The sequence below is a fragment of the Pelobates fuscus genome, chromosome 3 (assembly GCF_036172605.1).
Source record: "Pelobates fuscus isolate aPelFus1 chromosome 3, aPelFus1.pri, whole genome shotgun sequence".
NCBI lineage: Eukaryota > Metazoa > Chordata > Amphibia > Anura > Pelobatidae > Pelobates > Pelobates fuscus.
Genome location: NC_086319.1, coordinates 321,688,182 through 321,832,360, shown reverse-complemented (window position 1 = coordinate 321,832,360; position 144,179 = coordinate 321,688,182). Strand labels below are relative to the sequence as shown.

The following is a 144,179-nucleotide window of genomic DNA, read 5'->3' as shown; positions in this document are numbered from 1 at the left end:
GCCCTGACTGAACCATTATTCGAACCTCTAGAAGGAGCTTCCATGGTGGTAGCACAGAAAGTGCTGGTGGCTGGTACCCCAGCAAGGAAAATGGGTGAACTCCAGGCTTGATCCTGTGAACCCCCTTCCACTACTTTTCAACAGATATGGTCATCTTGCATTTGGCACCTGAAGATCTGCCTATGGTGAATGTTTATCTATGTCATTCTCTACCTGTACTGAAGGGTACCGATTGAGCGTTGATGCCCCTGGTGCTTTGCTTCATGTAAGCAACAATTGAACTCAAGTCTCTGCTGAGGGTGTTGAAACCAATATGTGTCGTACCACTGGTCTCACGGACTCTGACTGAACCTCTAGCAGGAGCTTCCATGATGTTAGCACAGATGTTGCTGTTGCTGGTGACTGGTACCTCAGCAAGGTGAATGTGTGAACTCCAGGCTTGATCCTGTGTACCCTCATTCACTGAATTTCAACAGGATATGGTTGTCTTGCATGTAGCACCAAAGATCCTGCCTAAAGTGAGAGCCTTTCAATGCCATTCTCTACCTGTACCAAAGGATTTGGGGCATTCTCCACTAGTGCTGTTACAGCGTCTCGTGGGCTTCCATGGCTATGGTCTCTGCTGAAACTTCGTAAAGTTGGCATTTGGACCTCTTTGAACTAGTTTGTCCTGCATTACATATTGGACATTGAAGCAATTAATGAGGCACAATTTGAACGTCACGTCAGTTCTCTACCTATGCTGGAGGGTATCAGGGAACTCTCCTCTCATGCTGTTGCAGCATCATGGGTTGCCATGGCAATGGTTTCTGCTGACACTTTTTGTAAGCTAGCATTTGAACCTCTTTAGACACATTTGTCTGGCATTTCATACTGTTCGTTAAAACAGTCTGATGCACAATTTGGTACTCAAGTACTTAACTCAGTTCATTCTTCTATCTATGTTGAATTATTTTGATTATTTGATTGGCTATTCTGTCCCTCCCTTTGTAAGCTTGGGTATTCCCCATGTGTATATGCTGCCATGATTAGCCAGGAAAGTGGAAAATGTATTCATACTTACCGTAATTTTCTTTTCTTGGCTATTATTCATGGCAGCATATACTTCCCACCCATTAATGTCTCTATTTATGTACTGTAGAGCTTGTAAACTGACTGAGGAACTTAGGGATGGAGCCTCCTTTTAAAACCCTGGTGGTTTTCCTGTCCTATCGGCTGTAAGGGAGGAGCTAACCCATGTGTATATGCTGCCATGAATAATATCCAGGAAAAGAAAATTACGGTAAGTATGAATACATTTTCCACTATATATATATTTGTGTACGGGATTATGGAAGGGGCGCACATTAAACTGTGTGTAATTTAATATATGAAAGTCGGTTGAGGTGTGCCGAAACCGACGTGAGGTTAGGCCTGCAAAAGAGGGCCCACCCAGGTATAATGATATATGAAGAGGGTGTGGTGGGAGGGAATTTCCGAAATCGTCGCAGACAGGTGAGTAAGGGGATTTGCTGGGTTTAAATAGCCATCAAATCCCTCCCACAATTTCAGGCATACGCCTTCTATTTGTGTACGGGATTATGGAAGGGGCGCACATTAAACTGTGTGTAATTTAATATATGAAAGTCGGTTGAGGTGTGCCGAAACCGACGTGAGGTTAGGCCTGCAAAAGAGGGCCAAAAAGTGTGTGACATTAATTAAACATAACAAAACATTTAGACATATTATAGAAAGCGAGCCTGATTTCTTTCTGGATTTGGAATGAACCGGTTGTAAGCCGAGGACTTCCAGCGACCCATCTTCTCTACAAGATGAGTTGGAACTGGATGACTTGAGGCTGCTGTGGCGGCCCTAACACAGAATGAATGTACCGAGAAGGAACTACGGATGGAGGCCAAGACTAACAAACAAGGAGCGAATGTATGGCATGAACTGTTTGAGAGATGTGGCAAAAATTGTACGAGCAACCATTATAATCGGAACGCATTTAGCATCTAGAACCACATACAATACATACACATATCGTAAGCCGTAGAGTACGTTTGCTTAGTATTAGTGGACAAATCTTACCTGCATAGACTCTAACTACAGGCATGATTGATACCTTTTTTGACCTGCAGAGGAAATCTGGACTGCGTGTTCTTTTATCTCAACCGTTACGTTTAAGCAATGTCCGACTTCAGGACTTCGGAAGTGGCTAAAGCGGAGGAAACTGCAGGGGAACTTGAGACGTCAGGGTTAGCATTTATTAAAGATAATACGATACCTGGAGCTAGTTCTTGTAGCATGCTGTGAGGAGGAAGGAAACGTAATAGGTTTAAATTATGCGAAACTCAGCTCATTGAGCTTTCTCGTGTAGTAGAGCTGCTAGCTAATGGGAACCAATAGGTGAAGATAAGGACTATCCCGTAAGAGTTGAGGCCGTGCCAGTAGCCCTGTGTTTGAGAGAAGCCCTACCTACGATTTAGGCCATGTGGACTTGTACCATCTAAGCGCGGCAGGGTATTAACCTCTTGTGGAAAAGCGTTAACCTGACCGAACACGTGCGATTACCTGCATTAAACCATAGCGAAAAAGGACTGTAACAGGCGCCTGAAGAAACTGCCGTGACGTGAATCGAAGAATAGAATGCAAAACCGTGACCCACCGTAGGGAAATGTTTGCACGAGAGAGGAACCTGAAGAGGAGCTTTGACAAAATTTGAAGACGATATGTGTTCGTATAGCAAGTACCCTATAGCAGCTACTTGGTAGGCATGAGATCGTGAAAGATCGTACAACAGGATGCGTAAGGTGTCACGCCTTAAATTAAAACATCCAGCATGACCGAAAGTAACTCCCTATGGACTACTTAAGCTTACATAAAGAGAAGCGTGAACGACAACAAATGCGTGATAAATGAATTGACTGCGCATGGAGGACCCTGTGAACGTCAGGCGTGCAGACAAGTCCCTAATTAGTAGATTAAGGATCCGAATGGTATTTGTTTGGCCAAAAAGAAGGCGGAGTGATGCCTCGGTGTTCGATATGAAACAGGTGGGAATTCCGTTCACCCGGTCCGATCAGATCGCTAAAGCTTGTCCTGCATAGGTCGTATAAGCTACGCCGACGTGAAAACTGAGTGATAGTATGAGTCGATAAACGGTAATTGAGAACTCGGCGAACCGAAGCGCCCCCAAAACGTTGTGAAGAAATAAACGGTATATCCGTGATACATGAGTCCGGAAGCAGTCACTGTACGTCATGTCCGCGCCTGGAGGACCCGACGATGGTCCGATACGAGGCCAAATCTGTACGACGTGCGATGCGGAGGGCAACGTGAGACCCAACATACCAATTCGACTGAATATAAGCAAGAAATGCCCGAAACATGTTGTTGGAGGAACCGCTGGTCTTGGAGTTTCCAAGCTTGGACTGGGCACGTAGTGTACGTGGTACCTAAGGATCGCCAGTGAGCGACAGGTTGGGGTAACATATATATGTATGCATAAATATATACAACCATATATACACAGGTAACCTCGAACAGCTAGCACTAAGCGTCTAGCAGACCCATTGCCCGTAAGAGATAACGTATTGAAAGCACCGGAGTAGCCGAGTACGATAGTTCTGAAATACCGTTTTGCACCAATGTAGGAGCATGTAACGCACGAACGAAACAAAGGCGGGAAATAAAGCGCTAGGATACCTGAAGCGGTTATGGGATCTAAAACAGAGCGATTTTGCATGACGGGTCTGGGGTGTGCGCCCCCCCCCCCAGCTTGCTAGGAGCGCGAGCGTGAGTGCGTGTGTGCTGGCCGACTAGCTAGTGCCGCGATGCGGCGAAACGATTACACTAGGTTGGTGACAGGTGAGGCCCTGCTAGTTGCCAAGCGGCTTGAGAGGCTCTACCTATGCGTTGGCGCGAGGGGGCAGCGTGGCCACTGAATGAGGTGGCGGGGTGTCGGCCTCTCGGTGACAGTTAACATAAGATAGACTGGGAGTGACAGATGAGGCCCTCTCTATGCCACAATGCGAGGCGACTAACTATGATTTGGCCCGAGGGGCATAGTACCTCCGAGTATGAGGATGGGTGTTGGCCTCGCGGGACCACTAACCTATGGCGAAGAAGCCAGGGGGAATAACAACTAGTGGACACCTAGGAACCTAACAGCCAGCAGTTGCTAACTAAGATGGAAGGTCGGGTAGTGAGAGAGGACATGCTACAGAGCGAAACGTGGGTAGCGATGAGGTAGGATCGTACTTCTGAGCGAAACTGGAGTGCCCAGCGAGGATGTGGGGTCCGGATGGTCGGGACGTATGAACTAGAATGCGTGTATGATCGTATGTATGGCCCTCGGGGCTCGTGGTGCCAGACCGTGGCCTTGAGTCGAAATGCAATACGAATAAACGTGTATATCAGTTGTCGTAATACATATATGTTCGTAGTATTGTTAAATGCGTACGTGCCTTAGCCGAGGCTCGCTCCCCAGAACTGCAATATGAAAGTAGACGCGTTTGTCCAATAACGCAAGTGCTTGTCTGCGTAGGAGTACGCCGGGTTTTACACGTAACGCAGAATGCCGCGCTGACTGAGGATGAATTAGGGCTGGTAGAGACAACGCACCGCGTGCTGTGTACCCACATCGCTTAGAAGACCCTCACAACGATGAGCAGGTGAAAGAAAGTCAGAATAGCCAATTAACCAAAAATTCAGCCATAAGCAAACGAGCAGGCAAATGTCCGAAACCGCCAATGCGTGTCCCTGTATATCTGTATGTCAGTGTACATATCTGCGTATGAATGCGTACGTGAACGTCAGGGATAATGTATTAATATAAACACGGAATCATTATATTATTATAATTTTTTTTTTTTTTTTTTTTTTGTGAGTGTAGAGAGCTTTAATTATGCAATTTGTGTAATGCAGCCCTGGACAGAGGGAAATAAAATCAAAACTGTTGACGAAATGGTAAACTTGGGTAGAGGCAGAAGTGAGCTGTAGTGCAACGATAATGGCTTCAGTGTCTACCTGGAATCATGTCAGTAATGGAGAGATTAATAAGACATGGGGGTGTCAAGCTGCACGCACCAGATGCTATTGAATTTAACCAGAATTCCCTGCCAGCGGTGGGCGTGCTGAGGATTATAGGAGTTGAAGGAGCACAGCATCCGGTGTAAAATCTCTGGTATAAGGAATTAGTTAGTATAAAAGGAGAAAATCTATGCAGTGCACAAACAATGCGCAGAACACATTCATAAAACGTGCCCATATGCAATTGAAGACACAGCTAGAGGGCTGTATATATTATAATGAGCACCCCTGGTCCTTTAAAAAGCTTGTCTATCTGTGTGTGCAGGGATGAGTTAAATAATGGGGGCTGGGTGGTGGAGGGTTAAATGATTAATACAATTAGAACTAATCCTTGTGGTGCAGCCAATGAATTACTGAAATAACCCTATGCATCGCTAACCCATTGCTAGGGGTACAGCGTATTAGACGAAATTAACTGCCCTTTAACTGTAATCAATTGGCCTTCTATATATACACACGCATACATACACACACACACACACGCACACACATATATACATTACACACAATGTCTATATACTTTTTTTTTTTTTTTTTATAGGGAATATGATCCATTATCTTAAATTCATATTGTAGTGATAGCACTAGACTTGGAATAAAAAATTCTTTTCTTTTTTTTTTTTTTTTTTTTACTCACGAGAAAGTGGCCGGAAAATGCAACACTCTTAACGCATTAGGGATTCAGGGATATAATCTCTGCTGATAGAATACATGTAGCAAAATATATACATAACTATATGTACATGTGAGTGTAATGATAGTTGCACAACGCTGGCTGAGTGTAATGATAGTTGCACAACGCTGGCTGAGTGTAATGATAGTTGCACAACGCTGGCTGAGTGTAATGATAGTTGCACAATGCTGCCGAGTTTAAATAGAAAACAGTTAGCGGTTTTAACGGAACGTATGCGTGAAAGGAAGATTATTCGAATAGACTTACAGCTTGTACGAGATCGACGAATGGCTTCCGCACGTGTGAAAAGATACTCACGAAAAAACCGGCGGGCCGTGTACGAGCGTCGCGGCAGAATGACGTCAGAGGTCTGTGAAAACGGAAATGAAAGCGAATTTCCGAAATCGTCGCAGACAGGTGAGTAAGGGGATTTGCTGGGTTTAAATAGCCATCAAATCCCTCCCACAATTTCAGGCATACGCCTTCTATATATATATATATATATGTGTGTGTGTGTGGTGTCCAGGCCACTAGCTGGAGATGACCCTGCAACGCGAGAGGGTGAGAGTTGCCTGCAGGATCTTTGAGAAGATTGTGCGTGGCAGGAAGCAGTAGTGGATAATCCACTGACATCTCCAAGAGGTTGGGGATCCATGGCTGGGTACGCCACAATGGAGTCAGCAGTGTTATTGTGGTCCCTAGAGTCCTGAGATGATGAAGTGTGCCTAGGATCTTGGAGAACGGATGGAAAGCATAAGCCCCGGTCATTGGCCATGGTTGAAGGAAGGCATCGACTGCCAGAGAGGTCGGATCTGGCAACCAACTGAAAAAAAGTCTGTCTGACGATTCAGACGAGACGCCAATAGGTTGAGGTGGAATGGACCCTGAAAAAGATGGAGATGGTAAAAAACGTGTGGGTCCAGTTTCCAGTCGCTGGAGTCTCTTCAGTGTCGAGAGAACCAATCTGCGAGTAGGTTGTCTGAACCAGGCAGATACTCTGCTCGTAGAGAGATGTTCCTGTCCAGACAGAATTGGTATAATTCTTTTGTGAGGTCTGAGAGCATTTTGGAACGGGAACACCCTAAACAATTCACGTATTGAACAGCTGATATGTGTCCATCAATATAGGAGAAGCATGAGGAAGTGCTTGTTGAATTTTGCGTTGCGCTCAAATTCCTGGTAAAAAGGGTTTCTGATCATTCCAATCTCATTTAATTTTGCTAGTTACAATCTCTTACCTTAATATTATTAAAAGCACACTATAGTCACCAGAACAACTACAACTTATTGTATTTGTTCTGGTGAGTATAATCAGTCCCTTCAGGCTTTTTGCAACAAACACTGTCTTTTCAGAGAAAGGCAGTGTTAACATAATAGCCAAGGATACTTCCAGTGGCAACTCCTCAGATGGCTACTATAGGTGCTTCCTGGGGCATTGCTGCACAGTGTGACTGACATTCACTGTCTCCACCCTCTGCATGGAGACACTGAACTTTCCTCATAGAGATGCATTGATCCAATGCTTCTCTACGAGGAGATGCTGATTGGCCAGGGCTGTTTTTGGCTTTTGCTGGCTCTGCCCCGATCTGCCTTCTTGACATTTTCATTAGAAGTGGCTGAGATACCCACTTCTAATGATGTCAGCCAAGCAGGCAGAGCCAGCAGCAGCAGACAGGAATAAAAGTAAGATTTCTCTATATTTATAGGTGCCAGGGGGGCTAAATGGTGTTTTTAATGCTATAGGGTCAGAAAAGTTTGTGTTCCTGACCCTATAGTGTGCCTTTAAATATATGTGATAGCCATTATCCTATTAAAATAAAAACAAAAAAGTCTTGGCTAAAAAGTCTAGCGTTGTACAGTATTTGAGAATGTATAATATATTGCTCCTTTGCAAACTAGGAAACAATCCATTCTTTATCCCTCATTTTGAAATGGTGGGATTCTTTCAAAATTAGAGTGTTTTCCAAGGTAACTATTTGCCGGATACTCCCCTATTCTGCAGATCTTTAGCTGATTGTTGATAGTGTTAAAGGGGAACTTTCACTTCTCTGGAAAATATGCCATTAAATAGATGTGTGATAACTTTCCTTTCATGTGACATTCTGTTTATTTTCAAATTAGCAAATTTTATCACATTCCAGTTCATTTTGGTTACAGCAAGAGCAAACATTGCTAATGAGAAAAAGAAATTGAAAGACTGTTTTATTTCTTCTCCGTCCTATGTTTTTCCTGTACAGATTGGCAGGTGAGACGGTTAGAGTCTATAAGTATTGATAGGCAGTTAAAGGGACACTAAAGGCACCCAGACCACTTCATCTGAATTAAAAAGCTCATCTCAAAAATAATCTCAAAGCGCTTCCCCTAATATAACAGAGGAAAACTCCTTTATAGATCAAATGCTGGGGAAGCACTCAGTGGCGTCGCTAGGCGGATGGGGCAGAGGGGGCCATGCCCCCCCCCTACATCATGCTGTGCCCCCCCTTGTGCTCCCCCAAATGCCAGCAACTTTCTGCCCATGTGTCTAAATGATATTCCCTCAGACTGTAACAGTCTATTACAGCCCGAGGGAATGCAGGGCAGAGCAGCTCAGCTGGACCAGTGCTGGGGCTGGAGGGAGCACTGACATGCTCCCCGGCACAGGCCCCGCCCTCAAACAAAGCTCTGCCTCCCGCACATAAGCCCTGCCCCCGACGTTAAGCAGCAGACCATGCTGCTGCTGGAAAGGCAAGAACAGGTAGGCTTGATATGCTCAGGGGTGTGTGTGTGTGTGTGTATGGACTCAGCAGTGTGTGTGTGTGTGTGTGTGTGTGTGTATGGACTCGGCAGTCTGTGTGTATGGACTCGGCAGTCTGTGTGTATGGACTCGGCAGTCTGTGTGTATGGACTCGGCAGTCTGTGTGTATGGACTCGGCAGTCTGTGTTTGTGTGTGTGTGTGTATGGACTCAGCAGTCTGTGTTTGTGTGTGTGTGTGTATGGACTCAGCAGTCTGTGTGTGTGTGTATGGACTCAGCAGTCTGTGTGTGTGTGTATGGACTCAGCAGTCTGTGTGTGTGTGTATGGACTCAGCAGTCTGTGTGTGTGTGTATGGACTCAGCAGTCTGTGTGTATGTATGGACTCAGCAGTCTGTGTGTGTGTATGGATTCAGCAGTCTGTGTGTGTGTATGGACTCAGCAGTCTGTGTGTGTGTATGGACTCAGCAGTCTGTGTGTGTGTATGGACTCAGCAGTCTGTGTGTGTGTATGGACTCAGCATTCTCTGTGTGTGTAAGGACTCAGCACAGTGGCGTACACATGACACATGTGGCCCCGGTGCAAAAATTGATCCGTGGGCCCCATCCCCCACCCCCCCCTCGCGCTTACTCTGCGCGGGCCGGGGCAGCAACACATGGCGGCGGGCACCTGGTCGCAGGGGTTGCAGGGCTGCGACCGTGGTATGTACGCCAGTGCATGCAGATGCACACACACTTAAAGGACCACTACAGACACCCAGATCACATCAGCTCAATGAAGTGGTCTGGGTCTCAGGTCCCTCTAGTTTTAACCCTGCAGCTGAAAGCATAGCAGTTTCAGAGAAACTGTTATGTTTCACTGAGGGTTAATCCAGCCTCTAGTGGCTGTCTCACTGACAGCCGCTAGAGGCGCTTCCGCCATTTTAAGACACTGAACGTCCACAGGAAAGCATTGAGTAATGCTTTCCTATGGGCGGTTTGAATGCGTGCGCGGCTCTTGCCGTGCATGCGCATTCAGAGCTGAGAGGTGGAGGGATCCCCAGCGCCATGGGTGTCCGGCGCTGGAGAAAGGTAAGTGCTGAAGACACACACTCTCACGAACAAATTCATACACACTAGCTAACAGACACACACATTTACTGACAGAGACACACTCAGCGGCAGACATACATACACACTCACTTACAAAACATACACTCTCACTGACAAACACACACTCACTAACAGACTCACTAACACACACACACAAACACACTCAGTAACAGACACACACAGTAACACATTCACTGACACTCACTAGCAGACACACACACACTCTAACTCAAACACCAACACTCACACTAACACACTCACACTAACACACTCACACTAACACACTCACACTAACACACTCACACTAACACACTCACACTAACACACTCACACTAACACACTCACACTAACACACTCACACTAACACACTCACACTAACACACTCACACTAACACACTCACACTAACACACTCACACTAACACACTCACACTAACACACTCACACACTCACACTAACACACTCACACTAACACACTCACACACTAACACTCACACACACTCACACTCACTCACACTAACACACTCACTAACACACTCACACTCACACACACTCACTAACACACTCACACTCACTAACACTCACTAACACTCACACGCACTCACTAACACTCACACACACTCACTAACACTCACACACACTCACTAACACTCACACACACTTACACTCACACACACTTACACTTATACTCACACACACTTACACTCACACACACTTACACTTATACTCACACACACTTACACATGTTTTTTTTTTTAATTTAATCCCCCCAGCCTCCCTACCTTTTGGAGTGCTGAGGGGATTCCCTGGGGTCCAGTGGTGCTGCTGGGCTCCAGGGGGCCCGGTCACCCGGCGGGCAGTCAGGCTGGCCGGTGCGCGAGGGAGCACTCTCCCCTGAGTGCTTCCTCTTCAGCTCCCTCGCGCGCCGCGTACTGATACTGATCAGGGGAGAGTGCTCCCTCGCGCACCGGCCAGCCTGACTGCCCGCCGGGTGTAAGCAGGGCCAGCCTCGGGGGGCCTGGAGGTGCCCGGCTCCTGGGGCCCCCAGGAGAAGAGGCTGGCCCAGTGCGTACATACCGGGTCGCAGGGGCGGCCGGGCCCCCTGGTGGGCCGGGCCCGGTCGCAGCCGCGACCCTGGTATGTACGCCACTGACTCAGCAGTCTGTGTGTGTGTGTGTGTGTGTGTGTATGGACCGTATCAAGGGAAATGTGTTTGTTTTTTTTATAATCCTTGGTGGAAAATAATGAATTCTCCACCAGGGATTATAAAAATAAAAACACATTGTGTCAGGGGCGGGGCTTAACATGCAGAAGGGGCAGGGTTAAATGTGCCCCCCTACTTTTGTCCCTGGCCCACCATGTGCTCCCCCTAAAAATGAATCCTAGAGACGCCACTGGAAGCACTGGGTTGGCTGTGATCATCAACATGGAAGTGAAGTGGCAGCCAGGCAATGGCTGAAAGGTAAGTAAATCTCACATTTCAAACACTCAGACTCCTAGAGAGGTATCAGGACACTATAGTGTTAGAAATGCATGCTTGTACTCCTTATGCTAAAGTGTTCCTTTAAGATGGAAGTGTCCAGTTGAAATATATAGAGGTGTGGTATTCTACATTTAGTGTTATTTTTTACAAATACAAACACATATTTGTTAAATATAGATAAATATAATATGCCATATATACATAAAATATATAATGTGATAACATGATGTAATAAAATATAAAGTGTGTAATATTAATGGCAGTGTGTGCAATATAAATAAACAGCCACTAGAGGGTGCTACATCCCAGAGAATACTACATAATAACTCCTGGCTTACAAACCATATTCTCCTCTGTATACTTTCTCTAGGTGCAAGTGACAGAGCTTATAACAACGGCCGGATGGAGCTGTCCTGTTGCAGGATAAAGAGATGTGGATTTATACATTTCATTTTAAATGGAATTCCACACAAATACATAATTAATTCTTAAATATAAGTGACCATTCCTCTTTAAAGGCACAGCTTCTGTTATGAAAGGAAGACACTTTCCCTTATCAATGTCACTAGCAATCCATTCTGTTTTCTGTCCAGTCAGATCTGTTAAGGCATTGAGTTATGTAGGTAAAGGTCCAGCACTACTAAGGGAATACCCCCCATTGGACTGATAGGAAAATCTCAGAAGTACTAAACCAGGTCTTGTTGTAGAATTATTAACCCCTTATAACTTATATCCATTATTAGGCCCCTTATAAACTATATAATCCTTACTGGGCCCCTTTTAATACTATATTCTCATATTCAGCTCTCATGCCTCGTAGTTTAAACTTTACAAGATTCCTTTGTTCATAGAAACAGCATGTCAGCAGAAAATGCTAGAATCTTCTGATTCAAAGAACACACTGTAGCAGATAGTATTGATAGAGTGTATAATTGCCAAAGAGGCCTTGAGAATACTGAGGATACTAACCTTGAAAGACTAAAGGTACCAGCTACTCTTTATGGATAGCTGCCAAAATGCCCCCTCCCATCGAAAGAACTCCTCGTGCTAGCAAGATGGCGCTGAAATCTGGAGGAGAACTTTATGACGTCAGTTATGATGTAAGACGTAACACCCAACAGGGAGGGCATTTAACTAACCACTTCTTCTCTTAGCCAATTGACAATGTTTCCTCACTTTTTATCTTGATTTTACAATGATGTAATTTTATCTTTAAAAAGGACTTGCAAGCCTGCTTTGTTCAGATGCTAATAAATTTCCTGAAGTGCTTTTAACCTGAACTCCGTGTGTCAGTGTGAATTTACTTCTGCGTATACGCAATTTAAACATCTCTAATTTGGACAGGAACAGATAGTCATTCAAACTTCTTTGTTTGCTTAAAAGATTCCCTTATCAGTCTCAGGAGGACACGCAGAACTAAGCCACTGTCCAGATTGTCAACCAGCCGGGTGCAGCGACCGTGGAGTTTGGAAGGTGCTGGCAGGAATGCAGGGGCTTTAATTTCCTACTGGTTCCTTCTACACCGCTTTTGCTTTTAGTTGAGGCAAGGAATCAGAAGTATTATCCTCTTTCAAGTCTTTATCCCCTTAAGGACCAAACTTCTGGAATAAAAAGGAATCATGACATGTCACACATGTCATGTGTCCTTAAGGGGTTAATGTCAGTTATGGGTGAAACATTGCATTGCATTGAGAAGGTGCAACTTGTAGTGGATAAAAGCCAATATTATTAAGATTACAAAATGTGTATAAAAATAGGGGTTTAGAAACAACTATATAGAAAAAATTACCCTTAATAATTTTTTTTTTTTTTAAATCCTTCTAAATATAAAAAATGGGGGCTATATGTGAATTTAAGATCATAACATGGAGCTGATCTCAAAGTCTATATTAAGACCTCTTGGTATTAAAGTGCGTATTTCACTTTGTTTCTTGTAGGCTTAATTTTTTGTCAAAATCCCCTGCTCTCCAATGTATGGTCACCTTCTCAAAAGCAAAAAAATCCAGATCTTTTGGATCTAAATTCTGCTTTTACAAAAAGTGCTTAGCCACACTGTGGTTAATAAAACCTCTATTTATATTTCTATTATACAAACAGCAAAAGTAAAAAAAAAGTTGGATATGGGTGGATTGGCACTTTTGAATTGTGAGAGATGTAGGAACCCTAGTGTCTATAATCACTCGGAAGACACTACATAAAGTGCAAAAACAAGTACAAAGTACAGGGTGCGCAATTAAAACCACCACCACACAATGTGATATACTTATATCAAGGAGGACCTTACAATTTGTGTCTGGTTACCTGTAAAATATAAAACTGTACATAGTGTAATACTGTATATACACAGATATTTAAGTACACAGAGGTAATGAGTCACTCACTCTTCCCAGAGCCACATATAGTGACCGTTGTAACCTTGAAAACGGGACGAGGCGGAAGTGCGTCACCAGACACAGGCGAACCGCCATCTTGGTAATCCAGGTGGATGAACTTCACCAGCGGAAATAGACGCTCCGCCATCTTGGAAACCTCGGACAAGTGACTATTAGCCACATTGAAGGAGGCAAAATCAGAATAATGGCGAAACCAGAAGTATCACCATCTTAGTGGTCGCGGATTACTTCCGGCCATGGCCATATTTGGGCATCAAATTACCGAGGCAGTAGCCACACCTGTTCCTATATCTGGCAGGAGGGTATATATAGGTGTGCAAGCCAGAGGTAAGACATACTGCACCTGAGGAAGACCATATATGGTCGAAACTTGTTGTGCTTTTTATATATTAAATTTTGTTTGTTATTTTAATAAGTGATGGAATAAATTCCTTTTTAACAACTCACATCTGGTTCCTGGGTTCCTGGAAGAAGCTTTCAAGTCTGCTATCCTGGGAGGAACAACCAAACCCTGCTATCCCAATAAGTGGATGCAATGCTTCTATAGTTCAGAGTCTAACTTATTTGGCTCTGAAACTTGTGAGTGTGCCATTTTTTCTCATTTTTGCACTATCCCCTTTTTCAAATGTGTGTGTATGTCTGTCAGTGTGTCTGTCAGTGATTGTGTGTGTCTTTCAGTGACTGTGGTTGTGTCAGTCACCGTGTGTCTGTCAGTGAGTGTGTATGTGTCTGTCAGTGTGTGTGACTGTCAGTCAGTGTGTCTGTCAGTGAATGAGTGTGTGTCTGTCAGTGAGTGTGTGTCTGTCAATGAGTGTGTGTGAAGGTCAGTGAGTGTGTTTGTATGTCTGTGTGTGTCTGTGTAAGAGTATGTGACTGTTAGAGTATGTCAAATCAGCGAGTGTGTGTGTGTGTGTGTGTATGTCATTGTATGTCAGTGACTGTGTGTGTATGTCAGTGTATGTGAGTGTGTGTGTATGTTGGGTAAACATTCTGTATGTCAGTGCATGCATCAGTGAGGGAGTGTCTGTCAGTCAAAATGCGTGCGGCCTCGACAGGAAGAGGTGGGGAAAATTTAAATTAGGTGGGGTGCCTGAGTTTGTTCATGCCTAGGGCAGCACAAATTCAAAATACACCGCTGCATTTGCCTACAGGTCAGGTGTTCTGCTGTTGTCATTCGCTGGTGATGACTTGGGTATGTGACAGAGCTCCTGTACTCCGACTGAGTATCTCCACCAACTCCTCTTCCTCAGTGCAACAGGGGACTCAGGGGACGACAATAACTAACACAAAATATCTCTCCGTCCTGCAGAATTCATAATATGCAATCTACCTGATTAACAAATTAACAAGCCTTGCTATCTAGGTAGTGAATATAGTTATTTTCAGAATCCCTACAGCCAACAGATGGCGCTGTACAGGCTCCACTGCCAAATCCTTTTTCCTGGCTAATCATGGCAGCATTTAACATATGGGTTTAGCTCCTCCCTCTAACGAAACACAATCAATTAAACAATTAAGCCTACCTTCCCCTAGTATAATAGGTACCCCAGTATCCTCCACACCCAGGGCTGTCTTTAACGCGGGGCAAACGGGGCAGCTGCCCCGGGCCCAGTTACTCAGGGGGGGCCCAAAGCAGCTGCCCTGTGGGCCCTGCTGCCCTCTACTATTTTTCTTTTTTCCCCCAGTACACTAAGAAGGCTCACCGGGTGGCCCATGCACTGACGGCCACCCGGTGGGGCTTTGTAAGCAGGAGTCCGGTCGCACGCTGTGTCCCTTTAACAGCGCGACCTGCCCTATGCTTTTCGGCAGCACTGGGAGGAAGTGACTGCCGCGCGTCACTTCCTCCCAGTGAAAACATAGAGCCGCGTGGGAGAGATCAAGGAGGCAGTGAGGAGGGGGGCTGGGCTGGGCAGGAAAAGCCATCCCCTAACTCACAACAGCCTCAGCCACCACTCTGGACACCATGGAAGGCACCCTTCAAGGTTGGAAACAGAAGGTAGGTTAAAAATGTATTTTGTGCATGTGAATGTGTGTCAGTATGTCTGTCAGTGTGTGTGTGTCAGTATGTCTGTCAGTGTGTGTGTGTGTTAGTATTTGTCAGTGTGTGTGTCAGTATGTCTGTCAGTGTTTGTGTGTGTGTTAGTATTTGTCAGTGTGTGCGTGTGTCAGTGTGTGTGTGTGTGTGTGTTAGTATTTCAGTGTGTGTGTGTGTGTGTGTTAGTATTTGTCAGTGTGTGCGTGTGTCAGTATGTCTGTCAGTGTGTGTGTGTGTGTGTTAGTATTTGTGTTTGTCAGTCTGTCTGTCAGTTTGTGTGTATGTCCATCACTAACGCAGTCAGTGGATGTTTCTGTGAATGTGTCAATATGTCTGTCAGTATGTCTGTTACTGTGTGTGTCAGCATGTCTGTCAGTATATGTGTGTGTCCGTATGTCTGTTTGTGTCCGTATGTCTGTCTGTATGTGTTTAGTATGTGTGTGTCAATATATCTGTCAGTGAATATATGTATGTCAGTATGTTTGTGTGTACGTATCTGTATGTCAGTGTATATGTTTGTGTAAGTATGTCTTGTACCTCTCTACTTTAGTTCCCCCACTGTGTCATGGTGAAATGTGTGATTGCCCGCCAGAGAGTGGGGGCTGGTGGGGGGAAAGGGGGCAGGGTACAGGGGGCCCAAGAAAATTATTTGCCCAGGGTCCAATTAATATTATAGACGGCTCTGTCCACACCTCAGTCTTTTCCTGTCCTCCTAGCCCTAGGACAGTTATATATATATATATTGTTTTTCCTTTTCTCAGTTTGTCTGAATTATTTATTTTTTTTTGCTCACCTGACCATGTTTGATATGGTCTTGTCCCTGTGGAGGTCAGCCTCCCTCCTCAGGAAGCCCAGGCACATGTAGCCCAATCTCCAAGGAGTTGGGAACCCCTGGGAGCCTTGGTGGTTAGTTCCACAGGCTGTTGGAATCCTCTGGTCCTCTGTGAGTGCTGCAGACCTCGATCAGACGATCAGCATAACGGTAAGACGCCCGCGCATGCGGAATGCGCATGACCGTAATCAGAGTGATTTTTGCCCTTTTCCGAAATGGCGGTTTCGCGATCTCGCGATCAATGTGCGCATGTGCGTTCCTTTAAAGGTACAGAGCGGGAAATTTGAAATGGCGGTATTCAGCTTAAAAAGCGCTTATTTCCTTTCCCTTTAAAGATACAGTGCTCTATTAGACTGTTCTTAAAGCTCTGCAGGTAAGATAATTTACTTATCTTTTATAATCATCTAAATGTTTGGGCTGGGAATACATTACCTTTTTTTTTTTTTAATGTTCTTAGCCCTACAGTCAGTATGGATCCATCATCCCCTTCTCAAAATCAACGAGATCTGCAATAGGTCATAGGTGAGCAATATTTTTTCTTAGTATTTTCACGTTAATAAAAAGAGTGCATGGAGGGTACAGTCTTATGACTTCTGTATCTTACAGCCCTCGTGACCGGTCCTGTCCCAGATCCCCATCGAGGAGAAGGGAAAAGCCGGCAGCCTGCCCTGGATGTGGAGTAAGGCCTATGGATAACTGCAGGCTCTGCAGAAGATGCTTAGCCATGGCGGCAGGAGAGTCTGATCGCCAGAAGTCACCGCAAGCCTCTACCTCTGCAGCCAAGGATATTGCTTATTGGATTAAGCAAGCAGTGGTGGAGGGAATTGCAGAATCCAACAAGAGTAAGAGATCAAGAGGTGAGACCTTCGGCGTGGACTCTGATCAGTCTGACGGTGAATACAGACAGGCTTCAGCTTACCTGGATTTAGAGCCAATCTCATCCAGCGAAGAGGAGTACATGGAGCAATCTTGCTCCTTGGACTCCAAAGCTATGGAGCATTTGATTATGGCTGTTAGAAGAACATTGGATTTGCCAGAAGAAGCCAAGGAATGTTCAGCTTCTGACAGACATTCTGGAGATTTGCACAAGAGAAGACCTTCCTTTCCAGTTCACAGCTCTATTAAAGACCTGACGCGGAGCGAGTGGCAAAATCCAAGTAAAAGGATTACTAGTCAAGGAAGGCTTTCAAAATTATACCCAATTAAAGAGGAGGATTCCAGAATGTGGACAACGGTCCCTAAAGTTGATGCTCCTATCATTAAGGTTGCAAAAAGATCCACGCTTCCAATTGATAGCAATGCTTCCTTAAGGAACCAATGGATAAAAGGATTGATGCTGATTTATCGAAAGCATTCATGACAGCGGGATTAGGATGTCATCCGGCTGTGTCCATTCCTGCTTTGTCAAGAGCCTTGCATTCCTGGTTGCTTGACTTGGAGGATGACATAGATAAAGGTGTAAGTAGACATCAGATGGCGGAATCCTTGAGGGATATAAAACTCGCCAGTGACTGGCTTTTGGAATCCTCCACTGACCTCATTAGAATTCTTTCTAAGGTTATGGCTCATTCAGTCACCGCTAGAAGGGCGCTTTGGCTGAGATCCTGGGGTGCAGACCTTTCCTCCAAGAATAATTTGTGCTCACTTCCCTTTATGGGAGAAGTGCTTTTTGGGAAGCCTCTGGATGAAGCTATTAAAAAAGCGGCCAAGGTTAAACAGGTCATGCTGCCACAAGATACACGTCCCAAGAGACTCATCTGGACCGCAGACCTTTTAGGGGTCAAGGCTACTTTAGGGAAAGTAAGACCTACAGACCGGGCAGAGAATTCGCCAGGCATTCCAATTGGAAGAGCGGCCAGAATGTCAAATCTTCTAGGGACAAGGCGCAAAACTCTTCCTTTTGCCCCAACAAGCAATTCTGAAGGTGGCTTACTCCAGGTTCCTCGAGTGGGAGCACGTCTTTCATTCTTTCAGAGGGCCTGGGAAATCATTCCAGATGCTTGGGTAAGGTCCATTATCACCGGAGGTTATCATCTGCAATTCGAAGAATTTCCTCCTCCACCAAGGTTTATTCGCACAAGGCTTCCTGCCAACATCCAAAAATGAGAGATTTTGACTCTTTATGTCAACAATCTTCTTATAGAAGAAGCCATCGTACCTGTACCCATAAAAGAAAGATTCCAGGGATATTATTCTCCCCTGTTTTTGGTCAAGAAACCAGAAGGAAAATGGAGACCTATTTTAGACCTCCACCAGCTCAACCTTTACCTGAGAGTCAGAAGATTTCGCATGGAATCCATTCGCTCCATCATTCCTGTTGTTCATCACAAAGATTGGATGATATCGGTAGACCTCAGGGATGCATATTTTCATGTCCCTATCACGATCAACCATCAGAAATTTCTCAGGTTTTGTGTCCGGAAGGAGCACTTTCAATTTCAGGCCCTTCCCTTTGGGATAAGTACGGCCCCGAGGACCTTCTCGAAGGTTTTGGTCACCATCATTGCTCTGCTCAGAAAAGAAGGTGTAGCAGTGTTTCACTACCTGGACGACATCCTGGTAGTGGCCCCGGACGTAAGATCCATATTCACTCTATCTCATTTCGGTTGGCTCATCAATCACGAAAAGAGTCACTTGCATCCTTCAAGAGAACTGATATTTCTGGGAGCAAATTTCAACACGGCGATTGTATCCCTCGCACACGACAGAAAGATCATACTTCAAGATCGGATAAGGAACTTCAGACTAAAAACTTCAGCCTCGGCGAGAGAGTTCATGAGACTTCTGGGGACTCTTTCTTCCACAATAGAGCTTGTCAGGTGGGCACAGTGGAACCTTCGCCCTCTTCAACAATTTTTTCTGGAAAATTTCAGAACCAGCTCAAGGGATTGGGAGAGACTGATTCACATTCCTTTTGTTCTGAAACAGAAGCTCCTTTGGTGGATGTCGTGGGAAAATATCTCCCGAGGGTTCCCCTTGTTGGAGATAGATTGGGTGGTCATTACGACAGATGCCAGTCTGACCGGATGGAGGCACATTTAGGGAATCTATTTTTTCAAGCGAAATGGCCTCCAAGAACCCAATGCTTGCCTTCCAACATCAGGGAACTAAGAGCTACCTTTCTGGCTCTTCTTCATTTTCAACAGGTCATCCGGCATTCCTGGGTCAAGTTGAGAGTGGACAACAAAGCGGCTGCTGCCTACATAAACCATCAAGGCGGGACAAGGAGTGTGGCCCTGATGAGGGAAATCATTCCCATTATGACCTGGGTGTCAGGATCAGGACAGGGATCCAACACGCAGAGTACAAACAGGAGAAGTTGCGTATACCGGACCTTAGAATGGAGTAAGCAAAGAATGGTCTAGAGACAAGCCGAGGTCGAGGGAACGAGAGAGCAGGTAAACGAGAGACAAGCCGGGTCAAAAGGGTGACAGAGGTAAGCAGAGTAGAATAAACAAGCCGGATCAGAACCAAAGAGATAAATAGAGGTAAGAGCGCTGCGTGACTAGACTAGCTAGAACCACGACAGGGCAATGAACCAATACACAAAACCTCATTATATACCCTGGTTCCAAATAGATGATCACGCCCCCGACGAGTCCTGATTCGAGCTCAGGACTGATTGACAGGTCGGAACGGCTAATCGTCATGACGACGGCTACTAGAGCCGCGTCATAAAAGGAGGCGGATCAGAGGCGTCCGGCGTGTAAACGGACGAAATGACCGCGAGGAACGAGCGAGTCAGTTCCTCTGAGAGGACGGAATTCTCAGTATCTCACCTCCTCTGAGGTAGAGACAACAGGTACCCTGACAGTACCCCCCCTCTCAGAAACGCCCACCGGGCGGAAGGAACCGGGACGAGACGGAAACCGGGAATGAAAAGCCTGGCGGAGGCGAGGAGCATGCACCTCCTCCTGGACCACCCAAGACCTCTCCTCCGGACCATATCCTTTCCAGTCCACAAGATATTGTAACCTCCCCCGAGAAATTCGAGAATCGAGGATGGAGTTGATCTCATACTCTTCCTGGCCCTCAACCTGAACAGAGCGAGGGGAGGGTACAGCGGAGGAAAACCTGTTACAAACTAGAGGCTTCAACAAGGAAACATGAAAGGAGTTGGGGATGCGCAATTCGAGTCAGAACCGGGGAAGGGGAAACCGAGGGAAGAATAGGAGGATGAAAGCCATAGTTCATGAAGAAGGGACTAGAACGAGTAGAATCACAAACGAGATTGTTGTGTGCAAACTCCGCCCAAGGAATCAGACCGACCCAATCGTCCTGGTGTTCGGAAACAAAACAACGCAAATATTGTTCAATCTTTTGGTTGGTGCGTTCAGCAGCTCCGTTAGACTGGGGATGATATGCAGTAGAGAAATTCAGTTTGATACCCAATTGAGAACAAAAGGACTTCCAAAAACGGGAAACAAATTGGGAACCTCTATCAGAGACAATTTCGGAGGGTATACCATGTAAACGAAAAATCTCTCTCGCGAATATCTCAGCCAATTCGGGAGAAGACGGAAGTTTAGGTAAGGGTACGAAATGAGCCATCTTAGTAAACCTGTCAACCACCGTGAGAATAACAGTCTGTTTTTTAGAAATAGGTAAATCGACAATGAAATCCATAGCCAGACAAGACCATGGTCTCTCGGGGATCTCCAAGGGGTGCAAGAGCCCACAAGGAAGCGTATGAGGTTGTTTAGTCTTCATACAGACCTCACATGCCCCGATGAAATCCTTAATATCCTAACGTAACGAAGGCCACCAGAAATCTTTAGAAATCAAGGAACACGTCTTGCGTATGCCAGGATGCCCAGCCACTTTGCTGTTGTGAAAGCATTGCAGCAGTTCCGGTTGAAGTTCAGGAGGAACGAAGTGCCGTGCCCCGGGAACCTGTCTGGGGGCCAGATGCTGCACTTTCATGATCTCGGCAATCAACGGAGAGTGTATCCTGAGATTCGTGTTGGCGATAATATTGCACTTGGGAACTACAGATGACAAAACCGCCTCAGATATAGTAGAGGGTTCATGTTGGCGAGACAAAGCATCGGCCTTAGAGTTCTTAGAACCAGGTCTATAGGTGAGCACATAATTGAAATGAGTGAGAAATAAGGACCAACGAGCTTGCCTGGCGGACAAGCGCTTGGCTTTCCCAATATAAGACAAGTTTTTGTGATCTGTTAGAATAGTAACAGGGTGCAAGGTCCCTTCCAATAAATGTCTCCACTCCTTTAAGGCCATAATAACCGCTAATAGTTCCCTGTCACCAATGTCATATCTGCTTTCAGGCCCAGACAATTTTTTGGAAAAAAACCCACATGGATGTAATGGTTTATCCACACCTAATCTTTGAGACAAGATAGCACTTATACCTGTCTCCGAGGCGTCTACCTCGAGTAGAAAAGGCAAAGACTTATCAGGGTGAACCAAAATCGGTGCTGAATTAAAACGATCCTTGAGTGTTTTGAAAGCAACGAGAGCTTCAGTAGACCAAGTCTTAGTGTCAGCCCCTTGTCTAGTCATATTGGTAATAGGCGCAATAATAGACGAGTAACCTTTAATGAAGCGCCTATAATAATTAGAGAATCCAATAAACCTCTGAATGGCCTTGAGTCCCCTGGGCAAAGGCCAATCTAAAATAGACTGGAGTTTAACCGGATCCATCTTAAACCCGTCCCCAGAAATAACGTACCCAAGGAAGTTTATCTGAGACTGGTCAAAACTACACTTCTCCAATTTGCAGTACAATCCATGTTGTAGAAGTTTGCGCAATACCCTTCTGACTTGTCTGTGATGAGTCTCAATCTCACTAGAATGTATAAGTATATCATCCAGGTATACAATAACGCAATCATGTTGAAACTCCCTAAGAACCTCATTAATCAGGTCCTGAAATACTGCTGGTGCATTACAGAACACCAAAAGGCATTACCGTGTACTCATAGTGCCCGTAACGGGTATTGAAAGCTGTTTTCCATTCGTCTCCCTGTTGGATTCTCACCAAGTTATACGCCCCTCTGAGATCTAACTTGGTGAAAATTTTGGAGCCTTTTAAACGATCAAAGAGCTCAGTAATCAAAGGAATCCGATAGGCATTTCTTTTCAAATATTTTTTTATTAAAGTTTTACATATTTGTATAACAACAAGAATATAAACATTGTATTGGGGGTAGGAAGGGAAGGGAAACTTGGAAATGGAAAAGAGTAACCATCCAGTATTACAATAGGCATGACAGTGTATATGGCAAAAAATAAAAAAAAACATGTTTTTACATCAATGCACTGTAATAATAAATATGTCAAAGACCATATGCAGTTTTGATTTTTTCTTCCCACTTATCCCAATTGTATTTTAATATTGGGAAACCACGCATATTAGCTCTATGTGATAATTCGTGTGCCTTGTTTTCTAGAATCAAATTAAAAACTTCCCTGAGAGATGGCACATCTTGGGACTTCCAATGTCTAGGTAAACAGGATGTAGCAGCGATCAAAATGTGACCTATGATTATTTTGTCTGTTCTAGTAATGGACTCCGGGAGTTTTTTAAATAAGGCTAGTTCCGAGGTTAAAATGCTAATGGTTCTGTCCACTTTAATAATTAGGTCGTGAATCAATTTCCAATATTTAGTTAATTTAGGACAGAACCACCAAATATGGGCCATATTGCCCACACCCCCACAATCCCTCCAACACCGGTCAGAATACATATTGTTCATGTTGTGCAATCTAGACGGGGCCAGGTACCAACGATATAAAATTTTATAATGATTTTCAAAGTGGTCGGTGCAATACGAAATGCCTTTTAAAGCTTTAAAAAAACCGAACCATTCTTCTAGATCGTACTGGGCACCCAACTCCGTCTCCCATGACAACATGTGTTTTAATTTAACTAGGGGCTTGGCGTTATAAAACGAGTAGCATAAGGATATCATGCCTTTACTAGTGGGGCTGCATAAAAAAGCTTTCTCTAATGGAGACATCTCAAGCGTTTTATAGTTTTTATCAAATTCAGGTACCTTATATAGTTCTTTCAATTTGTCAATGATTACCTTACAATCCAACTCACATACATTCGTTAATCCATACTTAAGTTTCAATTTTTCCAAAGAAAGAATAGCATTGCCGTGAAAAAAATTGTCAAGATTAGTTATAGAGCATTCCTTCAACAGTTCTATTTTTAAGGATGGAATATAATCTTTCAATAACTCAATAGGCATTGCTCTATATAGGCTGGGAGAGTGATCATTTTTAAAAACAATATCCCAGGCCTTAAGTGTAGTCTTGGTAGATAAAAATAACTTAGTAATTCCAGGTCTTTTCTTAGAATTTAACCAGGGTAATTCCGACAGTCTAACCGGTAAAATTTTTGATTCTTCTATTTCCATCCATCTGGGTTTATCAACCTGATTGCCAAAGCTCACAGCCACTGCAGCGTTAGTGGCGAAATAATATTTGCGGAAATCGGGAACACCGATACCGCCATTCGATTTGTGGTGCTGCAAGGAAGTGAGCTTCACTCGAGCAGGCCTATTCCCCCAGATGTCGAATGAACTTTATTAAAAAATGATAGTGGGATGGACAAAGGGATGGTCCTAAAAAAATATAGAATTTTTGGAAGTATCGTCATCTTAACAGATGCGACCCTCCCCAGCCATGAAAGTTCCATTCCGCCCCATCTCTCCATCTCCTTTTGTAGGTCCGACCATGCTTTCCTCAAGTTGTGGTTATGCATATTTACCAAATTTTTGCATAAATTAATGCCAAGATATTCCATGTAGTCAGCTCTCCAATCAAATAAATATAATTTCTTAAGGGCAATAGTTTCCGAATTTTTTAAATGAAATGGAAGGGCCTGAGACTTAGACTCATTTAATTTGTAATACGATATCTCGCCAAATTGAGTTAAAATGTCTTTGAGGTGGCTCAAAGATTCTTTTGGATTTTTGACAGCTAGAATTATATCGTCTGCAAACAGGCCAATTTTGTGAGCGGATTCTTTAACAGCAATTCCTGCAATTTGTGGGGTTATTCTAATTAGTTCAGCCAGGGGTTCTATTGCTAAAACAAATAGAATTGGGGATAAAGGGCACCCCTGTCTCGTCCCATTGGTTAGAGAAAACGTTTTAGACGAGAAACCAGAAGCCGAGACATGGGCGGAAGGTGCACAATATAGCGCCTTAACTGCTGTGATAAAGGATAGTGGTATGTTGAATCTTTCTAACGTTCTCCATAAATAACCCCAATGTATCCTGTCAAACGCCTTCTCTGCATCTAGAGATAGAAGCAATGAAGGCGTTTTGGTCATATTAATGTGCTGAATCAAGTTTATGAATCTTCTAGTCCCATCGGGCGCCTGTCTATCCTTTACAAAACCCACTTGATCCTTATTTATTAGCAATGGGATTAATTTGGTTAATCTATTTGCAAGAACTTTAGAATAAATCTTTGAGTCATTATTGATTAGAGAAATGGGCCTAAAATTGTGGCATCTATCAGGAGTTTTTCCTGGTTTTGGCAAGGTGACTATTCGTGCGCACAAGGACTCCTCTGGCATCGTTCCCCCGGACTTATAGGAATTGAATATTTTGGTCATGTGGGGAATCAAAATGTCTTGAAAAGTTTTATAATATAAAATAGTGAATCCATCGGGACCAGGGGCTTTTCCGGATGGCATAAGTTTAATCGCCTCAGCTATCTCTTTTGCTGATATTTCACATTCTAAACTCTCCAAGTGTTCTGGAGACAACCGAGGCAATGTCACTCTGTCTAAGAATTTATCAATGGTTGTTGCAGAAGGCTGGGTAAGGTTCGAATCGCGTTCTAAATTATAAAGTTTACTATAATACTCTGCAAACATGTCACTTATTTTAGTAGGATGAAACACTTTTCGCCCCTGATCATCAAGTAAATACGCTATTTTTGATTGTGCATTCACATGCCTGAGTTTGGATGCCAAAAGAGTAGAGGCCCTGTTGCCTTTTAAGTAAAACGTTTTCCTGAGACGTCTCACCATAAGAGATGTACGATCTAAATTAATTTTGTTAATTTTAGCCTTAATTTCTCCTATCATTGCTGATATGGAAGACGAGGGACCACATTTATTGGCCTGGTTCAAATTGTACAGTTCTTTTTCCAATGTTCTTAAATTATTGCTATTAAGTTTCTTCAGGTGAGACGCTCTAGAAATAAAATGACCTCTTAACACAGCCTTATGCGCATTCCAAGACACCTCGCCAGGAACCTCGGGTGAGGCATTTTCCAAAAAATAATCGCTCAAAGCTTTCTCCGTCAATGATCTGTTCACAACATCGTTTAATAAATAATCGCCTAATTTCCAGGATCTATTCGGGGCTGAAGAAACAATTTCGTCAATATGCATTATGATTGGAGCATGGTCAGACCAGTTAATGTCTAAGATATCAGATTTCAAGATGTGCGGAATTAAAGCGTTCTGGACCATAAACCTGTCCAGCCTGGAATACATATTTTTAGAAACAGAATAATACGTAAAATCTCTTTCATTCTCATGCATCAGTCTCCAGGAATCATATAAACCACATTCAATCATGTATTTGGAACATTTGTTTGCCAATCTGTCGCTGTCCCCTCTATGTTGTTGATCATTGTCTTCTCTAGCGTTATCCAATTCACCGTCCATAACAAAATTCGTATCGCCACACATTACCAAGCTGCCTCTCACATTCTCATTCACTAAGTCCATCAATTTCCTGAAGAACTGCAACTGACCGGTGTTGGGAAAATACACGTTCACTATGGTATATTCAATAGTGTTAAGTGAACCTATCCATATTAAATACCTCCCTTCATCATCCGTCATGACTTTGTTCGTCAAACATGCTACATTCCTGTGGAAGAAAATCGATGCACCTCTAGACTTGGATTTATAAGTGCTATGATATTGGACTGGGAAAAGCTTTGACATAATCTTATGTGTTCTATCATTTTTAAAATGCGTTTCCTGTACACAGATGACATCTGAGTTGTTGGATTTTGCTTCTTTGAATAGTAAGCGTCTTTTGTGGGCGGTGTTCAGGCCTCTCACATTAAATGACATATATTTTAAAACCATAATTTATGGAACAGCAATGCTTGATAAAGAGTAAAAGGACATTCAACTTTGTGAGAGTCCGAACAACCGCCTTCCAATAAAGAGACATCCAACAATACCGTCACAACAAACTCAAGATGTGTACATGTGTGTACGGGAATAAATGAACGAATTTGTGCAAGTCGCTGATGCCACATAATATGCATTTTTGTATGAGTTATTTCTGTGATTCGTGGTCTGTAAACATTTCTGCCAAATTTTAAAGGATGGATGGTCAAAGAAAATATAAAAATAAAAATATCAACGGGGTACAAAAAACTTGGGTATATACCCCTATCAGGGGAAATAAACAAACAGTGAAAAAGGGCCATGAGGGAGAGCAAAAAAAGTCTCTCCATCTCAGGGTATTAGGCCCAGGTTGGGGGGAGAGAAGGCTGCTGGATACAAGGGGAGCAATATTAATAAACAAAAAAAATAAATAAATAAAAAAAAAATAAAACAAAGAGGCAGCTGTAAAATATGACGTTTTGAAATGACAAAAATCACTGAACAAATATAAAAAAAAAAAAAATTAATAAAATGAAATATGTAATGATATACAAAAAAAAACAAGGGACCATAAAATAATATTGATTGTAAAAGTTTGGAAAGTGGTCAAATCGGTTTCTGAAATAAACCGTTAAGTCTTATGTCAAATAGTCATTGGTGTGCAAACTCTAAGGACAGTCATAACCAGGAGTAACAAGATAAAATCAAAAGTAATCCCGCTAAAACTCCAGACTGGAGCAGGACTCGAAAGCCTGTTGCAGAGATAAAGTTTTCTCAGAACCAGGCCATAAAAATCAATAGAGAATAGAGAAAAATCATGAAGATAAACGTGTATATATAAAAATAAAAATAAATAAAAAATCCTTAGTGAAAATAGGAAGAACATCTGAACTTGAAGTGTCGAACGATTTACAACCGTGGAAAATGGAGACTGTAGCCCTATGAACTAGAAACTCAGGAAGTGTCCGATTTGCTTCTCTTGCTGGCCTGCAGAGGAGTAGATGGCGACAGTCTATGAGGCGATACATGACTCCCATTCATGGATTGGATGAGTTCCATTCCTTCCTCAGGCGACGTGATTATGAAATTCCTGCCATCCATGCGGAAAAGGACTTTAACCGGGAATCCCCATCTATATCTTATCCCTCTCCGTCTTAGTTCCGCGGTAAAAAGTTGAAATTCTCTGCGTCGCCTCATTGTTTGGGCAGAGAAGTCTTGGAAGACCTTCATGCCACTATAGTCCCCCGTGAGACCTGACGTGCGTACTGCACCCAGAAATTCCTCTTTAATGTGGTAATAGTGAAATCTCACTATCACATCTTTGGGTGCAGCTGCAGGTGCATTACCGGGTTTAGGCAGTCTATGGATGCGGTCCAGTAGTAGATCCGTATTTTTAGCAGTTGGTAGAGCTGACTTCACCATTGCCTGGAAATAATTTTGTAATTCCAGAGAGTCTATATTTTCAGGGATCCCCCTGATCCTTAGATTATTACGCCTACTTCTATCCTCGGCGTCCGCTAATTTTTCCGCCTGCTGGTATACTTGTTTCTGAAGCTCTTTTACAGTTTCGACCAGATCCAGGTGAGATTGCTCTTGAGAGTGCAATCTATTCTCTATTATCTCCGTCCGCTGATTAATGCCCTCCATGGCTCCATACAAAGTGTCAAAGTCTTTCTTAAAGTCGTTTTTCAGATCGACTCTCAAATCTTTAATGAGTTGTATTATCATGCCAGCTGATGGTGGCAGATCATCTGCCATTTCAGGTGGCATATTTGGATTGTAAGTCGCTGCTATAAACGTAGTGGTAGCCATATTGGAGGTGGCAGTGGCCATCTTGGGAGTGGAATACACACTGTCTGGTCTGGCAGCCATCTTTGTTGTGGCATCATGACCTTTTCTCTGTGGTAGTGCAGAGAAAGTACTTGTTTGGAGCATTTCAGCTCCTATTTCCATATTTTGGTCCTCTGGGCTTTCCATAGCCCTTACTGTGCCTTTAAGAGTTTGGGGTCGGATAGCAGAGCCCCCCCCCACCGGGACCGACAACCTGGAGGCCGAGGATCCCGATGGGGAGCGAGACCTCACACTACCCTCCCCTTTACTTGCAGCCCGGTCACTTTTGTAAGTGAGTGACCGGGCTGCTCTATGCTGAGACCGCGAGCAGCTTGCTGGGTGGTCCTTGCCGCTCGCGGGAGACACAGCTCTGTGCTCTGAGCATGCAGAGTGCTCGGAGCACTCTGAGCCGCACACAGAGGTGTCGGCTAGTGCGGCCGCGGTCCCGCCGCTCTCTGGATGCCGCGAGCGGGTCGCGACCGCACAGGCATACGATTTGGCATGGGAGACCGGGAGGGAGGTGGGGAGGGATTTCCCCGGCGCCACCAACGATATTTTAAGCGGCGAAACAAGCCGCGAGCCGGATTTTGAAGCAGGGGAGTGAGCCTGGGCACCCTTACTCACCACAGCAGCTCCTGCTCCCGTTTTCTTCGTGACAGGTGCAGATTTTTCAACCTTCTTAAGCTTCTCCATGTTAGGAATTGTATTAGTTATTAGTATTTATATGTAGAATTTCTTCATTGAAATTAAATTGGTGCTTTATGGACGAAATTGCCCCCCTTGTCCAGGAGCCTCTCTAAAACGTGGCCATCTAAGATGGTGGCCAAGACACGCCCCCCGATAGGCATTTCTAATAGTTATTTTATTCAATCCCCGATAATCAATACAAGGCCTTAATGTACCATCTTTCTTATTCACAAAAAAGAACCCGACCCTGGCAGGAGAGGAGGATCTCCTAATGAATCCCTTGTCCAGGTTCTCACGAATATACTCCTCTAAGACTAGGTTCTCCTTAGTAGATAAAGGATATACCGTGCCCCTCGGAGGCATGGTACCGGGCAAGAGTCTGATCTTGCAGTCAAAGGACCTGTGTGAAGGTAGAGTGTCAGCATTCTTCTTGTCAAAGACTGCCCTTAAATCCAGGTATAGGGGTGGTATTTGTAAGTCAGTAGGCTGGGTAGAATTAACCAGTGTGTCAGCTACGCAAACCGGTGAGACCTTCTGTAAGCACCTGTCTCGGCAACCCTGGCCCCAAGAGATTATTTCACCCAATTCCCAATCGTTAATGGGGTTATGTTTCTTAAGCCAAGGATACCCTAAGACTATTGGAACAGAAGGAGATGAAATGAGCATAAGGGATATACCCTCCTCGTGTAGGATATCAACAGTTAAGTTAACAGGTAAGGTCTCATGAGAAATAACAGGTTCAGATAATGGTCTACCATCTATGGCCTCAACGGCCAAAGGTGTATCCCTTAGCTGGGATGGGATAGAGTGTTTAGTGACGAAGGTTCGGTCAATGAAGCTTTCAGCAGTTCCGGAGTCTATCAACGCCATGGTATTTAATACTCCCTTCTCCCAAACTAAAGAAACAAGTAGTAGAAGCCTATGATCTTTATAGTCATGTATAGAGGACAAGATAGAAACACCCAAGGCCTGTCCTCTAGAGGAACTTAGGTGCGAGCGTTTCACGGGCGGTTAGGACAATTTAGGCGTAGGTGACCTCTTGCTCCACAATACATGCACAACCCCTCCCTTCTCCTGTACTGTCTCTCCTCTTCTGAGAGACGAGTATTGCCTATCTGCATAGGTTCTGGAAGCGCTAAAGTTGTAGATTCAGGACTTTGAAATGTGGGAGCTAGTCTAAAGGAAGGTCTACGGGTTCTATCTCGAGTGTTCTGTCTCTGTCTTAACCGTTCATCAATTCGTGAAATAAAAGAAATTAAATCTTCCAAATTTTCAGGGAGCTCTCTTGTGGCAACCTCATCTAGAATTTGGTCTGATAGTCCGTTTAGAAATACGTCCATGTAAGCCTGTTCATTCCACCTGACTTCTGCTGCCAGGGATCTGAACTCTAAGGCATAATCAACAAGGGTTTGGTTATGTTGTCTAAGACGTAACAGTAGTCTAGCAGCATTAACCTTTCTACCTGGAGGATCAAAAGTCCTTCTAAAAGCAGTAACAAAGGCATTATAATTATAGACTAACGGATTATGAATCCAACTTTGCCCTATCTGTAGGATAGGAGCGGGGTTGTAATTCAAAATGAATACCTATCTGGTTTAAAAAACCTCGACACGTATCCGGAGAACCACCATAACGTACAGGAGGAGTTATACGAGATGAAGCACCTACTGTGGCTACCTCTAGGCCTGAACTTACAGGAGAGATGGAAGCAGTACGCATCTCTTCTGATTGGTTACTAGAACGAGATAGTAAGGCTTGCAACGCTAGAGCCATCTGGTCCATTCTATGATCCATAGCCTCAAATCTAGAGTCAGGAGAACCGACCTGAGTGTTTGTACCTGCAGGATCCATGGCCCTGTTGTAATGTCAGGATCAGGACAGGGATCCAACACGCAGAGTACAAACAGGAGAAGTTACGTATACCGGACCTTAGAATGGCCGGACTAACGTAAGGAGTAAGCAAAGAATGGTCTAGAGACAAGCCGAGGTCGAGGGAACGAGAGAGCAGGTAAACGAGAGACAAGCCGGGTCAAAAGGGTGACAGAGGTAAGCAGAGTAGAATAAACAAGCCGGATCAGAACCAAAGAGATAAATAGAGGTAAGAGCGCTGCGTGACTAGACTAGCTAGAACCACGACAGGGCAATGAACCAATACACAAAACCTCATTATATACCCTGGTTCCAAATAGATGATCACGCCCCCGACGAGTCCTGATTCGAGCTCAGGACTGATTGACAGGTCGGAACGGCTAATCGTCATGACGTTGGCTACTAGAGCCGCGTCATAAAAGGAGGCGGATCAGAGGCGTCCGGCGTGTAAACGGCCGAAATGACCGCGAGGAACGAGCGAGTCAGTTCCTCCGAGAGGACGGAATTCTCAGTATCTCACCTCCTCTGAGGTAGAGACAACAGGTACCCTGACACTGGGCTCAGAATCATGTGGAGGGCCTGTGTGCCACCTATCTCCCTGGAAAGGAGAATTTATTAGTGGATTTCCACAGCAGACACCCGATAGAAGCTTCAGAATGGCAACTCTCCAGGAGGATCTTCGCTCAGTTGGTCCAGAAGTGGGGTCTTCCCCAAGTAGACCTCATGGCGACTATTCAGAATACACAGGTTCCGTGCTTTGTGTTGAGGAGATACCATCCAAAGGCGGTTGCTCAGGATGCTCTATCCATCAAATGGGAATTCGATCTGGCCTACGTCTTTCCTCCAATTCCCCTCATCCACGCTGTTCTGAGAAAGATCTCCAAGGAACATTGCAAGGTGATAGCTGTCCTTCCCTTCTGGCCTCGTCACCCTTGGTTTCCCCTGTTACAGAGGTTATCAAAGGACGTGCCTTGGGAGCTTCCAGTCTCAGAAGACCTGCTGATTCAGGGTCCTGTGTTTCATCCGGAGCCTCACAAATTCAGGCTTGATGCATGGCTATTGAGAGGAAATCTCTAGTTGAACATGGCCTTTCGGACCAGGTTATCTCAACCCTGTTACGTTCTAGGAATCCTTCTACTTCTTCTAGTTACCATAAGGTATGGGAAGCCTTTGCACGATGGTGTAATTCCACGGTTCAAGATTTAGGTTCTCCTTCCGTGTCTCAGGTTTTGGGTTTCCTACAAGCAGGCCTGGAGAGGGGCCTTCAACTTAACACGCTTAAAGTGCACTGCTTGGCTCTTTCGGCTCTTTCTGGTGTTCGTTGGGCATTAAATCCTATTGTGATTCGCTTCTTCAAAGCGGTCATTAGGATTAGACCTCCTATCAAGAACTTCTCAGCTCCTTGGAATTTGCCTCTGGTTCTGCAGGCCTTGACGGAACATCCCTTTGAACCTATTGATGAGGTCCCGATGCAGGTTCTTTCTCTAAAGACCCTGTTGTTACTGCCCTTGGTCTCTGCTAGGAGAATGTCAGATATTAGAGCACTGTCATCTGAGGAACCGTTCACTACCTTCTTCGATGATAGAGTTGTGCTACGGCCTAAACCGGAGTTCCTTCAAAAGGTTGTTACATCCTTCCATCTGAATCAAGAGATAGTCCTGCCGGGGTATTTTCAGGAGCATCGTCTCCTGAAGAAGAAAGATGTCATACGCTGGACCTAAGGAGGTGTTTTTCCACATATATTGCACGCTCAGCTAATTGGAGAAAGTCTCCCCAATTGTTTGTGATACCTTGGGGTTCTCGTAAAGGTGAAGCTGCTTCTGTCGCAACCCTTAGTTCCTGGACTGTTCAGGCTATTTCCAGAGCATACAGAACAAAACAGTTCCTCCAGTTCCCAAGGACATCAAGGCACATTCCACGAGGTCCATTGCTACTTCATGGGCTGCAGAGTCAGGAGTTCCTGCAGAGAGCATCTGTAAAGCTGCCAATTGGTCATCTTTGAAAACCTTTGTGCATCACTACAGAGTGGATGTCTCATCTCGTTCTGATTCAGAGTTTTGCCTATCGGTCTTAAACTCTTATAAGCCTTAAGTGGATATTAAACAATTTTTGTAGCATGACTTACCCTCCCTGAGTGGTTATTGCTTTGGGAAACCCATATGTTAAATGCTGCCATGATTAGCCAGGAATAGAGAAAATTTATTGATACTTACCGTAATTTTCTTTTCCTGGCTATTACTCATGGCAGCATTTGGTCTCCCACCCTCTCTTGGTTTATTTGTCTTGTTACTGGACTGAGGTGTGGAGGATACTGGGGTACCTATTATACTAGGGGAAGGTAGGCTTAATTGTTTAATTGATTGTGTTTCCTGTCCTGAGGGTTAGAGGGAGGAGCTAAACCCATATGTTAAATGCTGCCATGAGTAATAGCCAGGAAAAGAAAATTACGGTAAGTATCAATAAATTTTCTCTAAGTTGGTTGAGAGAATCAGCAGGAACAGGAGAGCACACACAATATTTAGCATCAAACAATCACATTACACACACCCTGCACCAACAATGGGCACAGAGAGACTTAAACATCCAGGGACCAAACTGAAGTGTCCATCTTATGCTCCCAGTGATGGTGACTACCGTTACAGGGTTTGACAACTTTTTTATATTACAGTTGCAATCAAAATATTCAACCCCCATTGAAAATCAGGTTTACTGTCAAAATGTACAGGCTTTTAACTGTTTGCAATGAATAAATCAAACAAAAGCAATTGAAATACCTCAACATCATGAATGCTTCAAGTGGTCTCCCCAAATTCATGGCAAGCATCTTTAGTACTAAGTAGAGCTCCCTTTGGTTGCTATGACCTGCTGCAAACGAGATGCATAATATACTAAAATACACCAACTTCCCACCGAAAGATATGCTAGGTGAAAACGATATAAAGTAAAAATACAACTTTACTTATAAAACAGCTTCCCCGGGTAGGCTTTCCAGATGGATACCTCATGAAATAAAGTATGAAAAGTAGAAAGCATAGGGATACAGCTATATAACCTAAAAACACAACATTAAAAATACATAGTGTGGGTTTTAGGGGGCGTGGTTTGAGCGCTGAACGAGATGGCCGCCTAGAGAAGGAGCTCCGCACCCGAGACTCCCAATACCGCCCTGTAACCCGCTGCAACCGCGACTCACCTCGATAAAAACCCGATCCTGACTCGGTGCACCCCCGTACCCGCGGATGTCTAGCCGCAAAACCGTCAAACACAGCTGCAGAGAGGCAATGTCGGTAGCAGAAATGCTCACTACGCCGAGGCCCGCCACGCGTGGCGCGCACAGAGATCAGGCTGCATCTCAGAGAGGAGACGAGAGCCCGCCTGCATGGTCGGATGCCCCCCCAGAAGCCTCCAACGCTGCCATCCTACAATCCCTGGCAGAGGTAAAGGGGTACCTAGCAGCAGAGATCGCACGCACGGCGGCGGAAGTTAAGGCCGAAATCGCCGCCATTGGGGCCCGCACCACGGCCCGCATAGTTACAGCACACAACGGCTCAACAGCAGCCTCCAACGCCATGAAACAGCGAATCACGGACATGGAACTCGAGATAGAAGATATCTCTAACAGAGCGCGCCGAAATAACTTGCGCGTCCGCGGCCTACCTGAGTCTGTATCAGATGCTGAACTGGAGACTACCCTTATACACTGCCTCCGCCAAGGTCTGCCTGACATACCAGATCATCTCTGGCTAGTTGACAGAGTCCACAGAGCCCTCCGGGCCAAGGGCCCCAACAACAGCCCACCCAGAGATGTGATCATGAAGTGGCACTATTTACAAACAAAAGAATCCATACTGAAACGCAACAGAACGCAAATATATAAATGGAACGAAGTAGAGCTGCAGCTATACCAGGACATAGCGCCGGCAACATTACAGTGAAGGCGAGAATGGAAACCGATCACAGACCTCCTCAGAGCAAAGGGAATCCGGTTAGCATGGGGATATCCATTCAAGATAATAGCATTTCATGGCGCGAAGCCTGCCGTCCTCCTACCCTCTATGGACGTTCATGCATTCCTGAAGAGCGTCGACATCACGGCTCCTGCGGACCTCCACATCCCCACAAGCCACATGGAGGGACTAACCCTGCTACCAGAAGCGTGGGGAGCTGGCGGCTTACGCCACCCCAACACGGGGGACTCCAGATGAGAAGGACATGAAACACGCAAGCTTCAGCTGATAACCATAAGTTTTACATTGTCATATTGCATATTGTTATTGCACTTCAGATAGCTCATTATGTTCGGGACATAGGATAGTAAGGGGTAATTTGCACTTTGTTACTACGGGTGGAGGGGGAGATAGGGGGGGAGGCGAGCTGTGCCTCAGGGGCCCTGGCTACTCATTTAAGCACCAGCCCACTTAATGTACAGACAGGGGGCTATGTGGGAACCCCTATCACCCGAACACGAGGCAATAAGCAACCAGCAAGGGGGGACGCCCGCAGGCCTGCTAGCCATACTAACGCAGGGAGCGGCCTGGATGCCCACCCGGCGGGGGGCTGCCTAGTCACAACTGCCTAACCGCAGCCCTTGGACAGCGATGTCTCACGGGCATGATATGGGAGAACCAGCACAAGCATACACAAAAAAAAAAAAAAAAAAGGGAAAAAATATAATTGAAAAAATGTGTATAGATATATTTAAAAAAAAAAAAAAAGGGGGGCGGAGTTAAGCTACTGAAGAAGAAGGTCGCATGGCCGCGAGGCTCCCGACCTTCACAGCTCTAAACGACCACTATCCTCGCACACACACGAGCCTGCCCCACCTCAGGGTACCCTCCTCGTACCCAAGGGCACAATGGGCCGAAAATTGAAAAAACAGAGAGCGGACAAACCCCGGATGGGCATGAACATAGGGGAGCTTTGGCGACAGGCCCACGATGCAACAGAAGCCAAGATGGCGTCCCTGCATGGAGGCTGCACGGACTTCTCAGATGAGAACTCCGACGAAGCCGACGAAGTCCTGATGCCGGCCCCGGCACTACCACCGCCGATGCGGGCACAGACCCAGCCGGTAAGAGCACACCCCACCCCGGTGACCATGGAGGCCTTGAGCAAGCTCATGGCGGAACACCACGATAAGATAGCCGCGGATGTGGCCCTGATCCGGGGAGACCTCAAAACTATAGTAACGCGCCTAGGAGCAGTGGAGGTGACATCCACTGAACACACCCGCCAAATTACGGAGCTCCAGGCGGCAGTGTATAACCTACAACAACAAAACTTGCAGCACGAGCATCAGCTATCAACGTTGGAAGATAAACGTCGCCAAACTCACCTGAAAGTCAGAGGAGTAGCAGACACAATACCTGAGGCAGAGCTCCCACACCTCCTCAGGAGAATGCTCGCCGCACTGTTGAATCCGAAGACAGCCAAAACCATCCTGATCGATGGGATCTTTCGGGTGCCACGGCCAGCAAACGCACCGCCTAACACCACCAGAGATGTGGTAATCCGCTTTCAAACCCTCAAAGACAAGGCCGCAGTGAGACAAGGCCGCAGTGCTGGAGGCTACCAGAGGCCACACCACTTATTCTTTCGAAGACATGACCCTGTCCTTCTACGCGGATCTCTCTAGCGGGACTCTAGCTTGGAGAAGGTCCCTGCGCCAATTTACCGCGGTACTGAGACAACACCAAATTAAGTACCGGTGGGGACCAGGCCGCACGCTCCAAGCCACCGTCGGACAAACTTCCCATGTCATCCGGGACTCCCACGAGGCCGCGGAGGCCCTACATAAACTCAACCTTCCGGGGATCTCACCTACAGAACCCGGGACATCGCCCAGCCAGGGGCACTCCTTTGGCAGAGATGCAGCCGGAGCTCCAGAGTTCGTGCCGCGTCGCCCACCAACGGCATCATACGCAACAATCACGACCTGAACCTAGACACAGGGACATTGCTATCCCGGCAAACATTGCTAACCCCCGGCCCCCTGGACGCGGCCCGAGAGTGGCGACTTCATTTACTCACCATTGCCACCGGAACCTGATTCTTGGCCGGACTTGCCACACACACCCTTTGTATCCCGCCAGAAATGCTAAGGAGCTGCCTGCCGACAAAATGGGGGAGAACCCCGGAGCCCTACGCTCCCATAGCTTTACCTACCTTGACATTAACCCTCAAACATTGCCTATATGAACCTGAGGTTAGAAGTTCTGACCCCGTTGGGGGAAAATGTTCATTTATGTTACTTGTTTTACTACCTATAATTTTTCAACCGAATGATGCTCTGAACTAACAATCTATTGCATACACTTTTCCTGTTATTACTGCATGTTAACTGCCTAACCAAAACGAAGTGCACAATCTGCTGGTAATACCGTGCGTTGACACTTGACTCCACATCGAGAAGAGTGATGCATACCTGACAAGCTGGAATCCTTCTTTTTATGGTGGAGTCTTTACTTTTTGCCTGTCCTATCTAGCCGGACTTCTAGTGTTTTGATTACATGTTGACACTGATAGTCATGTTGATGTCAATATTGTATCTAGCCTTCCATCGTTGTGTCTGTCGTATATATTACCCGTCTACTGCTCTGACGGCGCTAGTTTAGGGAGACTGCTGTACGCAGGACGGGAATGTTGGCTTCACCTATTTTTTATGTAGATTTTGTTATATGATGCCCACAACACAACTAAACTTTTAAGCGACCCCTAGCTATTACATAAGACATACCAGTTGTAACAGACATAATCCTGAAATGCCAGCACTTAAACTTTTAACTGCCACGGGGTGCTTATATAAGCTTAGACACTAGACACACAAGGTCAGACTACCTGTTCACACTACCACATGCCAAGTTGTACTGCTGTAAGTAAATCCTAGTCACCAAACCCGCTTGACACAAGAAGCCAAGTCCCGTCTATATTAATGCTAGCGACTCATTACTAATCATCACATAGATAGTATGATCTTGGACCTTCCGAAGCACCATCTTCCATTCCTCCTACTGTAACTGTAATTCTGCAAAGTTTGTACCCATAAAATGAAAAGGCGCACTTGTTTTCTGCCACTGTTTCACTTGTTTACACCTACTTGTACGCTGTTGTGGCGTTTTACTGATATATATGTACTCACCTGCGCAAAAAAATAAAGAATTAAAAAAAAAAAAAAAAAAAACCCAATTATAAGCATGCTTAACACCAACCACCTACGAACTCTATACTAAAAACCTAGAAGGATAACGAAAGGCCCTATGCCTACCACAGTCCTACCCAGCCCACCAACCACAGCATGTGAACCCTACTATCTAAGGTTGTATTTGTTACTAATGGGAGCCTCGTCAGGGTGCTAGGCGGCTGGGCCTCCACCCCGCCTGAGGCGAATCCCTCAGCGCGGTGGATGCACACCCCCATAGCTCCTGGCGACTGGTAAGACCCGGAATTGTTATATTATTATTTTGTTACAGTATCGTATTTATACATTGTTATACCGACCCACCACTTGGGGGGTTGTATTTTAGAACTGTGAACGGTAAACGCGCAGATCAATACTAAATTGTATATTGCTTTCTCTCAGGTAGCAGACAACCTATCGTCTACTACCCCTTCTCTTCATCTTCTTTTTTCTTCCTACTACTCCTCTCTCTCCCCTCCCCCTACCTTCTCCCCTACGGAGGAGCTACAACACCTGAAAGGACACAGATAACACGGACGCAGACGGACGAACCTCGGACCTACAGTAAGCAACAAGGCACAGAGTGAGTACACTTTTACGACGCACACTGACAAAAAATGGACCTCAAACTGACCTCACTGAATGTTAACGGACTTAACGCCCCTAACAAACGCAGGCTACTTCTCAGGGAACTACGCAGACAACAAGCAGACATCGCATTCATCCAGGAATCCCACATACCACGTTCAGCTAAAACGCAGCTAACAAACCATATTTTCACGAAAGCATACACCTCCAGAGCTCCTTATAAAAAGAACGGAGTGGAGATCCTCATACATAAAAGGTGCCCCATCCAAATCACGGGCACACATACTGACACTGAAGGCCGGTACGTGGTGCTCACAGGCTGCACGCTAATACATATCACCTAATAAATGTATACGCCCCGAACACCCCCACCCCGCAATTCTGGACGAACCTAACTAACCTGATTAGGGACCTCCCCAGGGGGATACTCATCCTGGGTGGCGACCTCAATGCCACACCCTGTCCCGCTTCTGACCGTAGTGGAGGCACTCGCCTCCCCCGTTCACATAACAGGGGAGCGCAAGATAAACTCCTACACCAGTTTATCCAGAGCACAGGCCTGCTGGATCCCTGGAGACTCCAGCACCCTGGAGAACGGGATTACACATTCTTTTCCGCGGCACATATCACTTATTCACGCATAGACCTGTTCCTTACAAACAAACTCGGTATGCATTGGCTCAAGACCACCGAGATTAACCCCATATCATGGTCTGACCATGCAGACATTGCTCTTACACTAAAAACCCCAAGCAACCACACTCCCTGGAAATGGAGACTGAATGCCTCCCTCCTCCGGGATCCACACATCAAAGAGGACCTCCTCAAAGAAATAGACCTCTACTTCCAAACCAACGATACCCCTGATATATCCCCAACCACCCTCTGGGCGGCCCATAAAACAGTAATCCGGGGTCTCCTTATAAAGATAGCGACACGACAAAAACAAAAAAAACACGAGAGGTTAGTAGACCTGCAAAATCAACTACGCATGCTAGAATCACAACATAAGCAAACGGCCACCCCGGCCACGACTAGCGCATTGACAAACACAAGAAGATCCCTCAGAGAACTCATGACAGATGACGTTGCTAAAGACCTCCTCAGGACTAAAAGACTTTTCTACGAAAAGTCTAACAAAATGGACACCCTCCTTGCGAGAGCCCTTAGACCCAGAACCGCCAACACCTTAATAACAGCTATAAGAAACAAACATGGACAGGTCCTCACAACCCCTAAAGATATAAATGAGGAATTCACAAACTATTTCGAGTCCGTGTATAACCACTCCCCCACACTAGCAGGAGATAATGCAACATACGCAGCAACGGTGTCATCCTTTCTGGATGAAACCCAGCTCCCACAGATTGGGGCCGACCTAGTGGCACCCCTGGGAGAGCCCATAGACGCGGAAGAGGTAGAAAGAGCAATCGCAGGGCTCAAGGGGAACAAAGCCCCGGGCCCCGATGGCTTTGACGGCGCCTACTACAGGGCCTTCAAGGACGAATTAACACCCTACTTAACCAAGATGTACACACAGTGGACTGGGGGGGCTGCCCCCAACCCAGACATGGCGACCGCGAATATAACACTCCTCCCCAAGCCAGGGAGGGATGCCACACAAGTCACCAACTATCGTCCCATCTCTCTCATAAACTATGACATGAAAGTCTATGCCAAGGTGCTTGCAAATAGATTAAACCCCCTCCTTACCAAATGCATACACGCTGATCAGGTGGGCTTTGTCCCCACCAGACAGCTCTATGAAAACACGAGGAGGGCCACCGACCTCATGTGGTGGGCCGGGAGGACTCGAACGCCTTCTCTGATCCTCTCCCTGGATGCGGAGAAGGCGTTCGACAGAATCCAGTGGCACTACATGTTCGCGGTCTTGCGTAAGCTACAACTACCAGACCTTTTTAACGGCTGTGAAGGCCCTGTACTCCAACACCAGAGCGCAAACCCTTATCCAAGGCGCTACAGCACGCCCATTTACTTTGACGAACGGAACACGCCAGGGTTGTCCCCTCTCGCCCCTCCTATTTATAATAGCCCTTGAACCACTACTACAACGCATTAGAGCCCACCGCCACATAACGGGCATGACTATAGCGCAGACAAACTTCGTGGTCTCTGCTTACGCGGACGATATATTGCTCACCCTCACAGACCCAACACGCTCAGTACCTAACCTCATCACCCTACTGGAAGAGTACCGACTGGTCTCCGGCTATAAGATCAATCTGGACAAGTCAGTGGGTATGCCACTGGGTCTGACAGAGACGGAAGTGACTCGGCTGCAACGAGCCACGAACCTACACATAAGCCCCCGACCAATCAAGTACCTAGGTGTACAACTAACCGCCGACCCCAAAGACCTCTACGCGGAAAACCATCAGAGACTCATGACCACCCTAATAAAAGACCTTGATAAATGGCATGAAAAACCCATCTCTTGGATAGGGAGGCTCCATAGTGTTAAGATGAACCTTCTCCCTCGCCTCCTGTTCCTTTTCCAAGCACTACCAGTCAAAGTAACTAAGGGAGATCTCAAAACACTACAAACATCCATAGACAACTTTATCTGGGCGCACAAGAGGCACAGGATAGCTAGACAGACATTGTATACTCCGAAAAGCAAGGGGGGACTGGGGCTCCCGAACCTCTACCTCTACTACCTCTCAGCACAGCTCGCACAAATCATCGAATGGCATTCACCACCAGACGCCCATAGATGGGTCGACTTAGAGACCCTGCTAATGAGCTCCGACCTCCCGCAGTTCTGGATCTGGGTACCACGACCCGACAGACCAGAGCTTCGAACGAGGTGCCCAGCCATCCTGAACTCAATCAGGATCTGGGACTTAACAGCACATAAATATGCCCTATCACACCAAGTATCACCACTAACCCCATACCTCCGAAATAAAGCATTCCCGCCAGGACTAGTGGCGAGGGATTTCCGCAACATTGAAAATACGGACATACAGCGTTATCACCAACTATATCAGGGGAACCACCTCAAAACATTTGACGACCTCAAAGCATTAGCCCCACTAACCACGAAAGACTTCTTCCGCTATATGCAACTGCGTGACTTTGCAGGACAACTGCAGATACGCACAGCAGCTCAGGCCAAACTCACCTTCTATGAAACATTGTGCACAACCGGGGGACCACGTACCGGCCTCATCACCCTCCTCTACAGGGCCGGTGCTAGGATTTTTAGTTACACAGGCGAAGATGCATTTTGGCGCCCCCAACCCTCATTAAAAAAAAAAAATGCATCTTCACCTGTGTGTCTTTCCTCCCAAGCCACAGGCACACAGGCATCATTTTTCAGTCACACAGTCAAAGTCATACAGGTACACTGTCATACAAAGACAGCAATAATCATGCAGAGACATACAGTCAGAGACATACAAGCAGAGACATACATGCATACAGAGACATGCAGGCATATAAAGACATACATGCATACAGAGGCATACCGTCATACAGACACATACATACAGACAGGCATACAGAAACATACATACAAAGACATTCAGGCACATACATACAGACATACAGGCATAAAGAAACATACATACAGAAACATACAGGCATGCAGACACATACATACATACAGGCATACAAAGACATACACACATACAGATACATGCATGCATACAGAGACATAACGTCATACAGACACATACATATAGACAGGCATACAGACACATACATACATACAGAGGCATACCGTCATACAGACACATACATACAGAGGCATAACGTCATACAGACACATACATACATACATACAGAAACATGCATACAAAGACATACAGGCATACAGAGACACAGACACACACATACGTACATACAGAGACATAAAGGCATACAGTTACATACATGCATTCAGAGATTTGTGAGTTTGCACTCACAAAGTATAGAGTTTTGAGGGTGTCGTTGTCATTGTCGTTGGGGGGTTTGGCAGCCTCTTTCCTCATGTTGTTAATTGCATCCAGGAACCAGAAGAAAACCGAAATAAGGGTAAATGTAAAAACATTTATTTAACCCCTTAAGGACCAAACTTCTGGAATAAAAGGGAATTATGACATGTCACACATGTCATGTGTCCTTAAGGGGTTAAATAAAGAAATAAAAGATAAAATACTGTCAAAAAAAAAAACATTTACAGACCCAGGCCTGTTTTTGCAATCTTTTATCTCTTATTTGTTTATTTGAATAAGTGTTTTTACATTTACCCTGAGTCCGGTTTTCTTCTGATTACTGGATACAATTAACAACACGATGAAAGTGGTTCCTACAGCCCTACAACAAGATGCAAAGCCAGACATCAGCTTCTGGAAGTGTTCCTGAAGAATCTTGAGCAATGGCCTCCAGTTCATTCTTCCTCCATACATATCGCTGATCCATTGGGCTTGAAAGTTCCAGTTTTGTTTCCTCGCTCCACAGAACAGAATCCCAAATTTATATGATTTTGAGCATATTAGAGCTGACTTTTCATGTGCGTTTGGGTCAGTAATGGTGTATGTCTTGGAGTTCTGGCATTAAAACTATCTGCGTTTAGTACGCACGTTACTGCTCACTGAAACCTCAGAGCCTGTTGCCACCAAGTCTTGCTGCAGGTCATATGCAGTCACTCGAGGGTTTTTCACAAACTGCCTTCTCAGAAATCTGGTTGCAGCCATTGATAGCTTTTTTCTTCTGCCCCGCCCAGGTAGGGCAACCACTGTTCCTTCAACTTTGAACTTGTGAACGTTACATCCTACGGTGTCTCTAGGAACATTCAGTGCCCTTGCTTGCTTTTTTTTTTTTTTTTTATTCTTTATTTTTGTTGTGCAAGAATTTGACAGACATGCATGTTTCGTCACGGTAACAATTATAGACATTTCACAAGGCGTAATACTGTGACATATAAGAGAACTGCACATTTTTATGTAACAGGTTAATAATACAAGTTGTGTCAGAGGATGGAAAGGCAGTAAGCGTGCTTGAGAGTAGTGCAGGCTGACATTAACTGCATCAAGGAAAGGAAAGTAATATAACATGCTTATCTATGAGTAGCTTTGTAGTAACCACTGGGTATTGACGTTTATAGAAATAGCTTATTTTTATACATGCATAATTCCTAGGCATGGTATTTGCTTGTTATGAACAATAGGAAACATGCTAAATTATCATAAGTGACAGAGAAAACATATTGGCGTAGACTAAGGCTGTATCAAGGTAATAAAACCAGCGAAACCGTAAAACTGATATGGATAGGAAATAAAACTAAAGCACAGTTTCCACTGGTTGTACATCTGCTTTGCCTTAGAGAAATACTGCAGAGGCATATGACCTGAACTGATTGTATTACAGGTATGACTGTTGAGGGATGAAAGTAAAACACAGAGAAAAAAAAAGGAACATCAACATAGCCTTGCATTAAAGCTTTACATTGAGGGGCCTGTATGCCTCTGCTAGTGAGTGCTTAACCAATGCCTGCTGATGGTAGACTGTCAGCCTTGGGGGACCTGAGTCCATCGTTCTGCAGGTGAGAACCCCTCCGGTCCCAGATGCCTGTGTGCTCCTGTTCTGCGCTAATCGACAGTCCATCGAGTCCTGTAGCTGGATCTTGGTCTCTGGGCTTTCTCTGTGCGCTTGATCTGCGCTGCTTTATGTGGACCCTGCGACGAAGTGGTTTGGAGCGTCGTGCTGAGAGGCCGCTGCGAGATGGTAGGATGAGTGGTCGGAGATGGCGTGCTGCTTTGCGGTTCGTTGCCTGGAGGGTCCGCCGGCGTTCCCGTCTGTGTGATTCTGTGTGGGCGCTGGATCGGTAAGTAGCCTGTTCAGACTCTTTCCCCTTCACAGCACATAGATTATTGCGGGCGGCTTTACTTTCCATGCGCTTAAAGAATTCCTGGCAGACTTGATCAAATCGAGCCTCGAAGTGCTCTCTCCAGGTCCGGGTCTCAGGGCTTGATCTTGGCTGCAGGGGTTGCTGCTTGGCGGCCATCTTTGGCCCAAACTGAGATCCCCACTCCGGCGGGTCAGCCATTTCGAGCAGGTTTGTAAGGTTCCCCAGCGGGGACCGGGATGACCCCCACCGGTCCAGAGGGGGGGGATGCGGGACGTCAGGAGAGCTGCTGCTTATAGCGGTCCCCAGGGCGGGAGATCGGCCGCCTCTCCCTACCACCAGGCCGCTTTCTTCGCTAGGCCGCATTTGTGGAGTGTGTTTTTTCTCGGCAAAAGTTTGTAAATCAGGTGTCCACTCACCCCTAACACGATTCAGAAAGAAGTTATCAGTGAGGAAGGCTGCTATATTCGAGATTTTGCCCAATAATAGCCAATATTCGGTGTGTTTGTGTTGGAGCTCTCTGCATGTGCGTCTGGCTAGCTCGGCTGTCGGGCCCCGCCCCCGCCCTTGCTTGCTTTTTGCATCCTGTTCCTTGTTTGTGAAGGATGATGATCTCTTCTCTTATCTTTATGGACCATTCTTTTGACTTGTTAGCCATATTTCTAACATGCAGTCAAACGTGACACTCAACAAACCCCTAGCCAGTCCTTGATAAGTTGCATCAGCTGTGCTTGAGACAACATCTGTTTTGCATATTTGTGCTGTTGTGAGGGATTCTATTCAGGGAGTTGAATAATCTTGAGACTGGAGAAGTCATTATAAGTTGCATTCTTAGTTGAATTTGAAGCGTTCACCTAAAGCATTCATTGTGTCGAGCTATTTCAATTGCTTTTGTTTGATTTGTTCATTGCAAACAGCTGAAAGTCTGTCAATGATGATAATAAACCTGATTTCCAATGGGTGTGGAATAATTTTGATTACAAAACTGTATATGTATCAGATTGTGGCTGAGAGACGATCTGTTAGTCTGGAGCTCCTTTTTGGAGGAATATAATGAGCATATGTGCTGGCAGGAAGTGACCTAGACTTATTTATGGATGTGTCGGGTTCAGACAGCTTTGGGTCTTATTTCCATGGCCAATGGTGTGTGGCGTCATGGCCCCGAGAATGGAATGGTCAGGACATTTTGCCTAATTTAACTTTTCTTGAACTTTTTCCCAATTGTGGGATCACTTTAATTATGGATGTCTCGGCTTTCTAACAAGAGGGTAATATTTCACTCAGATAATATGGGGTATGTTCATGTAGTCAATTGGTCCAAGTCTGGATTTCTGCTTGTGCTAGCACTGTGGAGTTGTCTTATTTTGTTTTTTTAATTCTTTATATAAGCATTTAGGTCCGCCGTGTCCTAACAGCATTCGAGATATAAGCTGGCAATCCTGGCATCTTTAGATGGGGTTAAGACACATGGTTAAAGGTTACCGAGGGTATCTACACGTTTGCACTAATAGCATTGGAAGCAAAGTTTTAACTAATCACGTGCTGATCAGAACATAGAATTGAAAACCACTGGCATATTCAGCATGGCTACGTCTAGCTATTTGCATGAAAAGAAAAGTGATTTAACTAATAACTTAAGCATAACAAACAGGTATATGGAGCTCTCTGCTAATCAGCTTATAGTGTTCAAGAGGGCAGCTTGAAGCAAAATGGCTAGATCTGTAGGTGAGTAAGTCCCAATTTGTAAGTGGTGGGTCTTCCTTGGCAGGTGAGTAATCTGTCAGCCCACTCCCAAGGCCGGGAAACACAAGGTCAGTGTGTGTATAGTCCGATGAGCAAGGACACCCGTAGGTCACTCCTCCATGTCTGGTCGCTGGCTGGTATCTGCATGCCATGGACTTGGTAGCGCGTAGGAAGCGAATCCTACAGTGGAGGGGGTGGCCAGTGGCTCTGTTGTACCTGCGCTGTCGGCAGTAAGCCCTTAGTCTGTGTGCATGGTGCTTTTGGGTCTTGTGGCTTTTGGCCCTCGGCCTTGGTGGGCTTGCTGGCATGGGTTGTGGTGACAGCGAGGTGCCGTTGCCCGGGGAAGGCTTCCCTTTCGGCCAGGCCTTGCTCTCATGAGCCTCTCAACGAATTCCTCTAGCCTCCGCCAAGCTTGTTCCATGGGGCTGAGCTGTAACACTGCAGGCTGCTTGTGTCTGGGTTCACCCTGAGGGAGAATAGCCGCCATCTTGTGTTTTGCAGTAGTGGTTTGCACTGAGCTGGTGCAGCTGTAAAGGTCGTCCTCGAATTGCAAGTCAGTGGGGACCAGGATAACCCCCGCCAGTCCAGAGGGGGGGAGTACGGGGCTCAAACCGTTGTGGCGTCTTTTTTATTCCTGTCTGGGAGGTCGGCTGTCCCTCCCGCCCGGGTCTCGCTAGGCTGCAATTATCCAGAGTCAGATTTCAGTCCCTGCGGGTCACTTGATCGCTCCGGTAACCATCTGGTTGTCACTCAGCACTCGTGGGTCATGTTTAATGTCGATTAGGCGTTGGTGAGCCCATGATTTCGTTGTTTTATTAAGGTTTAAGAGAGGAGCACACTGACCATGCGACCACTCAGTATGGCGGCCAAGCCCCGCCCCATGGTGGTCGTCTTATTTTATGTCTTTATTTAAATATCTGGGAGAAGGCTATGCATATTCCGGTTGTGCAAAATGTAATTGCAGACTCTTTGTCTTGGTTTTTAGTGGGAGTGTTTTTGGAAAGCTGACCCAGAAGCATCTAGGATGGGAGTTCCTTGCATGGAACACTTATGGAGTCTTATTTTCGACGGTTAATGAGGCTGGTACAGGATTCTTATCTGTCGGTGTGGTATCAATGGAGAAGATTTGTACTGCTCATATGCTGGATAGTTACATCTGAAATCTTGAAAAGTGCTCTGTGCATTAAATTAGGCACTTAACAAAAATTGTCTGAAATGTCACTCTATAAGCTGCTACAACACTGTTGTGGAGGTCTCTCTTATCCACCACATATAGTATATAGTGCAAAAAAAGGTGTTTGAAAAAGTGACGTCCACCCTCAAAACCCTTAAGTGGAGTACTTAACAATGTTAAAATCCAGTTATACAGGATATATGGAATAAAAAAAGGGAGAGTCTAATGGTGAAGTATGAATGGTGTAAGAAATAAATTGTAAATATATAGAAAACACACTCACAAATAGAGAGCCAAATATGGGACTGGCTCAGATCACGATCGCTTTGGTGTACTTAGGTGACACCTATCCCTCTTTTCGTTGTGCTCAAGGAGAAAGCAGAGAAAGGGACTTCTAGTGTAGTATATAGAACACCATATGTGAGGTGATAAATATAATATATATTGCTCACCTTTGCCAGAGCCTATAAATCTGACTCTGGGTATAAATGCCTATTACCCACTAAAAGGGGGTAACCCTTCTTTGCTGGAAGTAGACAGGAGCTGCAGCCATTGGGACTAAAATAAATGTATTAAATTTAAACACAAAAAGTAAATAAACAAATAAAAACAATAAGATAATGTCCACAATTGGGGCTGATCCTTGCTTCGAGACGTGTTTTGCCTTTTTCAATAGAAGTTCTCCGCTTCTCTTCCCTTACCTCTTTTTAAATTTGACTTCTTAGAAACATAGAAACATAGAATGTGACGGCAGATAAGAACCATTCGGCCCATCTAGTCTGCCCAATTGTCTAAATACTTTCATTAGTCCCTGGCCTTATCTTATAATTAGGATAGCCTTATGCCTATCCCACGCATGCTTAAACTCCTTTACTGTGTTAACCTCTACCACTTCAGCTGGAAGGCTATCCCATGCATCCACTACCCTCTCAGTAAAGTAATACTTCCTGATATTATTTTTAAACCTTTGTCCCTCTAATTTAAGACTATGTCCTCTTGTTGTGGTAGTTTTTCTTCTTTTAAATATAGTCTCCTCCTTTACTGTGTTGATTCCCTTTATGTATTTAAATGTTTCTATCATATCCCCCCTGTCTCGTCTTTCCTCCAAGCTATACATGTTAAGATCCTTTAACCTTTCCTGGTAAGTTTTATCCTGCAATCCATGAACCAGTCTAGTAGCCCTTCTTTGAACTCTCTCTAAGGTATCAATATCCTTCTGAAGATATGGTCTCCAGAATTCTTCTACCTCATTCGTCTGTCTTTAATTACCTTAGAGGTGGTGAATGAGAGTAATAGGAGTGGATCCTTTCGGAGGTCTTAGAAATCCCAGATCTGCAGTAATCCTCTCTTTCTTCTAACAATCTTCCATAGCACTGGCAGAAGAAAGTCTGGTGCTTGAAGAGGAGCTGCACAGTGCAAAAAGTTAACCATAAAAAAACGCCAAAATCTAAATAATCAGAGTATAAAACACAATATTCAGACCAGGCAGAGTCCTGAAATCTTACTTAGTCTGTTAGGGGTTCTCCTTTTAATGTGTCCTTTGTAGTATTGTTTCAGGTACCATTTTCCATCAGTTTTTATGGTGCTAGAGAGTTAGTTACTCGATCTGCCCGAAATGTATCTCGTCTTTTGTTGTCAGCTTTGTTAGTGGGGTCAGATTTTGTTTCTGTAAATATTAGGCAGTCTAAAAAAGATCAAAGAGGTAAGGGTTCTAAGGTTATTATTTGAGCTACTGGAGTTTACAAGGTCATATACGTTTTTTAGGGTTGCATCGCTTGGGTATGGAGTCTCTTTTATTTTTTCCCCATTCCATTTGCATTGGTGAAGCTATGCAGGCCCCCTTCTGGGTTTCTCAGTGTAACGGAACCGCTGGCACCCCGACCGGGTATCCTCCGCTGACGGATGCTCCTAGTGCTTTCCGAGGTCTCCAAGCACTCTGCCTGACACCATAATCACTGCAGACCCCACGAACCGCCGCAGCTTGGTTGGGGTCTCGCCGACTCCACCCACTCTGGACCCAAGACCAGGGTCCAGCTTCCAGTAGGTGGACCTCTCCGAATTCCAGAGAGCAGGAACAGGAACAAGCTCTTAGCAGAGCTCAGCGATTATACCCTGGGGAGTATAGTGATTATAGCAATCCCCAGAGTGTAGTTCTCCAATCCCCCAAACATGAGCCGAAACTTCATGAAGGTACAAGATGATCTGAGGTGCTGGCACACCCAGTCTGGTTTTTATTACAATCTTTGCCAATACAGGACCGCCCACAGGGAGTTATAAAACAACCAATAACATCTCAGTTACAACCCACAGATTCCCTCCCCTCATCCTGGGAGGTAACCCAATTACACATACAGTTAAAACATACTTTTTACCCAACTTTCATAACTCTAAAACCATACATCCAATCTCCATAATTACATATTCACAATCAATCCATTCAGGGGAACAACATATTTAAAAAATGGCACGAATCAGACCAGTGGTTCAAAAGTTAAGGGAAAGTCCTTTGTGACCAAATGAAGCATGGCTTTTCTTCCCAAAACAAGTTCCACAGAGTCTCTATCCTGGAGATAATTGGGAAGTAATCCAATTATCTCCAAGGACAGAGGCAATACTCAATTGGCCACATGGCAGACAAAGGACAATAAAAGACATAAAAAGACATACTGTTACATTTATCACATAGAACCTACATGTTCACAATTTACCGAACACATAATAGCATACATAATATTGAAGACAGCCTGAATGCAATCTGCTACACAGTCTTAAAGGGACATTGTTCCTAAAAGTCATAATATGTCCACGGATGGTTTTTAAAGGGCCAGCAGCAGCACCATTCAAATCCAATATGCCCAAAAGTTGCACCTGAATGGCCAAATATCCCAGGGACCATAGTCAACAGGTAAGAGGCTGGCAATCAGGCTCCTCCAACCACCAGGGGTAAAGGGCAGCTTGTCACCAATAAACCCAGTGACAAAAGGCATTTCGTCACACTCAGATTTACCTGTTTGTTTAGGCAGATGGGAGTCAAACAGGTTTTGTTTTTGCTACGTCCGCCCTCATTTGATTTAATATTTTTCGGTAGCTCCTCTCACACATGGATTATCGGGCATTCTTTCATCTGCTGGGCAGCACAGTGGGCGGATGGAAGTCTTATGGTTGGAATCTCAGATTTTCTATGGATGCGATGAGGGTTCGGTGGAGGTTGGTGGTAATGCTCTTCGTAATAAGCAGTTTAAAGGATATAATACAGATTTAATTAGGAATTATGGGGTTCATCTTAATGTAATAGAGTTGGATATATTTGGGTTTGCAATCTGGGTTTGAACTAGCATTGGGTGTGAGGAGGCGCAATGGCGCTTAGGTGGGATCGTCATTGTGGTGATGGAGTTAGCCAGCTAGCACTGGAGTCTAACAGAAAGTGAAAGGTCAATCCGGCCTTAGGGGAGCGAGTAGTTTGCTGAGGATGGTGGTGGAAGGCAAACTGCTGAAGACCTGGTTAATTGATAAGTGATTGGTCTGTTGCTTATAGTTTGTTTGTTCGCTGGCAAAAAAAGTTGTTAATAAAGCTGTGGCCATCGCTATCTAAGTGAACAAATGGTGTTCTTGTTATTTGGATTGGGTGGTGGGTTGTAACCTGCGTATGGAAAATTGGGTACACGTGGGTTTGCAGTCATGTGGGGGGGTCCTTGCACCCTATTAGGGTATTCAGAAGTGAGTACTCACTTTTTGATTGTATTATGGTATTGTGATCCAGACCCCTGTCTTGCCAAGTCATACTTCTCACTTCTCAAGCTCTTGTCAAATCCTTTCTTGCCATTGTGTTCAAGTTATGTAACAGCACAGAGTGAAGTGTGACCACGTCTCTTCCCTAGACCTTGGTTACCAGGTACATTGAATAAAAGTAAATATGTCTCTTCCAAAAAGACGTTCCTGATATTTTCAGCTGATGCCTTTCCTCGCTGGTGCATCCATTTATTTATTGTACTGGTATTACAGACAGTCTCTATGCTGGCTTAATAACCAGGTTTGTATTCTTACCAAAGGTATTTTCACTAAACCAAGATTTGTGGAGCATTGGCGAAGGAATGGCAGCTTTAGGGGTCTGTGCCTATTGAGGACCAAAGCTTTAGTGATACGGCTGCCCAGTGCACAGAGTGCAGGGAAGTAGCCTCCACTGAAAGCTCAGCTGTGCTGTAGGTGCTGGGACAGATGAGGAAGTATTTATGTGTATGTTTGTGCATATACACAGGGCCAGATTAAGACATAGGGACACAGACATTTGGGGAAACTAAGACACTAGAGGCACTGAGAGACATGGGAACACAGACACTGGGGGAACTGAGACACACGGGACACTGGCTGGGAGGCATAGGGACACAGACACTTGGGGACACTGGGAGACATGGGGGCACTTGTGGACATAGACATGGGGACACAGACATTTGGAGACACTGGGAGACATGGGGACACTAGGGACACAGAGACATGGGGATACAGACACTGGGAGACATGGGGACACTGAGACACTAGGGACACTGACTGGGAGACATAGGGACACAGACACTGGCTGGGAGACATGTGGACCCTGGGAGACATGGGGACACTGAGACACTAGGAACACTGGCTGTGAGACATGGGGACACTGGGAGACATGGAGACACTGTGTCCCTATTGTCTCCGTGTCCCAATGTGTCTCCCTATGTCCCACAGCATCCCCATGTGTCCCAGAGTCCCCATGTTTCCCAGTGTCTTCAAGTGTCTCAGTGTCCCAACGTCTCCCAGTGTCCCCTAGTGTCTCAGTGTCCCCCTAGTGTCTCAGTGTCCCCATGTCTCCCTGCTGCCTTTCCTCCCATCCTTCACATACCTGAGCTGTAGGCTGTCTCTGCAGGCTGGGAGCTGATGTCTGGACTCTCTGTGCTGTGTAGCTGCTCCCCCGTGGATCAGTGAGTAGAGAGAGGCACGAAGATGCTGCAACTTCCTATCCCTGCCTCTCTCCATACACAGAGACCCCTATTGGCCGGTGCTGGTATTGCAGAGTAATCTCAGTTTATACTTAGTAAATATTTGCATTTGTATTGCCGGTATTACTGCAATACCGTCACGGCCAGGCAGCCTCAAATACCGGCTGTTCCTTAAAATACCAGTCAGGTGGCAAACCTAAGAGTAGTGTGTAAAAAAAAAAATATATATATATATATATGGGCCTATTCCACGGACCTGGGCCTGGACCTGGAGCTGCAGCTCCATCAGCCTCTATGTTAATCCGGCCCTGCATGTACATGAGTGTGTGCACATGTTTGGGAATGTGTAGCTAAGTATATTTGTGTGAATGGGAGTGTGTGTATCGGAAGGTATAATTGTGTGTGTGCTCTCATCTGGAAGTACGGGGTTATCTCCCCTTTAACACACACAACAGCCACTGTCTCCCCCAACACACACACAACTGTCCCTATTTCCCCCTCAACACACACAACAGTCCCTGTCTCCCCTAAACACACACAAGGGTCACTATCATAGATACACTATATCCCTTTTATCTTTTGCACACATTACAGCCCCAAGTCCCCCACACGCAGACCAAATGCCAAATTTCCTCCCAGACACACTACAGCCGCTATCCTCATATAGCCTCTATTCACATACACACATAATACACCACAAACAGCCCCATCAACACTTACAACCACGCCACAGCCACAGCCACAGGTTCCCCACACACACGCAACGCCAAAAGCAGCCTACACACACATGCACCCTCTGGGTCTTTGTGAGAGGGATAAGAAGAGTTGTATACAGGTTTAGGTGGGTTCTTTTTTTAGACTGAAGAAGATGCACTGATCCCTTTCCACTAACACACCTCTTTTATTTTTTTATCTCCTGAATACAGTATGACAACTAGCTTTAAAGGAACATTTAGGTCTGTGGCCCACCTTACCTCCTTAAATAAGTTAAAGTCTTACCTTTATTCCAACGTCACGCGGGTCCGCCTCCCTGGCTGAAATCATCAGAATTGACAATCTCAGCCAAGCCAATGCTTTCCTATGACCTCAGCCAAGGAGGCAAGCGAGGGGGGGAAGAGTGGGAGGGCAGAGATAATTGCCATGTTGGCCAATCAGCATCTCCTGCATCTCTATAAGGAAGGTTCAGCGTCTCCATGCACCCCTAGTATCAACTCTAGTCTCTTGTACCTCCCCTCCAAATAGCGCTCTCCTGGCTTGCTGGGATGTGAGAGAAAACAAAGGTTGAAGTAGACCGGGCAATGTTGGTGACCATGGCCAAGCCGGATTTCCCGGGAAATAGGGTTATGTCCCGCTATAGTCCTCACAGTTCTCTCCGGCTCTGTGGGGATAGGCGCTTTCAGGTGTTTGACATGGAGGGGTAGGCTGTGAAAGCCAGGGATTGTTATAAAGTCTTTTGGGGAAGATTTGAGGAATTGAACCGTAGTCTGCCACAAAATGCACTTATAATATGTAGAGCTTCCAGTAAGAGCTCCTCTCTTTTGAGTCATTTTTATATACATTTTATTCACCCATTCTGTTACAGAGAGCGCTATATTGTATCTCTTTTTATTTCCATATTGTCACACAGTGGACCACCATCATAAAATACAGTTCACAGAGTGAGGAATATACCATTCCATGCTATTTGTTGGAAGACACTCACACCAAGTCCCGTTTGGGGTTATGAACCCCAAAATGCAGTACTTGAAAAATAAGCAGAAAATAACAAAGTCCTAGGCAAACAGAGTCTGATAAGGGGTAAGGCAGAGGCAAGGTCAGGCAATCCAAAGTCAAATTCCAGGCAGCAGAGGTATATCCGATAAATCCAGGAGAGCAAGGTAACAGGGAAAGTAGGGTGCCAAACATAAGCCACACCTATACTGGCTAGTCTCTAGAACACCTATTAGTGTATGGAGCTATCAGTTACAGGGGTTGCCATGGAGTGTATTAGTGGACTAATATGTCTGCAGGTTTGTCCTAAACATCGCCGCTGGAGCATCGATGGAATAGAGGAAAGTCGTGACACACCATATCCATAGGCGGAGATCGTACTGCCCAGCTATATTTAAGTAGAGCTTACTTATATACATCACAAACTTACTACACTACACAGTCTCTCTTTTTATCCTTGTTTCATATTTGGCAAACTCAACAGGGCCAGCCTTGGCGCTGCTCCCTCCATCTAAACACATCCTTTGTCTGACCAGGACAAGAGTGACTCTGGTTTGGGATTTTTTCAGCTGCCTTTTGATACCTATATCATTGGCGCTAGCAATATAATGCCTTATTTTTCTTAGTGTTTACATTGATGCCTAATAACACTTACAGTGGAAGTCACTCAGAGGAGATTCCGATTGGCGCAGCGTGGCATTTTGAGAGAAAAGGGTAAGTAAAAATCACCTTTTCAGCACAATTGAAGCTAGCTCGCTAGCTCGATTGCCTAAAATGCCACATCAGGATTTGACTTGAATGGTCAGGAATACTGTAGTGTTCCTTTAACAAGGGCCCTATGACAGGGAGAGGTGCAAGGTCTCAAGAGCTGACTGGACTCCTGAATAAACACACTGTGTACTGTACACTGATTGTAAGTACTCCTTATTTTGGCAGAAACATGAATATATTTCTGTTACCTCAAAATTGTATTCTTCCTCCAGAACCTTGTGTCTCAATGTACAATTCCCTAGATTGTGAGTTCATGGGCAGTTCTCTACTCCTTTTGTTAAGACAATCAATATTTACCCTATTTGTATAATTACCATGGTTATTTTTGCATAACTTGTAACGATCTCTGAATAAATATAGAAATACATTATGTTATACAAGCAGGTCAGAGGGATTTGAGCTCTTTATAGGGACTGTCCCTCCTATATAGGGACACTTGATAGCTATGGAAGTATCCGATTCCCTTCAATAACAAAAGTGCCAACTCTAATAAACAGCATTGAACTGACCACGCCCACTCATTTCAGGAATTCAATAGGTGTGTGACCGACTTATAAACACGCCCCCTGGATCGCTATTGGTTCCCCAGGAAAGGGGCGGGACGTGTGTGGAACACACTAGAAATAGTTGTTCAGTGGTGATTCAAGTCTCGCCCTGCGTCACGTGATTTGCGCTGGCCAATCAGATTCCCGCTGATAGTGGCCCACTGCGGACCGAGCTGGAAGTTGGTATCTACCCCGGGAGCGAGTGACGGGAGAGCGGAGAGATGACCCGTGAGTGCGGGGCCGGGCGGGGTGCGGTGTAGTTGGTTCTCGGTGGCAGGGTGAGGTGTGGGGGAGCCGGCTGGGGGTCGGGGAGCGCAGTCTGTGCTGCCACGTCAACCGGGCCTGGGCTCCCCGGGAGCGGCCGGAGACACTGCCCTCACTGGGCTCCCCGGGACCGGCCGGAGACACTGGGCTCCCCGGGAATGGGAGTTACAGAGACTGCATTACCCACCTAACGGCACCTACCGCCAGCCTGGCACACACTGGGCTCCACAGGGAGAGAGAGACAGGCTACTAACACCATGTCCTCCACCTCCTCCATCCCAGGGGCAGTGAATCCCCAGATTACATAGTGAGATCTGTTTAACTTCTACAGCCCATCTACATAGAGGAAATATACACCCCCGATAGAGGAATGGTTGTATCCCCCCCCCTCCAGATAGAGGAATGGTTGTATCCCCCCCCCTCCAGATAGAGGAATGGTTGTATCCCCCCCCTCCAGATAGAGGAATGGTTGTATCCCCCCCCCCTCCAGATAGAGGAATGGTTGTATTCCCCCCCCCTCCAGATAGAGGAATGGTTGTACCCCCCCCCTCCAGATTGAGGAATGGTTGTACCCCCCCCCCTCCAGATTGAGGAATGGTTGTACCCCCCCCTCCAGATTGAGGAATGGTTGTATCCCCCCCCCTCTCCAGATAGAGGAATGGTTGTATCCCCCCCCCTCTCCAGATAGAGGAATGGTTGTATCCCCCCCCTCTCCAGATAGAGGAATGGTTGTATCCCCCCCCTCTCCAGATAGAGGAATGGTTGTATCCCCCCCCTCTCCAGATAGAGGAATGGTTGTATCCCCCCCCCTCTCCAGATAGAGGAATGGTTGTATCCCCCCCCTCTCCAGATAGAGGAATGGTTGTATCCCCCCCCCTCTCCAGATAGAGGAATGGTTGTATCCCCCCCCCCTCCAGATAGAGGAATGGTTGTATCCCCCCCCCTCTCCAGATAGAGGAATGGTTGTATTCCCCCCCCCCCTCTCCAGATAGAGGAATGGTTGTATTCCCCCCCCCCCTCTCCAGATAGAGGAATGGTTGTATTCCCCCCCCCCCTCTCCAGATAGAGGAATGGTTGTATTCCCCCCCCCCCTCTCCAGATAGAGGAATGGTTGTATTCCCCCCCCCCCTCTCCAGATAGAGGAATGGTTGTATTCCCCCCCCCCTCTCCAGATAGAGGAATGGTTGTATTCCCCCCCCCCTCTCCAGATAGAGGAATGGTTGTATTCCCCCCCCCCTCTCCAGATAGAGGAATGGTTGTATTCCCCCCCCCCTCTCCAGATAGAGGAATGGTTGTATTCCCCCCCCCCCTCTCCAGATAGAGGAATGGTTGTATTCCCCCCCCCTCTCCAGATAGAGGAATGGTTGTATTCCCCCCCCCCTCTCCAGATAGAGGAATGGTTGTATTCCCCCCCCCCTCTCCAGATAGAGGAATGGTTGTATTCCCCCCCCCCTCTCCAGATAGAGGAATGGTTGTATTCCCCCCCCCTCTCCAGATAGAGGAATGGTTGTATTCCCCCCCCCTCTCCAGATAGAGGAATGGTTGTATCCCCCCCCCTCTCCAGATAGAGGAATGGTTGTATCTCCCCCTCCATATTTCCCCACCACCACCAAGATACAGGTTGTGTTGTATTCCCTCCCCCCCCCCCCCCCCCTCCCCCCCCCCCCTGCTGCCAAGCTACGGGAATGGTTTTTAATTCCCCCTAAGCTACCGGAATGTTTTTTAATTCCCCCTAAGCTACAGCAATGGTTTTTACAGGCAAAATGGCAATTAGTGGCACATATAGCTGTTTTCTGAACACACAACTTGTAAAAGGTTGCTATAAACAACGTGACCACTTAAGTGATTTGAAGTAGTCATGGTGCCTGGCATCTGTATTGGCTATGCAACCTGCAAATCTGGAACTTGCTGTCAGTGGCAAAACTCTGTCAGGGTCATTAGTCAGTCCTTGATAATGGGAGCCTTTCTCTGCAAATTTTAAAGGGGCATGTATCGCTTTGAGACTGTTTCATTCAAAAGCTTTAGCTTTGAATAAAACTGTTGCCTAACTCTGCAAACTGAAAAAAAGCAGGGTAAATTATTTATTATTTTGTCTCAATATTTACCGGCTTCTCCATTGTGTATGCTTTCCACACCCACTGCAGAGGGGATACTGATCTAACCAATCAGTGTCCTATCCCTAGGAATGCTGGAAAGTGCATTGTGCATTCATGACAAACTTACACATGTACAGTTGAAAGATCTCTTCACAACATCCAGACAAGGGGAAAAAGAGTATGAGTATGAGTCTGGTCAGTGTGAGTTTCACTCTCTTGTTGCTGCACAATGATGCCATGTTTCTGTCATTAGTGGACTGGTCTAAAACTGAGGTGGGAGGGTAGGAGGAAGAAACTCCCCTAGCTGAGGAATGCTCAACAATTCAATCTGACTAAGTTTTAAAACCTTACATACTTTTTTAAAATTCTTTATTTTTGCATTGTGCTTATAGTTACATAAATGTGTGTTCTGCCACAACAGCAGGCATAAAAACATTCAACCAGTACTAGTAGTCTAGCATTGTGACATTTTGAGGTTTACGCACATTTTGTGGTTCTTTATCATGGTTAAACATTCAGCGAAGATGTGTTTATCAACAAGACAGGCATAAGGTTGTATCAGGGTTGTGTGTCCAAGTTGCCAGATTTGGCAGTTCAGGAGTATGCATGTTTAGGTAAGTCATGTGTAATATTGAGCAGGATAGACAAGTGAGTATGTTAGTCTGGGGAGCTGTATGATTTGTGGTGGTTCAAGGGATTATATGAGCTAGAATGTCATCTTAAGATGAAGTAAGTAAGATAGGTCTTGTGGCAAGATCTCGGTCAAGTTCGAGGTGAGTAAATAGGTCGTGGGGGGGCTTTGGGAAACTGGGTACCAGAGTATTTAGTAGCCAAGGTCCCCAAAGGAGGTTGGTTGCCCCTGACCAAGGGGGTGGGGGGGGGGTTGTCGCTTCCTCGTGAGGTAAGTGGAGCTGCTGATTTTTTTATGGGCCTCTGGGGGCTGAGGCGGTCATATAGGTTGACAAGTGTCTGAACCTTATTTGGGTGTGCTGAACTAGTAGGTTGGCATAACAGTAATTATGTATATGCGAGAAAATTACTAAAGGTCAAAAGAACAAAAAATAAGAGTCAACATTATCATAAGCATCGCTGCCCTTCTTCAAGATCCGCGTGGAGTTTTGGAAGGTTCTCTTGTGCCGTGGCCCGTCAGGTGACTCGGTCTACTGGTTCCGTTGTTCGCGGGGTAAATGGTATTATGTTGTCTGGGTCCCATGTCTGTGCAGGGGTTCTTGCATTGTGGCCACTCTCTGGCAGTCCCAGCTTGGCGAGTATAGCAGGGGCTTCTTTGTCCGATGAGATCTTGTGAGTTGTCCCGTTGTAGGTGATCAGTAGAGCGCAACCGTGATAAATTAAAATTAATGTACAGTAATAAAAAACAAAAAACTAGCAGCTATACACAAATAAAGTTCCTTAAAAATCTTTACCTATATATAATACTTAAAGGAACACTATAGTCACCTAAATTACTTTAGCTAAATAAAGCAGTTTTAGTGTATAGATCATTCCCCTGCAATTTCACTGCTCAATTCACTGTCATTTAGGAGTTAAATCACTTTGTTTCTGTTTATGCAGCCCTAGCCACACCTCCCCTGGCTATGATTGACAGAGCCTGCATTAAAAAAAAAAAAAAACTGGTTTCACTTTCAAACAGATGTAATTTACCTTAACCCCTTAAGGACCAAACTTCTGGAATAAAAGGGAATCATGACGTGTCAGACATGTCATGTGTCCTTAAGGGGTTAAATAATTGTATCTCAATCTCTAAATTGAACTTTAACCACATACAGGAGGCTCTTGCAGGGTCTAGCAAGCTATTAATATAGCAGGGGATAAGAAAATCTTAATTAAACAGAACTTGCAATAAAGAAAGCCTAAATAGGGCTCTCTTTACAGGAAGTGTTTATGGAAGGCTGTGCAAGTCACATGCAGGAAGGTGTGACTAGGGTTCATAAACAAAGGGATTTAACTCCTAAATGGCAGAGGATTGAGCAGTGAGGCTGCAGGGGCATGTTCTATACACCAAAACTGCTTCATTAAGCTAAAGTTGTTCAGGTGACTATAGTGTCCCTTTAACATAAGTGTCAGTGCTATATATATGATAGCCTTACAATAGGTAATCAATTCACATGTGAAAATCAGCAACTTATCACTGTGAATTAGTAGTATATATGTTATCACAATAAGTTTGATTGAACACAATACTTTAATACTTTTCATGTGTTCAATCAAACTTATTGTGATAAAATAAATATTTTATATCTGAATTGATTTGCCTATTGTAAGGCTATCATATATAGCGCTGACACTTATTTAATGTATTATGGTGCCTAAACTGGTCCTTGAGTGATTGGGGCATAGATGCTGAATCTCAATATTTACATTTTTGTATTTTCTTTTTTTTGACATTCTTTATTTATAAAATTTTTTCAAAATAAGGAGGGAGACAGAAAAAAGAAAGGGGAGGGAGGGGGGGGGGAAGCACGGTATATTTTACATAATACATTACAGTTATGGACATCTTGATTGGCTATCTAAAGTTGAAAGCGGTTACCGCAATACCTTTACGGTTAATACCAAGTCAGCCTGGCCTGTTTGAGTGGCTACGCCAAGTACATCTGCTAAATCTGTAACATCAGAACGATGGACATCAAGCCTGCTTGTACTTTTCCTGAGGGGGTGGAGCCCCGCCAAGTAGCAGGCAAACGGCACGGAAAGCAGGCCGATCTGGGGTAGCAGAGGAGTGTGTACCCAGTTCTGGGTCGGGAGATGGAGGTCATCTGTCCTGGGAGAATACCTGGCTCGTAGAGAGGGCTGGGTTCTATTCGCTGAAAACCGTGTCCTAGGACGGGCACAGGGAAAAGGGGGGTGGAGGGAGGGGGGGGGGGGGAAAAGGGGGGGGGGGCGGGAGGGGGGGGAAAGGAGAGGGGGGGGCAGAGCTGAGTCCGGGGCTATCACCCGGGGATGCGGAACACTACTGCAATTTCAATCGCCTATGTTATATTAATGGCAGAGTAGGCCGGTTAGGCCTGTCCATGGGCTATGTAGGACGTCCATGGAAACCACAGGAGTGCACATTTGTCTGAGCGGTCCTGCAGGGAAGCGGTCAACATTTCCATGTTGTGGATTTCTTCTACCTTGTCCACCCATTGTCTATATGTGGGCACTGCCTGGCTTTTCCAGAGCAGGGGGATGAGACTTTTCGCGGCAGAGAGCAGGTGTATCGTGAGCGTTTTCTTATACCTTTGAACCGACATGGCTGTGTGGTGCAAAAGCATTGGTAGCGGTTGCAGTGGGAGGTCCGGGTCTGCTATTTCGGTGATCTTAGAGTGTATCAGCCGCCAGAACGGGACAATGCGGGGGCAGTTCCACCAGATGTGGAGGGTAGTGCCCGGGGCAGAACCACATCTCCAGCATTCGCCAGAGGAAGTGCCAAACATACGTTGAAGCCTGTCAGGGGTTCTATACCATTGCGTGAGCAGTTTATAGCTCATTTCCTGAAACTTAGAACTAATAGAGCACTTGTGGGTTAGGATGAAGATTTTGTCCCACTCCTGGGCCGTCAGGTGTGTCCCTGTCTCTTTTTCCCATTTTTCGGTGTATCCTAGAGGGCTTTCGTTACCCAGTGCTTGTAACATAGTGTAGAGATACGATACGGCATGATCTAGGTGTTTCCTGTCTGTGCATAGGCGCTCGAAGTCCGTCAATGGTCTGTGTATGTGGTCTAAACCCTGGAGGCTCATGTAATAAGTCTTCACCTGGTGATAACGGAACCTATCCAGTGTAGTCGGACTCTGTGCCGTTGTCACGTCAGTCAGCGGTTTAAGGGCTCTGTCTCCCGTCCATTGTCGTAGATAGATCCAGTCCGTCTGTGCGAAATTTCGAAAAGCCGCGGGGGGAAGGCCTCCTGCTAGTCGCGGGTTGTAAGTTAGGGGCGTGAGTGGGTTCGGGGATGTAGTGAGTCGGTGTGCGTAACGCAGTGTGCACCAAACCTTAAGGGTGGCATCGATAAGTGGGTTGTGCGTCCGGAGTTCCGCGAACGTGAGGGATCCAAGCCACAGCCTGGCTGGGATCGTCCCTCCGGCCTGGCATACCTCCATGGGTACCCAACGTTTGGCCCCAGGGCGTGCATGCCAGTCCACAACCCTTTGTAGATGTGTAGCGCGGTAGTATTGCTGCATGGAGGGCAGTCCGGCACCCCCGGCCGATTTTGGCTTTTCTAATGTGGCTCTACGGATGCGGGAAGCGGAGCGTTTCCAGATGAAATTGCGTATTTCCCTCGTAAGAGTGCGGAAAAACGCTTGGGGGATCGCGACAGGTAGGGCCGCGAATAGGTACAACAGTCTAGGGAGGACATTCATTTTAAGTGCCTGGATGCGGCCAAACCAGGTGAGGTATTGTGGTGTCCAGCGGAGAAGGTCTTTTTGAATGGTCGTCAGGAGGGGTGGAAAGTTAGCTGTATACAATTGGGTCAAATCGCGTGTTAGCCAGGTGCCTAGGTATTTTAGTTTGGTAGGCTGCCAGGAAAAGGAGAACAGGCTTTTCAGGCGGTCGGCGAAACCGGTGTCATTAAGCAGTGGCATGGCTTCCGATTTATCAAGGTTGAGCTTGAGATTGGAAACTTGACGGTACTCGCGAAACGCCTGAAGAAGGTTAGGAATGGAGATCAGAGGTTGTTCAATAAAAAACAGCATGTCATCCGCGTAGGCGGCCAGTTTGTGTTCCTCCGCTCCCAGCGACACCCCTGTAATGCCCCCATCCTGTCTGACCGCCTCCAGGAATGGTTCTAGAGAGAGGGCAAACAGGAGGGGGGACAGGGGGCAACCCTGGCGAGTGCCGTTACTGATGGGGAATGATTGTGTGAGGGTCCCGTTGACTCTGATTCGCGCTGTCGGTGTCGTGTACAATGCCGACACCCAGGTGCACATTTGGGGGCCGAATCGAAAGTGTCGGAGGGTAGACGCGAGGTATGTCCAGTCTACTCGATCGAACGCCTTTTCGGCGTCCGTCGAAAGTAGGACAGCCTCTCTCCGCTCAGTTGTAACCGAGTGTATTATATTGAGTGCCCGTATCGTGTCGTCCCTGGCCTCCCTCCCAGCGATGAACCCTACCTGGTCAGGGTGGATCAGGTCCGGGAGAAGTGGGGAGATCCGTCGAGCTAGGGTCTTGGCAAAAAGTTTTAGGTCGCAATTCAACAAAGATATTGGGCGGTAACTCGAACAGTTAGTCGGGTCTTTCCCTGCTTTGGGGATTACCGTGATAGTAGCAGCTAAGGTGTCAGTGGGGAATTGCCCGCCTTCACGAATCGAGTTCAGCCCCAACAAAAGTTTTGGCAGGAGGGTGTCACTGTACGCGCGGAGGTACGCGATCGGTAGCCCGTCAGGACCGGGGGCCCTATGTGGCTTCATGAGTTTCAGTGTGCCTTTGAGTTCCTCAAGTGTTATGGGTTGCTCTAGGGCGTCTGATTGATCTAAGGTGAGTGTCTTGGAGATGTGTTTGGCGAGGTAGTCTGCGACCCTCTTCTGATGAGTTTGAGTGTCTGTCCCAGGCGTGGTCTGCGATCGGTTGTACAGGTCTCTGTAGTATGTCTGAAAGGCGTCAAGTATCCCGTCCGGTCGTCTCGTGCTACGTCGGTCGTGTGTGTTCATTTTGTGAATGTGGTGTGCCCTCCTCTTTGCCTGTAACATCTTCGCCAGAAGCCTACCGCTTTTATTGGAATGTTCATAAAAATACCTGGCAGATTTCGTTATAGTGTGCAATAGACCCTGGGAAAGGTGATCTCTAAGTTCTCTCCGTGCAGCTGTCAGTCGTAGGTAGTCGTCGTCATCTAACGTTTGTTTATGCTTGGCTTCCAGGTCAGACACTTTAGTCGTGAGGTCTGTGAGGTGTCTGCGCCGGTCTTTTTTGCGCTGTGTACAGAGGGCGATGTAATGACCCCGTATAACACATTTATGTGCCTCCCAGACCGTCAGGGGGGGGGTGTCGGGTCCCTCGTTCGTGTCAAAGTACTGTGTGATCGTTTGGAGCGTGGATGCACGGACGGCTACGTCGTTCAGTAAGGATACATTGAGTTTCCATTGTCTGTCTCTAGGTTTATGGAGGGGTGAGCTCGTGCGAACCTTAACCGGTGCATGGTCAGAGTGGGTCGTGAGTCCGATATGAGCATCGTGGAGTAGTGAGAGGAATTCCTGAGGCATGAATATATAGTCGATACGACTGTAGTTGCGATGTACATGGGAGAAGTGAGTATAGTCGCGACCGTCAGGATGTGCGGTCCTCCAACAGTCCACTAGGCCTAGGCTGTTCAACGCTCTAGCTGCGGTTCTAAGGCAGTGGGGGGGGATTGTGCTAGACCCGCGAGACGTGTCTCTGAGCGGGTCAAGGGGCATATTTAGATCGCCCGTGACCACCAAAAGGCCCTCCCTGAATTTACCGAGTTTTGTCAGAGTGCGGGAAAGGAAAGTGTGTTGTCCACGGTTGGGGCTATATATGCAGGCAAACGTGTATTTGTGGTCAGCAATAGTCCCCTTAACGAAAAGGAAGCGGCCCTCGGGATCAGGGAGAGTCTCCGTGTGGCTAAAAGGCACAGAATTCGCTATGAGTATCGCTACACCTGCTCTCTTAGACGACTGGTGGTTGGCATAGTAAGCCAGATTATAACGGTTATTTTCAAGTTTGGGCGCGTCAAGGCCCCTGAAGTGCGTCTCCTGCAGGAAAGCCACAGACACTCTCTCCGACCACATACGGCGTAGCAGGTGGGAGCGCTTCTCCGGTTGGTTGAGGCCCCCGGTGTTATTGGACCAAAAAGTGAGCAAGTCTGGTGTAAATTCTGTCCGCACCCCGGGGGAAGGGGGATCCATAGTTGGGGGGGGGGGGGGGTGGGGGAAGGGGGAAAAGGCAACTAATGAACCTAGACCGGTAGGTGGTGTTCAGGAGACTATGAAGGTCTAGAGGGTCTCGCTGAACCCCGGTCCTATGTACAGGGAGAGGTCAGTTGCGGGAGGTGTGGGGAAGTCCGCTCCCGGAGGTTGTCGCGGTGAAGTGTGGGTAGTCAGCACTCATCATCCTCGGCACCCAACCCGCTATCTGCGGTTAGGTGTCAGGGATGTCACAGGTCGGGGGGGGGGGGAGACGAGTCTCGAGGCATTGTGGTGGGCGGGCCAGGGGGCGCCGCCGGCTGGAGGGGGCACATCTATGGCGCAGTCATGAAGGTGGGAGGTGGTGGGGGGGGGGGGGGGGGGGTCATCCACTTCATGATAGAGGTGAGACACAGCATATACCAAAAAAGCAATTAAAACATCCAACAATTACAGTCTACACTAGGATAGAGAGCTAAGCTTAACCCAAGGGGAGTCTCCGGGTTGACGTTGGGGGTGTGGAGGGGATCTGGGAGAGTGGTTTGGTAAAACATTGCAGAAACATAGTAATATTCGAAATCTGAGACAAGGCTGCAAGCTGACATTGGTGGTTTTAGTTATGTTCATAAAGATGCTAAGGGCAACCTGTGGGTAATTTAGGAATCACATCGCCTCTTGTAGAGCACTTGCGGGTGCGGTCCAATCTGCTCCGGTCGGACCCCAACAAGAGGCTAAACATGTGCGTGGGGAGTGTCAGGAACCCGGGTGTTACCACTTACACAAGCCATGGCGTCTCAGCGTGGCACGTGGACCTGGAGTACCAATGGCTACTCGGTGGGGACATATCCAGAATACACCAATTTAAGTGTAGAATGTCAGCGTGCAGCCTCACCATATTTAACAAATAAAAGAACAAAACGTTGCAGAAACCAAATACGTCTATCAAGCGCCCTGTAGGGAGCGTTAACATGTGGACCATCTAAACCACAGCATTGTCCTAAGTAGCCTGGGCCCATGCGAGGTCCGATTCTGACTGTGCGGGCAGCACGCAGAATGCGGGTAAGTCCGCGCGGGGCACACAACATGAACTGTATATTCCGTACCAGGGGGGTCGAGGTCGAAACTTATTGGCCTTCGCAATGGCTACGACTGTTAATGGGGGCAGGATAGTGAGTGCAGTGGTAGCGTGCGGGGGGGGGAAAAAGCAACCGCCCAGGTCTGGCTCACGGCATCACGTGGCGAGGGCCCCAAGTAGCAGGCTGTGTGTTATACAGATATTAACTACACCCGCCCCGGAGGGGGGGGCATATGGCTTCAAGCAGGCAAGGGCGGGGGGGGGGAGGGGGCGGTGCACTAAAGGTAGCAAGGGCATTGTAGGGGGAGCAGTGGGTGACTAGGCTGCCTGTTTCCTAATAAAAAATTTTTGTGTAATCCTAACTAACAGAGTGGAAAGCTGGGAACATGTAAATGCAATTGTAAATACAATAGAAAGATAAAGATGTTACTGTTACCGGGAGCAGGAACCATCACCCGCAGGGGTGTTTAACGTACAGGTTGCAGATATAAGCTCATGCCCACGGAGTTCAGGAATGTACGGCCCAGTCCCCCACCCCACAATGGCAGAAGTAAAGCGGATAGCTGTGCGCGGCCTGCCAAGCAAGCAGCACCCCATCCCCTGTGAGTCCCCAAGGTCCATGTTGCTAGGTGAGATTCCCGTCCTCGGCCCGGTCACTGGCGGCCTAGGACTGTGGATCATGTCCCCCTATATGTCGCAGAGTGGAGTCGTTAGGTGCCGGCAGGAAACAAAAGTCCTCGACTGTTAAGCGGGTGACTGTTCAAAGTAGTGGGCCATGGTCTATGAGGCAGGGGTTCAGTAGGAAAGCGGTAAGGTCTCATTCTTCCGGGCCCTCCGGGCCGCCACGGCGTTGCGGGGGGGGTGCAGCATGGCCCCCTGTGAGGTTCTCTGCTGCCGGGTAAGGTCCAGTGGGGCGAGCAGGCGGGAACTCGAGAATCCAGTTCGGGATATGTACATGCGGCAGTCCAGCAGACTGTAGAAATCGGGGCACATCATTGGGCCAGCGTAGCGTGTGCCAGCGGTTCTCGGTCCTAGCTTGTAGGCTGAACGGGAAACCCCATTTGTAGGGAATCCGTTTTTCGAGCAACATGTTCGTCAGGGGTTTCAGTGCCCGTCGGGCATCCAGCGTGAGAGTCGACAGGTCCTGGAACAGCCAAACCTGGGTTCCCATGTAGGTGATCGTGCGCTGGGCCCTGGCCGCCCTCATTATGGCTTCTTTCTGCGGGAACGAGGAAAGGCAACATATAACGTCTCTGGGTAGGCCGTCTCTCCTGGGGCCCCGTAGAGCTCTGTGGGCACGTTCCAGTGGAATGTCGGCCGGTGGGTCGTCGTCTAGCAGTTGCCTGAAAAGGCCAAGCAATAGATCGCGGGGAGACTCGTCGTCCGCCTCAGGGAGGCCTCTCACCCGTATATTGTTACGGCGGCCTCTGTTGTCCAGGTCTTCGATCTGTCTACGCATTTCAAGCAGGATATTCCCTTGGCGTGTCATCGCCAGGTCCGTGGCCTGCTGGTGGTGCGTTGAGTGGAGGCGGTGTTCCTCCAGGTCGGTCACCCTCTGTTCCAGGACTGTTAAGTCCCTACGCACCCCAGCAATCTCCTCTCGGATGATGGTGCGTAGTTCAGTGATCATGGCAGCTTTATCACCTCTCGTAAGCATGTTCGCCGAGATGAGAGCTAAATCCCTGGACATCTGGGTAAAGGCATCTGCATCTGGTGTTCTCTCCGCGGAACCGGTCGTGCTGCTGGCGCTTGGGGAAGGAGGGGAGGTAGGCGCCATCTTGTCTGCGCCTCGTGTGCCTCCAAGTTGTTGTGGGGTGGACATAAACTCGTCCATAGGACCCAAACGCAGGTTCGTGTGGGGTGTGGGAGGGTGGCGAGGGGTGTTCCGTCTGGGTTTCCCCATGTGGGTCGCGGGTTTTGCTCTGTAATCGGGCTTATGCGGGTTGGGGCCTGGGAGCGAGTGCAGCGTGCGACTTACTCCATGAGCGGTCAAGCCACGCCCCTCCATTTTTGTATTTTCCACCATACTTTCTGACAGAAATAGCTTCAATTATTGAATATGTTTGAAATCTGAAGTAAGCACAATTTTTGCCATGTTTCCAGTATTTCTTTATGAAGTAGTCTGTCTGCCTACAGAGTCCCTTTAAGCAACAAATCACATTTAAATTTTTTTTTGTGCACCTTTTTAGGGATCGACCGATTTATTGTTAGGTTTTTTTAGAGCCGATACCGATAATCTGTGGACTTTCAGGCCGATAACTTACCGATATTCTGTAGTTTTACCATTTAAAAAAAAAACTATTTCTACATAAACCTACTGTTAACTGAAAGTGTTTTATTTATATTTTTTTGCAAATCTTCTTTTATTAACCCCTTAAGGATACATGACATGTGTGACATGTCATGATTCCCTTTTATTCCAGAAGTTTGGTCCTTAAGGGGTTAAGGTAAATGCACAAAATATACATGCCAGTCAGAGTTTTTTGTTTTCTAGAATATTTGTGTGTGTGCGTGCGCGCTCGCGCGCAATGGATGCAGTAAGTATTTGATTAGTGAATGCAGAGTGTGTGTGTGTTTTGTGTAGTGTGTATAATGAATGCAGTTTGTGTGGTTGTGTAGGTATGTAATGTGTGTAAAATAACTTTTTATTTTATTTTATTTTTTGTCCCTGGCCAGGGAGGGGGATATGGCATTCCCTAGGTGGCCCAGCACACTCTCTCTTACTTGCCTTCCCTTCAGCTCCCCTGTCTAACTCTCGCAGCCTGCGTGCCACGGAGCGTTGCCATGGTAACCCGTGGCAGCGCTCTGACGGCCGCGGGACTTACGAGAGTTAGATGGAAGCTGCTGGTAAGGTAAAAGCGTGCTGGGCCCCCTAGGACCCTGATGGCTGCCCTGGTCTGCATTGACGGCAATATCAGTATCTTTATTGGCTGATACCGATTTTGCTAAAAATACAGAATATCGGACAATAATATCAGCCAGACCGATAATCCGTTGATCCCTATACCTTTTTAATGACTGTCAAGATGACTAAGCTTACTGTGAGATTACTCTTCATGAATGTGCTACTGCCTCTGATCAATACCACTTATTCTTCAGGTGGAAACCAGCGTGAACTTGCCAGGGCAAAGAACATGAAAAAAACTGCAGACAGCAAAAAGAAGCAAGATGATGGCTTGTCAGCTGCGGCACGAAAGGAGAGGTATGACATTTAACATCAGCAATTCTTCTACCCACCCAGTAACGAAGCAATATGCTATTGCTAAAATGGGCAAAGTAGGCAGGCGCAGCCCTTATGTTCTGAGACAACCTGACTTTTAAGTGGATTGACCTAAATGGGGTTAGCCTATCACTTCTGGTCATGTATGAATGAACTTGATATTGCACATTTACAATTCTGTCAAGTAGATGCCATACTTTGAGGACCTAATAGCACTATAACCACTATAATAGCATTTGGTAATTATGATTAAAGGAACTCTATAGTGCTTCCTTCTGCAAAGTGTGAGAACGTTTAGTGTTGATTGGCCCCCTTAAAGGGACACTCCAGGCACCCAGATCACTTCTGCCCATTGGAGTGGTCTGGGTTCCAACTCCCACAACCCTTAACTCTGCAAGTGTAATTATTGCAGTTTTTTTATAAACTGCAAAAATTACGTTGCAGAGTTAACTCCACCTCTAGTGGCTGTCTACTAGACAGCCACTAGAGGGCACTTCCGTGTCTCTAGCACATATTTCCAGTGCTAGAGTGTCGCTGGACGTCCTCGCGCTGTGTGAGGACCTCCAGCGTCGCTCAATTCCCCATAGGAAAGCATTGAAAAGCATTTTGAATGCTTTCCTATGGGGAGCTCTAATGCGCATGTGCGGCATTGCCGCGCATGCGCATTAGGTCTCCGCGGGCGGGATCAGTCTTGCCAACGTAATGCGGTGGAGGAAGAAGCAGCAATGTGGGACATGCCGCTGCCTCTGGTAAGTGACTGAAGGGGTTTTCACCCCTTCAGCAACCAGGGATTAGGAGGTGGGAGGGAGAGGGGACCTGCAGTTTCTGGCACTGAAGTTTCCCTTTAAATAGAATAAAAGCGTGCTTTTATTCCAGTGTCAAACTGGTCTGCTGCTGTTGGGCCCCATCCCCGATCCGCCTCCTTGGCTGAGATTATCCCAATTGAAGATCTCAGCCAATCCAATGCCTTTTCATAGAACAGTTGTAAACAGTGGGTCAGTCAGATCAATACTACACAAAAAATGATCACCATGACACACACTCGTCTATGGGGAAAATGGAGAGTAGGGCTTGGTGCTGTTATAGCTTGTTGGTGTTTTAAAATGGTGAGAAATAGAGACTTTTCTTGGTGTGAAGTTGACAAATTTAAGAATGTTTAGATTGTAAGCTAATTTTGAGTAGTGTTATCATAACCAGTTGTTTATGTAAGCTACACTTTTATCTAACTTTATTTATTTTTGTTAAATTAGGGATGCTCAGATAATGCAAGAGAAGCAGAAAAAGGCGCAGATGAAAAAAGAAGAGCCCAAATAGCCTCTGTGGGATAATCTGACGAATGGATGGAGATCTAATGAAAACCCCAGCTCCCTGACACAAACATTCAACTAAATGCTTCTGTTTGTTCCAATGCAGTCTTTTCAGTGCATTGTTTTCAACCTTCCTTTCTTTTAATTCATAAACGAGTAGCATAGTTCCTCTTTGCCTCATGTACATATTATAAATACGCCACTTTATCACAATCCTGAACAGCGTTCAGTCCCCTGTTTGTTTCCCTTTTGTGTTTTTCTAGCTGATTGCAGTCTCCTGCATGCTGATCTAGCATTGGTTAAGTCAGCTCTAGGATGTACGTGTTCAAAGAGTTTACGACAGCAAGGTCCTTCATTGAAATGGAAGTTACCTGTCGGTTTTGTATTTTCGATGGACCGAGTCAAATCTTAAATAAAGTGACTTTTTTTCCGTGAATTGTGCGTTTTTATATGGTGACACCCACAATTTGTGTGGTTCAGGTGATCTGGTAGAAAACATTCCCCGAGTATCAATGACCAGGTGACAATTAAAACGATCAAGTCAGAAGAATATTATTTTTATGTAATTTAGTGGTTCTCCCAGGCCATGTTGTATTAAAATATGCAGTTTTATTTTTCTTCTCTTGCAGTCGTTTGAAGATCCTCAGAAAAACGAGTGTTGCAATGATTCTGCTACGTGCTATCATGAGGTGGTGATATTTGTTAGTGATATACATGGGACTATACTAGCTCAATGCCATTTGGGGTAAATGTTCCCTCAACTAGCACGACCCCTGCAAAATTCTTCATCCCCTTTAGCAATCTCTGGTGATAAAGCCCTTTTAAAGTCTGAAATTCCTGATAAATGTGTATATAGTGTTTGCAATGAAACTGGTTTTAGCTAGTGAGTACACTTCAATACCAATGCATCATTACTTGTGTGTAAATATTAGTCTTCTAATGCTTTTAGGGTGGGAGATAATGGTTAGGTTCTTTGAAAAGTAGTTTATTCTCATCCCAGATGTGGTCTTGGATCAGCAGAATATGGGGAATTTATCAGTGTTGGCAAAATAAGTTTGGCAATCACCATGCAAACCTGTTGAACCAGAAGGCTCATTTCATTGTGGACTTTTTAAATTTTTGTACTGCTTTTCAAAACTGAACTTTACTATTTTTTTTTTTTTATATAATTCTTTATTTTTCAGTGCAGAGTTGAGTATACGTTTCAGTAATATTACATGGCGTTACAGACAGATTGACAATGTTTTGTTTTGCATAGTCATGGTGTGCTGCACTTTTTCATTTTTTTCATAACCAGTAATATTGAAAGGTATACAACAGTCTTGTCAACATTTTTGTATGTATGATAACAAGAGATTTTTGTGAGTGCTTTCGAGAGGAGTTTTGAGTGTGTGGTGTCTCTAGGAGATGGGCTCTCAGGTGTGCCCTTGTGATGTGAGGGAGTGTTAGTTGAGGTTCTGCGTGGAGGCTTGCAGGGGCATCTCTTGTGTATGCCTGTGGTGTTCTGTAGGAATTCCCGGTGTATGGGGTCTCGTTTGCCCAGTGGCTGAGATGTTGGAGTGTGTGGCTGGATGTCATTTGGTGCTCTGCCAGGACATCTGGGGGGAGATTTGTGCCCTCCTTGTGATGTTGTGTTGCCCCTAACCAGGGGGGGAGGGGGGGGTAGCAGGGGTGAACTTTACTTTTGATCGATATCGCTCCTATTTTTCTCACTTATCTATTCTATTTTTGAGCACCAAAGCTGATTTTTCACTGACTTTTTTATTTTTTTTTTTTATCCATTTGCTCAGAGCACGAGAGAGAGATTTTGTGTATGTGTGTAATATCCCTAATGCCACTTATATTGGTTAACTAACTTTTTTGTTTGGCTGCGAATGATGTGATCTATCCCAAAAGGCTCCCCACCCTCGTTGTATGCAGTCAGTATTTTATTATTTAGAAATTGTGAATTGCAACGCTGGAATACCATGCCAGTCTAAACAGTGTGTATGTATGTGTATATATCTCTCTCCAATTTTTCCGCATGAGTGCTCTTGCCTTCCACCAAGGAGACGCCCCGTGTAAAGGACACCGCTGAATCCACCAATATAGTCTCAAAAGTAGAAAAACACAGGCTGTACTAAAAGGATAATGAAGGTTTTACATTTTTTTTTTTTTTTTTTTAAATGGGTTCACCACCTCACCAAAAAAAGTGACGTTTTGGCTCAGCAGAGCCTTAATCATGCGTAAGAAATACAACATTACAAAAGTGTAATGGCACAAACTGGCATATAATACATGAAGCAAGCTTCAAATTTAATATGAAGGCTAGGGGATAGAGTGACTAAGCCACCATCCCCTAGACTTCATATTAAACTTGAAGCTTGCTTCATGTATTATCATATGCCAGTTTATCTTGCTGTATTAATTAGGACATTTTATGGATCGTTATAATATAATTGGTTACTGTACCTTTTTTAGATTGACACTTTGCTCGAACAGGCTCCATGTCTTGTTTGATATGTTTCTTATGCATGTCTGTTTTAACATGTGATGATACTTTTCAATGAACTGAATTGGGCTTGGGGTTATTTAAACACTTTAGTAATGTTGTATCCCTTATGCATAATTAAGGATCTGCTGAGCTGAAACGTCGCCCTTATTTTTTGGCTGGTTAAGGTGCTGCAAACTAGGAAAGTAAACTTTACTTTTACGGAGTAAAATGGGCTACAGTGATCACAAAGCTTTAAGCAATAGCCCCAAAATAATGATAAAAGGAAACTCTTCTTATAATGTGCTAGTAACTATTTGCACATAGCACTCCCAGAATCTCTGCTGTTAGAATTCAAAGACCCCTTAAAACCATCCTGCATTAGACTATCACTCCACTTCTAGAATGGGTAATTTGGCAGTACACTAGTGGAAATAACAGTTTTGCGAGAATGATCAGGACTTACAGAACAGCTTGCTAAAGAAATAAAATCTTTATTTTATATGTATATATTATTTATAGCATAAAAAGTCTGGTGAAAAGCAACAAATTGTATTTTGAACAGTTGAAACGCCAATGGTTGCCTTCAGCTTTCTGGACAATTTGTATAAACTAAAAAATACCCCAAGTTAATGTTAAACAATTTAAAATAAAAAATACTTATTCTTCACTAAAACTTTAATTTCCACCACCAGTTGTTAAAAATAAAATAAAAGTGAGCTTAACAGGTGCTAGTACTTTTGTCGACTCTAAATTAGTGCTTACAAAGTAAGCATATCCTGAGGTTTAATCCTTGGTTGAGAGTCTGTGTTATGTGACAAAAGAAGTTTAATTTTGGAGCTAAAAAAAAAAAAATCTACCAACCCTATACCAGCCTAGCGCTGCCCTGAATATTTTAGTAGGAAAATCACAAGTTCAAAGCCTCATAGAGGAGTCTGGTATAACAGTTTTGTCAGTTTTCAAATGGACAGTCATTTCCGGACAAAACATGCAGTAATGTTAAATACAACAGTAAAAATATTTTACAAAAGCTGTAAACAATTAGGTATTTAGGTAGTCAATGACGACCCAACAGTTAATTTGGTAAATATTTAAAAAAAAAATTTTAAAATTCAAGTACGTGAAATCATTGTCACCAATCCATTGATCAATGGACAATTTCCATTTGTGTCATCAACTGTGAACAAACTTTTACTAGTTTTTAGACAGAAGACAACATGGTTTTTCAGAAGTGACATCGTTCTTTGTAAGTTGGTCAGTTGAAGTAATATATTGTTCTTCGTAGCAGTCATTTAAAGGGGTAATTTACCCCGTGTCGGTTTAATTGCAAGTCCCCAGCCACGTAGTTAGAGCTGTTACCACAGGGCCAGAGTTTGCATATTTTCACATCAGGACGGATGTGAGATGTGTTGTGTTAAAGTGTAGACTTTTTTTGTGCATAGCAAATTGTTAGGGAGTGAAAACATTAAAAAAAGGTCGCAGAAAATATTACATGGACCCAATCACTATACAATCCTTCATTTTTATACTGTAAGGTCCTCCTTGCAACAAGAATACTAGATCTTGCAACAATTCGTCTTCTTCTCTGGAATACTGAGCTTGGTTACGGATTCTGCATTTTGTTCTTTTAGGTCCACAGTCTTCTTAACTTCCCTACAAAGAAAACAACAGTTTTATGTAACATAATTGTTCCACGTGGAATGGAGGAAGTCTCATGATATTTATGATAGCAAGGGATGTGTCCAACACTGAACATGTGATTTGAAGTGGTCATGGTGCATGCAGCTCTTCAGTTTGAAATGCTGCACATACGGCGACATAGCTTATTGCTGTCGGATATGTATCTCCACATTGTGTAATTCCAGATTTAACATCGTATTCGACCTGTGCATATTTGGCATCAGTCATCAGCACACAAATCATGCTGATGATTACTAACCAATGTCACAGCCCCCTCCGTGCCAGATGGGAAAGGGAGCAACAAGATGTGTATTTAAGTAACCATTAAAAATAGTACAGTATATTAAGTCAGCCATACAGCCGATCCTGGGCGGGTGCACTGGGTCCACAGCGCCCAAGCGCTCTGTGAGTAGAGGCGCATTGCGGTGGTAGGCACTGCCCCCTCGCTAAGCCCCACCCTTTGTTTTAAGCTCCACATCCTGTCTGAAGGCCCTCAGAGCTCCTGGGAGGCTGGCAGGGCTAAAAGGTAAAGATGGAAGGTGAGCAATCACAGATAAGAGGAAGGGGCTATAGTTGGAACCAAAGGGGGGGGGGAGGGGTCACATAAGGGGACTGAGGGGGCAAAAGACGGCACAGGAAGAGAGGGAAGGTGGGCTACATAAAGGGATAGGAGGGGCGGGCGCTAAAGAGTGCAGAAGGGGAGGGGGGGCTACATAAGCAGACGGGAGGGGAGAGGGGCTGAAGGGAGACATAGAGACACACACAGAAGGACTGGTGGGACAAAAAGGAACATCAAAGCACGTGGGGGGCAAAGAGACAAAGGAGTTGGGGTAGAAACAGATGCACAAATTGGCTGGAGGCGGAAGAGACACACAAAGGGGCACACAGAAGGGCTGCGGGGATGAACAGACACACAGTAGGGCTGCGGGGATGAACAGACACACAGTAGGGCTGGGGGTGTGTGAGACACAGTAGGGCTGGGGGGGGTGTGAGACACACAGTAGGGCTGGGGGGGTGTGAGACACACAGTAGGGCTGGGGGGGTGTGAGACACACAGTAGGGCTGGGGGGGTGTGAGACACACAGTAGGGCTGGGGGGGTGTGAGACACACAGTAGGGCTGGGGGGGTGTGAGACACACAGTAGGGCTGGGGGGGTGTGAGACACACAGTAGGGCTGGGGGTGTGAGACACACAGTAGGGCTGGGGGGGTGTGAGACACACAGTAGGGCTGGGGGGGTGTGAGACACACAGTAGGGCTGGGGGGGTGTGAGACACACAGTAGGGCTGGGGGGTGTGAGACACACAGTAGGGCTGGGGGGTGTGAGACACACAGTAGGGCTGGGGGGTGTGAGACACACAGTAGGGCTGGGGGGGTGTGAGACACAGTAGGGCTGGGGGGGGTGAGACACACAGTAGGGCTGGGGGGGTGAGACACACAGTAGGGCTGGGGGGGGTGAGACACACAGTAGGGCTGGGGGGGGTGAGACACACAGTAGGGCTGGGGGGGGGGGTGAGACACACAGTAGGGCTGGGGGGGGTGAGACACACAGTAGGGCTGGGGGGGGTGAGACACACAGTAGGGAGGGTGAAAAAAGACACACAAAGGGATTGGTGGTAGAAATAGATGCCTGCTGGTCTAAAAAAAAGAGGCCAGTTGCCAGGAGCAGCCTGCCAGCTGGGCACAGCAGCCAGCACCAGTAGTTAACGTGAGAAGAGACAGCTTAAACTGGGTAGCACAGAGATTTGTTATATCACTATATTGTAAATGGGGGCTAGGATTTTAGAGAAAACCCTCTATTGTAGTTTCTAATGGGGCCTTGAGGAGACTTTTAACATACAGTTTACATATTTGTGGAATGAATATTCTTGAAAACATTTAAAAAAATTGTGGGTGTTTTTTACATTTTAAAATTGTGAAAAAAAACACTCTCTCACTCACTATTCACTAGACACACTGCATAGCATAATAGATGTGGTCGTGTTTTGGTGTGCATGCTTTTGGTTAGGAGGGGTGGCAGCATTTCATCATTTTTCTTTTTTTATGGTATGGCTGAGGTGGATTATTGGGCAAGCTTAATGTCAGCTATGGGAGGGGTTATCAAATGTATTTTTTGGGCTGAAGTCCCTAGTCCACATAGTAACGCCCCTGGGGATGGGATAGTCAAAAGTGGAAGAGAATGGTGAGATAAGTCACACAGGGACATTCAGAAAAATAAACAAACATACTGCTGAAAACAACAATGCATGCACACACAGTAACGTCCAGTGAAGGACACTCATACATACATACAAACACACACACACACCCCTTACAAATACTTTCGTAAATTTACGAATACATTCCATACAAATATTCAATAACTGCATCTGCACACATTAATATTATACACAAATATTCATTTGAATTCACATACATCTGTAAATACATTTCTTCATTACAAATACATTGACTCTGCAAAATACAACCATCTTACACACAGTTCATACAAAAACACTACCAGCTGACAAGCCCTCTGAGGACAAGATGGCAGTGGTAAGCTGTTTTGAAAAAGAAATGTCATGGATTAGCAATTTTGAGACAACAATGACACTGATCAGCGATTTGGGTACAAAAATGGCTATTTGGACAATAAAGTGGCACTGATAAGATGGGGACATAAATATTTTTAGCTATATTGGGACAGAGAGATGGCACTGATTAGCTATTTTGAGACAAAGTCGGCACCGGGAAGCTGGGCACAAATATGGCACTAATAAGCTTTTTGGGTGCATAGCTGGCACTGTACATAGTGGGTGACATGTGACTTGGGTTGAGGGTGTGTGGTTTCCATAGAAATTGGGTTTGGTTAGAAGTGTTATGTTTGTAAAGGGGAGGAGTTAGCAATATAGCCACACCCATCAGGGGGGCACCAAAAATATTCTTGAACTCCAGGCATCAGTATCGGCCCTGGTCAGCCAGATTACTTTTTCAAGTACAGAGGTCTCTGTGGATCCTGTAAGGCCATTGTCACATACAAGACATTTTGGCTCCACTAACCTCACTCCCTAAAATGTACTGTACATAACCTGGTTCAATACTAAACATAGCAATCAGAGCACAATACATGAGTAGTTCACATGCAAGCCCAGAGATCCTACAGCAGGGGTGCCCAAACGGCAGATCCCCACATGTTTTAAAACTACAACTTCCATGATGCTCTGTCATTCTAAAAGCATGCAAAGCGTCATATGAGTTTTAGTTCTACAAAATCTGGGGATCTACTGTTTGGGCAACCACTGTCCTACAGGATTAGTCACTAAAGTGAAATGTCAAAGTGAATTTCACATTTAATGTCAAAATAGCCAAAATGGGGAAATTCTCCAAGTCAGCTATGCTTTCCATTCCCAGGGCCGGATATACATGTCAGGTGCCCATAGGCACAACATTTTAAGCTGACCTAACTCAATAAAAGGCATATAAAGAAGTATAATTAATGTATTAGTTGGATATTGTAGGCCTAAAACCATAAAAAATGTAAATCATATTTTATAACTGCATATGTACAAATGTATGTATGTGCATATTTCTACTTATAATATGTGTTTGAATCTGTTAGTATAGAGTGTTTATGCAGCTGTGTAAACACGCAGGGTTCAAGATAATGTTAGTAGTGGTTAGAGTAAAGTGGGGTTAAGATTTAATTACGAATACAAATCTGTATTCCTATCACTATGGTGGCCTCTGGTTTTCCCCACCCTCGAACCCACTGGAACATAAAGGGTTAAAAAACCCTTAGCCATTCATACACCAATCCATACAGATTGCATATACCATATATCACACAGATACGTTGCGTACTCAATGTGAAATATATCGATTTTGTCACTTTTCCTCTGTTACAGTGCCGCTTTTCTGGGTGTTGCTCTTCTTGTAACACCCACCTCCTGGTAGTCCTCCGCAATAGTTCCTGCAGCACTGTTATTAAAGCGGACTCTGCTACAGTGGACACTGACCAAGACTTCTGGTATTTATCTCCCCACCAGCCAATTTAAGTTAAAACCAAAGCACATTAGTGCTGGAAACAGGCGCCCCCTAGTGGTCAGGCATCTGTAGGCAGGTGCTTACTCTGCTTAATGGGATATCCTGCCCTGGTCATTGTGCTACTCTGGCCTTAATCTAGAATTCACTTTGAATTCTTACTTTAGTAACTAACCATGATAATTATACACATGAAGGTAGGGTTGTTGTGCTTTATCCTCCAGCATCACCACTTACAACACACAATGTGTCTGCAGTGCTTAAATCCTAGAGTTTGATAGCTGAGCATTAACATGTAATATGTATTTTACTCTGTACTGACATCCACGTCTACTTTGATTCTTGTTTCCTACTGAGAAATGGCTGTTGTGTGCATTACTGAAAATTATTGAAATTGTACTAAAGCTTCTTGGAGCAGATATAGCTGCAATGAAAGCAAGTGATAAAACCCGTGGTTTATTTTTCTCCCATGTTAAAATGGGGTTAGGTTAAGGCCTATTAAAATTGGAATACTTTGACCAAGTTGTAAACTAAACACAATATAACCAAACGGATGTATTTAAATCCAAATATTTGTTTACTGAAGACAAGTGATTAAAGGGACACTATAGTCACCAAATGAACTTTAGCTAAATGGAGTGGTTTTGGTGTATACGTCATTCCCCTGCAGTCCCACTGCTCAATTCGCTGCCATTTAGAAGTTACATCACTTTGTTTATGCAGCCCTAGCCACACCTCCCTGCATGTGACTTACACAGACTTCCTAAACACTAGAATTTCTTATCTCCTGCTCTGTTAATAGTTTGCTAGACCCTGCTAGGACCTCACGAATGTACCGTATTTATTCGAGTATAACGCGCACCCCTAATTTTCGATTAAAAATCGGTATAAAATTTTATACCGATTTTTAATCTAAAATTAGGGTGCTTGTTATACTCGAATAAATATTCGAGTGGGTGCTCGATAATACCGACCGCCGGGCTCATTACAAGCCCGGCGGTCCTGGGGGGGTGTGCAGCAAGCATTTACTCACCTCCGTGCAGCTCCTCCAGCTTCCCAGTGTACATCTCGCGAGACCCGCGGCCAGCTCTGACGACGTCAGAGCGTCAGAGCTGGCCGCGGGTCTCGCGAGAGTTACACTGGGAAGCTGGAGGAGCTGCACGGAGGTGAGTAAATGCTTGCTGCCCACCCCCCAGGACCGCCGGGCTTGTAATGAGCCCGGCGGTCCTGGAAGGTATATTTATTCGAGTATAACGCGCACCCTTAATTTTAAATTAAAAATCGGTTTAAAAAAATGCGCGTTATACTCGAATAAATACGGTAATTGATGTTCAATTTAGAAGCTTATTTAGCACTCGCACTATTTAATTTGCCTTCCCTGTTAGAATTAGTGCAGGACCCACTGATATTGGGGTACTGTGAAGTAGAGGTGGGCTTAACACAAAATGGCCATATGGTGGAACTGAATCCCCATATTTGTTTGCAGAGAGAGGAGGTTTTAAGTAGTCTTTAAGTAGAATTTTAAAATGCATTTTTATGTGTGCGCGGTTCCTTAATCTGTATTACCTTGAAAACATAGCAGGGTTATTCACAAAATATAACAGGAGTTGTTGCAAATTAAACTTGCCAAACTGTGATTACAGTCGAGCTATACAATTTTTTCCAAATCATCGATTTTTAGGTGCAATTTGCAATTCTGTAATCAATGCATTAAACGTGTCTCTTTGATGGGTCCATATAACACACTTTTCCACATCACGTACCTTGCAAGGTGAAGGACAGCCTCCACTACATTAGTCCCATTCTTGGCACTTGTCTCACAGAAAAGGGCGCCATAGGCCTGTAACACATGATTGAATTAGGAGACCCTGAAAAAAACAGTTTTGTCTAATTGACCCAGATAAGATTTGCAGCAGAGGCCTGCTTACCATAGCCAGCTTTTCACCCATGGATGTGTGAATGACAGCAGATTCTTTGTTTTCAGTCCTCATATCGGTTTTATTGCCAATTAGCATCATTGGCATAGGCTTGTCTGATGAGTTCTATAATAATAATAGTAAAAGTTAAAAGAAATACAAGTCAAAGGTCTCTGAATACCACACTGTTCAACTCTCAGCTTGAAATTCTGCCATTTACAGGTTTGTATTGACCACTTAAAAGCAGATGACTTGCCAGGATTTAGCATGAGTATTTGTCCCAAACTGGGGTTGGACTGTATTACTCAAATCAGCTCTGAGATGGGCTAACAGGTGAATTGTAGGATTCGATCGACAAGGGCTGGGCCTGGGGAGGCAGGATTGTGATGGTGTATCTACATATTAATGAGATATAATAGGTGAATAAGAAGGGACAAAGTGTGTAAGGGCAGTCAAAATTACATAAATGCATCACTGTTGGCTACCCTGGAAGTTGGCTAGCCCCTCTTACATTTCTTCACTGACATTAATAATTTCTTATGACTGTCTCAATCCATGATTTTAATAAATGTTTGGTGAATTAAAGTGTTTTAGATTTCACTTCTGAAATAAGAGGGTGCAGTGGATACAGTGATAAACTTGGCATATACCCATCTGATCTGCAAAGGGCACTCAAGAACACTCAGTTCTCCTGACTCAAAATATATTAATATGTAGACTATAAAAAGAAAAAAAAAAAAAAGATAATGGTGAGTTTAAAATGTTTATGCCTTTACGGTCAGAGCACAGATTAAATATGAGATTGTTTTCTAAATTCATTATAAAATAACAGAAAACACCAACACATGTAGACAATTCTATTTCAGAAATCATTCATTTGATACATAGATTGTATGTACACAAGGTTTCCTTATATGCCCACTGTCAAAATAATAACAAAACCTCAAAATATTAAATAAACAGAAGTCACATACCTTGATCTCGTCAATCCACTGCCGCACATTGAGAAAACTAGCTTCCGAAGTGATGTCGTACATCAAAAGGACGCCGTGTGCTTTGCGGAAATATGACTTTGCAATACTGCGGAACCTGCAGTGATACATATAAATGATAACCGGAGTAAGGTGCTAAATAGCCTGCAATCTGAATGTTATAATTAAATTTGGTCATTCAAGGGGTTAGTACCCGAACCAGTAAAAATTTCAATATAACGCTTGGAATAAGTTTCCATGTATTCCCAATGCTATATAGTGTTCCTTTAAGCTATGACTTAAAATGCTGTTGTTGAGCTGTCCCTTGCTGCCCTAGGATTAAGTTACTGTGTGTTTGAAACTCTGGTTGAGCTAATCCTGGCAGTGCACAGCTTAGCTCATTGCCTGAAAGCAATCAGTTGACATTCAGAAGTTGCATAGGAGATTCCGGCTTTCTGGCAGAAGAAGTGCAGGAGGGGACTGGCAACTTGGAGACCCCAAGGGAAGAAGTTAAACCATTCCAATACAGTTTATGTACTTACAACGAGGAAACTCCAAGGCATTCCTGGCAACAAAACCATTACAGTGGTTGTGGTGCTTGGAGTGTTCCTTTAAAAACATTAACAAATTATTCTCCACGGCATTGTAATTCTGCTACAGTGAACAATGTATTTTGTGGATAGTTGCCTTGAGACTGTTGAATAGGAAGATTCTGTCCTGACAAACTTGGGACACGTAAACTCTTGGGTCAAGATCCAAACTGTGTATAAGAACTCCTGCTCTAGGAAAATCTAGAATTTTACACTTGAGTTTCCCTTTAAAAGCAGGCATTTTTGTATTATATCAGAGTGCTATTTTTGCACAAACAGTCCTTATCTATGCAGATAAGAATGTAGTTTCAAGGTTTTCACACACCTTTCCTGACCAGCTGTGTCCCAGATCTGTAATGTCGTGTGATCACCATCCACCAAGAGTTTCTTCATCTGGAAATCAACTCCTACGAAAGAATGAAATGTTAATACTTGCAGCAGGAGGGATGCCAATCGGTCCACAAAGCTGAAAACATTGTGATATCAAAGAAAAGTCTTTAAAGATTGAGGTCTGTTTTTTTTTTATTATTTTTTTTTTTCATTTCTTTCCTTTCATTTGTGAGCAACAAACTACAGCAGCTGAGAATGTTCCAATGTGGATGAAAGTTCCACATTTTGCTTCTTACTCAAATAAACAACTATTTCATTAGAGGAAGGAAAACCATTTGCCCCATAATCAATCTTTACATGTAAACCTCAATGAGTCCTAATCGGAAAACAACAAATTCTAAGCCAACTTTACTTATGAGAGATAGTTAAAAAGCACTAGAGATGTTATTGAGTTTTATTCAATAAAAATTATTCTGATAAAAGTTAATAATAATATAAAAGATAATAAAACTAGGATGGAGGTGTCTGTTTGGAATGTGTCTTTTTAGTACTGGCCTACACCCCACCAAACCAAATGCCAAAGTATCATAGTACCAATAGAAATGAATAAATAAATGTTAAGTATGTAAAGTGGAAATGGTGAATGGCATGTTAATAATGTGATATCACAAATATACGAGGCAATGCGGAGGGTGGCTGAGGAGGAGGATGCTTTTGACCAGGCAGATATCTTGCTCAACAGTACAGACCTACCCATATCGAGGTATAAGATAACGGTGTCCTGACACCTCCTAACGGCAGCAAAATCGCTGATCCCAGCACTGTGGTGGCAGAAACAGCCACCAACATTCCAAGCCTGGCTCCAGAGAGTGGAGGAGATCAGGCAAGTAGAAGCCGAAATTAGCGGTGGTGAATGGAAGGCTGGAGAAACACGAGGAGATCTGGAGGACGTGGACATACTACCTGTGCAACAGGGACGAACCTGGAAACCAACCCGCCGGGTAAGAGGAGGAGTAGGGGCCCTGTGCATGCTCGCAACGTGATGGATGAGGGTGATCCGCGAGACCGGGACAGGGCATCCCAATCCAGCCTGTTCCTCACCCACTTTCATTCTCTCTATCACTAATTCCCCAATGCCTTCTCTTTCTCCCCTCTATCTCTTTCTTCATATACGTACAGCGGAGCTAACTTATTAAACCTACCTAATAGCGTGCATCCACCTTTTCGGTCTCTCAATTCATGGCTGATGCTCCAATAGTGATAACCCGATTAATGGTACCAGCACGGCATTTCACTCCTCTTTCGGGCACCTAAAGTACGGGAGGCGAGGTATACCTTGGACACATCCGGGGGACTCTTCCTCAAGATACGCGAACTGGAGGCATCTATTCCATTTGCAAGCAGATTAGACAGTCCCACACCACCCCCCACACCAGTCCCAATCATATGACAGACAATAGGTAGGGAGGACAGACGAGTCTCTACGGAAAAAGACGGATTACCCACATGACCCGCACTACACCGGGACCCCTGACACAGGCTACAAACAAACACGGGGTAAGGCACGGGGATCCCTGGGATGTAGGACAGGGGCACAGAGGCTGAAATATGGGATTGTAACACCTCTATACTTCCCATACCTTCCAAAGAAGGGCGCAGTGAACCTCAGCGAATTAGATAACTAGGGGTCACGCAAAACAAGCTTCGTTTACCAACGTACGAAAGTACCCAGCCACCTAAATCCCGAAGTGTATGCTTAGACGGGGGGAGCAGCCTGAAGGATGTATTCACTCGAATTTATGTACCTTAATGTGTTGTTTAAATGCTATTCTATTTCTTATTTCTGTATCGCCTACTACTTTAGAAAAAAAAACATACAAATAAACAAAGACTGACAAAAAAAAATAAAATAATGTGATATCAAACTATAACAGTGTTCTAGCCTATAGGAGTACACAGATACTCGCAGAAGACTACCAACAGATAGAGGCAAAAATCTTTCAATTGACTGCTTCTTGGGGACAGAATACAAACATTTAATATTATTATTTATTTAGGAATAATTTTACCATGACGAATATACTGAAACTTGTTTATAGCTCAAATGTAAACTCCTGAGGGAACTAGTTCAGCTGGGGTTTAAAATTCGACTAATAATCCCTTAGATAATAATTAACAAAAATACATTTAGAATGGAAAACAAATGGAAAAGGAAAAATAAAAAAACATTTCAATGTACATTTACTTTCTGCACACCCCTAGCTAATGGTCACATTTTTACATATTTAGAATGTGGTGTTCCATGCCGAGTTAGCACAAAAGGAAAACTCCAAGCACCATAACCACAACAACCTGCTGTAGTAGTTATGGTGATATGATTGCCCTGGCAGTCTCACAAGCATTTGCAAACAATCTGACAACTTACCTGGGGTCTTCTAAGTGCCAGCTGCCTACTCGTCTTCAGAATTTCCTGCACCATTAGTTTCACTGAGCTAGGCACTGGCACATCAGCTGAAATTGTCAACTGAGTACTTTCAGCTGATGAGCTATACCCAGCATCGCAGTGCATGGAGCTTCTTGGTAGGAGCTAGTTACTGGCACCTGGCAGACTCAGGTAAGTTGTGAAACCGTTCACAAACAGTTTACTTACAAATCGAAAATATTTCAGGTAAGAAAGACATAAAAAAAACACAAATGTAACAGTATGAGATCGAGATTTAACAGAACATATAACATAAATAATAAAAATATGAAATATTATAACTGAACCTAAAGTGGTAGGAATGTCTCCTCTGAACTCATTCAGACACAGACGTAAAAGGAAACTGGATTTCCCTGACCCAGCATCTCCGGCGAGGACAAGTCTGTATATGGGACTGGTAACCTGAGAATTCTCGTCAATTGCCAAACCTTCTTTCTGTACAGAATCAAAATAAGAAAACAAAACACTCAGAAAATTCAGCAGAGTAAATGTAACAGTCAAGGAAGTGGGAAACTAAACGCTACAGAAACACGGTAACGTTAAGAATACAAATTCCGAATCCCCTATTGAGATTCAGACCCCCAACCTTTTTGCAAACTAAAAATTTGTAAAAAAAGAAAAGAAAAAAAAAAGAAGCAGTTTGATTACCCTTTCCAGCGCCGAGACTCTCAGTGTTGCCGCTTGCTCCGCCTCCCGCAATATCATCATGGAGGGGTCGCTTCCACAATGAATGCCCAGTTGAGTTCCTCAGACTTTGTGTGTGTGCGGTGAGCATTATGCTTCTCATAGGAAAGTATTAGATTCAATGCTGTCCTATGAGCAGCATTTGGTCACAAGACTGAGTTTCACTTGGTCGTTGCTGCGGAAGCACCCCTAGTGACAGTCTGGAGCACAGCAAGTAGAGGTGTATTTATTCCGGCAATTAAACCATTGCAGTTTCTACAACTTTGCAATTTTTTTACATTGTATGGTTAAAACTACAGGGCTATTGCACACAGACCACTTCATTGAGAGTAATGAATCTGTGAGCCTTTTTTAGTAGTCCTTTAAATACCTAGGGATAATAAATATTCCGTATGAGCTTCAGATTCTTTAAAATTAATATTTATTCTACAGTTTTGCAATGAAAATATATATATATTTTAATGGTTTAATTTAATTGTTGTTCCCCAAGCCTTGTGCCCATTCTGTTACACAGTATATAAAAAAAACAAAAAAACATGGACTATATTGGCCTTGCAGGCGTATGATTTTTCAGCTTGAATAATCACTACGTGTTTTTGATCAAAAGTGAGCTACAGTAAAGATCAAAATAACTGTTTTTTAGAAGACAATTACTTAAGCCTTACACCACAGGGATAAAAACGTAAAACCAAAACAATAAAGCAGTACAGAATAACACAATGGGACAGCTAACCTTGGCACTCGTTTTTAAACTATACCCATGATGCTCAGCCAACCTTAGCATTATGGGGTGCCAAGCAGAGCCATCATTGGACTAGGAAGTTTTAAAACATAAAACACAGATGTTAGATATTGGGAACATGTGGAAATCCTTAACTAGACTTTTGGATAGAGGGAGACTGGAAGGGATTTTGACATCTAAGGAACATGAGTTTTTGAATATAAAATCACAGAGAGCACCAGTCTTCTACATTCTCCCAAAGGTCCATAATGATTTACTGAACCCACCCGGGAGGCAGATTGTCTCTGGTATTGGTTCCATATCCAATAATCTGTCGAAATATATTGATTCTTTCCTCCAACCAGTGGTAACCAAAGAAAAATCCTTTCTGAAAGACACGACGGATGTCCTAAGGATGCTTAAGGATTTCGTATGGAGGGATGGATATTCTTTGGTTACCTGTGATGTTACCTCCCTATACACATGTATACCTCATGACAAAGATGTGTAGCTGTCAGACACTTTTTTAGAACAAGATCGAACATTACCATCCACTCAGATTCATTTTTTTTTTTTAATCGATTGTATCAGATGGACCTTCGACCATAACTAATTTTGGTTTAATTCTTCCCTTTTTTTTGCAACAAAGAGGGAAGGCGATGGGCATTACTTATGCACCCAGTTATGCAAATCTTTTTATGGCCCGCTGGGAAAATTTGTTTATCTTTGGACAACAAAACTGGGGTGCACAAGTTCATTCCTATCGTCAGTATATAGAATGATATGATTTTTATTTGGGAAGGGTCAGAGGAAGATTTTAAAGAATTTTTGAGTTTCCTTAATAATAATGTGGGGAATACACCTCACTAGTAATATCAGTGCCCTGACTATTGACTTCCTGGATCTTAAAATTTATGTTAAGGATGGAGTCCTTAAAACGCAAACTTTCTTCAAAAAAGTGGATGTGAATGGGTATGTGCAATATAACAGTAGACATTACTCCCCATGGCTGATTAACACACCAAAGGGCCAACTACTAAGATTGAAACGCAATTGTACAGAGGAGGTAATATTTCAACAGGCACAGTGCCTTTTAAATAATTTTAGGGAGAAACAATATCCTTAGGACATTTTAAAGAAATCCCTTGAAGATGTGAAGGATATCACACAAATAGAATGTATTCAAAAGGATAGAGGAAATAAGAATAACCAGGAGAATTTTAATGAAGTCTTGATTTTAACAACCAACATAATTCTATTAAGAAAACCATTAATACATTAAGGCCGATACTAAAAACAGATAGGGATCTGAGTGAAATACTGCCATCTAAACTAAAGATCACTTTTCGGGGTGCCCCAAATCTGAGAAAAATGTAAAAAAACAAAAAACGCCTGGTACTTTTCTAGGACGCCTCATAGACTTTTTTAGATGTAAAATATGTTCTGAATGTAAGAATACTCAGCGTACTAATGGAAAGCCAGAGTTAAGGTTTAAATCAGAAAGGGCACAAAAATAATTTGTGATTAAGGAGCATATTACTTGTCATAGTAATAAAGTGGTTTATCTTCTGAGATGTCCCTGTAAACTACAATATGTGGGGAGGACGACGCATCCCCTTCAGATAAGGATGGTTTTTAAGGTTTTTGTATAGATCTTAACTTTTGGATTTTATGTTTGTATATTACCTGACCTAGCTACCTTTTATCTTTCCATTACTGCTTTTAGATCAATGGACTGTAAAGGAATTTTTGACTTTCTGAAGATATTTAATATGTGGATAATTTGATTTAGACAATCTTCTCCTTATTTTACATTTAAAAAGTGTTGGGGTTTTAAAAAAATAAAAAATGTTTTACCTCTTAATTTGATTGTGAGTTGAATATACATATATTATAAAATGTAATTTATATATGTTTTTGTATTAGTTGGTACTAACTTACAGTGTGGAGGTATTTTTTTATATATATATATTCTATTATATGATTACAGAGTAATTGCACTCTTTTTATGCTATTTAAGTTTGTGTTGCCATATATTTTAAACATTTTAGTTTTGTGTTTGAGTCATTATCTTAAAGTGTGATAGACTGTTCAATACCTCAAGAGACTCTTTGAGAGACTGGGCAATTAATGGAGACTGATTTGATATATGCCGATTGGATCACGGTAAGAAGCCCAGCAAATAAATATCTTACAGAGGTGGGAGGAGGTACTGCTCGTTTGAGAAAGCCCCAAGAGGAGGGGCGAAACGGAAGTGCTTTTGAAGTGTCTACACAGGTGATACCAGCCACGAGAGGAACAAGGACGGCGGTTAGAATTCAAGCATCTTTCATCCCCTGCGGGTTGGTGAGCAGACGGTGGACTACATACATTTCTGCATATGTATTTATAATACTTAAAATAAAGGAATGTTGCTTACCTGCAATCCTGGTCATCAGAGCATCTATTGGATCCCACGCACTCTAGGGGCTGATCCTCCCTGGGTGCTATAGCTATGAGTGGGGCCTCTACCACTCTCAACTTGTGAGTTGAACACCTAGAGAATTTTTTTTTATTTTTATACTTTGTAACTTTATTGCACTAGGAGTGCTTTCTGTGTTTTTTGTCTCCTATCTAGATACCACATTTGTGAATTTACGATTTTGCAAGTATATTTGTATTTTCCACATTGCTGGTTGAATTACAAAATCACTTAATTACTGTTTGTATACACCCAGAATATATCTGAAGTGTGAATTTTAAATATCACCTTAAGAGGCTCTTTTTATTCACGAAGGGTGTTTCTTTAAATCTTGAGCACCAGCACTTCCATTTTTCTGCTGTACCCAAATCGTATTACCAAGATTTTGTTTATGCTGGTTGCTACAACTGTTACATAATATTGTTTGAATTATAACTTTTATTGCGCCATCTTATTTATATAAGTAATGTTTGTATAGGTGTAAAATATACTAATGTGATGAGCAAATAGTATGGAATGCTGGGACGATAATAGATGGTATATAACTTCTACTCACTCTTGGGGTAAAAGCAGGAAGTCGCCGCCTTGAAGAAGCTGAGGAACCGCTGCGACTTACAGGCCGAGATGGAGTCCATCTTGTTCTTCCATCGATTTCTGACCTATTCTCTAACGCCTGGTAAAATGGAAGATGACATCTATTATGAACCACTGCCCTACAAGACCTTGCTGCCACAGGTCACGTTAACCAATCAGAAGTTAACGTTCGGTTTATTAAAAGGTATGTCATTATTAATACAATCATAAGAAACCATGCATTAAAAAAAGAAAGCTGATCAAATCTACTCTTTAATTTCTGTTCTAATAGCTCCCCTGATGTCGAGTGACAGATTCATAGTCATACAAGAAAGTAAATATAACCGGAATATCAACATGAAATGCAGTGGAGATTTCCATAATACAAAACTGTATTCCTTTTAGTTACACATGTAGAAAATGAATGTATTAAACATTTACCTCGCCATCAGAATTCACGTAGGATACACTTGCCAACCAAGGATCTTCGGAGCTATTACTGTGCTCACTTCCAAATTCGCTGGGACAGCTATCCACATCGCTGTAACCCAAGCTTCGTGGCAGAGATACTCGAGTGTCTGTACATTTATTGGCCCATGTAGCAACATGTGTAAACCTAGCGTACGGATCATCTTCACCTAAAAATCTAGAGAGCATTTGAAGACATTACATATCTACATATAAACAATGCATGAAACCGTTTTAATTACCAACAGAATAAGAACTATGTATGCATAGACCATCAATGTATATTACCTGCTGTAGGTGATCACAGGTTGTTCTACATGAATGGGAGAGGAATGCTGGAAAAAGATTTAAAAAAAATGTTTGTTTTAAAATCGGTGTAACCTATTGAACCCTCAAACGTTTCATTGGCTGGTTATCTGGCTGGCTATTCTCACACCATCACAGACATATCATGCGTTGGAATAGGTTTGTTAGAATGCCATAGACAATCACTGGTTTGCCTCTGTTCATATTAAGAGGCCTTAAATAATGTAGAACACCTGGTGCCTTAAGAGCCAACAGGAATCCCAGTCCTACAGCAGGTCAGGCTGCTTGGACAGCTCCACATGAATCTAACAATGAACAAGCAACCACAAGACGCATACATTTAGTATTTTTGGATTCCCACTTGGAGGAAAAAAAAAAAAGTACAAGAAAATGAACAAGTAATTGTAATTTATAAAAATAAATAAAAAATCACCTTTTTTTTCTCAATTTCAAGGGTTGAGAGCGCTGACCTCATGCTGTCATTATTGTCATATAGAGACTTGTTGGCTTCACTATAAATAGAGCACAATTCAGTTTATTTCCAGTATGTGAGCACATCAAGGCACATATTTAAAGGGCCTGTAGCATATCAGAAAAACAGTTACCATTAGCAAATTCAGACCAAGCAGCATGCTTGGAGAAATCTTTTAAAGTAATAATTTTGGTGCCTAGCTACATGCTCTCAGAGAGACATCAACTTCCACATTAGAATCAGAGCCATGCTGATGAGACTCACAAGGTCAAAACTGCACTGCAGTTCATAACTGGATTGTGGTCACTGATCCTTTTGGATCATAGTCCATGAAAAAAAAAAAAAAAAAAATCCCACATGCACAAAAAACAAACAAACACACACACAAACAACCTGTGTTTGAACCAGCGTCCATGACTAAGTGTATCTGCAGTATGGAGTCTGTAACCCGATGCCTATCTGCTCATCTTGAGTTGTATGCCCTAGGTGGAACTCTCAAAGTCAAATTCAGGATATGCAGATAATGCACAATGTTAAAGGTTTCCCTGGACTGAATAAGGAAGGGAAAGACATGACTGCTGCCCAGGGAGGGGGGGATGGATTAAAGGGGATACATATGTAGCGAGAAGGGAACTGGTATATAAGGGAATCTGGGGGTGGGCCCCTGGCCACTCAGCAGGTAGGAAGAGATCTAACAGGAGCTTTCCCACCCTCCCTCCCTAGGATGGTTACTGTTGGTAGAAAAGTGGCGGTGGTGGTGGTGTTTCTTCTTTGTGTCTGGTTGTCTCTGTTTTTGTTTTGTCACAGCGGAATACCTGGCCAGCGCATGGGAAGGCAAGTGCCAAGTCGGATTGGGGAGTCGCAGCATGCTTGGGCTGAAGGCGGAAGGCAGGCTGCTTTGGACTCTGGAAAAAGGATGTGAGATCTGTCTGATGGATGAATCACCCCATCAGCTGACAGTTGGTTTAATGCTGGTCAAAATGTTCAATAAAGCTGTGGCCGTTGCCCTTATCCATTATACAGGTGTTGTGTGTTTATTGGGCAACGGATGGGTTGTGGGTCTGCAGTCAAGTAAAGAATAACTTTTCTTCACTCCAAGTGAAATCAAATAATAAACACCAATAACTAAAATTCAAGACAACAACTGACAACCTGGAATAATAGATAATCTGATGATTGTTTCCAGCTCAGTATGACTTTTACTCATAATTCATTTTTGAATTCTCCCAAAAAGCAATGTTAGTGAATAAACATGTACAGATCTATAATGCAAACACACATCCATACATCCCATTTTATGTTTCTTTCACATTAAATACTGTGATCTGAGGTTCTATTATACGCCAATCTGACATTGCTGACATTTAAGGGAATTTGAAATGGATTAAAACCATATGTCGGTTCTCGGAACTCACTTTAGTAATTGGATTTTACTGCTGTATTCTCTGCTCTCGTCAATCATTGTTTTCAGCATGTCCATCTCTCTACAACAAGAAATAAATTCAGATTATTTATATGGTAGCATGTACTTTACATAGCATGGCACGCTAAACATTAGTTTATTCGTTCAGATGGCTTGCATAACTGAAAATAGTTCTCCTTGACAATTAAAAGATGTAAAATACAATATACAATATGTGTAACATTATTAACAAAGAAACACGGTACTTAAAGCAACAGGGCACCATAACAACCTCAAAAATACAATAGATGTGCATTTTACTCAATGAGAAGCCAGTTATAGGTTGAGAATGTCAGTGGACACTAACAACTATCAACAGCACTCAGTACAATGCTTCTGCAATTAAGCCAGGGCCAAAGGAGGCAGGGAGGACTGAAGTATGGGTACAGAAGGCAAGGACCACTTTGGGGTTAAATTATTTGTAAGCACTTTAACTCCTTAAGTTAAGACATTGAGATGACGTTGCTATAGTGCCCAAAGTGTTCCTTTAATTAGGATTGCAATTCTTCTCTACAACAAGCAATGCAATATGTGAACCTTCCCCAAACATGTTGGTTGTAAATCTTTTAAAGGCCGTAGAAAGCAAAATAATAATAGAACAAAAATAACATATGACTGATGAATCTGTGATTATTCATTTAGACATATATAGATTGTATAATGTGTTGTGTATTTTGGTAATTTCAGTAGCATGCCTGCTAAAAATGCAGTTCAGTTAACGCTTTTTAATCAGTTTTTGTTTTGGACTCTGCCACACAAGTTCCATTACCTTTCATAGTGCATGTGCTGGTCAGCATAGTCATTCTTTAACGTGTCCAGTTCAGCCTGCAGGAGTGAGATATTGGTCTGGGTCTCTAATAAATTATGTTTTAGGAACTCATTCTCCTTAAATGGGAATAAAAAAAATTAAAAAAAAGCATGGTAAAGTATTGACATAGGAACTTGATACACATCACAAATGGCAAATGCATTTGACTTAACATTACAACACATCAAATAAGTCTTATAATAAACTCAATACCAGGGATGAAAAATTTAGTAATTCAATTTCCTCCTTTTTACAATAAAAAGTTAAGATAGACAGACAGACAGACAGACAGATCAGTGGAAGCGCCCCACCAGTTTTTATTTGGAAAAAAACAAACATTAAAACACTAAGATTATTTTTCTGAAGGTGAGGGTGGTAAGCAAAAAAAAAAAAAATATATGGGAAACATTTAGTGTCTCTTTAAAGGTACACTGCAGCAACAATAACCATTTCATCGCTTTAAATTGGTTATAGTGCCTGGAATTCCCTGGCATTGTCCCTCCATCCAGTGGCAACCCATTTTAGAGCAGTTTAGCATTAAATAATGGTTCCTGGCCACCCACAGTCCGGCCCCTTCTGGAGGTGTGGTTAAGACAGATTACCCACTTCCTTTTAGTCATACCATCATACTACCAGTTGGAGCTCTGATTGGTTGTCAGTGTCAGCTGACTGCTTTTACCAATCACAGCTGTCCACTGCTGCTCAGGCTAATTCCTCATTAACCGAAGCAGCGCAGATGGGATGGGCTGCTGGGGACTCAGTTTCCAGTAAGTATGTATCAATCGTTAACATTTGTAAGCGTTGAGGTAATTGTTCCTTTAAAACTGAACTTATAATGGTGTCTATCGCTGTAAAGGGACATTAGGTACTTTCTTATCTCCATTTATGTGAAACCCATCCCTGTGAACACTATTAAATCACAAGAGAACAATGTGTACCTGTGACAGGTCAAAGATTTGGTTTTTTAGCCTGGTGCTTTCTTCCCTGGATTCCAGGATCTTTCTCTGTTCTTCATGCTTCCGAAAATAATAGAAACAACACATTGTATAAATTCCAAAAATAACGACAAGAAAATATATTAGATAAAACACAGTGGATATGCAAATAGTGGGCATGAATTCATAGAATCTTGTCCTTTTAGAGGTTTCTTTGATTGCTTTATGCTTCCTATAAATTAAAAATATACACAGAAATAGGATAATAAATGGAAACAACTTATGACAATACTAAGTAGTTGTGTCCAAGTGATTCCAATTATCTTTGGCACCAGTGAGAGACTCCAGGGGTCTCTCGGGATATAACCCTAGGTAGTATTACAAAACAAACGCAAAAAAACTATAGGGGTGCAAACCAGAAAATGGTCACGGTGGGGAGTGCTAAGAAAGGTAGAAGGCTAGGCATCCACATAAAAATTCAGAGATAAATTAAATATGCAAATGGAAGTAGGAATACCTGTGTTGAGATTACCTAGCCTTCTATCTTTCATAGCACTCACCACCATTAAACATTTTCTGGTTTGAGTTTACATATAGAGCCATAGTTAATAAAGCTCTTTTTATTATCTCTATACCAGTAATGTTTGATGTAGCTCTGTTTTAGATACTTTTACTTGGACATAGGAGTTAACCTTAAAAGGCTGTTACTGTATTCACTAAGCACTTTACTGCAGATTATCTAAGAATTCTTACTTGGCTACAGGCTCATTATTCAACACAAATATTACGTACAACTACTATTCATATCTCTAGGAAGTATAGTAGGTTTCATTTAAGTGAACCCCTATACTTTTGGCGTTTGTTTTCTAACCCTATAAAGTAAAGGATCACTATAGGGTCAGGAACACAAACATGTATTCCTGACCCTATAGTTTTAAAACCACCATCTAGCCCCCCCTGGGCCCCTCATGCCTCCATAAATATAGAAAAATCTTACTGTATTCAAGCCTGAAGCTATAACTCTGCATGCTGTTTGCCTCAGAAAAACAAGAAGTCTGCTGACCTCATCAGAAGTGGTAGCCTGATCCAATCACAATGCTTCCCCATAGGATTGGCTGAGACTGACAAAGAGGCAGATCAGGGGCAGAGCCAGCATGATTCAAACACAGTACTGGCCAATCAGCATCTCCTCATAGAGATTAATTGAATCAATGAATCTCTATGAGGAAAGGTCAGTGTCTGCACGCAGAGGGAGGAGATACTGAATGCTTGGATGCATTTTAGGCAGCCATGACCCAGGAAGGATCTCTAACAGCCATCTAAGGAGTGGCCAGTGAAGTTATCACTAGGCTGTAATATAAACACTGCATTTTCTCTGAAAAGACAGTGTTTAGAGCAAAAAGCCTGAAGGTAATGATTCTACTCACCAGAACAAATTCAACAAGCTGTAGTTGTTCTGGTGACTATAGTGTCCCTTTAAGAATATTGTTCATTTATGCAGAGAAATAATAAAAACCCGAAAGGAGCCACTCCAGGCTATCTGTGCTCCAACTACACAAACTGCGATACCGTACTTGTATTCCAAAAAAAATAAAAGGATATGCCAATAGATTAATAATTTATTGTAGAAAAAGCACACCACAAATGCAATGCTAGGGTTCTTCAGACCAACTATTTTGTTGTAAATTTGCAGGAACATCCACTTTAACCTATTGAACTTTAATTATAAAAATGAGAAATAATGCCTTTTGATGGATGTGCACAGAATAAGTTAAAAGGTATGGCATTGTATCTTTGATAAAGTTAGAAGGTATAGTATCGTGAGCCAACTTATGATTTGGCTAACAGAATTTTAAATACCTTTATTTTGCACGTGTGAATTTTGTTATTTGATATGTTTAACTAACAAAAGGTTTCAGTTCTAGGAAACAGTTACAGTAGCTATTTTGGAGCTACAGCCCTTCTTAGTGTGCCTCAGTGGACATGAGAAGGTGTAGTAAAAACTGATGACGTGCCATTTTATTGTGCGTTTTATTGCTTGATTTCAGATGACCTATGCACCCCAGTACCCAACCATAACCCTATGAATATGTCTTTACGGGTCTCAATTGTTGGGACCCCTTAATATTTTAGTTCACTTCAATAAGGGCTCAACAGGGTAAACCATCACCACCACACCCCCTGGATCACACAAAGGTAATGCACAGGTCAGCAATCATTTACCTCTTCCTAGATCGCCCAGGGTTTTCCTTGTGGTGAATGTGTGTTTTATGTGAATGTTGGAATGCGCAGGTGTGTTTGGATAAAATTGTTTTCCCACAACAAAACAAGGTTAAATGTGAGTACAATGGTTCATAAAAGGTGTGTGTAAAGCAATGGTACCAAGGTTGTAAAGAAGAATAAACAAGGAGTTGTTTTTATTGTCATTTCTAACACAGTTAACAGGTCACTGCATCTGCTTCATATTTAGTCACACGGAAAACCTTGTATTTTTCTAATTTTGGCTTGATGCCTTCATAGTAAATAGTGAGAAAGCAAGTTCCCTACTAAAATTAACTTTCACAGTTGTGAGGAAACCAATACTTCAAGCAAAATAACAAAAACAAACAAATTAATAAATAAAAATAAAATAAAAAAATGATCCCCAGCCCCCAAAACACCCTCCCCAGCATCTAGGTGAGCACAACGAACCCTTTGAGCCAGGGTTAGCTAAAGGAGGATCGAAGAAACTATTCTGTAGTAGTTGTTTAAAGTATAAACTCTATCAAGCAGAGCTTTCTGTTGATTTAATTTCAGAACTGCTAATATTGTCTCATTGCCCATTGTTTCATAAATAAGTGATGCTAATCATAAGATTGATAATGTCTGTCAAACGATAAATTAGTTTGGAATAGACCAGATTTAATTTAATATAAAAATATCAGAAGCTGCTAATTAACAAAGGTGAAATACTGCTTATGTCACTGTAAGATCACAATAAAAGGGATCGTATAATCACAGTGCTAAAATGATAGGGCCACAGTGATTAATGACAGTATCAAAGTGTTTAACCTTGAAGCATTTAGCCTTTCCCAGGCTTTATATAGCCCATGGAGCAGCATAGCGTGACAGTGCGAGAAAAAGTGAGTGTGATTGGTTAAATAAGGCAGAGCGATGGGAGGTGAGTATGACGGGATTGGGGGAGTTATTGTGAGTGTGGCAAGGTGAAAAGGGTGACATTGTATGTGGGCTGTTAGCGTTACACAGACACACAGGTGCATACACTGACACACGCAGATATACAAACACGCACACCATATAACATCAGCTGATACATATACAGATACATACACACAGAATGAGACACATGCAGTTACACAGACACACACAGAATAACACACATGCAGTTACACATAATGAAACTTCAACAGATATAAACATTGACATACATACAGAAACACTGACACATATGTAGTTACACAGACACACAGACAGATACACAGATACTTAATGACAAACACTCAGATACACATAATGACACACATACAGATACATAAGGCACACACTGACATACAGACACAGACACACGCACACACACAGACAACATGTTTAGTCAACCTCCGCTTTCCTACCTTTTAGGTGCAGGAGGGTGGCTTCCCTGGGGTTCAGTGGCTTGCTCAGGCTGATCATTGGCGGATCCAGGGGGGGGGCAACGGGGCAATTGCCCCCCCCGAGATTCTCCCCTGCCGGATAGTGCAGGGCTGACATTGCCCAAGTGCCAGCCCTGCATTGTTTTGGCACTTGGGCAATGTCAGCCCTGCATTGTGCCTGCAGACCGGGAGGGAGATCAGTGATCTCCCTCCCCGGTCCGCAGGCACATTACTGACAGACGACCGGCAGGGGAGGGAGAGAGGACCCGGGAGCTGTTACCTGCAGCTCCTCCGGGTCCTCCTCTCGCGAGATTTGGAGCGTTGCCGCGGTTACCACGGCAACGCTCCAAATCTCGCGAGAGTGAACTCTAGCCCTGGAGCGCGGGCTAGAGTTCACTGGAACCACTGGACCACCAGGGATTCCCCACTGGGACCACCAGGGATCCAGAAATGTCCCCCCTCCTCCTCAATAAAGGTAAGAAGGGAGGGGGGACATAATATATTTTATTAAATACATTTTTTTTTTTTATTAAAAAGCCTCCCTTCCCTCCTCCCCTCCCCCATACACACTGCCCAACATACACTGCCCCCATACACACACTGACCCCATACACACACTGACCCCATACACACTGCCCCCATACACACACTGCCCCCATACACACACTGCCCCCATACACACACTGCCCCCATACACACACTGCCCCCATACACACACTGACCCCATACACACACTGCCCCCATACACACACTGACCCCATACACACACTGACCCCATACACACACTACACACACTGACCCCATACACACACTACACACACTGTCCCCATACACACACTACACACACTGTCCCCATACACACACTACACACACTGTCCCCATACACACACTACACACACTGTCCCCATACACACACTGTCCCCATACACACACTGTCCCCATACACACACTGTCCCCATACACACACTGTCCCCATACACACACTGTCCCCATACACACACTGTCCCCATACACACACTGACCCCATATAAACACTGACCCCATATAAACACTGACCCCATATAAACACTGACCCCATATAAACACTGACCCCATACACACACTACACACACTGCCCCCATACACACACACACTGCCCCCATACACACACACACTGCCCCCATACACACACACACTGCCCCCATACACACACACACTGCCCCCATACACACAAACACTGCCCCCATACACACAAACACTGCCCCCATACACACAAACACTGCCCCCATACACACAAACACTGCCCCATACACACACTTCCCCCTTACACACACTGACCCCATACACACACTGACCCACAAACACTGCCCCACATACAAACACTACACACACTGACCCCATACACACACTGCCCCCACAAACACTGCCTCCATACACACACTGCCCCACAAACACTGTCCCCATACAACACTGTCCCACAAACACTGTCCCCATACACACTGCCCCACAAACACTGCCCCATACACATACTGCCCCGCACACACTGCACACCTATACACACACACAGTGCCCTACACACCCTGCTGCCCCCCCATACACACATTGCCCCAAACACACACACACGACCCCCCCCTACACACAGTGCCCCCCATACACACACTGCCCCACACAGACATACAGTGCCCCCCCATACACACACTGCCCCACACAGACATACAGTGCCCCCATACACACACACTGCCACCCTTACGCACTCACACTCACTTCACCGCTCACACACACACTGCACCTTTCACACACACTTCACCCCTAACACACACCACTTCTCCTATGCCCTATATCCCAGCAGACCCCAGGTAAGTTGTCAAACTGTTCTTAAACGGTATGACTACTTACTCCGGGGTGGGATCCTGGCACTACTGGCACCATAACTACTACACTGAGCTGTAGTGGTTATTGTGCTAGGATTATTTTTTTTAAAATAATTTACAAGTGCCCCTCCCGAGATCAGGCTCTGGATCCGCCACTGAGGCTGATGGGACTGACTCGCTCCTCTCCTTCTCCTCCCTCCTTCCTTGTGGTTCTCGGCAATTGCTGGCACTCTGACCTCATCACAGGGTGCTTGGTCGCGCTGTTAAAGTGCCGCAGCGCTGACCGGGCCCCCGAAGACATATTTCTATCGGGAGGCCCTAACAGCATGGGCCCCTGGAGTGACAGGCCTGGTCACAGCTGCGACCCATGCGACCGCGGTAGGTCTGCCACTAGCTAAGGGAAATGGGCCTTGACATTGCTAGGAGGCAGGAATAGAATGTTGGCAGTGTTGGTGTTTGGGTATGAGTGCGGTGGGGTGGGGTTTGTCATAGGGCTATATCAGGGGTGGGGAACCTTCGGCTCTCCATATGTTTTGGACTACACCTCCCATGATGCTTTGCCAGCATTATGTGTGTAAGAGCATTATGGGGGATGTAGTCCAACACCTTTTGGAGAGCTGAAGGTTGCCTATCCCTGGGCTATATAAAGGCAGCATTTTAGATAAGGGACTATCTTAATTTAATCCTCTTTTACCTGTTGTTGCCCACCCTCCCTACCTTTTGGTTTGGTCTCCAGTTTGGTAACAGCGGCGGGGGATAGATGGAAAATTTGGGGGCTAGGTAATTTTTCATATGTGGGATAGTTTTAGTTCGGTAAGTTAGGTTTTGGAATGGTATTGGAAGGTTCGAGCTTGTTGGTTGCTCCGAACCTGTGCTGTGTAGGTGTATCTCGGTATGTGAAACGTGGAAAATTATGCCCTCTGTGTTAGTGGTTTACGTGTATATGTTATGTATATTGTTTATAATGTGGTATCAATTTATTGTTAAAGTGGGTCATAATTGTTAAATTATTGATATGTCAAAATGTAAGCTATGTTGACAATGATCTTGTTTTACTTGTTAATCTTTTTTTGTTAAAGCAGTGATATATTTCCCCAAAATATGTGGTGTCTAAGTCTTTTTAGGGTATGTGTATTGCATGTGCTAAAAGGACGACTATGCAAACGTCACGCATGTTCTGATACACATTCCCCTCAATTGTACTGATTTAACCAAACTTGGCCAGACAAAAAAAAACTGACTTCACAAACCACTCAGCTATCTCATCACTTACTTCCTGGATCTTTGAGGATATATGTTCTATAAATGGCTGGGCAGAAATTTACACTATTGGACCATGGTATATTTATATAAAACTGAAAAATGGACAGACGTGATACTCCTAAACATGTAAGTCAGCATTAATTTTTTATTTTATTTTTTAAACATTCAAAGAAGACTGGAGTGTAAAGCCTCTATGATATAGAAATTTGTTGTATATCCAAATAGAACATTCCATCATATTACTGCCTTTAACTAATTTAGAGATTTATTCATAGATTACCTTAGCCAGTCTGCTGACCGTTGCTTGCAGGTCCATTATTTCGTGCTCGTGCCTCATTTGCAGCTCCTGGAGGGCAATTTCAAGCCTATGCTGCTCCTGTAACATGGGGAAGATGTTTAGAAAGAAATATAATCTATAGACATGATATATACCTACATTAGGTATACAAAAAGAGGTTTTAATTGAATTATTGGCTTATTTTAGCATCAGCAGCTACATTTCCTGAACATATTTTATATCATAAACTCTAGTGCAAAGAATTCTCATTATAATTGCATGAGGTCAGGTTGATATAATAATAATATTTGTAAGATCAAAATTAAATAGCATAATGCATTGGATGTTTAAAATAAGAGACATAAAAAAAAGGGAAACATAACACTACCGATGGTTTCTGTGAACCAGCTTCAGTGTTTAACTGTATATAATTATGCAATACAAATCTGTACACTGAATACCAGGACAGAACATTGAATGATATAACGTTTCAGATACATAAAATGGTCTGTCTGTTTCACCAACCATATCAAAAAATATTTAACCCAGTGGAGAACAATTGGTAATCTTAAAGATGTACTCCTTCTGGCAATTCTTGGTTTAAGTCTAGAATCCATAGTTTTTAGCTACAGATCCAAGCACCTGTTGTAACAGTTATGGTGCATGAAGTTGTCCCTGAAAATGTACTTTTTTTTCAGCAAAATGTTTGGTGCCCAAATTCTATTACCCTCCCACAGACATTGTCTATTTAACCCAATCAAATCATTTACAGGTATGAATTAAGAATTTGTAGCTAACAAGCCAATTTGGCAGCCACCAATTGAGGGAAATAGATTACGTAGAAACTCACGGTTCCCATCATTATCCATTCACAGCCATTTGGGCTTCTTGTATACATCAAGATGTGGAATAATGACGATATCAATTATAAACCTGTACTGGGTAGAATACTGATTAAAAGAGAGGGGGCAATTTCTCATACCTCTTCCCGTATTTTATATTCCACCTTGTTTAAGTGAACATGCAAGTCTTCCTCTAACTCAGCCATTTGTAAGGCAGTGTTCTCCTCAGTTCTGCAGGGAATATACAGATGGAAATTATAAGACAATTGCACCGATGTAACAGAGCAAATCGAAAAGGGACAAGTCTAGCAAACTTGCATCTTGATACATCCATACTTCACTTCTAAATGCAATCCAACCACAAAACAGCATGTAGCTCGCTTTCTCCACCACAAGCACAATCTTTAATCAAACATTGCCTCCCTACTTCTTCACAGCACATTTCTGACCTCCCCTGATCTGACTCATCCTTTCTTCTAGTCTTTTGTACATTCTGCACGTGCTCCCCTTTCTTTCTGCAATTTTGAGTCATCTTCCTGCATCAAACTAGGGACATCGAGATGCAAGTATCAATTTTGTGGACTTCTTTTTTCTTTCTAAGTGAATGTTTTTTTTACTATATTTTTATAGGGGTCAATTCTCAGCCATATATATAATCCAAACCATCATTCAAATTAAATACTCGTTTAAAGTTAAAATGCTCAAAGTTATAAAGTGGACTCATATTGTTTATATCGCAGAGCAATTACTTAACAGTTAAAAAAAATTTTTTTCTAAATTAAAATGCATGAGAAAAATGTTATAAACCCAAAACTGTAAATGTAATGATCAATACCTGCTGGAGTAAGCCGTCTAGCCTTAGCTTAAAAGTTCAAAGAAAATGTGTCCCTCGGCCAGTTTTCTTCTACCCCATGCCATGTAGTTGACAAGGTTTCAATGACAGTATTGCGGACTAGACACACTCTGAATTCCTATCTAGTTTTAAGTCTCTCCCTACAGTCTCTGCATGTCCACTTGAGTTGTCATAGTTACTCCATGAGAAGAGTAAGAGGATTGAAACTACAATCTTCATCTAAACCCATGAGATAACCTGATAATTTCACCATTCATTACACAAACCTTTTGAGGACAACTTCCAGCTTCTCAATGTTCAGCCTCTGAGCCCGGAAGTCATGTGACATGTTATTAATCAGCTTCTCATACTGTTCAAGAAGACCTGGGACAGACACTCCATGGATATTCTGATATAAGGTGAACAGAAGATCTCTGGTATCACTACAAATAAGAAAGATATATTTAGACGGACATTCACACAAATATTAGAATTCGTAACCTGGCTGCAAAATGTCCTGCATGCAATGGGCACCTACCAAACATGTACACCATGTGAAGATCTCAAATGATATTCAATAAAATTATGATCAAGGCACTCGGATTCCATTTTTTTTCTAAACAAGGAGCACAGAAAGGCAATATTTTACACCAAAATAGCCCTCTTAACGGTCATTTTTAATTGTATAACTCAGTGGAGGCTGGTAAAATCTTTAACATAATTTGTGGATGAACTGAGAGATGTCTACTGAACCTAATTAAATTTAATACAGGGTGATGGTGAAGCGCTATATTTAACTCAAGATGTGGAAACAGGAGATAATCTTGAAGAAGTGTGAATGTACCTGAATAAAATTGTTTCCTTGAAACCTTAACCTTGATATAATTTCCTTAAAAGTATAAACACAAAAAAACAGTATCTATACAAATATTCACTATATAGGCAAAAAATTAAAACAGTCCAATAATTGTAGTCTTTGTATGAAAAAGACTACAATTATTGGACTCTTAATTTTTTGCCTATATAGTGAATATTTGTATAGATACTGTTTTAAAGTAATAGTTTAATAAATATTTTTTTACTAAGATACTATTTGGCAAATTTTTCCTGCTACAAGAAAGAAGGATTGTGGTCCTTAACCACATATGCTGTTCCATTGAGCCTATTCTGAAGGCTCTGGGTTTGTGAGTACCTCATCTAATATTTTATCTATTTTAATAATTTATTAAAGGTACTGCACTATATATGCTCTGTATCCTAGATTGAAAATAAGAAGGATAAAGGTTCCCAAGAAGGGAGAGGGTCGCCTTTACGGACCCCGCATGCGCAAGAACTGAGCTAAAATCTTTTGGCACGTCAGAGTGTGAGTGGGAATATTCTCATATACATATTGCATTGTGTATTTTACAGTTTTACGCTATGATATGTTTTTTTGTGTTTATACTTTTAAGGAAATTATATCAAGGTTAAGGTTTCAAGGAAACAATTTTATTCAGGTACATTCACACTTCTTCAAGATTATCTCCTGTTTCCACATCTTGAGTTAAATATAGCGCTTCACCATCACCCTGTATTTCATTCCTTAGTTTTTAAGATAAGATTTTGGTGCTTTAGCAGCTTCTCGTGTTAAATTTTAACCATTTGGTATATAATAACTTTGGCTCTTCATATTAGCGCTGGTACACCCACCCGTTTTTTTGATTTCTAATTAAATTTAAATTGATAATTACATTTTAAAAAATAGTCAGGGGAGTTACTGCTTGAACAAACGTACTTACTGCTCTTTAAGAATTCATGATATAAACTGAGCTATAGGTGAAATGGTAGGTACATGAGCAATGCAGAACAGGGATGCTACATTAGAAAGACATGAAGGTGAAAAAGACACTAAGACACCGGTAAATAAGATCGATTTGTTGATAGTCCTGATTATCAAATTATGTTAACACAAATAAAACACATGAGATTCCACAGGATCTTAAACCACTAATCATCATACCCTAAATCTGGTAACATTCATAACTGGCCTATGCACGTTGTGAGCGAGAAGGCTACTGATGGACATTTGGTCGCTCATTGCCAACTGCAACTGACTGCATAGAGCAGAACGGGGTGGCAGTTTAGAGGACAAAACATTCATGTATGCATAATAAAGGGAAGTTGGAGGTGGGAATCACAAATCCATTGTGGACAACTCTATAACAACATTTGGCCAGTGATGTCACATCGGGATTTCTTTAGTGCATCGTAGGCAGAGGCATAACTAAAAACCACCAGTGCAAAAATGGCCTGCCCCTCACCCCCCTCGTCTCCTTTCCCACCAGCTTCTCATTCGCGCCCCCCAGCCCCTCACCCCTCCATATGTCTCATGCCCTTCACCCCAGCCCATCCCAGTGTCTCATGCCCTTTACCCCAGCCCATCCCAGTGTCTCATGCCCTTCACCCCAACCCATCCCAGTGTCTCATTCCCTTCACCCCAGCCCATCCATGTGTCTCATTCCCTTCACCCCAGCCCATCCATGTGTCTCATTCCCTTCACCCCAGCCCATCCATGTGTCTCATTCCCTTCACCCCAGCCCATCCATGTGTCTCATTCCCTTCACCCCAGCCCATCCATGTGTCTCATTCCCTTCACCCCAGCCCATCCATGTGTCTCATTCCCTTCACCCCAGCCCATCCATGTGTCTCATTCCCTTCACCCCAGCCCATCCATGTGTCTCATTCCCTTCACCCCAGCCCATCCATGTGTCTCATTCCCTTCACCCCAGCCCATCCATGTGTCTCATTCCCTTCACCCCAGCCCATCCATGTGTCTCATTCCCTTCACCCCAGCCCATCCATGTGTCTCATTCCCTTCACCCCAGCCCATCCATGTGTCTCATTCCCTTCACCCCAGCCCATCCATGTGTCTCATTCCCTTCACCCCAGCCCATCCATGTGTCTCATTCCCTTCACCCCAGCCCATCCATGTGTCTCATTCCCTTCACCCCAGCCCATCCATGTGTCTCATATCCTCACCCCCAGCCCATCCATGTGTCTCATTCCCCTTCCCCCCCAGCCCATCCATGTGTCTCATTCCCCTTCCCCCCCAGCCCATCCATGTGTCTCATTCCCCTTCCCCCCCAGCCCATCCATGTGTCTCATTCCCCTTCCCCCCAGCCCATCCATGTGTCTCATTCCCTCCCCCCCAGCTCATCCATGTGTCTCATTCCCCTTCCTCTCCACCCTGCCAGAGCGCGGTACCGAGTGCTTTCTCAGTGAGCACATCCTGTAAGATTTGGTATACTTGGTACACACATCGGCAGGATGCAAGAGGGGAGGAGCACAGTAAAGCGCACCCCTACTGCCAGTAACCAGACGACCGTAGCCCTGGGGCGGTGGGGCTGTGCACCTGCCCTAAAGGTATGCTCGCGTGCCACGGTCGCAGGGGTGGCAGCTGCAGCCGGGCCCCCTAGAGTGCCCCTGAGACCGTGGTAGGTACGCCCTATCTTAGGTACAGTAAACATACAGCAGCTATACAACTTTATGGATTTACAGCAAACGCCTGCTGTGTAAACATGCACCATATACATAATTATGTGGGAAGAAAAATGTCAATAGACTGGTCATGTAAATAAAAAGAGGTAGATTATTTTCAAAATAAAGTATAATAAAATATATACAACAATATAAGAATATGTTCTTAACCTGAAACTATTACTAATTGGAAATTTAGATCAGAACTGCTTGTCAGCAGGGTTCATTAATGACTTAAAGCTGTATTAGGTAGCAGGTACAAAGAAGTGAGACTCTGTCAGGCTAAAATGGGATCGTGCGGAATGTGGGAGGGAACAGGTTCTTTATCTTCTTCAAACAGGTGTAGCTCTTATGACCAGCCTGACAGCGATCACACATCAGGAATACCTTCACCGACATCTGTATGACTGTTTGCAGTCTAGGTGGAGGTATATTGCGTTGATTCAGTGACTAGTGATTCATCATTACAAGCATGTAACCAAACAATGATTATTGTACAGCATTGGCAAGTAGCCCAGTGGTTGCTTGGGCAATAAATGGAATATTTACAATATACATTTATAAGTACATTTATATTTTTCGTACACATGCTTGTTCTTGCATTAATCTGGTGATTTTGAGGTATGACTGTGCTATAAAATTGCATTGAATTACAGAGTCACCAGTTGAGCTATCCTTGTTTAAAAGCTCAAGAGGCTGAAAGGGTTAGCGGAGTTCCTGAGCCCCACGTGAGAAATATGAGTAATTTACAGCCTCAAAAAACAAGTGTTTTCTGTTGTGTATTTATTGTACATGCCGTACATACATTGTCTGCAGTAAAATCCAGGCTTAGTGAGTGCCTTACATAGTATAGTTGGGCATCAAGTGACCAAACAGAGGGGTGACATTTTGAATACGAAAAACTCATATTCACATTATGTCATTTAACCCCTTAAGGACCAAACTTCTGGAATAAAAGGGAATCATGACATGTCGCACATGTCATGTGTCCTTAAGGGGTTAAAAAAAAAAAGAGAAGAAAACTTTTGTGAGCCCCTCTGTCACAATTTCTTTAGCCTAATGTTCCTATCTTCTAGAAGTTCAGTGTATATATATATATATATTTTTTTTTTTTCTGAGTAAATCATTGACCACCACAGCCATAATATTGACTATAATATGTTTTCAAGCTGTAGTAAAATGTGTGTTAGCTAGTTTGTGCACATGAATAATTAGATTTTGCTTTGAATTGCTTCATTTATATACAATTGTGATTTAGGTCCTCCTCATAAGAAGGAATACACTATGGACTGTACACTATAATGTCTCTCTAAGTAAAGGCAACTTTTTAAAGTCAACATTTACAGAGTGAATCCTCTGCTAAATATTTATTTAACAGTTCATATACAGGGCTCTCATCCAAAGAGCTTTACAATTTATGCAAGAATAATATTGGTAACTATACATATAGGTGATAAATAGATTTAGACACGGAAACAAAGGGAGAAGAGAAACTGCCCAAGAGCTTACTATCTAGAGGAGAAATTGTGGGTAGAAAATACAATTATTATGAAGTAACAGTATTGTATCCACAATTATGCCTATGCAAGGAGTACTGCAAAAAAAAAAAAAAAAAAATACAAATCAGGGATGGATTTCACATTAAGCAAAGTAGGCACCTGCTTAAAGGCGTATATTTTCAGCACTTATATATGTGCCTTTTTGGATCTTAGGTGGGCTGGTGAGGAGAGCTCAGTACCAGGAGCCTTGGCCAGTGTCCCCCATAGCCCAGTCAGCCTCCTAAGTTTGATAGCAGACTAGCAGGGGCAGACATAAAGGGTGTCAAACTCGGTGCTGCCCAAGCTCCTCTAGTGTCTGTGTGAGGCTGAACAGGAAGTGAAAGGGATCACTTTCTATCTGCCCACTGACAGCCTCCCACACAGGAAATGCTTAGAGGAGGAACAGCGTCAGCATTGAGTGATGCACACTGTTTAACACCTACTCCATCTCTGTTATCAGTCATAGGAGGCTGACTAGACTAAAAAAATCATGGCAGACTGAGTACTTTCCAAATAACCAAACGCCACATGTCCTCAACACCCATTCCCCCTTACTCTTAATTTAACCAGTCACAAAACCTAAGCAAACGCTTTCCTTAGTCCCATATTTAAAGCGGCTCTGTCACCATTTGGGGTCATATATTGCACAGCCAATTTATGGCATCATCGCTCGGTGGAGGGGGGGGGGGGGGAAGTAGGTTTTACATTCCTGAATCTGTCCCTCATGGCTGCTGCTATTCCTCTGTCGTCTAGTCCTCTTCAGCTTGCGCAGACGAGGGAATGAGAGCTATGGAGGATACTGTGAGACTGAAGGATTCTCTATTAAGAGACCTTTTTTTCCCCTACAGCCACTACTGGTGACGACTTGAGAAAATTGAGAAAGCTTGTCAAAAAAAAAAAAAAAAAAAAAAAATCTCTTTTGTCAAGCATAGGAAAGCTACTGAAACAAAGTAGTCCCTATTTCAGTGAAATTCCAATGCGAGTATTTCATACAGATTAGTTCAGAGTGAGTGTAATGAAAATAGAATCTAGAAGCAACGTTTTACAATCACCATGCATTGAATGAGGAGGAAATAGAAGACAATAAGTGTGCAATAAGTCAAATATAGAATACAGAGTAAAGGGGTTGATAAGCATGAAGTCAGGACCTACAGAGAATGGAAGGTGGTGTTAAAGAAAAAAAATTCCAGAATCACTTTGAATTTGTATTAAAGGGTAGCATCTTGGGAGAGGAAACAGCCCGGTCGTAACCGTACTGATGGGGATCTGGGACTAAGGGAGGGTGATACGGACAGATATGTAAAGACGTTTAGAACTCAACATTACTGGGATTTCATTAAATGCAGTAAATCTTCTAGATTAATTTCTAGCTACATTTCCTCCCATTTATCAAAATTGCCCAGAAATCGTTTTTAAAGGGAAATTCACATCACTTAAACATTCTTTTTAAATTAAACATTCTCCTTCAGCTATTTCTTTAAATTAGAGTACAACAGTACATTTCCAAGCAGCACCAATATTGGCCAATCTGATTCACACGTCAGAGTTGGAATGTCTAAGAATAGAGTGCACCCAATATATCACAAGCTGAGTCAGTCACTTGAGCAAGTTATACTGGTTAAACATATCAGAGCAGCAATATGCCAAAACTGTAATCAGGTGAGAGAAAGCATTATAGCATGTTCATACCTCCAGGCATTAGTCTGCCAGAGAGAAGGAAATACTTACGTGGTAGCTGCGTGGAAAGTACTGAAACACATTTGCATCCATTCTGGGAGATTAACGGATGTAGTTAAAGGAACAGTCTGATCACCATAACCACTATAGTGCGCTGTAATTATTATGTTGCCAGAAGAGCACAGGTGCCCCCCCCTCTATTGTAAAAGTGTTATCTTCTTATAGTAGTGGTGGTGCCAGGTCACTCCTGGCACCATAACCACTGCAGAGCTCGTTGAGGTGTAAAAATAAAATGAAATGTTAAAATACACACCTTTTTATCCATCCGCTGAGTGCCTCCATCTTAGCTGCCTGTCAATCATTGTTAGAACTCTGTTCTTTACATCAGGCAGTCAGTGTAGAGAAACCATAAAAGGAGAACAATGGCCTAATATTTCATATTTTTGGATATGATTTATCTACACAAGTCACCATTAAAAATCTATTGGAATTTTCCTAGATACATTTTTTTGAAACGTTTTTTTCGAATAGTTTGTAATCATTTCTATTTTTTATTTTATTTTTTCTCCTCCTCTGCAATAGATTTGTATTCTCTGAACTGGACTATGATAGCATTTGCTAAACCTTTATTATAAAAAATAAATTTAAAATTTAAAAAAAGATTATATATATTAAAAAAAAAAAAAAGGTTAACACAAGTTATTGGTGATTTTGAATGTTTTTTTTTTTTAGTGGTATAAAATATAGAGAAATAACAGTTCTCATTTAATAGGCATTTACAATGAATAACACTAATTTTCATACAGTCAGTAAACTAACAAGTTTGCTAATTTTAACTACCGGTTTTTTTATTACTCTTGTCTTTTGGCCCATGAATATTTTGGTGTAGTTTTAAATTTTAATCCCAATGTTCTCGTTTAAATTAACAACTAATTTCATAGCTAACCTAAAGGAAGTGACAAATGATTTGGTCATAGTTATTAAATTAGTGTGTAATTAAGATTTGATTTGTCCTAGCACTCGAACCTGGCGTAACACAACATTCGACAATAATAGCATGATTTATTCAAATATCACTCAGATTTAACTTTTTCCCCTGTCAAAGCAGCACAACAGTACACATGGTACTTTTGCAGAAACTGACATTACATATCATATGCAAAGTCTTTAAATTAAATGAGTGTGAACCAATATAAGACTGCTATGTTACACATTTTTGTAGGATTTTATAAATTCTACACCAATTCTTTACGTGCTTCCAAAGTGAATACATTTAAGAAGTCATGTGAAGAATTCCAAAGTACCACATTAATTAATAGATGCCACACTGGGGACACACTTTGTGGGTATTAAATATATTGCCTTGGGGGGGCGTGGCCTGGCTGCTGATGGAGTAGGACGCACGCTTTCGGAGCTCCCAGGCCCTAACCCGCTAAAGCCCCTATAACAAAGCGTTAAACTCCCATACAACCACGCTGATGGTGAGAACTAAGAAGGGGGCCACTCCCGGCCCGGCGTTGCCCTCCTCGGGACACCCGACGGGACCTATGGACGATTTTCTTGCTACACCGCAACCGCTGGCCGGCGCACGAGGCCCAAACAATATGGCGCCTGCGTCCCCGGGTATGAGCAGCCACGATCCCTCCCCGCGGGGATCCCCCGCAAGAGACACACAAACAGATACTCTCACCCAGCTGTCCGCGGACATGGCGGCTATTGCGGCGAACATGCTCACGAGGGGAGACAAGGCTGAACTCATTGCGGAGCTTCGAGCAGCGGTACGTGAGGAAATCACGGCAGTGAGGCGGGACCTGGCGGTGCTGGAACAGAGAGTGGACGATTTGGAGGTACACAGCCTGCAGGCCACCCAACACCACCGGGCATCAGAGCTGGCAGCCACAAGGCAAGGCAATATCCTACTAGAGTTGAGACGCCAAGTAGAGGACCTTGATAACCGAGGCAGACGTAATAATATCCGCATCAGGGGCATGCCGGAATCTGAAGGTGAATCGCCACGTGAGCTGCTCGAAGGCCTATTTACCCAGATCCTGGGCGAGGCCGCACCGCCAGACTTTGGACTTGAGAGAGCTCACAGGGCGCTTAGGGCACCGCGCAGGGATGGTCAGCCGAGAGACCTGATCTGCTGTCTCCGGTCATTTCAGCTAAAGGAGGCCATTATGAGGTCGGCCCGCTCACAACGCTCAATCCGATACATGGACTCACCTATTGCACTGTACCAAGACCTATCCAACATCACCCTGGATGCGAGACGAGCCCTAAAGCCAATTACAAATGCGTTACAAGAGAAGAGGATTCACTATAAATGGGGATACCCGTTCAGCTTACAAGCGAGGATTGGAAATATATGGCACGTCTTGAGGTGGCCCACAGAAGTCCCACGCTTCCTGCACGCGCTGGGCCTACCGGACTTGCCTGTACCTAACTGGATTTTGGACTATCCGCCCGCAAGGCCTACGGGTCCGACTACACCAGCTGACATGCTCAGAAGGGGACCCATGCCGAGTACACCCCCCCAACGTAGAGGTGGCCCGGACGCGCCGGAGGAATAAGCTGCGATTGGGCCCCCGGGGACGCAGAACCCGCATCGACGAATGACCTGCACACCGTTTTCTTTTTTCCTACCGGCCAGGCCCGAGCAGTGGACAGCCCCTGACCTCCCACCGCATAGAGTGAAATGCAGAGGCCCAGAGACACCAGGACTGTACGCCAGGGGTATGTACTGTCTTTGTGCCCCCCCCCCCCTTCCCCCCCCTCCCTCACGGGGACCCTGAGATTCCCCGGGATCTTCCTAACCCGGGGGGGGCCGATGTTTTGGGGAGGGGTATGGGATGGGTAAGATAAGCATTCCGACATGTTTTAGCGGGTGGCTAGCAAGGGGTCTTGCAAACCCACAACAGGGGATTCATTATCAGGTGGGGTGGGGGGTGTGAGACGATCAATGGGGGGATAGCCATGCCGGCCAAGGGGCCCCACCCCGACGGGGGGATGGGATGTTTGCTGGACATTGCACCACCACCGGCCATGAGATAAGGGAAAGGGGGCCGAATATCACCCAGACTATGCCTATAAATTGACAGATGTGATCAGGCCTCGAGCCGCTGTTGGGGCCGGGGGTGGGAGGGGGGGGTGCGGGCGGGTGGAGGGGGAGGCCTGGCCACGCACCCGTGACGCGCACGCGGCCGACCGGGCTCCAGCTGGGGGTCATACCCTGGCGGGCGCGGAGCCAGACGCGGTGCGGAACGATTGCGTCTCCGGGGGGACCATGTTGATTTGGCGGGCGGAGGAGATTTTTAGCCCATGCAACTGAATGTTATGTACATGTTTTACTTGGTTTTAGCCTAAGTTGATGTTTTTGTTCATTAGTCCTGTACGTTAGCTATCCAGTAGGGCAGGGAGACCCCCCCCGACTCTGTATGTTATATATCCACTCCAGGACACAGGGAGGTGGGCCCGGAAGTGCTTTAGCCCTCACAATCACGAAATTGGGGGATGCAGGGATCCCGGCAATTCCCGCACAGGCTAGGCTCGGGACACCAAGGGTCCCCACCCGTTCTCAGCATATTACATGGCCGACACGGGGGTCCCGAGAGGGGGATTAGGGCCGCCATGGGTACCCCGCGATAGCTTAGATAGGGAGACTCGCCGGGCACTGACCCGACGGAAGACACACTCGGCGGGTTGGGAGCTGAGGAAGTCCACTACTGACTTCACCTACCAGAGAGGGCGACCGACACCATAGGTAGCCTCCCACGCACCCCACGCAACTGACCTATACTGTACATACTGGTCCGGGACTGGAAGGGGCTTCACCTTAGTACCCCCGACAATCTACACCCGACCAAGGTTCATTGTTGCCTTTTGTTCCCCGACTGACCTACTTACCTAGACGGTTGACCACACCTTCACCACATACCTCCCCACCCACCTTTCCCTCTCCCCGAATAGACCCGACTAGACCGACGAAGCTTTCCCTTACGATACCCCACTGAGCCCGGGCGGGGGACTCTCGCGAAGAGACTATGGAGTCCTTTAAACCGGCGCTGCTTAAGCTCTGGTCCCACAATGTTAGGGGTCTTAACCTCCCTGAGAAACGAGCTCAATTGCTGCGCAGGTTATGGGCCGACAAGGTGTCCATAGCGTTCCTGCAGGAGACGCATTTCCGCGGTTCTTCCGCGCCAAAACTGGAAAATAGACGCTTTCCACAGGGTTACTTTGCCAACCACCCAGACATGAAGAAGGTGGGTGTGGCGATTTTATTCGCCCACTCGGTACATTTCCAACACAAGGCTACTCTCATTGATCCGGGGGGTCGATACATCTTCCTTAAAGGCTCCATTGGAGACGTTCCCCACACGTTCGCGTGCATCTATAGCCCCAACAGGCAACAACACACATTCATAGCCAAGACACTGATTAAACTGGACAGGTTCAAGGAAGGCCTCGTGGTGCTGGCAGGGGACCTTAATGTCCCTCTTGACCCGCGCATGGACTCCTCTCGGGGAGCTAGTACGGTCCCGGAACACTGCCTTAGATCGATCAGACGTTCCCTGACCAAAGCTGGGTTAGTGGACTGCTGGAGGGCGGCGCACCCGGAAGACAAAGATTTTTCTTACTATTCCCCGATGCACAAACAATACAGCAGGATAGATTACATATTCATGCCCCAGGGTAGCCTGCCTCTTCTCCGGGAGGCTAATATAGGACTTATTTATCAGTCAGACCACGCACCAGTCGTGGTGGAAATAAAATCTCCACTGCTCAAACCCATGGAACGCCAATGGAGGCTCAATGAGTCCCTGCTGGACGACCTAGGGACCTGTACCATAGCCCGTCAGACTATCAGGAACTACTTTGAGGAAAATGACACAGTAGACATGTCCCCCCTGACACTGTGGGAGGCCCATAAATGCGTAGTCCGAGGGCACTTCATTTCCGTGTGCACACAGCGCAGGAAAGACAGGGCACGCGAGCTTACAGACCTCACGAAACAGATAGCAGACTTAGAAAACTCACATAAGCACACACTAGACGACAACATACATTTACGGCTCACAGAAGCCCGCAGAGCACTCACGAACCACCTTTCCCAGGGCCTGCTGCACACCATGCGAAAATCCGCCAGGTTCTTCTATGAGCACTCCAACAAAAGCGGCAAACTCCTGGCGAAGATGCTCCAGGAAAAGCGTAGATCCCAACACATACACAAAATCCATACACCAAATGGGCGAACTACGGGGATGCCTGAGGGCATTCTGGACGCTTTCAGGTCCTATTATGCGGACCTGTACAACCAATCCCAGACCCAACAGGGAGCTGCTGCACAGACCCATTACCGACGAGTAACGGACTATCTAGCTCACCATGTAACACGTAAACTCACACCGGCACTCGCGGAGGAGCTGGACAACCCCCTCACCCTTGAAGAACTAGCGACTGCAATGAAACGTTCGAAACCACACCGAGCACCGGGTCCAGACGGCCTCCCCCTGACTTACTTACGGACGTTCCAAGAGGAGCTCCTACCGAGACTTCTGACTGGCCTAAACGCCCTGCGGGAAGGGGGTGCGTTCCCCACGGACACCCTAGCGGCTGTTGTCACGGTGATCCCCAAGGAAGGGAAAGACCCGAGCAATTGTGCCAGCTATAGGCCGATCTCACTGCTTAACGCAGATCTAAAATTGTTCACGAAGGCCCTTTCCCTGAGGATATCCCGGTTACTGCCCGACCTGATCCACCCGGATCAGGTCGGCTTCATTCCAGGCAGGGAAGCACGAGACGACACCATCCGAGCGTTAAACATAATTCATAACGCACGGGCCGGAAAGCGAGACGTCGTCCTCCTCTCGACGGATGCCGAAAAGGCGTTTGATCGGGTGGATTGGACATACCTGAAGGAAACGCTGCATCACATGGGCTTTGGTCCATATATGCGCATGTGGATCTCGGCCCTGTACACCACTCCGACTGCCCGGATACGGATAAACGGAGCCCTCACGCGGTCTTTCCCGATATGTAATGGAACGCGACAAGGCTGTCCCCTGTCCCCCCTCCTGTTTGCCCTCACCCTGGAACCATTCCTGGAGGCGGTCAGACGGGACGGGGGTATAACGGGGGTTCGCATGGGCACAGAGGAACATCGGGTAGCGGCATACGCCGACGACATGTTGTTCTTTTTGGAACAACCTCTGGTCTCCGTGCCCAACCTACTAAAGGCTTTTGACGAATACCGCCAGGTGTCAAACCTGAAATTGAACCTTGACAAGTCGGAGGCGATGCCGATAATGAAGGACGAAGGCGAAGCCCACAGACTAGGCAACCAGTTTGCCTTCTCGTGGTGCACGGAGAAGATACGGTACCTCGGTACCTGGCTACCGAAAGACCTATCACAAACGTACCAACTGAATTTCCTGCCCCTCCTCCGGAACATACAATCAGACCTCCACCGCTGGACGGCTTACTATATCACCTGGTTCGGGAGGATTAACGCGATCAAGATGAACGTGTTGCCACGGTTGCTGTATCTCTTTGCCACCCTGCCACTTTTAATCCCACAATCATTCTTTAAATCGCTGGATACAGCGATCCGTGGGTTCATCTGGAATCATAGACCCTCGCGGGTCCGCAAGTCGACGATGGAGAGACCTAAACAATCCGGGGGACTGGGACTGCCCTCGGCGTCCACTTACTATAAAGCCACACACTTGCACAGGCTCACAGACTGGCATGTAGACAAGAGCCCAAAGCGCTGGGTGGCTATGGAACTGCAGCAAACAGGAGGTACAATCCCCTCGAGACTGTGGTTGGGGGGCACCACGTTCGCAGAACTGCGGACGGGCAACCCCATGATAGACGCGACGCTCAATGTCTGGTGCAAGGTTCGTTACACCCATCGGCTCACTACATCACCGAACCCGTTGACCCCGATCGCATGCAACCCAAACCTAGCAGGGGGACTCCACCCGACGGCACTGCGGAACTTTCATCAGGCGAACTGGATATACCTAGATCAGTGGTGCTCGAGGGGGCGACTCCGTCCCCTCGAGGACCTGCTCGGAGACACACGGCCCACACAATTAGACATCTTTCGGTACCACCAGGTGCAATCGTATGTCACCAGCTTAGCTGGAAAAGACCACCTTCATAGGCAACTGACGGATTTTGAAAAAATATGCACAAAAAGAGGTCACATAGACCATGGGGTGTCGCGCATGTGCGACTCTCTGAGAGAGGCCCAAGACTCCTACCCACTGGGATACAAGAGCAAGTGGGAAAGAGAGACAGGTACACAACTCTCGGACCAGGAATGGGACAAAATAGTCCGCTTAACCCACAAGTGCTCGATCAGCTCAAAGATCCAAGAGACTGGATATAAGCTATTATCGCACTGGTATCGGACTCCGGACACCCTTAGGCACTTCGGTGGAGCTGGTGCGGGTGACTGCTGGAGGTGCGGCACGGCCCTGGGAACGAATCTGCACATCTGGTGGTCTTGTCCACGCATAGTAACATACTGGCAGATGATAAACACGAAAATTAGAGAAGTCACAGGCGATCCCATCCCTCTACAACCCATGACAATGCTTCTACATCACACTCCCATACCCACGCAGAAATATAAACACTCTCTCACCATACATCTGTTGAATGCAGCGAAAGCATTGATTCCCCTACATTGGAAACGCACAACGACACCCTCGTTTAGACAATGGGTGGACAAGGTGGAGAGCGTCTATGATATGGAGATACTGACAGCCTCTCTGCAGGGACGCTCAGATAAGTGCGCATTGCAATGGTACCCCTGGCGACTTTACATCTCCAGGGGAATCGCGTAAAATCCCCGGGATAGGCAGAGAGCCGGAATGGCTACCCGAACTGCGCAGTTTGGTCGGACTATACCCAGCGCTAAGGAAATAAAGTAGCTAAATAGCCGGAGGAGACCTCACCCGGGTTCTAGACTTCCCCCCCCCCTTCTTTTCTCCCCCCTGTACCGACTATGCTCGCCCCCTCCCCCCTCCACCAACCATTAACTTGACGGACCTTTCATTTTACCAGACGCCAGAGGAATCTGGCCCCCTAACTGACTGTACTTCACTCTGACGGACAGGTAACTTTATTCGCACTTAGGTGTTCAAAACCGAGATCCGGACCACACGACATGATACGGAACAAAACCTCTTTGAGGGGACCTAGAAGTCAAGGGAAGCTAGCCAGACGGACACAGACGTGATAGTAGGCCACCACCTAGACACAAACCCATGGACAGCCATGGCCCACCAGACATGACCGATACCCCTGAAAGGACACTCCACCGAGCAGGGTAACACATGGGGCTGCTCAAACCATAAGTAAGACGCCCAGGGGACACACTGTTCCAATAACTACACACAGCAACGGAATCTGGTCCCATTTGGACCACCCGTGCACACAAAGAGTACACATACCCGGACACGACGTAGGTTCTGGGGTAGTAAGGAGTTAACCCCGAAATGGAAACACTAGAAATCTGTTGTTAATAAGTGGGGATCTGGGAATGGGAACTGCCGACCACAGAGTCGCCCGAATAAACCCAAGCAAACCCAGGGGGAAGCAAACGAGTGTTCTGGCCAAAGCCAATTCTGTTACCTAAGCTTCCCAGAAATCGGCATCCTATTTCGGCACCTCAAAAGTTTAACTGTTATTATGTTGTAAAAGGATCAATCTACATTTCCGTGTGACCTATGTGAAATTGCTGTTTTTGTTACCGGTGAAACCTTACCGATAAAATATGATTGACACAAAAAAAAAAAAAAAAGAAGCTATCGCTCAAAGGAGCTGTGACAACTTGTTAGCATGTTCCCAGCCTGTAAACATACTGTATGTCCCTTCTTCTTTATTCTGTACCCATTTCAATGCTTGCTTCAATAAAGAAAGATTGACATAAATATATTGCCTTGTGGAAGCCCTTGAGGGGGCTCACATTTTTTGTTGCGGTGTAGTTTTAAATGGTCTTTTTTTTTTTTTTTTTTCAATTTGATAATTTTTATACTTTTTCATAGTGTTAAGATGTGAATACAACAGAAACTTTAAACTAGTCACAGAATAGTGCTATATTATTCCAGGGAGATTGCAATAGGATACTCTAGGCCAGGTGTAGGCCCCTTCGGCACTCCAAGTGTTATGGACTACGTCTCCCCTGATGCTTTGCCAGCAATATGGCTGTATAAGTATTGAGGGAGATGTAGTCCATGGCATCTGGCGTTCCGAAGGTTGCCTGTCCATGCTTTATTATTATTATTATTTTATATAGCGCCAGCAAATTCTGTAGCGCTGTACAATTGGTGGACTAACAGACACGTAACTTTAGCCAATATAACAACTATGTAGAGCAATTGTGATTCTGTTAAAAGGGACACTGCAGACGCCTAAAGTACTTCAGCTTGCTGAACTGCTTTAAGTGTTAAGAGTGTGTCTTTTTTATTTTCCAAAAAGTACAGATTTCAATCAAAATGGTACTTCTATAAGTTAAAGTCACAGAGTCACTGTCTGGGGCCAAATTTGCCAAGAACCTCAATGATGACATCGCTGCTGGGGGGAGGGGTCAGGTTAAGATGAGATTTACTTACCCGAACCTGTCCCTCGTGGGTGTGGCCATCTTGTTCCAGCGGGCTCTCTTCAGCGCCAGGAGCCGACATCACTGCTGTGAGAGTACAGAATTGAGGTCTATGGAGGATGCCCCAGCTTTGTTATCCCTACTTTGTCTCTGTATATATTTTGACTGGTTGGAATTTTATTGAAATTCAAACACAGTAAAAATAAATAATTTCATAAAGATTCTATCTTTATGAAATACTAATATTTCAGGAGAGGGTGATAGTGCTGCTTTTATGTGGTTACACCCCCCTCGCTGTCAATCAGACAACCGGTCCTGTTACTTCCAGGTTTGCTTAGCTTAGTGGAGCCAAACTCTAGAAGCACGAACTTACCCAGAACACCTGTCTTGCAAAGAATTCTTATTGAGCTGCATTGGGAAGTCTGTGATTGGACAGCCACTGAGTTGGGGAAGGCATGCAAAGACATCAGACAAAAGATTTGCAGCTTTTTCAGACAGTTTTTAGATATATCCCCCCAATAAAAAAAAGCCCAAACTAATTACTGGAAGAAGATCTACAAAATTCGGATTTTTATTTATTTTTTATTTGGGCAATGGAGTGTCCCTTTAAGCCAATAATTTGTACCTTGCTGTAATATGCAAAACCTTAACATTTCTGCAAGCATAATCTGCATAATTTAGTTCCTTCTGTAGCCCATTCAACTTCCCGACCAGCCAGGAGAACAGCATTCGGGAATCGACATTGCCCCGCATTCAATATACAAAATTCTATCGAAACTAGCACTGACCCGTGGATAGGTTGACCCTGCGTTTAAAATTAAGTTTAGGACTAAAATTTATCGATTTATACACGACTATATAGGTAAATAAAACGCAAATACCAGTTTACAACGTCCCTTTAAAATGTCACCTACGGGCGCCATGAAAGTCTGAAAAAATATTCCATGTATTAACATGCAATTAAACATTTGGGTTGGATCGCCTCTACATAAATGTATCAGTAAATGCTTTATTTCTGACTGGGTAAGTTATTCTTTGAAGGTTCTGTGGAATTTACAAGACCAATATATCAACCCTACATCACAAAACAGACAAGCCTTGGTTTGGAATGCGGAATGGTTCTGCGCTGTTTACCGGGTGTAGTACAAGGTGAATACAGCTTGTGGCAATAAAGTCAATATTTCAGAAACTACGAAAGTGGAATGTTTGACATCTGAAGCTCATCAGACGGTGATGATAAACATGAATATTAATGAAGGACGGAACCATGAGCATTATGAATAAGGAGAACGCAACAACAAATCTGAATACCTACTAAACAATTACTGTGTTGCAGTAACACAAAAGCTGGGTATTTCACAGAACTGAGCTCTATTTGTCATTGATGGCTAACCAAAGGCTCTATGCAGTTGCCCATGGTGACCAGCCAGTCCTGTTTCATGGGAAACTCTTACAGGGTTATTCACAAGTCAGAATTTAGCGAATGTGAAAAACATATTCAACTCAACTACAGTGACAGCTTGGCTATTTTAGCCATTGTTTTGATATTCAATTCTGACTTATTCAAATTTGAATTTTAACAACATTGTTAGTGCTAATATGTGAATTGTTGGGAAATCAAAGTGGATTTCAAGAATTAGGCCAAAACAGACGATTTGAAAAAAAAATTTAAAATAAATCTTTTAGTCAGCCTAGACTGGCCTAAAAATCTAAATTCACTTTCAATTCCTAACAATTCACACTTTAGTGAATACGTCAACAACAGCTGCAGCAGCGAATGTATATCATGATTCCTATGTCTGATTATCTAACTAAACTCTTCAGTCAAGATAATCGCTCAGGAATCTCTGTTATGGTAGTAGTTTAATTCAATTATATTGCGTAAAGCCTTTCAATTCAAGTTACATGTTGGCACAAACTGTTTCAATGAACACATTGTATAGTGCACCTTTTCTCAAACTAAATAAACAAGGCCCTAAAATTAATATAATAAACAGAGAGAGCAGGACCTTGTTTATCCTGACAGACAATGAGATTCCACAACCATTCTCCTAATGTGTATTGACTCAAGAGGATGAGTGAACAACAGCCTTTGTTCTGTTCCTAAGAAATTCTTACAGAGAGAAGAGACAGCCTTGTTGTAACCTATGACTGACTTGCATTCCAGTTTTTCTGGTTTCCATGGAAGATCATCAAATATGTCTTCTATTGATTTGGGTTTTATTTGCATAATAAATTACATGTCTTTCCTTTGACAATTGGCTTGCAAGAAGAAATGTATACTAGCTAAATAGTTTCAGCTGGGGGGATATTCCCAACTTGCCTATTTTAACACAAAGCTTGACATTTTTTATAGATTTACCACACCTACTGTATATTAAACAATAAAAAGCAGTTTTTGTTGTTTTTTTATTTTTTTGCTACTAGAATTTTGGTGAAGTCAAAAGAGAATTTCAAATTTCACACAAAAATAGCCAAATTGAGATTAAAACACGCTTAGAGATATTTTATCTAAAGTTTGCATTGTGGGTTCTATTCATTACCATTATATAGTGAATAAAGCCCAGAAGTGTGTTTTTCTACTTATGAGATACCCACATGTTCTACTATAATAGCAGATTAGTGTTAATGAACACTTCAAAATGAACCATTAGGTTCAGGGCCGTCTTTAACACAGGGCAAAAGGGGCAGCTGCCCCGGGCCCAGTTACTCCTGGGGGGCCCAAAGCAGCTGCCCTGTGGGCCCACACTGCCCACAACAATTTGGAGGGGCCTATCAGGTGGCTCATGCATTTAGGGCCACCCAATGGGTATCTCTGAACAGGGACCCAGTGGGGTGCCATGGCCCTTTAAGAGCTGACCGGGCCCCTGTAGTATTAGCTGGCTGGGAGGAAGTGACAGCCGATCACTTCCTCCCAGCTTCAGAAGAGAGCACCGCGGGAGGAAGGAGGCAGCAGCAGGTAGCAGCATGGGGAGGAGAGGCAGGAATGAGCTGCTGCTCATTCCCACTCCCATCAGCCTCAGCCAGCACTAAGCTGAGTTGAAGGTAAGTGTATCCAGTCCCTGATCCTCTGAATGGTGAATGGCTGCAGCTAGGATAGTTTTTAGAAAAACCACCCCACTCAATGCCCCTGCCCTGCTTTCCCCCACTTACTGCTTATCTTCTCTGTGCCCCCACTCTCTGCCCCTGCCCTGCCTTCCCCACTCACTTTTTCTCTCCTCTCTGCCCGTGCCCTGCCTTTCCCCCACTCACTTCTTCTATTTTCTATGCCCCCACTCTCTGGCCCTGCCCTACCTTCCCCCACTCACTTCTTCTCTTCTCTATGCCCCCACTCTCTGCCCCTGCCCTGCTTTCCCCCACTTAACTGATTCTTGGTGCCCCCACTCATTGCTCCTGCCTTCCCCCCTCACTGTTTTTTTACCCTGTGCCCCCACTCACTGCCTTTCTACTATGTGCCCCCACTCACTGCTTTTTTTGTTTAGATGAGTTTAATTATTGCCGCAGTTGCATTTAAGCACAGTGTTTATTTTATGTTTTAATTCTTTTTTTTGTTGTGCATTACATATTACAGTACCAGCTTGCCTTGCCACAGCAGCATCAGCATTTACAAGCTTTGTGCCTCCTCCAACTCTTTGCTTCTGCCCTGCTGCAAACATAAAAATGATCACATGTATTTCAGTGTGTGTGTATCTGTGTGTATGTGTGTGCCAGTGTGTAACTGTGTCGGTGTGTATCTGAGTGTTTATGTGCCAGTGTGCATATCAGAATTTGTGTGCATGTGCCAGTGTGTGTATCTGTATGTCAAGGTATGTGCATGTGTTAGTATGTTTACATGTGTGTTGATGTGTATGTAACTGTGTATGTGTATACATCCCAGCAATCAAAAACAACATGCAAACACATCCCTGATAACACAAACATTACAGAAAAACACACCCCTGATTTCAAACTCCAAAATGATATATAAAACACACCCTTTACTCAAACATCAATACTATACACAAATGTTTAGAAGACAACACTACATCCTATAACAACCCTGAAGGCAAATATTACATACAAACAAAACCCAGTATTAAAATGCCAAAATGATATGCATACACCAACTCACAGTTGCACACCTGCATTTAAAAGTCAACCATACATACAAACACACACACACCACTGCATTCAAACGCAAACACTACACACAAGTACACCTCTGCATTCCAATTGTAATAGTACATACAAATACACCTCTACATGCACACATATACTCTATACAAAAACAGGCTTACATTCAAATGCACAAACACTGCTCACAAATACAACCCTACAAGAATGGGCAAAGTATAGATCCCCAGCTAGCATAGCATTGTGGGAGTTGTATGACAGATGGGGATGTATCTTTTCGCCACTCTTGTGTTAGAGGGGGAGGCCCAAACAACCTTCTTGTACCAGGGCTTCTCTGCATTAGTTCCGCCACTGGGTTGGAGTGTAAGGCATGATTGCATGCCAGGGAGAGGGAGGGCAGCAGGGTCCAGGGGGCCCAAGCAAATGCTTGCCCAGGGTCCAATCACTATCAAAGACGGCCCTGATTAGGTTAAAGAGCTTGTGATCTATTTAGGGCAGTGTGAATAGGTTTCTCTACAAGGGAACAAATTGGAACATGCCTTTATTAACCCTTTGTCTAAACTTCTAACGTCATCCAAGTTTCACTATATCAAAGTTAGACATTTCAGGTGTGTTGCACATATGACAGACATTGTATTGCATTTCTTAGACCAACAGAGTTGACTGATAGCAATCCTAAATGATTTAACATTCCAGCTCCAAAGTGTTAACGCAACTCCTAAATACATACACATCATGTTTCTAATCACAGTAAAGAGGGATAGGGTTAGGTTTCCTTTACTCTAGCTGTCTTTAATTAACCGGTTATCACTGGGTGAGAGTCTCAGTAACCTAGCCTACCTGCTTCGTATACCTCCCGCACAGAGGGGGCTAATCTGGCCAGATACCCCAGCCCACCTGCTTCCTATATGTCCCGCACAGGGGGCTCACCTTGTCTCCCCCAGTCTGCCTAAATCCTATATCTCCTTCACAGGGAGCACATCTGGCCACTTATCCCAGCCTGTCTAGTTCCTATACCTCCCGCACCGGGTTCTCACCTGTTCAGATAACCCTGCTTCCTCCCCCCAGTCTGCCTGCTCCCTATACATCCCGCACAGGCGACTTTCTTGGTCAGTTACCTCAGCTCTCCCCCAGTTTGCCTAGTTCCTATACTACCCGCACAGGGGACTCACCTGTTCAGGTACCCCTTCTTCCTTCCCCCACTCGACCTGCTTCCTATATTATAGATCCCGCACAAGGGGCTCACCTGTTCAGGTACCCCAGCTCTCCCCCCAGCCTGTGTTCCATCTCCTCCTCCCAGGCTGGGGGTGGATGGTAGGCAGACAGGTTGAGCACCTGGGATACCTCCTCGAAGCCAGCCGAGAAGTCCTGGAAGTTGATCATACCGTCTCCGTCCATGTCCAGCTTGCGGAACAAGGGCCGGATCTGGTCAGGCTGGAGCCCCAGCTCTGTACACACCGAGGTGAAGTCCTCAAGCTCCACCACTCCGGAGCCATTGACATCGCAGGCGGAGAACAGGCTCCGGAGATGGGACAGGTCATGCACCGATCCCATCAGGACCTACAGCATGTGGTAAAAGCAGGAGATGGGGGACCAGTCTCGTAAGAGGGGTCAGTTACTGTATCAAGATATGGAGCTAGTTCCCAATCCAAATATAGCCAGCCCACACAGCTTCTAGAATCCAAAACGCACCTTTAACACAATCCAGCCTCTCTGAGGCTAAGGGCAGGTCAGTGGTATCTCCCCAAATAAACACTGCCCTTCAATACACAGAGCTAACAGAGAAAGGATCCTCTAATTCCAGGGAGTTCTTACAGAACCCAACGTTTCAGACTCCAATAAGAAATACTGTAGATCCTCGGCTTGTAGTTCTTGTAACTGACTTGCTGGGATGTGCCATAAAGCGCTCTAGTAGTTAGGGCAGTGCAGAGAGCTCAGGTGTGTGTTTAGAATGTTACAGAGATACTTGTTGCAGTAGAATCCACGCGTTCCATAATGTATCCAGCATTGGCAGACATCCCCTGACTGGCATGGCAGCCCATATGGGGTGAGTATTATCCTCTTTACAGGGTGCCCAATGTGTGCGACAAGTCCCGCATCCCGTGTGTCAGTCTCCGCCCACGCACCTTACTGTCTCCTAAGGCACATGTGCCCTCACTCTAAACCCCGCCCTCCCTCAAACTCCACCTTCCGTGTTACTGCAGGCTGGAGAGCACTGCTTTGTTCTTTTTATGGTTTTTAATCCTCAACTTTAATCCTTCCTACTTCGTGGGAACTAAAATGAACATGTGTGCTTTTAAAATAATTACCTATTCCTATAAACAACATTTTGTGAGTTATAATTCTCTACTTTAGACTGAATTTGCCCAAACTATGGTATGTTTGGGGGAAAAAAATCATGTTTATTTTAGTGTCCATATGAAAAAAAACAAATATTCTGACCATTTCATTGCATTCCCAGTTTGAGAGATATAAAGAGCTTTATTGCAACACTTTTCCTTCGCAATAAGAAACCATTTTTTAAACAATGAAACCTCTTGCTAACACTTGTAATCACTGTTTTCTGTTATATCTGCACATTAAAAATGTAAAGTGCTGAGGCGGAGCCTGACCTTCAAGCTGGCAAGACGTGCAGAGCCTGAGCTCCTCCGACATCGGCAGATTTTGGGGCATAACTCCCAGCTGTTGTACTCCAACACTACCCAACAAGCTCTATCTGGGTCAGGGTCCTCCGGGCGAACAGACTGATACCTCACTCGACGATTTTTGTAGCAGAATGCCCGGTCGGACTTACTGCGGCCTACTGGGAGTGGAGCTGGGGAGAGGCGGCCGATCTCCTCGCTCTGCAACTCACAGAGAGGCCCCGCAGTACTCTCCCCCCCCCCCCCTTTGGACCGGCGGGGTTCATCCCGGTCCCCACTGGGTAAGCCTGTCTCCACAACACATACCTTCAGCGGCAAGCATGAAACTCAGCGACGTACCCAAAATGGCCGCCGCAGCGGTGCCCCCACATTCACAAGCAGAGCTGGAGAGCCAGGAATGGAGCACACTCTTCAGGGCCAGATTTGATGCGATCTGCGACCAATTCTGGAACAAAATAGCTAGCCGACCTGCACGGCCTCCGACACCAGCGGCCCCCACACCAACAGTGTCAAGAGCCCGTCTGCCCGTTAAGATGACTGTTAGGGGCCCAGCTCCTAAGCATTGCCTGCGCAGATGGAGACCACGCTGCCTCCTACAACGGCAGTCAGGCAAGACACCACATTACCCCCCAAAGGGGAAAACCCAAAGCCCTATGGCTAATAGCACCCAGGAGCAGCCCATAGTATACACTAGGAGCCGGAGGGCTGCCTTACCTCGCTCTGCCCACAGCACAAACACCATAAATGCCCGCTGCGCAGTGATCCGACGGCAGAAACGAGTGAAGCGCCCGAGCGGAGCGAAGCACTGGAGCCATCTCTCACCCCGCTCAGCCTCCCCAACCATGAAAGGACCTGTCCAGGGGCCAGTTCATCCCCACAAGCTGCCACCCATACGGAGCACTGACTTGCTGAAACTCCAGGACAAGCTATGGCAATCCCCAACAGCACCTTCTACAACATGGAAGGAATGGGCCTTGAGAGAGGGCATTGGCTGAGTGACTTGCCTTTTTTCCATACCTCACTCGGACAGCATTTTTTTCTGGGACTACCACCCCTAGTATCCCCGACCAACAACCTACCGATGGACTCCCCTACCCTGTGAAGAGGTTTTATAACTAGCGCACAGCTCCAGATTGAATGCCTTCTTAGCATATGTTTCATTATGGCTTGTGTTTTTTCATGTCTTTTCTTTTACCTTGTAAACATCTGATATGCGCCGCGCAGTCCCAGTCCTCAAACATGAAATCCCCATGCACAATAACGATGCTCATATTGCCTCAGCCTCCCACCCCCAGACATTGCCTAGGCAATCCTGGGAATAACCCACGGTTCTCTTGAAACAAGGTGGGCTGTATTTACCATATAGCTTAGCAATAATTTTTAGGGAAGTACTGCGCAGTGGAGACTATCTCCTTATCTCTGCTTGTGAGATTTGAGGTTCCCAGTGGTTACTGTTTTTTTGTTTTTTTTGTTTGTGAATCTTGTTTAATCATCTTGATTTCTAACTAAAAGAAGAATCTGCATAGTTGTAGACATGTCAAAATTGTTAACGTTTGCCATCCCCAGACCTGCAATGCCATAGACATAACTTAACAATTAATATAAACTTAACTGTCACTAACTAGACAATTCATAGGCTTGTATAGCATAGTGTGTCTACATCTATCTACTATTGTCATAATGCCAGATACTTGCATGTTTGTTTTATAAAAAAAAAAAAGTGCTGTTTCATCTGCCACAATTTAACTTGTTATAATGCTATGAAAAGCCTGCAGCTGCTATCGTGGCCCTGCACGCCTGTTGTTATTTCATGCACAATGAAAATAAAGAATTAAAAAAAAAAAAAAAAAAAAAAATGTAAAGTGCTGTGGAATATATTTTATATACATGCTAATAATATATATTTTTAATGATACTATTAAAGAAAGCTAAATAAATGTAGTGGGGGGGCGTGGCCTAGCAGCGGAGCGGAATGGCTGCCTAATCTCTGAGCTCCTCCGTACTCGCCCTGCACATCGCTAGAAAGCTGCCCCAAACGCAAATATGGGGAAACACACTAAGGCTGGGGGTACCCCCAAACCAGCGGCCACCCGCCCACCTGCAATCCAGGCATCGGTCAGGCAATATATGACCACACAGCCGGACCCATCATCCCAGGCCTCCGCTGAGGCCTTCCTGTACTCGGAGGCCTCATCCATGAGCCCGAACTCCCAGGTCGGCGACGCGAGTGGAGAACCCACAGAACACCCGCCGGCAGACTGGATGGCCCTGCTGAGAGCACTGCCTACCAGAGCTGACCTGACCCAAGCCACATCAGCCCTCCATGCCTCGATCCGGGCCGACCTCCAACTGATGAGAGCAGACATGCAGGGTATGGCGGACCGCATGGCGCGGCTGGAAGAGGAACAAGACAACCTCACTGTGGCCCACACAACCACAGAGTCCACGCTTCACAGCCACACTGCCCACTTGCAAGCCATGGCGCGCCATGTAGAAGATCTCGACAACAGGGGCCGCAGAAACAACCTGCGGATCCGAGGCCTACCTGAAGGCGAAGAACCCCCAACCCGGCTCACTGACACACTTACCATCTTATTTAACGACCTTCTAGGCCGTCCTACGGACACGCCGATTGACTTTGTCCGTGCACACAGGGCACTAAGACCCAGAGGCCCTGAAGGAGCGCCGCCAAGAGATGTAATATGCTGCTTAACTATCTTCTCCCTCAAAGAAGACGTACTACAGGCGGCTCGCAATGCGGGATCCATCACCCATGAGGATCACCCTATCCAGATATTTCCTGATCTTTGCCCGGCCACATTGGGCTACCGCAGGGCCCTGAAACCCCTCACTCGAGCCCTGACGGCTCAGAAGGTGAGATACCGATGGACTTTCCCGACCGGCCTAATTGCTCACACTCCTAACGGTCCCATGCCGGTACGCAACCAACAGGACCTGCAAGATCTCACTATCGAGCTCCAGCTACCACCCTTAAACATGCCTTGGCCGGACCCGCTAGACTTCTACGTTGGCCCACCGAGGCCGGCACGAGACGACCCGCTGCCACAAAGAAGAGCCAGATCCAGAATGGAGACGGCGCGACCAGCCGGCAACACCCGTTGAGTTCCGCGGCTCCTGAGAGACTCTGAGACCCACAGTTTGAGGTACCTGCCTATGAACTATGACCCGCTGGGGAGCTTCCCATAAGGTATCTCACAAACCACACTGAACTGCCGGACTCCCTCTCTTGTTTCACTTTTGGGTGGGGGGCTGAAACGGGGGATTTAACGACTCTGCGGCTCACGCTATGCCCCGACTACCACTCAGATGGGGAACATTCTCTTAACCAGCTGCGCTGCCATAGAGGGATTGACATTGCCACACCACCAAACACGAGCCGCAGAGACGTGGAGACTCGGTGCCACCGACACATTTTGTGACTACCAGTAACGGAGATATAGGGTCTTTGTCGGAGGGCCCAACCTCCCCCTCTATTGAAGTGGATGGGTATATATCATGAGGAAGGGTAGGCAGGAGGGGGACACAGCCACCATACACACGCCTGCCGCTAGAGCTCAGGGCCACACCACGACACGCCACCCAACTTGACACGCCATGATGCACACACACACACACGACTCACAAGGCTCGAAGCCTGGTCCACACGACACGCATCATCTTTAAGATACCCCACTCACAAGATCACGGATAACCTAGGGGCTAGAGTATTTTTTGGGCGGGGCGGGTAGGGGGTAGCCGGAGGGGCCTTCCACGTGGGAGTTTTTCTTTTTTCGTTGTCATCGCTATAGGTGACCCCGCGGGGAAGCACCTCGTTTCTTTTCTCTTTTTTATCCTTTCCTCTCCCCTCTCTGAACCGGGACCCCGGAGAGGGACCGGGTATATCCGAGAGGCATTTGGTAACCAGTAGGCCACGTTCCCACCTGGTCGGGGTGTCAGGAAGAAAGGCAAGGGGACTCGACCGAACCGCTAGTACGGACGGGACGACTCCACCTCGGCCTACACCCGAGCCATTACTTTGTATATTGTTGTTTATTGTTTATTGTTTACATAGTGTTTATTTTATTTTGTCTCTGTACCTACTCCTAGGCACTCAAAGTCCGGCTGCGGTGTCCGCGTGGGGACTCGGGAAGGGGCCTCATCAAGGACCACCCGTCCAGGTAACACCCTTTCCCTGTACCTCCGACACGCTCCTCCCCTGAACCCACCCAACACCTGAGTGGTACTGCAACCCGTAGGCCCACCACTTCTCTGCCCACACTACCCCTCCCAGAGTGGTCCACAGGAGCTCCGTCATGCAGACCCCGAAACCGCTAGCCAGAGCAGACGTCAACATTATCTCTATTAACGCCAAGGGCCTTAACCAACCTGAGAAACGATCACAGGCGCTCCGCCACTTTCACAGCCAAAGAGCCCACATAGTATTCATACAGGAGACACATTTCAAGGAAGGTCTGACACCTAGAATGACTGACAAAAGGTTCGCCCAATGCTATCTCAGCAACAACCCCTTAGGGAAATCCAAAGGCACGGCCATCCTCCTTCATAAATCCCTACATTTCACACCCACAGCAACCCTGAAAGATGACTGGGGAAGGTATATATGCGTTAAGGGAACGATAGCTGACCGTACGTACACGCTAGCCAACCTGTATGCTCCTAACACTGCGCAACACCGTTTTATAACTAAATCACTGAAAGCCATCATGGCCTTTACGGAGGGTTGTCTGATCATGGGAGGAGACCTTAATGTGGCTATAAAAAACCGAGCCTAGACACCTCTACGGGCACCTCGACGATACCCAGACATGTGTTGACTACTATCAACAAAACCCTTAGAGACCAACGCCTGACCGACTGTTGGAGAGCGACACACCCTGACGACAGAGACTTCACCTTCTATTCTAATCCAAACAAGACGTACTCCAGACTGGACTACTTTTTCCTACAACACTACTACCTGACAGATGTTAAGTCTGTGACGATTGGAACCGCGACATGGTCAGACCACGCACCACTCACCATGACGCTGACGTCTCCCCTCTATAAGCCGACGTGCAGTAACTGGCGACTGAACGAAGCCCTACTTAACGACCTAACAGTAACCACGGAATCCCGAACCACACTTACTCAATACTTCACTGACAATGTTACCCCAGATGTGACACCCCTCTGCGTGTGGGAGGCCCACAAATGCGTTATACGAGGCTACTTCATAGCTAAAAGCGCAGCCATGAAAAAAGCAAAGGCTGCCAGACTGGCGACCATAATCACGGAGATACAGGTGGTGGAAGCCAGGCACAAACTTACACGGCTCCAGAGCGATGGTGCCAAGCTACTGACACTACGCAGGGAACTGGCATCCATCATGAATGCCTACCACCAAAGGGCACACCTGCGCACCAAAGCCTTCTTTCACACACACGCCAACAAATGCGGGACCTTGCTGGCCCGTATGATCGCCAAAAAGAGAGCAGAATCCTACATACCTAAAATTCGCGACAAAGACGGACGACTGAAACAACTCCCGGGAGACATGGCGGAGGCTATACGGGAATACTATGCGGAGCTTTATGCCATACACCCCGACAGGGAGCCACCACGCCAAGGTGACGCCTCACCAGAGATTAGACAATACCTACACACACGCATACATAACCGACTTCCCAGGGAAGCTACGAATGCCCTTGACGAACCGATCACACCTCGCGAGCTAGCCTGGGCCATAAAAGAGTCGAAATTGGGCAAATGCCCGGGCCCTGACGGTCTCCCCACTAGATACTATAAAAAATTTGCTGACGTATTATCCCCACATCTCCTGACTGCCCTTAACACCTTACGTGACGGAGCCAGCCTACCCACACAGACTCTAGAGGCCAACATCTCCCTAATCCCAAAGGAAGGTAAAAACCCGGAACTCTGTGCAAGCTACAGACCTATCTCCCTACTAAATTGTGACCTTAAACTCTTCACAAAAATACTAGCCCGCAGACTACAAACCTACCTCCCTGATCTCATACATAGGGACCAGGCAGGGTTCACGCCCCAGAGAGAAGCAAGAGATAACACCATTAGGACACTAGATCTCATCCACAGGGCACAAGACGGTCGGGAAGGCCTCCTCTTGCTCTCCACAGACGCGGAGAAGGCCTTCGACCGCATAGATTGGGGCTACATGCTGGCTGGATACGAGCACTGTACTCTAAACCCACAGCAAGGGTATGCGTGAACGGGTTGTTCACAAAACCGTTCCCCATCCGGAACGGCACAAGACAGGGATGCCCTTTGTCCCCATTGCTGTTTGTACTGGCACTGGAGCCCTTTCTTAACTCTGTCCGGGACAACCTAGCCATAAGAGGGATACAGATAGGACGGACGAGACACGTAGTGGCTGCCTTTGCAGATGATCTGCTGTTTTATGTCACTCAGCCTGAAACATCAATGCCAGCAATCATGGCAGAGTTCCAGCTCTACGGCCAATTATCGAATTTCAAAGTTAACCTCGCCAAATCTTCGGTTCTGAATGTCTCGATCCCACCCAATAGAGTTGAAGCCCTGAAACACACGCTCCCATTCCAATGGTCTGACACTACTATAAGATACTTAGGCACCTCCATACCAAGAGACCTGTCACAAATATACACCGCTAATTTTCAACCCCTCCTAACCACAATACGCAGAGACTTGGAGGAATGGACTAAAGTCCGTCTTTCCTGGTTTGGACGCATTGGAGTGTTAAAAATGAACATTCTACCCAGGCTGCTCTACTTGTTCCAGACACTACCAATCCACATACCTGAGGCATACTTCTCAACGCTGCGCTCCATGGCACTCAGATTCACATGGCACAACCTACAGGCACGGGTCAAACACGACACTCTCACGTTACCAAAACGGAAGGGCGGCCTGGCCCTCCCAGACTTCCAGGTCTATTACAAAGCAACCCATCTCCAGAGGGTGATGGAATGGTCCAAATTGGAGGTCCACAAGTTATGGAAAGAAGTAGAGTCAGACCAAATATCCAGTCCAATAGGGCTCCTACCGTGGCTAGACCACCACCAGGGCAGACAGCTGGCTAACCCACACCCGCTAATTAGAGCGACCTTAATGGTTTGGCATAAAGTGGGGACACCCTCCTCCCTCACCACGCCCATTTCACCACTCTTACCCCTGACACATAATGACGCCTTCCCACCTGGACTAGACGCAAGCCCGTTCCAACAAATGTTAGGAAACTCGCTACCTAGACTCTGCCACGCTACCACCAATGGCACGATACGGACTCTTGAGTCCCTGTTGCCCGTTGAGAGACCGACGTTCATGTTGCAGTTCAGATACAAACAACTATCCGCCTACCTACTACCAATCACCAAAGACATCCATGCTCACAGGCCGCTCACGGACTTTGAAAGGCTCTGCCATGACCCAAGCCCACTGGCCAGGGGACTGTCCACTCTTTACAGCCTCCTCATGGACGCAAGGAGACTTCCCCCACCGAGCTTCATGAGTAAATGGGAAACCGACCTGGGAATTACACTCTCGCCAGCCCAATGGGAAAAAATCTGCACCCTGTCCCTTCACTGTTCAACATCCAGTAGCATACAAGAAACGGCCTATAAAGTACTGTCTCGCTGGTACCGCACGCCACTGGTCACCCATTCCTACGATCCAACCGCCACCAACAACTGTTGGAGATGTGAGAAAGCCCTAGGCACTCTCTTCCATATCTGGTGGACATGCCCCTTGATACGACCCTACTGGGCAGCGATCCACACGATCATCACCAAATTTTCTGATACTCCCCCCCACTTAGACCCAGCAGCCTTCCTCCTGCACCACACCTCCACCCGTAGCTCAGCTTACAAAAAATCCCTAACGATCAGGATCTTAAACACAGCCAAGAGCCTCATTCCCTTATACTGGAAACAAAAGACCCCACCACCGGTGTCGGCCTGGTTTAAGCGCATGGAAGAGCTCAGGGCGCTAGAGGAACTCACCTCACACGCAGAGGGGAGAGAACAGTCGTATATGACGACCTGGACACACTGGATACTGACCACGACGAAACCCGACTTCCAGACACTTATCACAGACTGAGTAGACACCAGTGGGAACATGACCCGAGACGATGGGTAGGGGTGACAAGGAATGACCGAAAAGACAGCGCACGTCATACATAAAACTACCACTGACAGAAGTTAACACGACAATTCTGGCCCTGACAGAGACGAAGGACCACATAAACCTATAGGGCAGGGAGGACGCTTTCTCAAACGCTGAGGAATCCCCCCCCCAAATTTTTTTTTTTTTTTTTCTCCCATCCCTCTCCCCCCCCCCCCCCCCTTCCCGGGTGGACTTGCGGGCCACGCAGCCGGACCAGGATACAGCAGACCACAGGTATGCCATTAAAAGCTTAACTACACATGTTTCGACCTGGAAACCTGCGCGTTTCCCTGCATTATTATACCGACACTTCAGATTCGCTAACACTGTGCCCCATAACCTGTATCTGCCATTTGTTGGAAACCTGCGTGTTTCACCGAACCACACTTGAGACGTTTACTTTTATTGTTGTTTGCGAATTTATTCTTGAAAATCTGAATAAAACTTAATTCATAAAAAAAAAAAAAAATGTAGTGGTTATGGTGCCAGGAGTGCCCTAGTGTCTTGCTGTGAGTGTTTTTCTTGAGGGTGGCACCAGCACTTGGCAGACACTAGGTAAGTTGTCAAATCATTTGCAAGTAGTTTGATCACTTAACCTGGGACTATAACAACTGAGGGTGTGCTAGTGATTATGATGCGTGCAGTGTTCCTTTTAAATGCCTGTGTATACAATGTATGCTTTACAGTTAACTGTGTGCGGTTGCAAAATTATTACATTTAAAGTACTAAAACACATCTGGCAAATGTGCCTGGTGCCTTACTTTTAAAATGCTATAACTTTGTACAGCTAATTAGAAGGTGTAACAGATGCCCTGTTGGATATTACTTTTAGGCATGTGCATGGGAAAAAATTTCAGTTCGGTTCGGCATTCCGAAATTCGTGATTTTCGCAATTCGGCACTTCAAGACTTCGGAACTTCGGCAACTTCGGAACTTCGGCACTAGAGCACTTCGGAAATTCGGCCACTTCGGAAATTCGGCAACTTCGGCACTTCGACACTTCGGAAATTTGGAATTTCGGGACTTTGGCACCTCGGGACTTCTCTTGCAGCCGCTTGGTAGATAACTCCCTAATTCCCACAGTATCAGGGAGTTATCTACCAAAAGGCTGAAAGACCAATTTAGGTATAAGTAAATTTTGCCCCTACTCGCTATACCGCGAGTAGGGGCATGTCTAGTAAACAGTGAGTAGCCTGTGACTGCTCACTGTTTAAAAAAAAAAAAAAAATAGTGCCCCACCCCTGAGCGGCAGGTGGGGGCCCTAAATACTAATAAGGGGGGGACCTAATGTCCTCCCCCCTTGCCCCTACCCCTGAGCGATGGGTGGGGGCCCTAAACTAGAATAAGGGAGGGACCTTATGTCCTCCCCCCTGGCCCCCACCCCTGAGCGGTGGGTGGGGGCCCTAAACAAGAATAAGGGGGGGGACCTAGTGTCCTCCCCCCTGGCCCCCATCCCTGAGCGGCAGGTGGGGGCCCTAAATTGTAATAAGGGGGGGGACCTAGTGTCCTCCCCCCTGGCCCCCACCCCTCAGCGGCGGGTGGGGGCCCTAAATACTAATAAGGGGGGGGACCTAAGGTCCTCCTCCCTGGCCCCCACCCCTGAGCGGCGGGTGGGGGCCCTAAAAAAATGTTCCCCCCCCCAGGTGACTAGGGGTCCCCAAACCCCTAGTCACCCCCTCCCCCCCCAATACAACTTATCCCCCTACCTACCCCCCTCACCCTAAAAACTAATGAGGGGGGGACCTTTAACTAAGTACCTGTAAAAAACTAAAAATAAAACTTACCATTCAATGTTTTCTTTCTTCTAAAATCTTATTTTTTCAGCCCCAAAAAAGGGCAAATAAAAAACCATAATAACCGACTCAATTATAAAAAAAAAAAAAAAAAAAAACTAGCGCAATTTTTTTTTATCCATCTTCACCCATGGAGGGCACCGCATAGACTGAGCTCTGCAGGGCGGGGGAAGGCTTATAAAGTTCTCCGTGCTCCCGCCGGTCACTTGGACATTTTTGCGCCCCTCGGGTCCGTGCGCCCTAAGGCGGCCGCTTGTGCCGCCTTATGGTAGTGCCGGCCCTGATTATAGTCCCCAACAAGGTCCATGTGGAAGTGCCCCTTGCATGGGGACTTGCATAAAAGGCCAGTGTGGCTACCATTAAACCAGTTCACTTAACCCTCAACACGCAGCCTCGTCTCGTGATTGAAGGGAACCGCTATACTGCTATAACCACTAGCTCTTATAAGAGCTCTACAGCTATATTGGATTCTTTATCGGCTTGGATATGAACTGCAGCGCTACTCAGACTAGGGGAAAAGGACAACTCTGGCGGCATATACCCCTCTTCACTCGGGGTGACCGTCACAGAAGGGATGGTTGTTTTGTTTATTATTTTTAGTAATGCAGTTAGTGAAGCAGTTAAAGAAATTGATAGTTTGCTTCCCTGCCAGGGGATATTGAGTATTGAGCAGTTTGGTTTTCCCAAAGAAACATTATCAGTGCTCTCACCTAGAGATGGTTAAGGGACACACAGGCCTACGCAGTCGAAGGTGCGCCATGGGAAGCAAAATGCGTCTTAACCTGTGTAGCCAAAAATCCTTGCAACACCCTGCCAAAAACTCCTTGTTTGCCTACTCTCCTCTGCTGCTTGTTAGTAAGATGCGTAGGAGACAGCCAGATTCTAAATAAACTCACAGTTTATAGTGTTACGTTGCTCTGTAACATTAAGCTTACCCACGTATAAAATGGTCATGTTAATGAGATCAAAAGCAATCAACAATAGAGTTCTCAAATATTTATCTTTAAAATGTCAAAATAGTCATAGAGAAGGTTTCTGTGGACACTATAGCAGCAAATGTAGCAATTTGTACCCTGTCTAGTGCTGGACAAATTCTCACTCTGTGCAGTGAATTAGTGGAATGTATTACTGTAATTAAGTCTGTAAAAGTCGGCCACTTCTAAATGGTTTTAAAGACTTAGAGCAGGTAGAGCCTGAATTAAGAGCAAGTTTGTCAACATATTGAATGTAGTGTAAAGGGAAAGTAAACCTATTTATTAGATTAAGTTACTTGTTTTGCAATTATGTCCATGCCGCCACTTTATTTAAATGTCAACTTTAGAAAGCGTTTAGATTATGATTCATTTAGTTTGGTCCTTTTGTGGATTTTTTTTTTTTTTTAATTCAATTTTACCTTTGATTTCATCCTGTAGCTTTCACATCCAGTTTTTTCTTTAAAAGTTAGGCACCATAATTATACTACTTATTGTAAGTATTATTTTTTTGTGTGGTGTTATTTATTTATTTTTCGTTCTCAAACTATTTCAAGAATTGTGAGGTTGGTGGACACGAAGATTTTTGGCACCCAAATTTGCCTTCTCTGCTTGGAACACATAAGAATGAATTTCAATATCCAAAATATATATATACGGTATAATCATAGATGCCCATGAAGGTCACTGGCAGAAGTTGACTTGGAAAAATTATATATATTTAATGCAGCATAACATGCATAATGCGCATATGTTCTATATACCTCGGATTGCCCCATGTTTTGTAAAGGTCATGCCAAAAGCATGAGTTGGTGTTGGATGTGTTTTGAGATATGTTAAGAGTTGTTTTTTTTGTAAACCTTGCGATCAGGGCCGGACTGGGGATACAAAGCAGCCCTGGAAAAAAAATATATGCCAGCCCCATAAGTCAATGCGCCATATATTGTCGCATGTAATATTTAAGGCTATGTCTTGCCAACCCAGATGATTGAGTAAATATATATATATTGCTTTTTCTAATATAAAATATTGGTCCTTTCATAGTAAAACGTTTAATTATACAGTAAGCATACTCACATGCAGACACAGACAATGTCACTGACACACACACGTTCATTGATACACAGCCTCATAGACAAGCAATCTCACTGATATACATAAGCTCATTGACATAATAACACAAGCTCACTCAGTAGCAGACACACACACACACACACACATGCAAGCAAGCAAGCTCACTAGCAGGCGCGCACACACACAGCTTAATGTAGTGGTTCTGGTGTCTATAGCCTGTTCCTGCAGGCTTTTCAATGTAAACACTGACTTTTCAGAGAAAAGGCAGTGTTTACATTGCTTCCAAGAGACACCTCTAGTGACAGCCACTCAGACGGTCACTAGAGGTGCTTCCTGTGTCAGTGCTGCACAGTGTGCAGCACCTACATTCAGGTCCTCCACGCTTTGGAGAGCTGAAGGTTCCCCATAGAGATACATTGATTCAATGCATCTCTATGAGAAGATGCTGATTGGTGTAGCGTTTTGCAGCCAATCCTATGGCAAGCTTGATGATCTCAGCCATAGAGGCAGGGCCAGTCGAGGGGAGACCAGCATAGCGTGGGGGGGGGAAAAAAAAAAAGGTGAGTAAAAACACTATTTTTAAAACACACACAGACACCATGACAGACACACACACCACAACAGACACACACACACCACAACAGACACACACATACCACAACAGACACACCATGACACAGACAGACACACACACTCCATGATACAGTGCAGTGTGTGTGTGTTTGTGTAAGAAGGACTGTGTGAGCAGTGTGTGTGTGTGTGTGTGTGTGAAAGTTGCAGTGTGTACGTGAGGACGGCAGTGTGTGTTAGGGGGGCAGTGTGTGTGTGCGTTGCAGTGTGAGTGGGGGGCAATGTGTGTATGGGGGGAAGTTTGTGTATGGGGGAAGTTTGTGTGTGGGGGGGTCAATGTGTGTGTGTGTGTGTATTGGGGCAGTGTATGTGGGCAATTTGTGTGTATGGGGGAAGTGTGTGTGTGTGGGATCAGTAGTGTATGTGTATGTTGGGCAATGTGTGTATGGGGGCAGTGTATGTATGTAGGGCAATGTGTGTGCAGGGCCGGCGCTACCATAAGGCGGCCCAGGCGGCCGCCTTAGGGCGCACCGGCCCTGGGGGCGCAAAACCAGGCGGACCGGAAGGAGGGAAGCGCACTGCGCTCCCCTTTATCCGGCTACTACTTGTAGCGTAGCCGAGCGCAGCCCTTACCGTTCCGCCTGCAGATCCCAGCCTCCGCCCGCCCACCTCCTACCCTGCTGTCAGCCGCAGGCTGTGTGGAAGGGGCGGGGATATGACATCATATCCCTGCTCCCTGTGGATCACACAGCGTGGCTGGCGCACAGTGATGAGGCTGCGCTGCAGGACAGGACTCCAAGGAGCCGGACAGCATGCACCCCAGGGACACGCTTTAACAGATGTTAGTATGTAATTTTGTATGTATGCATGCATGTATGTTTGTTTGTATGTAACTAATACAGAGTAATGGGGAAGAAAACTAGGGCTTAAATGGCTAAATTTATTTTTACATTGCTTTGTAATAAAAAAAAGGAAATGAAGACTGTGTAAACATGGTGTTGAAATAAAAGAGGTTTACATTTTCGGAATGAGAAATTATGGATGCATTTTAAACATGTGTTGAATACTGCTGAAGGAAAGTAAAAAAAAAAGTACATTACTGTACAATATACATTTGTGAATAAAGCTAAACTATTACCTTTATAATAAACACAATATATACCATTGAAACACATAGGAAAGTGCTTCAAGTTAGGTTTAGAAGTATAGTATAATGTGGAAAAAAATGATTAAGATTTTTTGTTGCTTAAAAAATCATAATATTCCAGTCCTAAACCACATCTATTTTGATTGTATGTTTGTCTCTGAATGTCTATATATATGTCTCTGTATTCATGTATGTAACTGTATGCCTTTATGTTTCTGTATGTATGTATGTATGTATGTGTCTGTATGTATGTGCCTGAATGTCTTTGTATGTATGTTTCTGTATGTCTGTCTGTATGTATGTATCTGTATGACGGTATGCCTCTGTATGTATGTATGTGTCTGCATGCCTGTATGTCTTGTACGTATGTTTCTGTATGTCTCTGTATGCATGTATGTAACTGGATGTATGTTTGTCTCTGAATGTCTGTATATATGTCTCTGTATGCATGCATGTAACTGTATGCCTTTATGTCTCTGTATGTGTGTGTCTGTGTGTCTCTGTATGCCTGTATGTCTTTGTATGCATTTTTCTGTATGTATGTATGTGTCTGTATGACGGTATGCCTCTGTATGCATGTATGTCTTTATATGCCTGCATGTCTCTGTATGCATGTATGTCTCAGCTTGTATGTCTCTGACTGTATGTCTCTGTATGATTATTTCTGTCTTTGTATGCCAGTGTACCTGTATGACTTTGACTGTGTGACTGAAAAATGATGCCTGTGTGCCTGTGGCTTGGGAGGAAAGACACACAGGTGAAGATGCATTTTTTAATTTTTTTAATGAGGGTTGGGGGCGCCAAAATGCATCTTCGCCTGTGTAACTAAAAATCCTAGCACCGGCCCTGTGTGTGTGTATGGGGGCAGTCTATGTAGTTGGGGGACAATGTATGTGGGGGGGGCATGTGTGTGATAAGGATGTGGGGCTTTTTTTTATTTTTTTTTATTTGATAAAAAAAATATATATTTTTTTAAATATACATAATGTCCCCCCTCCCTTCTTACCTTTGTTTAGGGAGGAGGGGGGGCATTTCTCGATCCCTGGTGGTCCGGTGGGGAATCCCTGGTGGTCCATGTGGTGAGAGTGAACTCTAGCCCCGGTCTCCAGGGCTAGAGTTCACTCTCGCGAGATCCGGAGCGTTGCCATGGCAACGCTCCGTGCTCGCGAGAGAAGGACCTGGAGGAGCTGCAGACTGAGCTCCTCCAGGTCCTCTCTCTCTCCCTCCCCTGCCGGCGGCCAGCAAACAGTGCCTGCGGACCGGAGAGGGAGATCTCTGATCTCCCCTCCGGTCCATGAAGGCACATTGCAGGGCTGGCGCCTGGACAGGCCAGCCCTGCATTAGCCGGCAAGGGAGAGGGAGAACCTTGCAATTGCCCCGTTGCCCCCCCCCCTGGATCCGCTAGTGCAGGGATGGCGGCCGCAGAAGAAACTGGGATGGCGGCCGCTGGAGGAACTTTTCTGGCGGCCACAGGGGAAGCTGTGCTGTGTCTGCTCCCCCGCCCTCACGCGCTACTGAATGAGACCGGGGCCGGAATATGACATCATATTCCGGCCCCGGTCTCATTCAGTAGCGCGCTGAAGAGCGGCCACAGCACAGCTTCCCCTGCGGCCGCCAGAAAAGTTCCTCCAGCGGCCGCCAGAAAAGTTCCTCCAGCGGCCGCCAGAAAAGTTCCTCCAGCGGCCGCCAGCATACCCACATGTCTGCCCGGCCCCAGGTGCCGACGGCCCACCGGGAAATTTCCCGGTATCCCGGTGGGCCAGTCCGGCCCTGCTTGCGATGACATTTATTGTGGTCTTTGATCTTGCACCAGGCCTAGACCATAAAACATCTAGATAGCCATCACCAGAACTGGACACAAGGAATTGCATAGAGTGGGCAATAAACTGCCAGACCAACCCCCTCTGGTTCCCCCCTCCTCCCCCCCCAGGGGTCTGCCCACTGAGAAACAACTAGTTTAGATATATGATGAGGGTGCTGGACTATCCAGTTCAGTTATTCATTTTTCTTTTGTCAGTAACTTTTAGGAGATCTATACCATCTAAGACTCCCACAAGAATTCTATATGGGGTAAATATATGTAAGGAATTTCTTGTGTTTTCTCCTATTTTATTTTATGTACTGTTTTGCAATTTTGTTATCTGTATGTAATTTATTTCTGTATTTTGTACTCAGCACTGTGAATCTTTTTTGTCAGATTAAATGTTTACTTAATCAGCTTGTGTCTCTGTTCTCTATGAGCTTCACTTTCCAGAGGAAAGCTCAGGTAAACCCGTTACCAAAAAGGGTTAATTATATGTGTTTGATCAGTAAAAGTAGAACTGTGATTCTATAATTCTCTTGTGTGTGGGGTAACCTAAGACGCCCGGGTTTAAAGTCTTGGTGGTGGCACTAAAGTGTGTACTAGGGGGTTAGTGTAGAAGGGATTGCAGGGGTTAATTGAGTGGTTGCTGGGACTAGCAACAGGTAACCAGGGGTCTGGTGTCATTAACCCTGTCACTTCCACACTCTCCCCACTGTCTCGGCTGGGCCTATAGCCCACTCTCGTGACAGTGCTTCTTATCACAAAGGTGGCCAGGAGATCCCCATCTGTCGTGCAGCTCCAACAATGCTTTGGCAGCTGGGAATCTAGAATTTTCCCATGCTTGGAGAGTTGTATTTAGCACTGAGCAGTGTTTGTGTCTTTGAATGTAAGTTTTGTATGGATTATGTTAGTGTGAATGTATGTTTGTATGTGGTGTTGGTGTTTGAATGCAAGCATGCATTTATGAGTAGTGTTGATTTTGCAAGGGTGTGTTTATATATAATTTTGTGTTTTTATATGTGTTGTTGACATTTCAATGAATGAGTGTGCTTGTATAATGTGTTGACGTTTGAATGCAGTGGTGTATTGGATGCTGAGATGTATGCACATGAACACATACACTGCCACACAAACACACATACAGATACACAAACTGACAACTTACAGATACACATATGCTGACAGACATACTGACACATTGACTCATACTGACACAGACACATACTGACAGACGCACAGACACATTCTGACACACACACACATTGACAGACATACTGACACTGACACACCCATACATTCTGACATACACACTTACACACACACTGACAGACATACTAACACACACAGACACACTGACACACACACACTACATTTAGCCACCCTCCAGGTTCTTACCTTGTTCTGGAGGGTGGTTTCCCTGGGGTCCAATGGCAGGCTGAGGCAGTTGGGAGTCATCTTCTGGAACTCCCTTCGTCCTCCCGCACGGCTCTGATCTCTGGTGGGAGGAAGTGACGCGCGGCACTCACTTCCTCCCAGTCGGCTGCCGAACAGGAAGGGGCGTGGGCGCGCTGGTTAAGCGCCACACCGCCCAACTGGCCCCTGTTGACACATGCCCACCAGGTGGCCCTTGCCCTCCTTAGTATGCAGGCCAGTGCGGCTCTGTGCAGCCGCACTGCCCGGTCCATGGGGGCTGTGCAAATCACGGGGCCCACAGGGCAGCTGCTCTAGGTCCCCCCAGGTGTAACTAGACCTGGGGCAGCTGCCCCTTTTGCCCCGCATTAAAGACGGCCCTGTTCACATGTAGAGATTAACCCCATCTGCTGCGAGAGGTGTAACTGCACCTCCGGCAGCATCATTGACCAGCCCAGGACAAATATCAATTTTGTCGGCAAATATCAATTCTGTGCATAATTGGCGTCTGAAGTCATCAACCATGCCATGCTTTCTTTTATATGTATCAAAGGTGTCTGGAGTGTCCCATTCTTTAAGCCTTTACAATGTAATGATGAATCTTCAAAGAAAGAACCTTCAAAGTGCATTTGTCACTTTTGGAGTTTCATGTCTTATAAAATTTGTCTTCATAAAACTTATGTTTTGTGTCTTTGTTGTTCAAGCATTTGTACTTGTTTTGAAGAGATTAGCAATAATTTTGATTATAAATCTATGCCAATACTAAACAAAAATAATAAAATTACAGTATAGCCAATGTAAATGAATGGATCACTATAGGGTCAGGAACACAAACATGTAGTGCTAAACCCACCATTTAGGTGGCTTCTCCCCCCTCCCCCTTATTCCTCCCTATAAAAGTTTAAAACTCACCTTATTTCCAGCGCCAATGGCACTGGCTCCAGCCCCCTTTGTGACATCATCGAAATGGACGATTTTATTTATTTTTTGCCAATCTAATGCTTTCCCATAGGGATTGGCCAAAAACGCACGGGGGCATGGCCAAATGCAGTTTTGGCCAATGCAGAGCATGGAATCGCTGAATGGCAGGTCTGCTTACTGTGCAGCCCTGGGCCAGGAAGCCCCTTCAGTGGCCATCTGAGGAGTGGCCACTTGGAGGTGTCCCTAGGGGCAATGTAAACACTGCCTTTTTTCTAAAGAGGCAGTGTTTACATGAAAATGCCTGAAGGGAGCTATTATACTCACCAGAACAACTACATTAAGCTGTAGTTGTTCTGGTGACTATAGTGTCCCTTTTAATAAAAGTTAGATCCACTATAAGCGCAAAGCAAATAAATGCAAAGAGCAGCACTTACAGTTAATCATCTGTGCATTAAATAAATAGATGATTAATGCTGCAGACAACACTGATTGTTGCAACAAATTATTCAATATTGCACTAAATATGATATGAAGATATCAGTCGAAATAGATTTTGGCTACCTCTATTCCCATATACGGTGCTGTAAGAAAAAGATAGAGCAGGATGTTTGCCTGTCTGAGCTTTCCCTTTAATATATGTGCCATCCACACTATGTAATTTATTGATCAGACACTCTAGGTAATAAGTGTGCCCTTTCCTTAATACTACAGTGTTAAAATTCGTGTTAGCTGCCAATTAATCATTATTATATTCTATGCTTAAATGTTTCTATTTATTAAAGACATACTCTAGGCACAATTTATCTCCTGCTCTGTAAATTGAACTTTAATTACATACAGGATGCATCTTCAATCTTTAGAAGGCTAGTAACAGAGCAGCAGTTACAAAAAAAAAAATATATAAATAATGCAAATTCTAAAATAAAGACAATGCAATAAGGTAAGTGTGACTTAAGTCACTCTCACTGGGAGCAGAAGTCAGACACTTTATGTAGGTCCGTGAATTAATCTTAAT

General features: G+C 45.0%; 2 protein-coding genes across 3 annotated transcripts; one reads left to right on the top strand and one right to left on the bottom strand.

Moving 5' to 3' along the window:
* Positions 1-55,436: 55,436 nt before the first annotated feature.
* Positions 55,437-70,593, top strand: SERF2 (small EDRK-rich factor 2). The gene is made up of 3 exons (XM_063445657.1): positions 55,437-55,569; positions 68,730-68,832; positions 70,101-70,593. The coding sequence occupies exons 1-3, from the start codon at positions 55,563-55,565 to the stop codon at positions 70,162-70,164; spliced, it is 174 nt and encodes a 57-aa protein (XP_063301727.1). The 5' UTR covers positions 55,437-55,562; the 3' UTR covers positions 70,165-70,593.
* Positions 70,594-73,595: 3,002 nt separating this feature from the next.
* On the bottom strand, positions 73,596-124,764 carry LOC134603200 (ras and EF-hand domain-containing protein-like). Of its 2 annotated transcripts, none has more exons than XM_063448939.1 (17): positions 123,898-124,764; positions 102,485-102,640; positions 101,506-101,596; positions 100,527-100,622; positions 93,508-93,585; positions 92,531-92,646; positions 91,715-91,783; positions 90,261-90,339; positions 89,810-89,856; positions 89,495-89,699; positions 89,037-89,153; positions 84,902-85,049; positions 82,128-82,209; positions 81,216-81,330; positions 80,254-80,367; positions 80,089-80,165; positions 73,596-74,280 (listed from the first exon to the last, which is right to left on the bottom strand). In XM_063448939.1, the coding sequence occupies exons 1-17, from the start codon at positions 124,203-124,205 to the stop codon at positions 74,184-74,186; spliced, it is 1,995 nt and encodes a 664-aa protein (XP_063305009.1). In that variant the 5' UTR covers positions 124,206-124,764; the 3' UTR covers positions 73,596-74,183. The 2 variants fall into 2 exon arrangements, with proteins under 2 accessions (XP_063305009.1, XP_063305010.1); XM_063448940.1 differs by lacking the exon at positions 123,898-124,764 and adding an exon at positions 123,824-123,832.
* Positions 124,765-144,179: the final 19,415 nt, after the last annotated feature.

Excerpts from the sequence above, each read along its gene's own strand:
- SERF2 (XM_063445657.1), top strand. Across the intron at positions 68,833-70,100 it reads GCTGCGGCACGAAAGGAGAG|GGATGCTCAGATAATGCAAG; the intron begins GTATGACATTTA and ends TTGTTAAATTAG.
- LOC134603200 (XM_063448939.1), bottom strand. The coding sequence starts at position 124,205 with ATGGGATCGGTGCATGACCTGTCCCATCTCCGGAGCCTGTTCTCCGCC. Across the intron at positions 89,700-89,809 it reads CCTGTGATCACCTACAGCAG|ATTTTTAGGTGAAGATGATC; the intron begins GTAATATACATT and ends AATGCTCTCTAG. Across the intron at positions 89,154-89,494 it reads ACGTGAATTCTGATGGCGAG|GCGTTAGAGAATAGGTCAGA; the intron begins GTAAATGTTTAA and ends CCATTTTACCAG.